Source organism: Schistocerca gregaria, chromosome 9 (assembly GCF_023897955.1).
Source record: "Schistocerca gregaria isolate iqSchGreg1 chromosome 9, iqSchGreg1.2, whole genome shotgun sequence".
Taxonomy (NCBI): domain Eukaryota; kingdom Metazoa; phylum Arthropoda; class Insecta; order Orthoptera; family Acrididae; genus Schistocerca; species Schistocerca gregaria.
The window spans coordinates 243,501,328-243,645,506 of NC_064928.1; the positions used below are offsets into that span (position 1 = coordinate 243,501,328).

A 144,179-nucleotide genomic window follows, 5' to 3' on the forward strand; every position below is an offset into this window, starting at 1 on the left:
ACGTAAAATACGAACAGCGCAACATATTTTACAGAAACCAGATAGCAGTTATAAGAGTCGAGGGGCAAGATAGGGGAGCAGTGGTTCAGAAGGTGGTGAGACACTGTTGTTGCCTATCCACGATGTTATTCAATTTGTACATTGAGCAAACAGTAAGGGAGAGCAAAAATAATTTGGAGTAGAAATTAAAGTTCAGGGAGAAAAATTAAAAACTCCGAGGCTTCCCGATGGTATTGTAATTCCATCTAAGACGCGGAGTGTTTACGCCGCGGAATAACCGGAAAATCCTGGAAAAACCTAGTAGTTCTTTCATCTGGGAAAAATCAAGAAATATCCGGGAAATTTTTTAACATTCCGGGAATTTTCCATTGTTCTACTTTTCCGATAATTTTGACTAGCAAAAGTTGATACTGTAACTGACTTTAGCCCGGTACTGCAGAATAATACTGCAGCAATAAAACATAAACGAGAGAATAATACCAAAATAGAACTCTAATTGCAAAGAAATTGCGCCATTTACAACAACAAAACACAGTGCATATACAGGCGTCTGCCGAGTGCAAAATACTTCGAGGGCTTCAGGACGAAGACTATGCAGTACTTCATAAGAAGAAACTGCTTTCGATGAGCACAACGTCACAAGTGTTTACATTTCTAACAGGTCGCGGAAAAGTATTGCGAATGGTGGTTTTCGAAGCGCTACTTTCAAAGTAAATTTCCTTTTACGTAAGACGAATTATGTTACGTGTAAGAATTTGGGATGAATTTCGTAAATAGTGGAACGTTTGACTTTTTCAAAGCTTAACACTTTGAGGAAAGCCACTTGGAAAAGTTCAGGACGAGAATGCAGCCATTTGTAACAGCCTTTAAAAATTTACTGGTCATTCGTGTATGATATATCGTAAAGACTAAAGGCTAAAAAAGACCATTCTTCAATGTTAGTTCTCGTACTTGTTTTAGTCCTTTCACAGATCACAAATAATGCAATAGCAATGGCAATACTATAAGTATCTTTCGAAAAAAAAGTGCAAGGTGTGTACTCGAGCAATTTCACACGTAATCGGTTTTTCTGTGGAAAAGTCGAAGCGCTTGACGTGAGATGTATGTTACGAGGTGAGCTGGGAAATGTGCCCGCGGCAGTGACCTCTAGGATGGCGCTTGTCGGAGTGTGCGGGTCGTCGACTTTGGCGTCAGTGGCTGCTGTTACCTCACCTTCTGCGTCTATATCGTGCATACACTCTCGTTTTGTTCTGCTGCTTGACGAAGACAAAGAATTCGAAAGAAAAAAATAAATACAACTGCTTGTGGCGACACACTGGTCTGTAGCTTAGCCCGACGTGTAGGTTAGGTTGCAAGGTGGAAGGTTTGGTTGTGAGTTGGCGAAACCAACGAACGTGACGTATCAAACATTCCTCTGTATCCAGCTATTTAGCTGGTGCAGTTTAAGCTTTACGCTTAGGATACTGCCTAACTATACGCTCGGGTAAAACAACAAAAAATTGACCAGCAGTGTAATATGTGAAAGCTTAGCTTTTCTTGGTGAAAGATATTATCTAGTAGTCTTATTTCGCAAAGAAACTCGAAGTTCACTTTCAGGCCACTCGGATCGCTACTACGGTCTCTGTTTCCGTTTCGCAGCACGGACGTCGCGCCAGTGATATTTTGGTGTTCTATTTTCGGGAACTACCGTCTTGTATTTAGTGAATTCGTATTTATATTCTCGTAGTACCAAAAATAAGCAGAGTACACACTGCCGCGCATTAAAGATCTTTCCAAAATGTGTTGTTTTTTACTGGGAGTGCCGTGATGTTCTACGCAAGTGTGCAAAACCTTTATCATTCAAACGATTGATACGTCGAAAAACTGCGAGGGAAACTGTATTGTCACTTGATACGGAAAAAATGTACTTTCGCCCAGGTTACATTGTATTTTCAACCAAAACAAATGCGTATTTTTAGCCGGGAAATCCGGGATTTAAGATAAACATGAACAAAATCAAAACAAGCATAATGGAATGTAGTCGGATTAAATCAAGTGGTGCTGATGGAATTAGATTAGGAAATGAGACAATAAAAGTAGTCGATGAGTTTTTCCATTTGGGCAGAAAGATGCCTGATGATGGCGGAAGTAGAGAATATGGCAAGAAAAGTGCCTCTGAAGAAGAGAAATTGTTAACATCGAATATAGATTTAAGTGTTAGCAAGTATTTTCTGGAGTGTAGCCTTTTGCCAAGTTTGGTTTAAATTGCTGCACTTTCAGAGTTGTACACACACACACACACACACACACACACACACACACCAATGTTGCCAGTAGGTGAAACAACTGGATGGAGACTTGATGTAAAAGTCTACATTTCAAGTACATCGCCGTAATACGTAGGACCTGGTTGTGCGCCAGGCACCTGTGGCGCCTGGCGGGATGTCCTTGCCAGTCCAGGGCCGCGGCTGCGGTGAAAGCACAACACTCCGGCCAGTTGCGTCACGCAGTCGGCTTTCTTCGCGGCGCGCTCGCTAACGTGCGATACGCACCGAGCGTTCCTAGTCTAGTCACACTTCCGTCGCGGAAGCGACCTCAACAGCAATGAAAATATTCTCCCCGCCACTTTTTCTCTTTCTTCTTCTGTGAACAGATTAGTGTCTAGTCGATAGTGATGAGAGCTCTTGTATCCTGCCTCACGTGCAAAGCTTGCCAACAAATGTAGAACACCTCGAAACTAGGATGACCGTGTTCTCGTTGTTGGTACTACTGCAGTCTCCATTCTGAGAACTGGTATGACACAGCTGTTCACGCTGGTCTAACCTAGAGGTAGGTTTACTCTTACATCTTGTGGAACTAGTTTGCTGCCGATTGATGCTTTTTAATCAGTTGTGTATTGCTGTGTGTGCTTAAAAAAGTCAACGTGGAAAACAGGAAGTACTGTGTCCAATAAACGCGTTTCAGAATGTTATATAAAAATTTTAACACTGTCTGTTAATATGAAAGTGACCTATCTTCCCGCGATTCCCTTACGTTTGTAGAGGTAACCATCGTGTCATGCATTATCCTGTTGGAAATTGAACTTTCCTGCGTTATACTGTTGGAATTTGAACTTTCTGCCATTTTTCTGGGGGTGGGGAGGGGAGGGGTGGTTAGGTAGCCCAACTGACATATATTCCTGCCAAAATTCAAACTTCCCGCCAAAATCTGGATAATGTCATGGGTGCCACATTGAATGACGTCATGCGCTGTTGCTAAGTCTACATGCCGCCATATTGGATAATGTCATCGACGCCATCTTGGATACATCTGGCAACAATGCAGAGTGGCCTAGAACCCCCCTTGGCCCAATACTATGAGGCTGCTACTGCACTCCCCTGACTTAAGCCCCGCTACAGTCGCAGGTTCGAGTCCTGCCTCAGGCATGGATGTGTGTGATGTCCTTAGGTTAGTTAGGTTTAAGTTATTCTAAGTTCTAGGGGACTGATGACCTCGGCAGTTAAGTCCCATAGTGCTCAGAGCCATTTGAACCATTTTTTGACTTAAGTCATCGTGACTTCAACTCGATTTTTAAACTAAAGGAAACACTTCACGGCATTCGCTTCATAACTGCTACAAATTCGTCGGGCAATAGACCGCGCCGCTCGGACTGTCAACACAACTGCCACTGCTGAGAGTATCCTACGACTTCCACATCGTTGGCAACGGGTTATACACAATGCTGGTGACTACTTGGAAGGTCAGTAAAACTTTGCAACACGTATCTATTTTGTAGGAGCTATAAATAAATAGTTGCCACTATTAAAGTTCCAACCATCGTATAAATATCGTCTAAACTGACCCGTTCCACTTCAATTTAAAAATCGCTGAAATGACATGTGGAACGTGTAACGAACTAAAGAACTAGCTCCTTTTTTGTCGGACATTTTAAGACATTGTTTCGCAGTCGTGTAAATCTTAGAGATTTTTACCTGTTTTCATTTAGCTTCCATTTAAATGAACTTTTTTTTTGCATAGAGAGATCGTTTACAGACCATTTTCCGAGAGATATAAATTGTCAAATCAGTTCGACATTTGCGTTGTATATGGATTGATGTGAACTCTTCATCTACATGTAATTAGCTTCAGTGAACAACTGTGAGCTGTAGGTATGTTTCTCGTAAAGCGGATGTCACGAGTTCGAGTCTCGCTTGCACTGAATATTTTAGCAGCTTCCGTGTAAACGTAGTGATGATAAAGAAGTAAAAGTGCTGACTTTTTAAACTGGCGTTTGGCTAAACTGTTAGTTACGAGTAATAGGATAGGACGCTCCAGTTGCAAGCAAGTAATGTGCTCCAGCTACATGTTAACTATTTAATTTGTTGCACGTTGGCCATAAAGTACAACGAAACAGCGAAGATGTTGTCCAGTGGAACGGCTCTGCATGCGTCGACTGTCTGTTCTGCAGCAGAAGGAGCGGACTGCTAGTGGGGTGTTTGTGGGGGTTGAAGGGACCAGACTACAAAGGCCATCGGTCAGGACTGCAAGTCTGCAGCTGCTCATTACAGTGGTACGGCACACATGGTATTATTCCTTTTAATTACTGGCAGTTTAACAGCAATTGGAAAATCGTTCTAACAAAAATTCAGTAGTTCCCTCTTTCGCTGACTTTTCTCCTTAATCAGCGTCATAGTTTTAATCTGCCAGGAAGTTTAATATCAGCGCACACTCCGCTGCAGAGTGAAAATCTCATTTAGGAATCATTAAAGCTGTGTGTTTAAAAAAAATTATTTTGGGCTTTTGTAATGTAAGATAATAATAAAGTTTTGTGTTCGAGTGTAACTGGCAGCCCCTTATTTTGACCCCTTTCCATAATTTAAACTACCTGTCCTGTCCTGCGGTTTAAGCTGGGCATCTCAAGCGGCATTAACATGTCGATGCAGAAATGATGAGTATGGCATCCTTAAAATGTCATGCGATAATGCAGTGTAACTAATTTCGAAAGGAGTGCAATGAATTATTTGACACCGGCTACAACGTCGAAATTGCAACAGTGGATCTAGGAGGAATGAAAAAAAATGCATAGCCATGCGGTCTAAGGCGCTGCAGTCATGGACTGTGCGGCTGGTCCCGGCGGAGATTCGAGCCCTCCCTCGGGCATGGCTGTGTGTGTTTGTCCCCAGGATAACTTTGGTTAGGTAATGTGTAAGCTTGGGGACTGATGACCTTAGCAGCTAAGTGCCATAAGATTTCACACACATTTGAAGATTTTGAAAAAAAGTCAGATGATGAAAGCATTACCTTTCACACAGTTTTGACAACCCGCTTTTTCTCTTTGTGATTCGTTTAAAAGGGTCCAGTCTGGAACGTATTATTTGCTTCATCGGTAGAAGTCAGCTGCAGTTTTTTTTTTCATGAATACATTAAATATTAACCATAACTAGTCAAAACCTTTTCGGTCGCCTATATTTGTACTAAAAGAGCTATATCAAAATACAGAGAACACAGCAAAACAATGGCACTAATGTTCATTAATCTTAAGGAAACTTACGGTACAATAAACAGAGGAAAATTGTGGGAGAAAATGTAGAAGTTTGGAATACGAAAGAAGAGTGCAATGCTCGAAACAGTAAAAATAGATGGAGAATATTGCCTGGCTTTTGAAATAAAAACAGGATTCGTGCAAGGAGATTGACTGTCACTGCTTCTGTTCAACATCATAATACCGGAAGTACTCTATAATTAAGCGAGGTGGAAGAGGAAATTAATGTGAGATTAAAAAGACTGTACTCGCCTTTGCAGAGGATGTAACATAAATCGCAGAAAATTTAAATTTGAAAATACTGGCAAAAAAGTTATTTCAGAAACAAAAGTAAGTTGAATTAGAGATAAGTGATGAAAAAATTAATTAACAGACTTTGAACGCGAAATGGTAGTTGCACTATTAGCATGGGACTTTCTGTTTCGGAGGTCGTTAAGGAATTCAATATTCCGAGATCCATAGTGTCAAGGGTGTGCCGACAATACCAAATTTCTGGCACTATTTCTCACCAAGGACATCGCAGTAGCCGACTGACTTTACTTACCGACCGAGAGCAGCGCCTTTAGTGTATAGTTGTTAGTGCTAACAGACAAGTAACACTGAGTGAAATGACCGCAGAAATTGATGTGGAATGTACGACGAACGTACCCGTTAGGACAGTGGGGCGAAATATAGCTTTAATGGGTTATGGCAGCAGGCGACGAACACGAGTGCCTCTGTTAGTTGCAGTGTCTCTCTTGGGCTCGTGACCTTATGGGTGAACCCTAGGCGACTGGAAGACAGTGGCCTGGTCAGAGGACTCCCAGTTATAGTTGGTAGGATCTGTTGGGACGAAGCCATGGACAGGTTATCAACAAGGCAATGTGGTGGTCACTCCATAAGGGTGTGGGCTGTGTTTACACGTCGTGAACCGGGTCCTCTCGTTAATCTGAACAGATCATTGACTGGAAATGGTGATGTTCGGCTACTTGGAGACCATCTGCAGCTCTTCAATGGGTCACTGTTATTTGGAATCGGCTCGAAGAACAATATGAAAAATTCGAGCGTCTGATTTGGCCACAAAGATAGCCCGACATGAATGACATCGAACATTCATGGGACATAATCGAGAGGTCCGTTCGTGTACAGCAACCTGCATCGGCAACACTTCCACAGTTACTGTCGGCTGTAGAGCTTGCATGGCTCAATATTTCTGTAGAGGCACTTCCAACGATTTGTTGATTCCGTGCCACGTCGAGTTGCTGCACTGCGTCGGACAAAAGCAGATCCGACGCGGTATGAGGAGGTGGCCCAGCTCTGTCGGCCACGGCATCACTTTAGGGTTACAAACTGCGGGCTGACAGTCGGAAGCAGCCGACGCAGAGATGTTACTCCAGACGCACAGTATCGCAGATGGCATTGTGCGCAGTCCGAGAAACAAAGTACGCACGAGTTATAAGAGAAGCTGGCACAACAAATATCAACACACCTTCGAACTTCTTGAGAGAAAAAGTGAAGGGATGTCACTGCAACTTCTGGCACGTATACAACGTCCGCTTGCACACCCGACTTTTGTCACCTTAGTGTAAAGTGACGTAGCCCAGAGAAATGCGCTAAAGACTGTCTCCGTTATCGTCATGAGGATTCTGTGAACCCCATGCTGTATTTAAGGGGGGTAGAACTTCAAACGGGCCGACTTGGAGCAGGAGAGGCATCACAGGACATTTTAATTTCCAGTGTCTATACTTTTACAAATAAATTCATCAAACTTTGTCAGCATCACCAGGAAGGATTCAGGATTGACACCCATCGCAGTGGAAGTTCTAAAATGTAACAAAATAAATTTTTTACGTGCGAAATTTCATCATTATTTCACTTACTAATGGCTGCATTTGTTGCCATAGGTACACTTTTATTCATAAGTTCGAGAGATTCTTCGATGAATTTTGCAGAGCATACATACCATACTCACAGGTGTATGGAACTCTAGAATTTATTTAATTTATGAAAAAACGAATGAACTGTTATATTTTAAACTTCATGTTTAGATAAAACACAAATTTTATAGTTAATTACCTCAATTTTTACCACAGTTTTTAATATATTTGGAAAATTCTATAGTTTCATACACCTTTAAGTATGTTCGCAAGAGATATACAAAAATCGCGCCTAGGGACAGTATGCTTTCTGTTCGCAACACTTCGGAAAAGATGCACAACACTTAACACTCGCTTATAACACTGCAATAAAAAGTTGACACGAAGATAGCGCACCACTGCCGAGGGCAGATGGAGGGGACTTGGACAGATGACGGGGAAAAAGGGAGGAGGAGAGGAAAAACGAAGTGGGGGGGGGGGAACCGACGGAGGGTGAGGATTCATAAGGGGGGGGGGGCAGGGCGGACGTGGAGGGAATGATAGAAATTGGGGGGGGGGGCGGATATCCAGGCAGGACTGGCATACCAGAGAATGGGACAGATAAAGATTTGGAGGTGTGGAGGATGGTAGAAGGTTCAACCACCATGTCCGGCCAGAGAGGAGTTTGAGTCGGAGGCGGTTGTGCGCTTTGTATTGGATAGAGCGGAGATGAGGGATCCAGGTGAGGTGATGGTCAATGTTGAGGCCAAGGTAGGTGAGGGTGGGGGAGAGGCGGACAGGACGGGCGTAGATGGTAAGGGAGAAATCAAGGAGCGAATGGTATGACCTACGATGAATCCCTGGGCCCTGGAAGGATTGATTTTCAGGAGCCACTGGTAACATCATGTGGCAAAAAGGCAAAAAGGTCAAGGTGATTCTGGAGAAGGCGTTATGACCGTTGAAGGGTAGGAGCGAGGGCAACGAAGGCAGTGTCATCGGCATACTGCAGGAGGTAGGAGGTCTACTGGAGGCGCGGGGGGGGGGGGGGGGGGGGGGGCGGCTTGGGGCAGTCACTGTTTAGTCAGTCTTTTAAACAGGAGCTCCGATAGAAGTATTTTCCTCGCTGGTTACTATATGGAACAGAAATACGTAGGCTAGATATGTACACAGGCAGAAGAATAGAGGATTTTGAAAATAAACACCTGTGGAAGCTATCTGGACCAATTTGTGACGGAGGAGAATGGCTAAGAATACACAGTGTGATCAAAAGTACCCGGACACCCCCAAAAACATAGTTTTTTCATATTGGGTGCATTGTGCTGCCACCTAGTTCCAGGTGTCACATCAGCGACCTCAGTAGCCATTAGACATCGTGAGAGAGCAGAATGCGGCGCTCCGTGGAGCTCACGTGGTCAGGTGATTGGGTGTCACTTGTATCATACGTCTGTCCGCATGCGAGATTTCCACACTCCTAAACATCCTTAGGTTCACTGTTTCCGATGTGATAGCAAAGTGGAAACGTGAAGGGACATGTACAGCGCAAATACGTACAGGCCGACCTCGTCTGTTGACTGACATGGACCGCTGACAGTTGAAAAGATCGCAATAGGCAGACATCTATCCAGACCATCACACAGGAATACCAAATTGTATCACGATCCACTGCAAGTATTATGACAGTTAAGCGGCAGTTGAGAAAACTTGGATTTCATGGTCGAGTGGCTACTCATAAGCCACACATCACGCCGGTGAATGCCAAACGAGACAGTTGGTGTAAGGAGCATAAATAGTGGACGATTGAACAGTGGAAAAAACGTTGTGTGAAGTGACCAATCACGGTACACAATGTGGCGAACCGATGGCATGGTGTGGGTATGGCAAATACCCGGTGAACGTCATCTGCCGGCGTGTGTAGTGCCACCAGTAAAGTTCGGAGGCGGTGGTGTTATGGTGTGGCCGTCTTTTTCATGGAGGGGGCTTGCACCTCTTGTTGTTTTGCGTAGCACTATCACAGCACAGGCCTACATTGATGTTTTAAGTACCTTCTTGCTTCCCACTGTTGAAAAGCAATTTGGCGATGGCGATTGCATCTTTCAACACGATCGAGCATCTGTTCATAATTCACGACTTGTGGTGGAGTGGTTACACGACAATAACATCCCTGTAATGGACTGGCCTCCACAGAGTCCTGACGTGGATCCTATAGAACACCTTGGATGTTTTGGAACGCCGACTTCGTGCCAGGCCTCACCAACCGACATCGATACCTGTCCTCAGTGCAGCACTCCGTGAAGAATGGGCTGCCATTCCCCAAGAAACCTTCCAGCACCTGATTGAACGAATTCCTGCGAGAGTGGAAGCTGTCATCGAGCCTAAGGGTGGGTCAATACCATATTGAATTCCAGCATTACCGATGGAGAGCGCCACGAACTTGTAAGTCATTTTCAGGCAGGTGTCGGGATACTTTTGATCAGATAGTGTAAATGACAGGGAGTTTAAAGAATATATAAGGGGAAACATGGAGATTGTGATGAAGGGGCACTTCTATAGAAGGGACGAGGGATCAAGACTGGCAGAAGTGTCAGCAGGAAACCCGAAGAACGAAGGCGTTTGGGCAGACCGAAAGGATCTTCAGAAAAGGATGAGGATGCCAAGGACAGGACGCCGCGGCGGGGGGTGGGGGTGAGGCCGAAAACCTACTGCGGTTTGTTGGGCGAGGACAGTAAGTTTAAGCAAGTACAAAGTGCAGTCAGGTGCAAACGTGGCACATGAAGAAAAGTAAGTAAATTGTTGGTTGTTTGAAAAGTAATCGCTATAACATTGTCAGGTAGGCCTTCATGGAAAAATGATTGTACCCAGGCATGTACCTTTTAGTCCGAAGCAAATCGAAGGCCAACGAATATCTTTCTTCAAGGCTCCAAAAATATGGAAATCGCTTGGGGAGAAACCGGGACGGTATTGAGGATATGTAAGGGTTCCCCAGCGAAACTTCTGCAGTGTAGTCGAAACAACATTGACAACACGCAGACGGGAATTATCCTGCAACAGATTGATGCCGCCCGTTAATATGTGTGGAAATTTGGACTCAATGGTGCGCTCCAATTTTTGTAAAGTGTCCACGTACCGCCGTGTCGCACCGTATTTCGTAAAATCAGTGAGCAGTGGGTTGACGGACGGCGTCATTGCGTTGTGGGATAATCCCCACCCACATGTCGCGAAAGCTGTTTCGAGTACGCTGCGGAAGTTCGCTGGGATCCCCTAACACATGCTTCATACAGTCGCACGTGGTTTCCATATTTTTGGAGCCCTGAAGGAAGACGACATTCGTGGCCGTCGATTTGCTTCAAACGAAGAGGTGGACGCCTGGATACAATCACGGTTTCGCAGGCTATCCCAAGTGTTTTTCCATAAAGGCATTGACCGTCTTGTCTCGCAGTGGGATAAATATATCAACAGTTAAGGTGATTACTTTCGAAGTAACGAACAGTTTACTTACTTTTTTCCCAACTCTCTCGTTTTCATTTGACTGCAGTTTGTACGTGTAGTGACGGCATTCACAGTTTTCACACACGCAGTGCGGATGATGAGCCGAGCCCAGTTGGTGTGACAGTGTTTCACGGTTGTGGGTTAGCAGGAGGTGAACACGGCGAGTTCGGGACGCGGGTCAGGCAGCGGCGCGGGCCGCGCGCCGATCAGCTCGCCCTCCGGGCTTTCTCGCGATTCTCCAAAGCGGCCGGCCGGACACGCCGTCCATCCCGCGTGCTCTGCTGCCCCACGGCCAGCCGCTCGCTATACGGGTCGTGCGGGTCGGGTCCACAGATGTCCATTTCGTGAATCACCTAACTCATTACGAGTGATACCTTACCACGGTGTTAAAATTTCTCATTTTGCTGCTGTGAGAAGAGTGTCAGAGCAGAAACTGGCCGATTAGTCTGTTTACAGCGTTACGAAACAGTGGCCGGAGTCCAGGCAGCGAGCAGGCCTACACATGGAGCCGTACGAGCACACCCCTCCGAGGAGGTGACTGGGTCGGCAGGCGAAACACCGTGCACAATAGGCAAGCAGCAACCGATACTTCTCGCGTGCGTTTTGTGTGAGGCATTTCTAAGTGGGACACTGAAAGCACCACGGCAGCAGAAGTGTGGCAGACTGATGGTTTCCTCAAAACCAGACCAGATTTGGTTTAAACTCAGAGAAACAGTATCGACGGCAGTTGAGACATACACAGCAAATAAAATTAATAAGAGATGCCACTCATCCCCCGTGGTATACAAAACGGGTCAGAACAAAGGAAAGAGCATGCCGAATTTAAATTCCCCAAGATTGGCAAAGTTTTGCAGAAGTTCGAACTTCAATGCGAGATGCTTCTAATAGTTTTCACAACCAAACTCTGTCTCGAAATCTGGCACAAAACACAGAGAGATCGTGGTCAAATGGAAAGTACACCAGCGGCAAGACGCAGTCAGTATCTACACTGCGCGATAACAATGATGATATTATTAATGACGGCGCCACTGAAGCAGAGTTACTAAACACACTTTTTCGAAATTCGTCACCAAAGAAGGTGAAGTAAATATTCCCGAACTGGAATCAAGAACAGCTGTCAACACGAGTAACTTAGAAGCAGATATTATCGAAGCGAAGCTGCTTAAATCACTTAATAAATGCAAGGCCTCTGGTCCAGATTGTATACCAGTTAGGTTCCTTTTATATTACGTTGACACAATAGCTCCATACTTAGCAAACATATACAACCGCGCACTCGTCCAAAGATTCACACCTAAAGACTGAAAAGTTGCTTATGTCACACTACTACAGAAGAAATGAAACAGGAGTAATCAACCGAATTAGAGACCCACATCACTAACGTCGATTTGCAACAGGATTTTTTAACAGATAGCATCTGAAAAAGTTTTGCATCACCCCGGATCACAGAACTCCTGAAGATATTGTATCACAGATACAGTCCCTTCGACTGTTCAAAGATGTCACTAAACCCACACAAAGCTGTAAACAACCGCACATGAGGAGTACCCATTAGACGGAGGGGGTCCGACAGCCGATCAGTACCAGTCATTCCACCAGGACGGAGGTACACGGCTTGTATTGTCTGTAGTTCAACCTTGCCTACACGGCCAATACCGCGGTTCGAGTGCGTCCGTTTTTTTACTTTGTTCCAGGGAGGGCTCTCAACAAGGGAAGTGTCCAGGCGTCTCGGAGTGAACCAAAGCGATGTCGTTTGGACATGGGGGAGATACAGAGAGACAGGAACTGTCGATGACATGCCTCGCTCAGGCCGCCCAAGGGCTACTACTGCAAGAATGACCGCTACCTACGGATTATGGCTCGGAAGAATCCTGGCAGCAGCGCCACTAGGTTGAATACTGATTTTCGTGCAGCCACAGGACGCCGTGGTACGACTCAAAAAATAGGCTGCACGATGCGCAATTTCACTCCCAACGTCCATGGCGAGGTTCTTAGACACACTCTCCAGCGAGTGCAGCAAGGTGGAGGTCCCCTACTGTTTTGGGGTGGCATTATGTGGGGCCGACGTACGCCGCTGGTGGTCATGAAAGGCGCCGTAATGGCTGTACGATACATCAATGCCATCCTCCGACCGATAGTGCAACCATATCGGCTGCATATTGGCGAAGCATTGATCTTCATGGACGACAATTCTCGCCCCCATCGTGCACATCTTGTGAATGACTTCCTTCAGGATAACGACATTGCTCGACTAGAATCCTATCGACCATGCCTGGAATATATTGAAAAGGGCTGTTCACGGATGACGTGACCTACCAACTACTCTGAGGGATCTACACCGAATAGCCGGCCGGGGTGGCCGAGCGGTTCTAGGCGCTACAGTCTGCAACCGCGCGACCGCTACGGTCGCAGGTTCGAATCCTGCCTAGGCCATGGATGTGTGTGATGTCCGTAGGTTAGTTAGATTTAAGTAGTTCTAAGTTCTAGGGGACTGATGACCTCAGCAGTTAAGTCCCATAGTGCTCAGAGCCATTTGAACCCTTTACGCCGAATCGCCGTTGAGGAGTGGGACAGTCTGGACCAACAGTGTCTTGATAAATTTAGTATGCCACGACGAATACAGGCAAGCATCAATGCAAGAGGACGTGCTACTGGGTATTAGAAGTACCGGTGTGTACAGCAATCTGGACCAGGACCTCTGAAGGTCTCGCTGTATGGTGGTACAACATGCAATGTGTGGTTTTCATGAGCAGTAAAAAGGGCGGAAATGAAGTTTATGTTAATCTCTATTCCAACTTTCTGTACAGGTTCCGGAACCGAGGTGGTGCAAAACTTTTTGTGGATGTGTGTATACTTTGTTCGAACATTACGTATTATTTCGATGGAAATTATTTATTTGACAAACGGCCTACATGGATTCAGAAAATATCATTCTTCTGAAACACTACTAGCTTTTTATTCTCACAAAATAATGCGTGCTATGGACAGCAGGCGTTAAATTCATTCCACACTTTTACATTTCCGGAAGCTCCCTCACAAGCGACTTCTAATCAGATTTCGTGCCTACTGAGTATCGTCTCAGTTGTGCGACTAGATTCGTGATTTCCTGTCAGAAGGGTCACAGTTCGTAGTAATCGACGGAAAACCTTCGAGTGAAAGAGAATTAATACCTGGCGTTCCTCAAGCTAGTGTTACTGGCCGCCTGCTCTTCCTGACCCGCATAAACGACGTGGAGACAAAGGGAACAGACCTCTTATGTTTTTTCAGATGATGCTGTCTTTTAGTCATCACATCATCAAAACCAGTTGCAAAACGATTTAGACACTATAACTGTATGGTGCGGAAAGCCGACAATCGATTGTAAATATTGAATTGTGTGGTCATCGACATGAGTACTAAAAGGGAAAAACATCCGCTACATTTCGGTTACACGACAAATCAGATAAATCTAAAGACTGTAAATTCAGTTCAATATTTAGAGATTACAGTTAGGAATAACTTACATTGGAACGATCACATAGATAATGTTGTGTGAAAAGCAAACAAAGAACTGCGATTTATTTTCAAAACACTTAGAAAGTGTAACAGGTCTAAAGAGACTGCCTCTTCTGTGGTATTGCTATGCGGTGTGGGATCCGATTCAGATACGATTAACGGAGGACTTGGAACAAGTTGAGAGAAGGGCAATAGGGGATAGAGTGCGACGGACAATCGACGTGAATTGCGGTGGCAATCAGTAAAACAACGACGTTTTTCGATGCGTCAGCATCTAATCATGAAATTTCGATCACCTTTCTCCGAATGCGAATGCATTTTGTTGGCACCCGCTTCATAGGGAGAAAGATCATTATGAAAAAAAAGAAAAATCAGAGCTCACACAGAAAGATTTAAGTGTTCGTTTTTTCCCGTGCACTGTTCGAGAGTGGAACGGCACAAAAATAGCTTGAAGATGGTTCGATGAATCCTGTGCCAAGAACTTACCTGTAAAATACTGAGTAGCCTTGTAGATGTAGATGAAAAACGGAAAGTATACTAGTTTGAGTGTGGGGAAGAAGGGTTTTCTGAAAATATTTGTATGGATGGGGGCTTTGTGAGGAAGGGAAACGTGGAAATGTAAGCAGTATGGAGCTACAGAAGAGTGCTGGACACGAGTGAGTGAAGTGGTGTGGGCGTGTTCGCAGGTGTAGCCTCCTACACTGGAAGGGTTTTCCTGTGCTCCACGGATACTGCCTCCTTCCCCTTGCTCAGTGTAGGAGTTGTGTGATTAAGGTATAGGCGACTGTAATGTGCAGTGCCGTGTATGTTGCGTGGTCGTGGGGCAAGGGAGAGATGTAACAGTCCTCATCCGATGGACGGATCACCGTCAACAGTGACGCACGAGAGACTGCCAAGAGGTCTGAAATTGCACACTGGCGCAAAGTCTGCTGGTTAGCAACTGTACACCAGAAGTCAGTAGCACATGACGTAGCTAGTACTGCCCACGCACGACGTTGCGTAACTTAGGTGATCTGACGAGAACGAGAGGCCGTTGACAGTGCTGCAGATTAGATTTGTACAGCGGATGATTGAAGAAGAGCTCATGAATAGAATAATCTTAATGACGTAATTTGTCTAAAATAAGGAATATTTTGATACGAGACCTCTTGGAGTACGGATTAATAGATCAGAGATGTCTGTTATGGCGGCGGAGGTACAAGTACCTTCCGTCGGAGCGATGTGGCGAGCGTTACGGTTGGGAGGATACTAATGGTGGCCGAATGCAGGCGAGATGAGTAAGGAGCATGGACACCAGAGTAAAAATTTGGTTCATTGATTACGAGGCTTACAATACGAGCAGAGTGGCGACGAAGTAATAGGCAGTGCTGAATTTATATGAATGTCTCTAAGCGTTTGAAGAGGAAGACGGCCTGTTTTTTTTTTTGTGCATACGTAAGCAAGAGATTAAGAATAGGGCTGGCGGCGAGAGATGCGTGGCTTCGGATCGTGGGAGGTGGGGGCGTGGAGATTGTGACGCAGCCGATTGTCTCCTGCTTCGTGGGCGGTGTAGAGCTACAAGTTGTGATACGCACTGTATACAAGTTCTGCACTCGGCGGCTTGTCTCGCTTGTGCCTTAAGGGCTGACGCGGGATCGAATTTCCGGAGGGCTCAGAGGGCGTGCGGTGGACCGCGTTACCGGAGACTCTGCAGTCGCTCCGCGCACTCTGTTTCCGTTTCAGATGCATTGTAAACGGGTTTTCAGTTGTGAAGCAAAACTGTACTCATATAAAGCTCGAAAAATTGACTATATCTGGGGTAATTCGCGAAGTACGCACTGTTATCTCGATGAAAATAAGACTTTGTGATGGCAGGTGCAGAAAAATGGATTTGAACCGTACGCAATGTTTCCTAACTGCATCGGAGCTCTCAGAATGCCAAATCCGGAACATTAACGGTCCCTATACGTCATTTATAAACATTTTGTTCTCTATTGATGTTGCCGCTCTGTGAGGCTTTCGCTTTATTTGGGCAGTCATTCGCACTCATAGAAAACGCACCACGTCAGGAATTTTCAGAGATTCCGTTTTGTATTCAAGAAATTCATTGCTAAATATTTTGATATAACCGAAGAAATTCCTTTAGCACAAAACCGCGACACAACACTTCCTCACATGAATTTAGATGACGAAGCATTTGGGCTGATGGCCAGTTTAATGTGGCTACACGGCGCAACGTAGCTGACTTTATGAAAAAATATTTGACTATTGGCTATTTTTAGCACATTGGTATGTTGAGAGTACTTTGTGTTAGCGTGTAATAAGTGGGCAATAGTATATCGCCCATTAGATGTCAGTGTGGATTCTGCCGAACGCGTTGTAAAAGCGATTACAGTGTTTCACAACAGTGTTCGAATGCGAGATGCATTTAGACACGAAGACATTTCACCAGTATAAATGGACGACCCATTTTATCAGCGGATAACGTTCTTGCTAAATTTACCAATCATTTTGTTAATGTAGGTACATTTGAATATACAGATCGTATGATATGAATAAAAGCATACTTGTTAAGACAAAGTTCTGACAAAAGATCAAAACGATTCTTCCCAAAATGGCAATCTCAGAATTTAATTTTTGTGCAATTCCGATACAGTATTCCAAAATGCTCATTTGTTCCGTACTCCGTTAATTATTGGCTCGATGTCGTTATTCTTTCCTCCGGTTTCACACATTTTTCGCAACGTCCAACAGAGAAAAGAATACCCAGAAAACACGTCTGAAAGGCGCGGCCAACTAAAGGGCATACGGGCGCTGTCTACTTTCCTAATCGCGCGCCAATGCGCGTTTGTCTGCGTCTAGACAACTGTCACGTAAAAGTTGCGTTATAAAGCACGTTAACACGGCTCATGTGATCAGTTTAAAGTTGAAAGCTGGATGTCTGAACGCGCGTCAGATTTCCGTATCGGGGGATTCCGCCGACGACGAACACCGGCCGAAGGCGACAGACCCACCAACACGTCAGAACGTGCGCGGGTATCTCAGTGCAGCCCATCTCGACGCCAAAACCTGTAGACTTCGGACGACGATCCGTGGAATTCACGTCAGTTTGTTTTCTTCGGTGGAGTCGGACCTCGTTCCTACACGCAAAACTAGAATTGTGAGAATGTTTTAAGTTTGCCACGAGAAAGGTAAAAGGTATCAGATAGATTATATAATGGTAAGACAGAGATTTAGGAACCAGGTTTTAAGTTGTAAGACATTTCCAGGGGCAGATGTGGACTCTGACCACAATCTATTGGTTATGAACTGTAGATTAAAACTGAAGAAACTGCAAAAAGGTGGGAAATTAAGGAGACGGGACCTGGATAAACTGAAAGAACCAGAGGTTGTACAGAGTTTCAGGGAGAGCATAAGGGAACAATTGTCAGGAATGGGGGAAATAAATACAGTAGAAGAAGAATGGGTAGTTCTGAGGGATGAAGTAGTGAAGGCAGCAGACGATCAAGTAGGTAAAAAGACAAGGGCTGCTAGAAATCCTTGGGTAACAGAAGAAATATTGAATTTAATTGATGAAAGGAGAAAATATAAAAATGCAGTAAATGAAGCAGGCAAAAAGGAATACAAACGTCTCAAAAATGAGATCGACAGGAAGTGCAAAATGGCTAAGCAGGGATGACTAGAGGACAAATGTAAGGATGTAGAAGCTTATCTCACTAGGGATAAGATAGATACTGCCTAAGGGAAAATTAAAGAGACCTTTGGAGAGAAGAGAACCACGTGTATGAATATCAAGAGCTCAGATGGCAACCCAGTTCTAAGCAAAGAAGGGAAGGCAGAAAGGTGGAAGGAGTATATAGAAGGTTTATACAAGGGCGATGTACTTGAGGACAATATTATGGAAATGGGATGTAGATGAAGACGGAATGGAAGATACGATACTGCGTGAAGATTTTGACAGAGCACTGAAAGACCTGAGTGGAAACAAGGCCCCCGGAGTAGACAACATTCCATTAGAACTACTGACGGCCTTGGGAGAGCCAGTCATGACAAAACTCTACCAGCTGGCGAGCAAGATGTATGAGACAGGCGAAATACCCTCAGACTTCAAGAAGAATATAATAATTCCAATCCCAAAGAAAGCAGGTGTTGACAGATGTGAAAATTACCGAACAATCAGTTTAATAAGTCACAGCTGCAAAATACTAACGCGAATTCGTTACAGACGAATGGAAAAACTGGTAGATGCGGACCTCGGGGAGGATCAGTTTGGATTCCGTAGAAATGTTGGAACACGTGAGGCAATACTGACCTTACGACTTATCTTAGAAGAAAGATTAAGAAAAGGCAAACCTACGTTTCTAGAATTTGCCGACTTAGAGAAAGCTTTTGACAATGTTGACTGGAATACTCTTTTTCAAATTCTAAAGGTGGCAGGGGTAAAATACAGCGAGCGAAAGTCTATTTACAATTTGTACAGAAAGCAGATGGCAGTCATAAGAGTCGAGGGGAATGAAAGGGAAGCAGTGGTTGGGAAAGGAGTGAGACAGGGTTATAGCCTCTCCCCGATGTTATTCAATCTGTATATTGAGCAAGCAGTAAAGGAAACAAAAGAAAAATTTGGAGTAGGTATTAAAATTCATGGAGAAGAAGTAAAAACTTTGAGGTTCGCCGATGACATTGTAATTCTGTCAGAGACGGCAAAAGACTTGGAAGAGCAGTTGAACGGAATGAACAGTGTCTTGAAAGGAGGATATAAGATGAACATCAACAAAAGCAAAACGAGGATAATGGAATGTAGTCAAATTAAATCGGGTGATGCTGAGGGAATTAGATTAGGAAATGAGACACTTAAAGTAGTAAAGGAGTTTTGCTATTTAGGAAGTAAAATAACTGATGATGGTCGAAGTAGAGAGGATATAAAATGTAGACTGGCAATAGCAAGGACAGCGTATCTGAAGAAGAGAAATTTGTTAACATCGAAATAGATTTATGTATCAGGAAAGAGTTTCTGAAAGTATTTGTATGGAGTGTAGCCATGTATGGAAGTGAAACATGGACGATAACTAGTTTGGACAAGAAGAGAATAGAAGCTTTCCAAATGTGGTGCTACAGAAGAATGCTGAAGATAAGGTGGATAGATCACGTAACTAATGAGGAGGTATTGAATAGGATTGGGGAGAAGAGAAGTTTGTGGCACAACTTGACTAGAAGAAGGGATCGGTTGGTAGGACATGTTTTGAGGCATCAAGGGATCATCAATTTAGCATTGGAGGGCAGCGTGGAGGGTAAAAATCGTAGAGAGAGACCAAGAGATGAATACACTAAGCAGATTCAGAAGGATGTAGGTTGCAGTGGGTACTGGGAGATGAAGAAGCTTGCACAGGATAGAGTAGCAAGGAGAGCTGCAGCAAACCAGTCTCAGGACTGAAGACAACAACAACAACACGAGAAAGGAGGAGTTGCTGACAACCTGAGAATGAGAATGTAACAACAGGACTGTGTCCAGGAATTTGTGGCCTGAAGCCGCTGCTTTACTGGAAACCGCAAGTTTCGAACAACTTAAAAATGTAATAATAATTTACTGAACGGTACATTTATTGCATTTTACATGTTCTCTGGCTGTCTAGCCGTTGCAGCCTCGTGTCTATTATTAATATAGCATGTCACGTGCAACATACACAGAACCTGAGTCGGAAATTTTACATCTATGTTATAATCTCAAAAGAAACTGACAAAGGTGGCGTGTGTCAATTGCAATGCTTAAAATTACTGTAGTAGCTCTTCTTTGGGTTGTGATAGATGGGCAGTAGCTGTCTAAGAATTAGTATTAGTGCTTATTGGTGTTTTTCCTTACGGGTACGGCGGTGATTCCGCTGTATGAAGTGGTTTGCAAATGCGGTGTACGTTTTTCCACCTTTCACTACTTTAGGCGTTCAGAGCATCTTATTCTACAATTTACAATTGTCTTTTACACGTATGCTGAATGACAGTTATTGAAAGTTTAGTGATATATTTCTGTTTCACTGAATTTATCTGAAGTTGTGTAGAGTATTTGTAATCTTGCTTTTCAGTGTTACCACGAATCGTATGTGAGAGGACGTTTCTGTCTTCATATATTCGCTAAACTTCTCTGGTTATTCCGATAACTGAGGAAATTGTGTCCAGCACTCGCCAAGTTCTTTTTGAGACAGATATGCTCTTAGAAGCCAGAACGTTATTACCACCTAGCTAATAGCCGGTATGACCACCTTCCCCCGGAAGACGACGGACTGGCGCCCTCCCAGTGGCACGATGAAGAAGTATCGGGATTTGTCAGAAAGTGCAAATGGTTTTCCACTGCGCCAACGTTCAGTGACGATGGTCACATGCTCTTCTGAGTCGTACCTGCCAAAGTCGTGATGTTAAGATTGGCACATGCATGGGTCATCGGCTGCGAGGCCCATCGTTAAGGAGTGCTCGGTGCTTTGTGTGTTCAGACAGCCTTTTACTCTGCCCAGAACTAAAGTCTGATGTTAGGTCCGCCACAGTTCGGCGCGTCTCTTTACCAGTCTACGATGCCCGACACCTGTAATGAGGGGTGGCCACCCAAGCCCACGACGCCTGGACATGGTTTCGGCCCGTGTTGAAGACACGAACACTCGAAAAGTTGTGTAGTGCCGAGTCTCCGGGTCATCGTAATCTGCCCTCGATCAAACTCAGTTAGATCGCGCTCCTTCTGCTGTCTACAAAAACCTGTGTGAATTCCAAAGCGACCAAATTGCTGAGGTAATCGGTCCCTAGACTTGTACACTTCTTAAACTAACCTAAACTAATTTCCGCTAAGAACAAAACACCCAGACACCCACACCAGAGGGAGGACTCTAACCGCGCGGCTTCTACTACTACGTGCACCGTGCGTGTACCTGACTAGCTGTCGCTCCTCGCCAGGTGGCTGTGCTATCGCTTGGACGGGTTTATATCGATATCAGGTCGGTGGTCATAATGTTCTGGCCGATCGGTGTATATCTGATTGATGGGCGTTCGGCGTACTTTAAATAGCAAAAGTCGCAGTTCAGCACAGAGGCGTCGTGGCAGCCATACCGCCCAGGACGATTGGAACAGATTCTGATATCGTCGATAGCAAAAAATGGTGCAAATGATCGAATGACTCTGAGCAGTATGGGACTAAACATCTGAGGTCATCAATCCCCTAGAACCTAGAACTACTTAATCCTAACTAAGGACTTGACTCACTGTCATGCACGATGGAGGATTCGGACCTGCGACCGTAGCGATCGCGCGGTTCCTGACTGAAGCGCTTGGTCACAACGGCCGGCCCGTTGTTAGCAGGGATCCCACTCTCGGTCTCCCCAAAAGTGATGTAAGAGAGCGGGCGGACTGCAGTCGGTCGTTGCCGACGCCTACCTAACGCGGTCTCAGGAGCGGACTACGCGGCTTGTCCTGTGAAGGGTTTTGTTTACGTCCCTACATTATTCCAGTGGCCGTCAAGTGTAGGTGAAGCTTCGATTTTCTAATAACGTGGTAAAGGCCAATAGTTTATCATACTCCACCGAATGACGAAATAAACAAACGTTATATTTTAAGTAGCCAAACCTGAGAAAATGATTTGGCACAACAAATGGTGTAAATTCTTCCCGCAGAAACTGCGTGGGTCCGATTCACCTCCGTATCTCGCAAACAAGCACCGTAAGTGTTGAACTGCAAGAGTATTAGAAACGTCAACATATAACGCTGTGTGTAATGAAATGTGGAAATTAATAAAATTACAGTACAACATTATGCGGCGAATATTCAGCGCAAATTCGAAGCAGCTCGTCTAAGTTGGCATTCCAAACTGATAGAAAACACTGATATCACCAAAAATATTTTTGAAGAAGAAATGTTGATGGGGAAGTACGGATCAAGCGGTACATATTAAGGCAAAATTAACTTAAAATTTAAAGGAACAGTGGAGTGAATAAACAGGAGGAAGAGGGAAATATTAGGATATGAAATAGGATTGCACAGATGAAAAATTCGGCACAATACGAGAAGAGCTGGAAACCAGCGAGAAAGCAGTGAGAACAGTTGTAAGTAACGAAACAAAACACAGGGTGTGTTACCAAATCGATAATATTACGTGCTCTTCGTGGTGCAACAGACATTGCAAATTACAATTGTTAAGTTCAACAGTTGTTGATGTTGTTTAATCTCCCCACACAGTCAGGCGTGAAATGAACGTGAAAGTAGTGCAGCATGAAATCGAGTGAGAAAATAGTGGTCGTGTACCCCAGTTTCTTTCAGTCAACACAAACACCGACGCAAAAACGGGATATCGGAATAACAAATGTTTCATAACTAATGATTATCAACATGGGAAAAATGGCGACATTTTTGTTACTGCAACATATTCTTCTTTCGTGAAAGCAAACATTTTCCAAAACAAGTTTGTATTCAAAGATTTCTTTATGAAACTTTAACAACAGCTGCCGCAGTGCAGCACATCTTCCACATATTGTACTCTTTTAAATCAGTCGCTATAAATAAATTCGACAATAAACAGATAGGTAAACAACAAACAGACGTAAAACTTAACATAGAAAATTAGCACTAGTAGATAAACAGCCGGTGCCAGGTCACTGAAATAATAGTTGTATACGGAAAATAAGAAAACAACAATCTTTCGGTACACTGTTTAAAATGTTGGCGCCTGACGAAGTATCTGAACGCAGAAACCCGAGAAGCGACACTCGTTGCGCACGTCGTGGCTACTAGGTGGCAGCGCCGGCAGCGGGTTGCGCTCGTGGCTACTAGGTGGCAGCGCCGGCAGCGGGTTGCGCTCGTGCCTCCTAGATGGCAGCGGCGGCAGCAATGCGCGACTTGGGCCGCGCTGCCGCGTCTGCGTCGCCCTTGTCTTCTGGATTCACCTGCAGTGAACAGAGAGGCACAAAACGTGTAGTAAATGAGGCAGCGAGAGCACTGATTCCGTCACAACACGAAGACCTTCCCCAAGTCGGATTTGGCCATATTGAGCAGACATAAATTTAGAATACTTCTAAAATACACTACAAGAAAATTTTGGTGTTTTAAAATACAAATTATAGATTTAATATCTTAATTGGCAAACCGTCCATTTTAATACTTATTGTTAGGAAATATAAATGTTTCCTTAACAACAAAGAAAGAAAATCTTTAAGAAACAGAAATTAGTCACAGTTTTTTTAGTGAAATGTTCATTTCTGCAGACGTTAACTTCTAAGAAGCAGAAAGTTGTCGGTAATGTCTGTATACTAGACAAACACTGCAAATCACAGTGAAATACGTGGAAGAGGGTACTTCTCAGTGTGTCAGATATTAGAACTTGCATCCTTCTGCCCGTTCATACGAAAAGTGGAAACGGAAAACTACTAAGTGCCTTTTTTTCTTCTTCACAAAACGTGTTATCAGTGCTGTTGTGTTCTCGGTCCTCTCTTACGTGACTCTAGATGTGATGCAGCTGTCAAACCGTGGAGAACGTGTTAGCATATTATGCACAGTCTAAACTGTGCTTCCCTCTGGGCCTCCAAAAATTAAAAGATGTGGGAAGTGCTTTTTGCGGTCTATAGTTCTGCTAGTTAAAAGCTTGATGTATTTCTGTACGTGTATTAGCGCAAAATAAATTTAGTGCCCTAAAAGTAATGGTACTTGGAACAAAAACTTTATCGAAAATGCCTTATTTGAGACAAGTTGATTCTTGCAAGGAAGGCAAGAGCAACAAACCACTGTTAATAAACTATTCAATTGCAGAAACAGCGCCTTTACCTATTCCGGACCGACAAGTTCATCTTCAGACCGCTGTTCATGTATATATTATTTTTGTTATTGTTTACATTCTTTGCTGGAACAAAAAGAAAGAGCCAACAACCAATGTAAACAACAAATAATATTATTTAAACGAGAACAGCCGTCTGAAGGTAAAGTAAATAAATAGCATTAGTAACAGTGGCTGGTTAGCGGCTTGTTCTTTGCAAGAATAAACGTGTAAAGACTTAGTAACATTCAGTTTCCTGGCATGGCACTTAGAAGTTTCTCAACAACGTGCGATTATTTATTTTCTAATTTGTCTCGCTATTTTTTGTGTTGATTCAATGGCCATATTTATTCGGTGGTATCAGAATACCTTCTCAATTTTTGGGTATAAACGGAACCCTTGTAGGATCACTTTGATGCATGTCCGTTCGACTGTTAAAACGCCTTTTAGTGAGGAACAAGTAGACACGCCAGGTTGATGTCACATACTGAGGTCTAGGCTCCCTTGGTGAAGCAAAGAATGGAAGTGTCTGAGTCAAGGCAGTCAGGAGCTACGGCCACCTATGTCACATATTTCGACAGTCGCAAACTCACTCATCACCTGTTCACCTAGAAGCGCAGAATTTCGAAAAAGGAAAGCTTCACAGTGCAAATAAAGGGTAAAACGTCAGGAAATTGTTAATTTGTAAATATATCGCACGAAAATATTTCTTTACTCATTTGGTATCCGACTTGAGACTTAAAACTGAAACATTATTGAAAGTCTCAGGATTGCCGGGCCCGTGGACATTTTTTTTTCTTTTCTTAATGCGAATAATTTATGTACGAAAGAGTCTTCATATTCCTGAGTGACGTCAGGTTTGGCAATTACAACATTTATTTTTTCGACCGTCACTCGTCGAGGTGTAGTCACGTGGAAGTGAAGACCGAGTTTGCGCTGGATGTTCTCGAACTCGAATAGAGGATGGCCACGTAGAAAGAGCGCAGTCTTTGCTACACGATTCGGACAGACAAAAAGTGTGTGCCGAGTTGCTCTAAGAGGAACTCACGCCCGAGCAGAAGAAAGGATGCGCGTCTCGATGTTGTGGAGGTTACCAGATTCCTCATTCGCGTTATGACAGGGGACGAATCGTAGACTTTCCGATACGATGGTGGAAGAAGAGCCAAAGTTTGGAGAGACACGCGGCAAACTTTGCTCGTTCCTAGAAATCGAAAATGAGTCAATCGGAAGCGAGATCTATGCCGGTATTTTGACAGTATAGGGGTGTTCCACATGGAATTTGTACCTTCGGGACTAACTGTGACTCGAAAGCCTCATCGGGAAGTCCCCAAAATTCTCAAGAAGAGAACAGAGCGACAACGCGCGGCCATCTCCGTCGCCGAATGTTTAGCGAAAAATGACGCTGCAGTGGCTCGTCCATCCCAGTGATTTATTTTTACTCTCGTGCCCCCAGTAACCAGTTAAAGAGGCACCACACGTGGTGCTGTGGATAGTACCGAGCGTAGGGAAGATAGTCGAGACGGCGCCGCCTACCTGGAAGTGTCCCGTGACGTGCAGGCTGGAGGTGCGCGAGACGGTCTCCCTGGAGAGGCCTCGGCCGCCGGTGCCGAGGGGCGCCAGCAGCGTCGTCTCGGTGCTGAACTGGAAGCGCACCGGCTCCGCCGACGCCACCGCCGCCACGCCGCCGCCCCCCGACGGCGCCGCGCCGAGGCGCACCTGCCGGCCGCACGGTCAGCACACAGACAAACCCCGGGATATAATCAGGGAGGGCGATGGGTGCTTAATGGCTTTAACCACCAAATATACCAATACTGATGCCACAAAATCAGACTTGTCGGTAAGGTGGAAAATGACAAGAACGAGCTGGACGGAAAGAAAAGTCTTGAGATACGTTACGGAAGAGAGATTATTAATTGGAGTAAAAACGAGAAAAATAAAATTTATCGGCGGCAACACCTTCACCGAGAATGTTCTCGAAGGGAAGATGCTGGGAAAGTGTGCCGCGCGCCCGAGTTTAATTTCGCGTGATTGCCGCGGACGTTGGAATCGCTCTGGCCGCAAGAGCGCACGGAGCGTTGCGGTCGCCGGTAGAGAGCAGGTCGGAGGAGGAGGCAGCGGAGGACGGCGGCGACCTGAGCGTGGCGCGGGCGGCGGCGTGTCGTGGCCGAAGTGGCACCGCAGCCGGAGCGTGGCCCGTGAGAAGCTACTGCGCCGGGGCGCGCAGTGTTTGCCATTCAAGATGCACGCAGTCTGTGCCGGCTTCGAGTCCAGTGTGGCCTTTGTAAGTACTGGACGCGGTGACGGCTGCTGCACGACACCTGCGGGTTCCCGCCTACCAGTCATCTCGGCGCTCTCTGAGCAAGCGTTTCTCAGTGGGATTTTACGAGAAATCACGGTGAGCATCAAATCAGTGTGCACGTCACTTCGTGTCGAGTAGTGGCTATTTTGACTCCGTATCCTGGTTGGCCGTTGTTATGCATAAATGTGTTATTTATAAGGTTCAAAAATGGCTCTGAGCACTATGAGACTTAACTTCTGAGATCATCAGTCGCCTAGAACTTAGAACTAATTGAACCTAACTAACCTAAGGACATCACACACATCCGTGCCCCAGGCAGGATTCGAACCTGCGACCGCAGCGGTCGCTCGGTTGCAGACTGTAGCGCCTAGAGCCGCACGGCCACGTTATTTATAAGTGTTTTGCCTGGTACTGCTTGAGTTCAGTTTTGTCAATTTGTTTCTGGGCTTGTAGCCGTCATTCTTCCAAATTGACTTCAGAATCTAATTATTCTGATTTACGATTTGTACTTTATAGTTAGTGAAAATTGTTTAATCTACCTCCCTTATTTCTGAGATATGTCTATAGTTACCTGTAGTATCACGAACTCTAGCTGTTTACTAAACTGTTTGCATGTCCTCCCCCCCCCCCTGCCCCCCCCCCAAAAATAAAGAAACTAAAGAAAAATTTTATGCCTCAGTAGTCAAGTCAAAGTTTCCTGCGTAGCGATCGTACTTATCTGCACTTGTACTATGTTTAATTTTTACTTGATAATTAACGAGTTGTTTCTGTGTTACTGGATAGGTGATTGTATCTCTTGTTAACTGTGGTCTCGTTAAAGATGCCTGAGTACCGTTATTGAAATTTTTAATGAAAATCTCTTGCACTGTGGTAGCGGCAACCGCCGTCCTATGTTAATAGAGGAGGAGGAATTATTGCTACTGGCGTTGCCTTTGACACCGCCTCTATCGTCATAAATTTGAACCGCGTTTCTCAGTCATTTTGGCTATTTCAAAGAAAATGGCGTATTGATAATTACTGGCAACGGCCGATGGTTGATATTTGTGACATAGTGATTTGATGTCGTGTTACACTGTTTGTAACGTCGATGTATTTTTACTTCATTTAATATTCTTTACTAAAATGAACTGATTTTATACTGTTGCCTTTTTGAGGTGTTTGCTATCAGTTGTATTAGTTTAGTATTTTCAGTTCTGGAGGAAATTTGTTAATCTTACTCTTGGATTTTGTCTTATAAAAATCAATTCATTGGTGTTTTTAGAAACGTAAATAAATCCATTATTGGTCAGTTGCTTTCTACTCAACACCAGCTCCCTGCCGCATTTGAGAAAAGGATGACGTATTCCGAAGACATCGAGTAGAGGATAGGACGTGACAGTTGCATGGAACTGAAACTCACAGCCAATCAGACAAATGAGTGATTGAATCGCCAAAGCATTAGCTCTCAGAGCATATGTCGTACTGGGCTGGGCTGCTAGCGCTGAAACGAATTCGCACTTAATATTCCGCTTTAAAAATCATTTTGTTCGTAACGGGAAAGAAACCGACACTTTCCGTCCACATTGACCCTCGAATGAAATGCTGACTAAGAGATACACACTGCAAATGCGTGCCGAAACAACGCAGAAAATGCGCCTGACGGCTACTAGGAAGCGATTATATAGGTAGGCAGCAAACGGGATAGTGCACCGGGTTAACGGTTCAGTAGTATAGATGGTTGGTGGTTTAGCAGAGCAGAGAATGAATGCGGGTTCCCTAATAAACGTTTCCCTGTAACGCTGACAACTGGAAAATCGGCTGCAGTTGCAAAGTGATATCTTGACTGGAATCATTACACTACCAGATTTATGGGAGTCGACCCCATCTTCAGGTGTATGTATAAACGGAAGGTAGCGGCGTCCGTGTCGAAGATCACTTGCAAGGCACGACACCTGTTATACATAGCTCGTGAGATTGAATATCGATATTTGACCGCACAAGAAAGACCTTTCTACATCTCTACATCTACATCCATACTCCGCAAGCCACCTGACGGTGTGTGGCGGAGGGTAGCCGGAGTACCTCTATCGGTTCTCCCTTCTATTCCAGTCTCTTACTGTTCGTGGAAAGACGGATTGTCGTTATCCCTCTGTGGGAGCTCTAATCTCTCCGATTGTATCTTCACGGTCTCTTCGCGAGATATACGTAGGAGGGAGCAATATACTGCTTGACTCCTCGGTCAATCTCAAAGAACCACGAATGGCGGAAGTGTTGCGTTGTGAAGTAGCTTTGACACGGACGATTCTACCTTCGATTTGTCGATACACCTGAAGGTCGGGCTGAGCCCTCGAAATCGTGTAGTGTAAAGACTGTTGTCAGTAAATAAATAAGTGTGCAACTGCAGCGTGAACATTACGTACAGGGGTTGCGGGTGCCCCACTAGCGCAAGTGCCGGACACCCCTGGCGTGCATGATGCGGACGGCGCCACAAGTCGGACTGGGGGAAGTGTGGAGGGACGGAGAGACCGTAGGCCTACCTGCGGCCTGACGGCTCGCAGAACCTCCTGGGCGGTGGGGGCGGCCGCAGCTGGCGGCGACGGCAGCAGGAAGCGCGGCAGCAGCAGGCCCAGGAAGCCGCCCAATGACGACTCGCGCTGCCGCGACGTCGTCGTCGTCGTCGTCGTCGTCGTCTGGGTCACCTGCGGCGACTCAGAGGAGCCGGGGCCGGCCTGTTCCAACACGACAACACACGGAGAGGCTACAGACACAGCAGAGCACAGCGCAGCACGCGATACGGCGCGGCGCCAGTCGCTCACGCGGACGCGCCAGGCCGCGGGCACCGCACTTGGCTGCAGCTGCGCCTACCTTACAGTGCGGTGGTCGCTCACTGACACCCAAACCTACAGGTGTCACACACTCACCTTGGTACCAAATGTTGTACGACGGTGGAGTATCGACCAAATCTCCGATTTGGTTCGTACTGTGTGCTGTCATCCAGCAGAACGGCCGTAAACGTTAACTAAAGGTGACACCACAATTATGGAGCAAATGGGTCACGGGTTCAAACCCCCACGATGCCAGTTCCTTACTGTATTATGCGTGAAAGTTGTGTATGGGACTATTAATACTTCCGCAAGTATGGTGCAATTTTTTCTTTTTTCTAGTCTTCCGATCGTTTATCTTTATTCTGTGAAGACTAGAAACGCACTAGCTGCTTCAACACGAGTGTTCTCCCTGATCTTAATCGTTCCCTCTGTAATGGCATATGTGTGTATACTAGCGTGTTTTTGTTGGGCTTGTAACTACTGAACTTTATCGGACGTGGCGTCATTCGTAAAGAATTGGACGAACACCTATCTCAACTAATTTCCCCTATAGGTTTTCTACTTTCAACTAACGAAGCGAAAGCATACTGTCAAAAAAATACAGGTACGAACTCCGAAAAGTCGATTTACATATGGAAAATGTTCTCCCGTATAACAGTCTCACGCGTAAGCAGTAACATAACAGTGGGGTTTGAACGACGCATCTCTGGTATGACGCCCTCGCCTTCTACCGACTCACCCACTGAAGATCTACAAATCTGTCAGTCACAGGTACGCCTTTCCTGTACTCCGTAGTTTTGGTGTTACTTTTAATTACCGTTTACACATGTTGTACTGGACTACAGCACACAGCGCGAACTGGATCGGTGTTTTGGTTGATACTCTGTCGACGTATAAAGTTTGGTAACGATCTGAGTGTTGACATCTGGAAGTTTTGGCGTAAGCTCCTGTCCAGTTCCAGAGCGTTGCGAGATCGACGGACTGTTTCCTCGCGCCATGTCTTCAGTGCAGATTCCGTGATGATGTTATAAACTTTTAGGGATGATTCAGGAAAGTAATGTATCAATCTCAGGTTGGGTTGGGTTGTTTTGGGTGAGGAGACCAGACATCGAGGTCATCGGTCTCATCGGATTGGGGAAGGAAGTCGGCCGCGCCCTTCGAAAGGAACCATTCCAGAATTTGCCTGGAGCGATTTAGGGAAATCACGGAGAACCTAAGTAAGGATATCAGGACGCGGGATTGAACCGTCGTCCTCCCGAATGCGAGTCCAGTGTGCTAACCATTGCGCCACCTCGCTTGGTCTCAATCTCAGGTAAGGGACCCCGCTCCGAAACTGCCGAGTCCAAAGTTACGAGCGGAAACCATTCCGATTCAGACAGTGTAATATATGTACCGGTACTGTTTTTGCTAAGGTTCTATGGTAGGCAATTCTCTGAGGTGGTAGTATGGGCGTAAACAAGAAAAACGTCGAATAAAACATCGGCTCTGAAATGCATACCTTAAAAGCTATTTGCTCGTGGACAATAAAAGAGAAGTGTTTCACAGTAGTGAAGATGGACAAGTTCTCATAGTTCGTAAGGTATCCATTTTGGAGCCCATGTTAAGTAGACGTTTATTCTTGTTTTGGGCCGTACTTCCTGAAGAATATCGTTAGTCTCGGCCATTAGACGCTTTCCTCGAAGTAACCCAAGCAGCTGTCCGCGTCGAGAACCGTGCCTGCCTTCGAGTCTCCGACAGTTGACAGGCTCAAGCATCGCCTATAGGTGGGGCGTGCGACTACCCCGCCCTCCCCTCGCTCTTTTCAATGCTCTCGATATCTGGGCCGTACAAGGGCTTCACAAGCAACACCTTAGTAGACAAACCCTACCAGTGAGTCGTAGCCCCACATTTCCGTTACCTCCAAGTTATCCATGCTTTCGTTACCACCGTTACGTCTGTTTACCCGTTACACCCGAACCTTCGTGTGGCACGAATCGCTCTAGTTGCAACACATTACTCCTGTAGTCAAAGCGTACTCCGATTTCACGTCTGCTCAGGTGCGCAATCTCGCATTTCTCTCCATTAACAGCTGCTTGCTTGTTGTTCCTTGAGGCTGCTATTACTTCGAAACCTACCTCGATATTACTGCCAATTTTAACAGTATACAATTTCATCCTACATTTGTGCCTCATGCGGTAAAATCCAGAGACTGCCACGTCATTAATATATAACATGCACGGCAAAATTATTATCAGACTCCCCTGGGGCTCACCAGATATCACCCCGGTGTTTGTAGATGACGCTTCATCCCGTATGACAACCTTCGTTGTACGTCAGGAAACTTTTCGTCAATTTACAACAGTCTTCCCACAGAAACTTTTTTCCGTTAGAAAGCGTTGATGTGGTGCTCAGTCAAAAGCTTTCCGAAAGTCGAGAAACTCCGAAACAACTTTGTTACCTCCACACGTGGCACTGAAGTCTTGTATGCGATAGGAAAGAGCACTGAGTTTCGCGTGACCGATGTTTCCGAATTCGTATAAGCGTCTAAATCTCAAGCTCTCATTGAATTTCGTTGGCATTTTCCGTAAATGAGAAGCATATCGACTTGTTCTTCGAAGGAGTACACCATTCATATTGGCTCGTTTCGACGATACTGGTCTTACCGTTCATATTAGTGTTGTATTGCGAAACCGTCGAATGGTGTTTACATGTCAATGGCACGTTAGATGGATATACCGCATTCGGAGAATATTTTCTATTTGTACGATAGACGAGAGAGAATTTTCAGAGTATGGGCTTCGATAAGTGACGAAGTGATAAGGAATATCACTCAATCCGTGATAAGATTATTGCAGCACTGCATTGATACCAATGGTCATCACTTCAAACACCTTCTCACCTTCTGTGAATGGACGTTCATGCCACGTTTGTAACCCTCGTTGACCTTCAAAGACTTTAATGTTACACAACATATTATTCGTCTCGATAGCCGTTATCAGAAAATAAGAACCAAACTGCAGCATCCCATTTTAAAAGAACAAAGCTGATCTTCATATCTCTGAAGCGACCGCACCTAGCAACAATAAAGCAACGTCATAATATTACCCCCGTTGTGCCACGCAACTTCAGTCCCACCAACTTTTCAGGTCCTCTCATACTTCCGGAGTAATTCTTGGTGGCAATAGTTAGTGACTCAGCCTATATAATAGAATATTCGACAACTACTGGCTTATACGAATGCGTGGCGTCTGTTTCTTCTGATATGACGGAAAGAACAAATATCACGCATTCATATAATCTCAAAAGTAGCGAGCGTAGAGGACACTGACGGGGATCGCAGACAGGGGGCGCTAGGTGGGAGTGTGGCTGGGGTGATGGACGTACCGGGGTGGTGCGCGTAACTGCGTTGAACACTGTGTCCGGGTGGCCCAGTGGTTAACGCAGCTGCCTTGTAAGCAGCAGGCCCCAGGTTCGAACCCGGTCCGAACACGTTTCACACGGCGGCGCTGACTCCGCATAAGGTCACATCGTGACTTCCGTCCCTTTCCTTTTATCCCTTTCCTTTCCCTCCCCTCCAACTTCAACTTACATAATCGCTTGGTTCAAATGGTTCTGAGCACTATGGGACTTAACATCTATGGTCATCAGTCCCCTACAACTTAGAACTACTTAAACCTAACTAACCTAAGGACATCACACATCACCCAGTCATCACGAGGCAGAGAAAATCCCTGACCCCGCCCGCCGGGAATCGAAGCCGGGAACCCGGGCGTGGGAAGCGCGAATGCTACCGCACGACCACGAGCTGCGGACTAATCGCTTCGTCATTGGCATTTAATTATTACCCTTTTCATGATCTGAATAATTATTATAGTTTTCGTGCCACTAAGTAATAAAAACCTTTTTCGTTACGCTTGCGTGCTCAACAGTTCGCCTAACAAGTGCAAACAAAGGAAAGAGGTTCCGCCCCACGATAGTTGGGAAGCACCGTACTCCATCCCGCTTAGAGGCGTGAAAGACGCGGCTCTAATTAGTGGAGGGGCGTCGCGAGCAGGAAGCTAGAGCTGCAGCCTTGTGCCGTGCGCCGGCAGAAGGCGGACCACGTGCTCAGCGCTCACCCGCGGCCCGCCGGCGTCCGCCAGCCCGTAGTCGGCGGCCGCGTCGTCCCTGGAGAAGGCCGCCGGGGGCCACGGCGGGGCAGCGCTGCCGCTGCCGGCGTCGGCGTCGGCGTCTGCGGGCAAAAAGGCCGCCCTCAAACGCTGCACACACTCTCAGCCACCAACAGCTATTCCAGTACATATTCGAGAAACGGGAACAAATTTTCTACAGACGATTTTCAGAGTGTTACATAAAAAAGTCGTAAAGTTAAACACAAAGCATACGGCGATCATTAACATCCAAAATAGATTAACTGATCGAAGATGCCCCCCCCTCCCCTGTGCGTTTATGACGCCTAAACCCTGCTGGGGACACTTTCAGCGAGGTACCCCAATGTCTGGTATGGCAGCCATTCATCCTCGAGAGCCGAAACTGGAAAAGTAGACACCTCCTCCGTAGTTCACTGCTGGCACTGAATGCCGTGGCAGCTGACGTTCTCCAGGCATTCGCCAAACACAAACAAGTGCATCAGATCGCCAGAGGGTGCAGAATGATTTGTCACTCGTTTCCAGTCACCCACCGTCCAGGAGCGTCGCTCTTTACGTCGCCTCAAGTATCGCCAGCATTGTCTACAGAAATGTGTGGCTTATGGGGAGCTGCCCGACCCTAGTGGACCGACGACTCAGCAGTTTGGTCCCACCCCCTCAACCGCCCAACCCAAGTACCCAACTCTTTTAACTTCCTACGCATAGTCATTTTGCTAGCTGGACTCCAGGTAGCACTTCGGAACTCGAGAAGTGATCCATTCCACTTATTTGGTGCTGTACTTTTTACAAACACCCTCTGCACTGTTCGACCGTCTCCTGCTGTCAGTACACAGGGGTCTGTCTGCTCTCGGATAAGCTGCGTTTCCACTTCACAGAGCCATCACCGACACTGGACTTGGGTAACTGCAGAAGAGTTGTGACGTCGCTGGTGGATTCCTGACTCACGGGACACCCAATGAGTACTCCACGTCCGATGTGACTGACCTCTCCTGACGAAACCAGCTCGCCCGTACTGCTTCTCTACTTAACAATACAGCATTCCCTGCAGCCTATTACACTGGCTGGTCCGGTGTCGCTGCATTTCAGTCGGAGTGTCCGGACACTTTTCATCAGATAGTGTATATCAGTGGAGAAGTTTTGAAATAAAAAAAGCACATAAGATGCCAGAAAAATTTCTTCCACAGTAATAAATCCCATGATAGAACATATGTTTGGCTCTACACTGCACGTAGCTTCGTTACGACGCGCCAAACTACTAAGTGGTCCCAGACATTTTCGGACAGAAGGTCACACTTTGCAGGTCTGGAAGAGTTCTAAAAATGGGAACCAGATCCGGAGGACTAGGCGGCTATTCCTTCACTTTTACATCTCCTGCCGCGTCCCGCACCTCTCCTACTAGTGGGGCAGCTCGCGCCTTTCTTACAAACAACTGGGAGGATCCATTATTCCAGCGACCCTCTGTAGTTACTGGAGGACCGTAGCTGTGAGGAGCGCCACGTTTGAATCCGGACAGCTCAGTCGGTAAAGCTACCTCTACACGAGGTGACGCTTTATACAGCACAAGGAAAGCGTGCTTATTTGGTATGATACGTTAGTTACGCCCAAGCCCTCATCTTCCATGTCTTGCTGCGTATCTCGATTGCTGGTTCGCAGACGGCAGACAGCTATGACCAGGTGGAAAGTTTTCGATATCGTTCAGTCAGAGTCATGCAATACTTTTAAAAGAGTAAATCGCCGTGCCGTTGGTGGGGAGGCTTGCGTGCCTCAGCGATACAGATGGCCGTACCGTAGGTGCAACCACAACGGAGGGGTATCTGTTGAGAGGCCAGACAAACGTGTGGTTTCTGAAGAGGGGCAGCAGCCTTTTCAGTAGTTGCAGCGGCAACAGTCTGGATGATTGACTGGTCTGGCCTTGCAATACTAACCAAAACGGCCTTGCTGTGCTGGCACTGTGAACGGCGAAAGCAAGGGGAAACTGGCGCTCTACGGATCGGAGCGTGGAATGTCAGATCCCTTAATCGGGCAGGTAGGTTAGAAAATTTAAAAAGGGAAATAGATAGGTTAAAGTTAGATATAGTGGCAATTAGTGAAGTTCGGTGGTAGGAGGAACAAGATTTTTGGTCAGATGACTACAGGGTTATAAACACAAAATCAAATAGGAGTAATGCAGGAGTAGGTTTAATAATGCATAGGAAATTAGGAATGCGGGTAAGCTACTACAACCAGCATAGTGAACGCATTATTGTGGCCAAGATAGATACGAAGCCCACGTCTACCACAGTAGTACAAGTTTATATGCCTACTAGCTCAGCAGATGACGAAGAAATTGAAGAAATTTATGATGAAATAAAAGAAATTTTTCAGATAGTAAAGGGAGCCGAAATTTTAATAGTCATGGGTGACTGGAATTCGTCAGTAGGATAAGGGAGAGAAGGAAACGTCGGAGGTGAATATGGATTGGAGGTAAGAAACGAAAGAGGAAGCCGCCTGGTAGAATTTTGCACAGAGCACAACATAATCATAGCTAACACTTGGTTCAAGAATCATAAAAGAATATCGCATACATGGAAGAAGCCTGGAGATACTGACAGGTTTCAGATACATTATATAATGGTAAGACAGAGATTTAGGAACCAGGTTTTAAATTGTAAGACATTTCCAGGGGCAGATGTGGACTCTGACCACAATCTATTGGTTATGAACTGTAGATTAAAACTGAAGAAACTGCAAAAAGATGAGAATTTTAGGAGATGGGACCTGGATAAACTGAAAGAACCAGAGGTTGTACAGAGTTTCAGGGAGAGCATAAGGGAACAATTGACAGGAATGGGGGAAAGAAATACAGTTGAAGAAGAATGGGTAGCTTTGAGGGATGAAGTGGTGAAGGCAGCAGAGGATCAAGTAGGTAAAAAGACGAGGGCTAGTAGAAATCCTTGGGTAACACAAGAAATATTGAATTTAATTGATGAAAGGAGAAAATATAAAAATGCAGTAAATGAAGCAGGCAAAAAGGAATACAAACGTCTCAAAAATGAGATCGACAGGAAGTGCAAAATGGCTAAGCAGGGATGGCTAGAGGACAAATGTAAGGACGTGGAGGCTTATCTCACTAGGGTTAAGATAGATACTGCCTACAGGAAAATTAAAGAGATCTTTGGAGAAAAGAGAACCACTTATATGAATATCAAGAGCTCAGATGGAAACGCAGTTCTAAGCAATGAAGGGAAAGCAGAAAGGTGGAAGGAGTATATAGAGGGTCTATACAAGGACGATGTACTTGAGGTCAAAATTATGGAAATGGAAGAGGATGTAGATGAAGATGAAATGGGAGATGTGATACTGCGTGAAGATTTTGACAGAGCACTGAAAGACCTGAGTCGATCCAGGTGTAGACAACATTCCATTAGAACTACTGACGGCCTTGGGAGAGCCAGTCCTGACAAAACTCTACCATCTAGTGAGCAAGATGTATGAGACAGGCGAAATACCCTCAGACTTCAACAAGAATATAATAATTCCAATCCCAAAGAAAGCAGGTGTTTTCAGGTGTGAAAATTACCGAACTATCAGTTTAATAAGTCACACCTGCAAAATACTGACGCGAATTCTTTATAGACGAATGGAAAAACTAGAAGAAGTCGACCTCGGGGAAGATCTGTTTGGCTTCCGTAGAAATGTTGGAACACCTGAGGCAATACTGACCCTACGACTTATCTTAGAAGAAAGATTAAGGAAAGGCAAACCTACGTTTCTAGCATTTGTAGACTTAGAGAAAGCTTTTGACAGTGCTGACTGCAATACTCCCTTTCAAATTCTGAAGGTGGCAGGGGTAAAATACAGGGAACGAAAAGCTATTTACAATTCGTACAGAAACCAGATGACGGTTATAAGAGTCGAGGGACATGAAAGGGAAGCAGTGGTTGGGAAGGGAGTGAGACAGAGTTGTTGCCTCTCCCCGATGTTATTCTATCTCTATATCGAGCAAGCAGTGAAGGAAACAAAAGAAAAATTTGGAGTAGGTATTACAATCCATGGAGAAGAAATAAAAAAGTAGAGGTTCGCCGATGACATTGTAATTCTGTCACAGACAGCAAAGTACTTGGAGGAAAAGTTGAACGGAACGGACAGTGTCTTGAAAGGAGGGTATAAGATGAACATCAACAAAAGCAAAAAGAGGATAATGGAATGTAGTCGAATTAAGTCGGATGATGCTGTGGGAATTAGATTAGTAAATGAGACACTCGAAGTAGTAAAGGAGTTTTACTATGTGGGGAGCAAAATAACTGATGATGGTCGAAGTAGAGAGGATACCAAATGTAGACTGACAATGGCAAGGAAAGCGTTTCTGAAGAAGAGAAATTTGGTAACATCGAGTATACATTTAAGTGTCAGGAAGTCGTTTCTGAAAGTATTTGTATGGAGTGTAGCCACGTATGGAAGTGAAACATGGACGATAACTAGTTTGGACAAGAAGAGAATAGAAGCTTTCCAAATGTGGTGCTACAGAAGAATGCTGAAGATTAGATGGGTAGATCACATAACTAATGAGGAAGTACTGAATAGGATTGGGGAGAAGTTTGTGGCACAACTTGACTAGAAGAAGGGATCGGTTGGTAGGACATGTTCTGAGGCATCAAGGGATCACCAGTTTAGTATTGGAGGGTAGTGTGGATGGTAAAAATCGTAGAGGGTGACCAAGAGATGAATACACTAAACAGATTCAGAGGGATGTAGGTTGCAGTGGGTTCTGGGAGATGAAGAAGCTTGCACATGATAGAGTAGCATGGAGAGCTGCAGCAAACCATTCTTAGGATGAAGACCACAACAACAACAACGCCATTATCAGATACGGTGCTAAAGGCCGTTACACCATTATTAAGTCATAAATACGGTCTACAACTATTAGCAATGTACTTGATAATGGCATACAAGCCAAAATCTGGATTGTACAAAAGATAAATATTATAGTACACAGTGAAATAGCGGTGTACTCTTTTTATGAAAATGTGACCAGCTAGTTTAAGAAGTGAACGTGGACTTCGTACTGCTTTGTAGCGTCTCTCTGTCAGTGAAGTCCCTCGATAATAAAGAAGCACAATAAGATCGTGGAGAAGCAACACTGACAGCTTCGTTAGGCTGTTATATGTAGGGAAGTCTTAGCAACAGAATACTGCCATTAACTGCAGGGAGACTTGTAACAAGGAAACGCTCTACCGTCCCGTTTCTTTAGTTTTACTCGACAGTATCGGATAGTGACGGAATGGAAAAAAATGATTTATGAAGTGGAAGAACCTCACAGAGATATCCTTGCAACCTCAGTAACGGATGGTGTGAGAGGGAGAGGCTACAGAATCTTTGAGATGCGACCTGCTGGGGGATGTGGTGGAGGCGATACTATGGGCCTGTTGAATCTGCCGGATGCACAGACTGTACGGGGGGGGGGGGGGGGGGTCTACCGTGGAGTAGAAGACACGTGAATCTGATGAAGGGTTCTTGTTGCGGAATGTAAGCTCGTGGAGGAACTAACCTGGAGCACAGTGCGTTCATCCAGTTGAAGGAATCATTGGTTTGGTGCAACAGAGGCTAAGCTGGATGAAGGCTTTGTACTAGTGGAGGAAACAAATTTAAATCACCAATTATAGATGGTTTTAGTAGATATAGTCTTGGTGGGCTTGATGTTGTACGATAAGAAGTTGTTGAAATGTTCGTTTTAACTCTCAGTATTTTACGGTCTCGGTTAATTGGAAAAGACAGACATACGTCAATAGAAACAGTTCATTATTATTAAATACAATAATGTAGGGTGTACGGTAAACCGACGGGCGAACCGTCAGCTGATGAACCTGAAATGATAAATGCCTCACTAGCACTCACCTGTGTGTGCATTCTGGCCAAAGTGGCCAGTGTACGGTGTCCAGTGGTCGCCACCAGCGGCGTCTGTTGACACCTCTCCGTGTTTTCGGTCATCCGTAGAAGTCGTTGCTGCAGCTGGGTTAGTGACTGAAGAAGCCCTCGAAGGGTCAGTGCCCTCTCCAGAGAACCAAGAAACTGGATTTGTCGGGGCAATGTCGGTGGAAGTGTCACTCTTCTTGGAGGTGTCCGGTACAGTTTCACTTCCAGAAGCACGGGACTGTGAGCTGGGATAGTGCAGGGAGTCGCCTTTTTTCGGGATCTCGGTCTTGCCGTTCTCGTGCGCGCCGGAGGGCTTCGGCTTCGCCTTCCCTGCGGCGGCGGCGTGGGCGAGCGCCCTCATGGCCAGGTGCCACAGCGGGTCGCCGCCTCGGGTCGCCGGCTTGCTCGGCGCGCCGCCTCCTTCCTTGCCGGCACTTTTACCCTCAGCCTTCTTACCGTTCACAGTTGTGCCCCCGGAGGACGGACTGGTCGGAGCGGTTTCGCCAGTTTTTTCAGCGACCTTCGTTTTGCGAGTTCCAAAATAATGAGACGGTGCAGTGTAGAGAGACCAGGGGTAGTTACGGTCGGAACCCTGTGCAGGAGGCGAGGTGTACTCGACCTTGGGGTACTCGTAGTCGCTGTGGTAAGGATTGCCGCTGGGGTAGCGCTGCGACCAGCGCTCGCCGGCCGCCGCGCCTCGCCCCGAGTGGTGGGTGCTGCTGCGGAAGCGCAGGGGCGGCCAGTCGGACTCCCTGCTGCTGCGCGCGCCGGCCGCGCTGGCCCGGGGCTCGCCCCCCCGCTCCTCCCCCGCCTGCCCCTGCCCCTTGTCTTCCTTCTCGACGACTATGGTCGACAGGGTGTCCGGAGGGATGTAGAAGTTGTCGGGATTGCCGTAGTAGTCCCACACGTCGGCCTCGGCGTGGGTCTGCTGGTGGTGCTGCTCGGCCTTCTGACGTTGCCCGTGGCGCTGCGGCGGCCGGGGCTGACGCTGCTGGGCGCCTCCCTCCTGCTGCTGTCGCTGGCCCTCGCGCCTTCCGGCGCCGCCGTATCGCGGCCCGGGGTCTTGGAAGTACCACGGCCTCCTCCTGAAAAGGTGCCCTCTATGTCAGGTCAACGCGTAGGATTGTAGTTAAAGATAACTGTGAGATTCTACTTAAACACAAATATCTCAGAGTTCCAGGGTACATAGTCTGAAATCCAGTCTACAGTGTTTGGCGGAGAGTACTTCGTTCTAATTGTACCGATTTTTTCCCATCCATTTCATTCCCAAATTCTATTTTTGGTCAAATGTTTAAGTGGAGCGAAAACAAGGTTCCTTGTCAGGTTACCTTCCACGGTGTGGGTACACGCAACGACTGTGGTTATATTGGGTTATGTAGAGCAGCAATCAGTCTTATAATTAAGTTGCTTTAATATGACATTTGTAGTCGCAACTTAATTCTGCGACCGATTGCTGCTCTACCTAAGCCAAGGTTCCCTGTGAATTTCACAATGGATTTTTGTCCTGATTTTCGTAGCCAAACTAAGAGCAGGAAATCGAACAATGGGCTACGTTTGCAAAAATGGGTTTATTTGCTTGAAAGTAATCATTCCTTCGAATCAAGTACTATATCCGGGACATGTCGAGAACGGAAAACGCTAGGAAAACAAATAAGATGTCAGTAAGATCATGTTTTCTGAACAGAACATGAAAATTAAAAACACTGAAAGAAGGTCGCTCAAATGTTTTCTGAAATGATTTGTCTGAAAGTAAGAAATATAAGAGATTAGTGAAACATATGAGGCATCTTTGAATTATGCTCATAGTGTTGTACGGCAAATGAAGCGCGTCAACTGTTTCTCTAATACGTTTTATTTCTTACTTTTAGACAAATTATGTCACACAATATTTCATCAATCCTTTTTTTTCAATTTCTTTAAACTCTATGTAGCCTCCCGCCCCCGCCTTCGCCCCGATTTCTGTTACCTCGTGCTCACGACACAAACGAGATATACAGCTGTAGCGGAACTGCAGTCTTCGTAAAATACAGATTCACTAAATTCACCCAGCAGGATTAACAGCGACGATTTGTTTCCAGAGATTGCCACTTGAGTTCGCCGGGAGACGTTCGTACGGGCTGTGTCGACGCACGTGTCTCCGGACTCCTCCCACGTCTGGAACAACACCGGCGCCAGCCACTGGTACGCAGTTTCCATTCCAGACGCGCAGAAGCCGTCCAACGAATCAGTGTGTCCTGTTCACCCTCCCTAGTACTCATTATTACACTCACCTGCTCTACGTGTTCGCCTGTAATCCTGTAATGGTTCTTCCTCTTAGTTGTGGGAATTATGTTTCATTTATTAATAGACATAAACGAAAGATGGTCGGCGTGTTTCTGCATGTAAAAGACGTCTCTTCAGGTCTCCCGCCAATCTCCCGAGAGCGGCGTTAGTAGCGCCACTACGAGGGTGAGACACACTCAAGTCTGTCGGTGAGCGCTGGTGAGCTGTCAGATGGCAACAAAGGCGCCGTCGACACCTCACTGAGGTTCAACGAGGTCGGATAGTAGGGATACGAGGAGCTCGACATTGCACAAATGGAGCCACTGTACATGATTGCTAGCACCGGTGTTCACAAGAAGCCACGTGGCACTGCCGAGAGGGGAGACCCTCGTATCCGGCGTATGCATCTGCAGCAGCAGTTGGTTCCACAGTGTTACAAGGAACTGCTGCAAATCGGCTAGTCCGTGGAAAGCTGTGAGCCAGGCGCCGTGTAGCCTGCAGTGCAGTGATCCGAAACTACCGCCATTTGCGACTTCCGTGGTGTGAAGCGAGAGCTCATTGGGAAGCAGGGTGGAGATCTCTTGCGTTTCCTAATGAAGGCTGGTTGTGCCTCGCTGCCAGTGATATCCGTCTGTTGGTTAGAAGGAGACCAGCTAAGGGCGCGCAACCAACCATTCAGCGTGCTAGACACACTGGACTTCCCCTGGGAGCTACGGTCTGGTGTAGGACTTCGTTTGACAGCAGGAGCACTCTCCCGGCCATTCCACACACCAAGACGGCAAATTTGTATTTGAAACGTGATTTGGCCTTTCATGAACAGCATTCCAGGGGGTGTTTTCCAACAGGATAACGCTCACACACATCGCTGTTGTAACCCAACACGATCTACAGAGTGTGGACCAGTTGTCTCGGCCTGCTCGATCACCAGATCTGTCTCCAATTGAGCACATATGGGACATCATTGGACGACAACTCCAGCGCGATCCACAACTAAAATGAATCGTCCCTTTATTGACCGATCAAGTGCAACAGGTGTGGAACACTATCGCACAGACATCCAACACCTGCACAACACGGTGCATACACGCTTGCATTCAACATTGTAGCATATTACTGTACGAGCATTTCACATTTCCAATAGCTTATTTCGCGCATACATCAATCTGTGATGTTGAAATGTTAATCTCTAAATATGTTACCTAGACAAATGTTTTCCAGAAATTTGATCACTCTTCATTAATTATCTTTTAGTTTTGCTATTCAGCATCTATATTTAAAGAGGGCTGCCATTAGTTGCAACGAGTGGAAATTGTTTTGCAAGTGCCTTTTATTTTCTTACGATGGTCCAACATTGATTCTTTCATGCAGCCACCAGCATCGTCGGTGAACAAGTTACAGTGTTGCTCACTATCTTGTAACAGTGTAGACGAGGGAGGGTACCTGCGTGTGGCCGTGAGTCGGCTCTGCTGGCTGCCCCTCTCCTGCAGGTCGGCCTCGCCCTCGCCCTCGCCGCCGCCCTCGCCGCCGCCCTCGCCCCCGCCCCCGCCCTCTTCTGGCCGCCCGTGGCTGGTCCTGTAGTGCTCGGGCCGCGCGAAGTACGGCACGAAGTCGGCCCTCTCGCCTTCCCGCTCCGCTGCTCCCTCGCCGGGCTCGCTGCTCTCACCAGCTGTCTCCTTCTCGTCGCCCGATTTCTCGTCCGCCGCACCTGCGCCTTTTGTAGGTAGTCTCTGACTGGACGCTTGTCGGTTTCTGCCCTCCCCAATTCGCTCTCGAGCAGTTTGTAGGGTACTGAGTGTAGTGACGCCGGCATTACTGTGCTCGGTCTGTATCCCGGGGTCCTGACGACCGCCGTGTCCCGTGCCCAGTCGCCCCTCTTCCTCCCGTGCCGCAGACGGCCGCTGCTCAGCCGGTACCGGGCTGCCGCGTCTTCGGTCGCCGGTGGAATGCCGCTCTTTACCCTCGAGCCGGTGCTGCTCCAGGGCGTCACCGTACAGGACGGGATCGTCGTAGCTGGGCCAGGTCACCGCCTCGACTTTACTGTCGGCTCTGGATGTCTCTTCTGAGGTCGGCTTCTCCGATTTCTCAGATCTGCTTTCGCCCACTCTGGTCCCCAGCACGGAGCGGGCTCCGACGAACCCGCCGGCACCGGCCACGTCGTCGTCGTCGTCGGGGACGTACTTGCTGACGTAGGCGAGTGGGTCGCGGTGGTAGGTGGGCAGGTGGTGGCCGCCGCTCCTGGCCGCCCTAGAGACGGCCTGCCGGGAAACCACGGCGTCCGAACCGGCCGCGTCGCTGTCGCCGTCGCCGTCGTCGGCGGCGGAGAGCCTGGAGAGGAAGTCGCTCCACAGGCTGGCGAAGGACTCCGAGTGAGCCATCGGGCGGCTCCCGGAGGCGACGTGGCGGGCCGCCGCCGGCGCCGAGCCTGAGGCGGCGCTGTCGTCGTCGTCGTCGTCGTGGCGGCTGGAGAGCACCAGCAGGTGCTCGCGCTCGCTGCGGAAGGCCCAGCTGCGCGCGGCGACGGCGTGCCTCTTGTAGACTTTGGTGGGCGCCGCGGCGTACAGCGTCCAGGTGGCGGGCGTCGACCGCAGCGGCTGCGCGCTGGGCGCCACTCCTGCAACGGACGGGAGGATGTTGAGGTTGCCCGGCGGGTCTAATACAGAGCCCTCCACCACACACCGTTGGGTGGCTTGCGGAGTATGAATGTAGATGTAGAAATGTAAACAGGCAGAATACGGCGCAGCGGTCGGTAACGCCTATATAAGACAACAAGTGTCTGGCGCAGCTGTTGGATCGGTTATTGCTGCTGCAATGGTGGGTTACCAGGATTTAAGTTAGTTTAACGTGGTATTATAGTCGGCACGTGAGCGATGGACACAGCATTTCCGAGGTAGCGATGAAGCTGGGATTCTGCCGTTCGAACATTTCACGAGTGTTCCGTGAATATCAGGAATCCGATAAAACGTCAAATCTCCGACAACGCTGCGGCCAGAAAAAGATCTTGCAAAAATGGGACTAACGACGACTGAAGAGGACACAAACGCAACCCTTCCGTAAATTGTTGCAGATTTCAATGCTGGGCCATCAACATGGGTCACTGTGCGAACCATTCAACGCAACATCGTCGACATGGGCCGTTGGAGCCAATGACGCACTCGTGGACTCTTGGTGACTGCAGGACACAAAGCTTTACGCCTCGCCCGGACCCTTTAACGCCGACACTGGACTGTTGATGACTGGAAACATAATGCCTGGTCGAACGACTCCCGTTTCAAATTGTATCGAGCGGATGGACGTATACGGGTATGGAGACAGCCTCACGAATCCATCACCCTTCACGTCAGCAGGGGACTGTTAAAGTTGGTGGAGGCTCCGTAATGGTATGGGGTGTGCAGTTGGAGTGATATGGGACCCCTGATACGTCTAGATACGACTCTGACAGGTCACACGTACGTAAGCATCCTGTCTCATCACCTGCATCCATTCGTGCCCATTGTGCATTCCGACGGACTTGGGCAATTCCAAAAGCAAAATACGACATCCCACACGTCCATAATTGCTACAGAGTGGCTCCGGGAACACTCTTCTGAGTTTAAACTCTTACCACTGGCCACTAAACTCCCCACAGATGAACATTATTGTGCGTACCTGAGATGCTTGGAACGTGCTGCTCAGAACGGATCTCCACCTCTTCGTACTGTTACGGATTGATGGACAGCCCTGCAGGATTCACGGTGTCAGTTCCCTCCAGCACTACTTCAGACATCAGTCGAGTCCATGCCACGTCGTGTTGTGGGACTTCTGCCTGCCCGCGGGAGCCCTACACGATATTAGGCAGGTGCACCAGTTTCTTTGGCTCTTCAATGAATTTTACCATATCTACCTTACTTTTCCACGTAATTGCCGTTCATATCCACACACTTTCTCTGAACCTGACCACCTTCTTTAGCCTCTCATCATAGAAGTCTACTGCCTGGGAGTTGAACCAATTGGTAACGCCAGTCTCCGAAATCGTTGTCCACTCAGCCATTTTTTCAAATGCAAGAAGAGGAAACAGTCGCTCAGTGCAACGTCGAGACTGTACGGAGGGTGATCAACAAATGCCGAACAAAAATCTTGTCTCCTTCGTTTTAGCAGCGGTCTGAGGGCGTGCGTTGTTTTGGAGGATTGTGCCAGGCGACCAAGTCGATTGTCGACCGCGCGACTCAGATACGTGGGCGTTTCACACTATACGTCCGCTGTAATTGTTGATCCACGATACAGGGAATCGATCAAGGGCGCTCTTTTCGTCGTCTCAAAAGAAAAAACAATAGCCACCGTTTTTCCATTCTGAAACGGAGATACCTTAAACTTCTACGGCTGGGTGAACTTGAATGGCGCCACTGCATTGACTTCTTTTTCAGTTCTGCGTCGGTGTACAACATCGACGTCTCGTCGCTCGTAACCACCTGGGAAAATAAATTGTCCCCATCTTGTCCTCCAGAAACTGTCGTGCTCTACTCGTTGTTCGCTCTCTGTGCGGATCGGTGAGCATTTTTGGAACCCACCTAGCACACAGTTTGCGATGACCAAGCTGTCCAATGTCAGTTCTGTAAATTGAGGTTCGAACAAAATTTTGGAATTCATTAGTCAGACCACTAATTGTCAATCGACGGTCACTTGGAAATTTTTTGGTCTACTTGATGAAAGATGTCAGCGCGAGTACTGGGCCTGCTGTTCATCGTGAATGCGGCTATTTTGAAATTCTCGATACCATTTTCGAACTTGTTTGTCATTCGTTATTTCAGGTTTATACATTAGGCATAACTCATGATGGTTTCAGCAGCTGAAGATCCTTTTGTCAGCAAAAATCTAATCACACCGTGCACATCACAACTGGCGCGGTCTGCTCTCACCGCCTGGCAAACGACTACTGAAGCAAACGAACGTTGCACTAGTCTCCTAAAGAGTCGGCAGACAGCGTTGCGTGCGTGAAACTTGTTTCAGGGCCACCATCAGTTCAATACTGGCCACCGGATGTTAGTTTGGAATACCCCTCGCGTTAGCTCCAATTGTTCATTTAAGATACTAGCTTAAGAGCGCCGCTTCGCTTGATCTTCACATTTTAATAATTTTATGAGAAATTCCAGATCACTTGAACGCATCGAAGAAATGGACAATAAAAAAAATCATAATTATGTAACTATTTCGCGGTCAAAAATATTACCAATCGCTCAAAAATAATCTTAAATGATCTTAAATCCACTTCCAGTATTCGACAATACCCTAATGTATACTACTATGTAAAGACAAGGTGTAGGTTTAACGTTGTTAGCAAACATCTCGAAAAGTTCTTAACTGGTTCAGTTCAGATTCTTGCATGATACTATTATTTCTAAAATAGACTATGTATGTAAAATAGAATATGTACTGATATATCTTTCACAAGACGCCTACTGCACGTATGACGAGTGTGCATGTGAAATGCTAATAGAATCAACCTGTGGGTCAGAAAACTACTGAGTTGTTCTTCGATTCTTGTTTTGGATATCGTTCTCTAAAGCTTTTCGCAGCAATTCTGCCACACGAACACTAGTTGTTACGTAAAGAATAAATGCTTTGCTCGTTTTGCCGCTCATCGGATACTTTTACAGAGCTGCGCCTCCTCTGTTACTTTGCTTCCGTTGGACTTGTCCGCGGGACAGCCCAGCGGAGCACTGCCGTGCCGTCTCTCTCCCTCTCTCTCTCTCTCTCTCTCTCTCTCTCTCTCTCTCTCTCTCTCTCTCTCTCTCGCTCCTGTGCCGACACTGGCGACGCACCGTTGCCTTCGGTGCGCTGAACTACACTGCCTTGCGCCCGCCGGGCGCGATTGTTGGATGAGCCTGCCTTACATCAATAATCCGAAGAGATTTAGCCGTTCATTTTATGTGATTTCATTTCACAATCGAGATATCGTTTGCAAGAGGAGATGGGGCAGTGAGGGGGGGGGGGGGGGGGAGGCGGAGAAAATTGACACAGTGAGGAGGAGGAAGGAGATGGACGAAGGGGTGAGGGGGACATGGAGAGAGATTGAGGGGAGGGGAAGTGGACAAAGAGAGGGCGAGGAGAGCAGATGGACAGACAGATCGGCGTCAAGGAGTTAGGGCGTATATACAGTTCCCATGCATATTTAGCTATTGCGAAACGCTGCCGGGTTCGCTAGTTTAAAATAAGGTAGCCTGTCGCTGACTTCTTCGTTTTGTTGTAGAACGGATTGTTTCGCTCGTCAGGCTGTAATCTCTGGTTCTTCTGCTTTGCATTTCTCGTTCACTTTTGTTTTAATCGTGCACTTGCAGTCCTTTTTTTCACGAACTTCAGTCATTTTAGCTCTGCGTAGTTCGTTTCGTAATCTTTTTTTTCCCCGCTGTTTCTGTAGGTCTGCTTGCTCAGCATCTCGCTCCATTGTCATCTCTTAATTTTTTTCTCAGTCTGTTCATTCTTTTCCGTTGAAAAGCTAAACGTGGTTCTCACTCGTTATCATTTCTTCACTGCTCTCCACGCAACTTAGGCCGCCATAGAGCGCATGGACGCACGGACAAACTGTGCTGATATACACTTAGTCGTACTCACATTCTGCTGGCTCACACACAACCCGCAGTCAGGTTCCGCCCTGCCCTTTGACGTCTCCCTCCCTTGGCCACCTGTTACCTCCGCCCACCCCTCACAGTCTGGATCCCTGCGCCCTTTTACAGATGCGACACATCACCCTCTCAGCTCCATGTTCTTTCTTCTTCACCATTCTCCTCCCTCGTACATTATCCCAACTATCTTCCGCAGGTTTTTATTTTCCGAAACCTTTATCTTTCTCTCTTCCTTCTTATTTTCCATATTTCTGTAGCATAAACAATACTGAGCTGACTATAATTTCATGTAACGTTATCCGGGTTCTTCCAGAAAAAATTTTGGATGACAGGAGCTGGCTGAGTGAATATGACGTTCCGGATGCCGCGTCTATACTCGCTTCTATTTCTTGTTTCTCATCACTTCTGATGTTTACTACCACCCCCAGATGTTTAAACTCATCTGCTTCTTAACACATGTTGCTATCGATCTATAGGGTTTCCTGCCTGTCTTGTAGTTTTCTTCTACCCTCATGAATTTTTGTTTTCTCCTCATTTATCTCTATTTTGTGAATATTGTGATTTAACTTTCACGAAAAAAAGTCGAAGAAAAAGTTCTATCATACGATTAGAAAATAAGAGAAGAGTATAGACAACTAATTTAACTTTTTGTTAGGTTTAGCCTAATCCTATGAATTTTTGGGCCCTGAACTTAAGTTTGACAACAGTTTTTCTACTAAGTGCATGCTGTGACTTAATTAACATCTAGAAAATCGTCAAAATGCATATATTTGGGAGCATCCAGAAACAATTTGATGCCACTCTAACTTCGTACACATACACACCATCGTTAGAATTTCATTTATGTGCCACAGGTACAATGGCCACAAGACTCTATTAGCGATTTTAGTATTTGGTGTTGTTACCCGACATGATGGGGTACATAAGAGACGTTAACAGCATCAGGTGTTGAGGGATCACAGTTAAGGACACAGAGTTGCCGTGTACTCGTGAGAGACAGCGTTATCGGGGACCCCCATTCTGGACCTCCATTTGGCCAGCTGGTCGATTCGTGCAGTTTCCAAATGGGTAGGCCATTTCGATGTGACGGTGGAGCGATATCGGGCGACACGGGAACGTGAGGTACGTGTACTCTCACCGACCTTGTCTGACCACCACGAGAGGAGGCCTGTTATTGCGCACCGAGCTCATTCCAACCCCTCCACATGGCCGACTGTACAACATTATGCCACTCGTCAGAGACTGGCAGCAGTCGGATCAGCGAACTGCCGCCCCACGGAGCACAGACTGGCGACGAACGGCGCCGCACTCTGCACAGCACTGCGCTGCCCCGGATCACCGTCATCGACCTGGACAGACGTCCATTGTTCCGTTGTTCCGGGTGGCACAGTACTGCAACTGCTCACGTCGTGGTTCGGTGAACCATTGGGCATCACTTCAGGTCACGGATGGTTGTGATTGACGGAACTCTGACGGCATTCATTTTTCATCGAGATAATCCTCGATCACACAAGGCAAATGTTTCTGTGAATTCTCTGCGAGATGTTGAGGTAGTCTCGTGGCCGGCAGGGTCCTCAGATCTGTCCGCGTAGAACTTGTGCGGGATTTCTTCGCTGATGAATTGCCTGTTGCACGCATCCATGAAAAGAGACACGGTAGTATGCCGTGAGACCGGTATTCTAGCGGCGGAGACATGATCTTTCATCACTCTGGTATTTTGATGAAAGCCCTGATCTTTGTACTCGCTTGACATCCGCCAACCTTTCAGGGAAAATATCGAGGTCGCCGTGCTGTAAGTGAACGTTGAGTCTCATCAAACAGCCTAACTTCTTGAACCCTTCCAGCATGTTCGCTTCTACAGTAATGTAACGTCTACCCTTTAAGTTGGCTAAGAACTCAGTAAAAACCCGTTGAATGTCACGGAACTCTCCCTCTAACCCAGAAAATACAAACTCGGAATCGAATGCCAAACCCAACAAACACGCCTTCTTTGGAAACACTTTTCATACACTACTGGCCATTAAAATTGCTACACCAAGAAGAAATGCAGATGATAAACGGGTATTCATTGGACAAATATATTATACTAGAACTGACATCCGATTACATTTTCACGCAATTTGGGTGCATAGATCCTGAGATGAAATGGGAGATATGATATTGCGTGAGCAGTTTGACAGAGCACTGAAAGACCTGAGTCGAAACAAGGCCACGGGAGTAGACAACATTCAATTAGAACTGCTGACGGCCTTGGGAGAGCCAGTCCTGACAAAACTCTACCATCTGGTGAGCAAGATGTATGAAACAGGCGAAATACCCTCAGACTTCAAGAAGAATATAATAATTCCAATCCCAAAGACAGCAGGTGCTGACAGATGTGAAAATTACCTAACTATCAGTTTAATACAGCAGGTGCTGACAGATGTGAAAATTACCTAACTATCAGTTTAATAAGTCACAGCTGCAAAATACTAACGCGAATTCTTTACAGAAGAATGGAAAAACTAATAGAAGCCGACCTCGGGGAAGATCAGTTTGGATTCCGTAGAAATGTTGGAATACGTGAGGCAATACTGACCGTACGACTTATAGAAATCTATTTTCTAAGTCTACAAATGCTAGAACTCTATTTTCTGATATAGAAATCTGTTTTCTAAGATATCAGAAAATAGAGTTCTAGCATTTGTAGACTTAGAGAAAGCTTTTGACAATGTTGACTGGAATACTCTCTTTCAAATACTCAAGGTGGCAGGGGTAAAATACGGGGAGAGAAAGGCTATTTACAATTTGTACAGAAACCAGATGGCAGTTATAACAGTCGAGGGACATGAAAGGGAAGCAGTGGTTGGGAAGGGAGTGAGACAGCGTTGTTGCCTCTCCCCGATGTTATTCAATCTCTATATTGAGCAAGCAATAAAGGAAACAAAAGAAAAATTCAGAGTAGGTATTACAATCCATGGAGAAGAAATAAAAACTTTGAGGTTCGCCGATGATATTGTAATTCTGTCAGAGACAGCAAAGGACTTGGAAGAGCAGTTGAACGGAATGGATAGTGTTTTGAAAGGGGGGATATAAGATGAACATCAACAAAAACAAAACGAGGATAATGGAATGTAGTCGAATTAAAAATCGGGTGATGCTGAAGGGTATTAGATTAGGAAATGAGAGACTTAAAGTAGTAAAGGAGTTTTGCTGTTTGGAGAGCAAAATAACTTCAGTACTTTCAGCATTTGGCGGCCCTGTCAGCAACTGTATAAATATTAAATTCAAAATTAACAGCCTCAGTTGCGGAGTTACCTAGATTTACCTAGTTTTCAATTGGGATAACCCAACCTTCTTCTTTCTGAAGAAGGTTGGGTTATCCCAAATGAAACCTAGGTAAATCTAGGTAACTCCGAAACTGAAGCTGTTAATTTTGAATTTAGCAAAATAACTGATGATGGTCGAAGTAGAGAGGATATAAAAGTAGACTGACAATGGCAAGGAAAGCGTTTCTGAAGAAGAGAAATTTGTTAACGTCGAGTATAGTTTTAAGAGTCAGGAAGTCGTTTCTGAAAGTATTTGTATGGAATGTAGCCATGTATGGAAGTGAAACATGGACGATAAATAGTTTGGACAAGAAGAGAGTAGAAGCTTTCGAAATGTGGTGCTACAGAAGAATGCTGAAGATTAGATGGGTGGATCACATAACTAATGAGGAAGTATTGAATAGGATTGGGGAGAAGAGAAGTTTGTGGCACTACTTGACTCGAAGAAGGAATCGGTTGGTAGGACATGTTCTGAGGCATCAAGGGATCACCAATTTAGTATTGGAGGGCAGCGTGGAGGGTGAAAGTCGTAGAGGGAGACCAAGAGATGAATACGCTAAGCAAATCCAGAAGGATGTAAGCTGCAATAGGTACTGGGAGATGAAGAAGCTTGCACAGGATAGAGTAGCATGGAGAGCTGCATCAAACCAGTCTCAGGACTGAAGACCACAACAACAACAGATCCTAAGAAATTAGTACCCAGAGCAACCACCTCTGGTCGTAATAACGGCCTTGATACGCCTGGGCATTGAGTCAAACAGAGCTTGGATGGCGTGTACAGGTACATCTGCCCATGCAGCTTCAACACGATACCACAGTTCATCAAGATTAGTGACTGGCGTATTGTGGCGAGCCAGTTGCTCGGCCACCATTGACCGGACGCTTTCAATTGGTGAGAGATCTGAAGAATGTGCTGGCCAGGGCAGCAGTTGAATGTTTTCTGTATCCAGAAAGGCCCGTACAGGACCTAAAACATGCGGTCGTGCATTATCCTGCTGAAATGTAGGGTTTCACAGGAAATGAATGAAGGGTAGAGCCAAGGGTCGTAACACATCTGAAATGTAACTTCCACTGTCCAAAGTGCAGTTAATGCGAAGAAGAAGTGACCGAGTCGTGTAACCAATGGCACCCGATACCATCACGCCGGGTGATACGCCAGTATGACGATGACGAATACACGCTTCCAATGTGCGTTCACCGCGATCTCGCCAAACACTGATGCGACCATCATGATGCTGTAAACAGAACCTGGATTCATCCGAAAAAAATGACGTTTTGCCATTCGTGCACCAAGGTTCGTCGTCGAGTACACCATCGCAGGCACTCCTGTCTGTGATGCAGCGTCAGGGGTAACCGCAGCCACGGTCTCCGAGCTGGTAGTCCATGCTGCTGCAAACGTCGTCGAACTATTCGTGCAGATGTTTGTTGTCTTGCAAACGTTCCCATCTGTTGACTCAGGCATCGAGACGTGGGTACACGATCCGTTACAGCCATGCGGATAAGATGCCTGTCATCTCGACTGCTAGTGGTACGAGGCCGTTGCGATCGATCACGGCGTTCCGTATTACCCTCCTGAACCCACCGATTCTACATTCTGCTAACAGTCATCGGATCTCGACCGACGCGAGCAGCAATGTCGCGATACGAAAATCCGCAATCGCGATAGGCTACAATCCGACCTTTATCAAAGTCGGAAACGTGATGGTACCCATTTCTCCTCCTTACACGAGGTATCACAACAACGCTTCACAGGTAGCGCCGGTCAACTGCTGTTTGTGTATGAGAAATCGGTTGGAAACTTTCCTCATGTCAGCACGTTGTAGGTGTCGCCACCGGCGCCAACCTTGTGTGAATGCTCTGAAAAGCTAATCATTTGCATATCACAGCATCTTCTTCCTGTCGGTTAAATTTCGCGTCTATAGCCCGTCATCTTCGTGGTGTAGCAATTTTAAAGGCCAGTAGTGTAGATACCTTTTTGGGTAATGTATTTCACAAACTAATTAGGCCCAACTTTATGTGTAGAAGTGGTACTAGAATTATCTTTTCTAATCAACAAGGACCTCACGTATAAGGAAGAGGTGCCAAAGAACATTTACAATGTAGAACAAGCAGTGCCACTGCAGTTACAACATCCTGTTGTCATTAATTTTAATCATACACGAAATAACATCATTAAAATTGCTAAAATGCTATTTTCTTTTAAATATTTAGTATTAATTGCGGAAAAATTGTAGGCGATACGGAATTTTGCTTTTCATCTCGAGACTGAAAATGCCGAAAACCGCTAGCCACTTTCATTATAACAATGTTTTCAAAACTCTGCCATACCTGGCCACGATGGAAGGATCGTGTTGATCGAATGACAAAAAACAGATTGCCAAAAACGATAGTAAATTATCCGTCGACTGAAAAGAGAAAACTAGGTAGATCTTGTAAGATATGAATGGATCGGCGATAGAGACAGGAGCAAGTGTCTACAACTTCTAATCCTTGGAAGGAGGTGGTGGTGATTTTCAACGTTGATTTGTGCAATCGATGAAGAACGACAAGTTGGAGAAGCAGGAAAAAATTAAGACGTACAGGAGCTGCAAGAACACCGTAGCGCTGCCCCAGTGACGAGCAAGAAGAGATTTAGCTGCTGACGTGACATACTGTGTGGTAGGTTGCCGGAGGATGCACTGAATGTACTTCTGACGTCAGCGCTGCCTTATGGAGCTTATAGAGCAGGCATATCGCCTATTAGGAAATAGTATGTACAGGGCTCAGGTTTTCTGAAAAACGAGATACCTAGCTGGCAAGTGAGGTAGTATCTGTCAGCATTTGTTAGTTACTTCATGAGGAAGACGAGTCTTCTTGTGCTCCGCGATTTTTCCTGTTTTTGATGAGATATACTAAGACTACAGTGTTCATCTCTGACACGTGAGGGGGAAAAGGTATCACGGAATCAGCTAACAGCGAAACCGTTGAATTCTGTACATCTATTTACATACTAGCCCAACAGGTGTAATTGTGTATGTCACACGTAATGCAATCTCCTCTTCCTCCCCATCTCTTGCTCCATCTCCTCCTCCCTCCTCTGCTCATCTCCTCTTCTCCCTGTCCATCCCTTCCTCAGCATCTCTGCCTATCTCCACCTCTCACCTCTCTGCCCATTTTCACCTCCCCCTCTGCACCCATCATGCCCCCCTATCTGCCCATTTCCTCTTCCGCATCTCTCTGTCCCTCTACTCCTCCCTCTCTCTGACCAAATCCTCTACCCTCCCCTTTCTATACATCTCCTCCTACTCCTCCCACTGCTCTGTCCATCTCCTCCCTTTCTTCTTTCTGTTCATCTCCTCCTCCTCTCTCTGTCCATCTACTCCCTATATCCTCCTCCCAAATTTCCCTTGCTGTCTTGTCCTCCCTCTGTTTCCTTCTACTCCTCGTTCCTCTCTGTCTGACCATCTCGTCCTGCTCGCCACTCTCTATCCACCTCCTCCTGCTCGCCTCTCTCTATTCATTTCCTCCCCTCCCTCTCTGTCCCTCCTATTTCCATCCCTTCCCTCCCTCTCTCTGTCTATCTGTCGCTTCCTGTCCACTCTCTGTTTATCCACTCCTGGACCCCCATGTCCAAATGCATCCCATCACAGACACACTCTTTCTCCAGTCCTTCACTTGTCTATCTGAATTTTCCACCAGCCATGCCCACTGGTCATGCATGGCAGCCTATATGTCAGAGTTTTGAAAACCTTTTTCTTTTTCGCCCCTTACGTGTAGGCTGCCTTGCAAAACTAGTCGATGAGGCAGGCCAGTACTATTCCCACAAACACACCTGCTGCGCAGGGCAGTCTGTGGGCGCTTGGCTGAAAAAACACGTTTCTGCTTCTATCTCCACTCTTATTGGAGCTAGAAGTTACAAACCCCACAGCCTTCGACTGAGGCAACATCACTGCCTTGGCGATACATGCAATGCCTCGAGTCGAGCACTCCACTGAGTGTCACGCTGAGATACCAACCACTGCCTGGATAAACCACATAGACAGACCGAGATGCTGTCGGCAACTTCTGTAGAAACGTCGCTCAGGATGTAGAGTGGTATAACGCCACCCTGGCTATAGTAGTGTCCACAGCGCCAATACTATTACAGTGTTAAGGATTTGACTCACATGCAACGTGCAGAGGTTCATTCAGTGCATCAAATAGTGGGACAATAATGGCGAGCCGAGTTGTTCCCACACTGACAGCGAGACACGTCACGCGGCAACTGTACAGGGGGATTGTAGCATGACTTTGTGTTTTGTATTGTATGTGTTCACGTATTACAGGCTTCATCATTGTTGCACAGGTATTTCTCACTGAAGCAAAGGTAACTGGGGTAGCAAGCCGAAAAATCTTTACTCTTTTAACTAGTCATTGGACATCTGGGTTCCCTGGAATGCTGCAGTGATCTCAGTTGGGTTCGGGTTGACCCTGTACAAAAAATGACTTTCTCGTGGTGCTCACCTCGTGTGCTGGCCGTCGAGATTGCGATGGTGAATCGGTGGCCGGCCGGGTCGGTGTAGTAGGACCAGGGCAGCCGTGCGTCGAGCGCGGGCGTCGGCGTCAGTGTGAGCGGTGTCGCCGGGGCCGCCTCCAGCCTGTGGGCGGCCGCGGCCGCGGCAGCCTCGGTGGCGACCGCCTCGCCGGGGGCGCCCACGCCGTAGTGCACGGGGAAGTGGGCGCTCGGGACGCCGCGCGCCGGCGCCGCCGTGGGCGACGCGGCCAGCTGCAGCAGGCGAGAGCGGGGACACGTTCAGTAGGGAGCCTCCCTGGCGGCAGTCAAGACAAACTGCTTAGCCTGGAGCATAGCCTTTCTGATGCGCGTACTTATGAATGTCGGGAATTTCCTTTCGGAGAATTACAACGCAAGCTTTATATGCTGTGTGCTGCGTCGGTAGTGCAACGATGCGGGTATCAGTGGTCACGTATGTATTCTCACACCCGCAGACAACGTTGCGGACGGCCACGCGCTAGAGACGCCGACCTGCATTGCCGTATTGTAAGAGCAGCAATGACACATTGTACAGCACAGATGAGAGGGCTTGTGAGCCCAGGCGTGGCAACATGAAGTCTTGCGATGCAGTTGTCAGCAGTGGGGCTACAGAAACGCACACCTCTGGCCCGTCCTCCACTCACGCCACAGCACCGGCGTGCACGGCTCCACTGGTGCCGTCAGAGGATCACTCGGAAGGTGGAGTGCCGCGCCGATGAAAGCATACTCTCCCTGTAAGCAGGTGTCGGTCGTTTGTGCGTACTGCGTAGACCTGGTGAGCAGTGTCTCATAGGGTGTAGCGTCCCCACCCCAGGACTTACGGTCCAGGATGCCATAAGCTACAACTCTCGTTCACCTTTCGTGTTTCTGGAGGGGACGCTAACCAGCGCTCAGTACGTGCAAAATGTTGTTAGAACCATTCTTTTGCCGTGATGTGTTGTTCCAGCAGGACAACGCTCATGCACACACTGCCCGTGAAAGTCCGCGTGCTGTGCAAGGCGTGCAGCAACTTCCCTTACAGAACTACTTCAACAGGTTGCTTTCGCCATTTGTACGATTGACTGGAGGCCAGAGTCAGTATCTGCATTGCTACACCACATACTGGTTTGAGTGTCTCAGCATGGGCCGACACCTGATACATCAAATTAAATGGTTCAAATGGCTCTGAGCACTATGGGTCTTAACTTCTGAGGTCATCAGTCCCCTAGAACTTAGAACTACTCAAACCTAAGGACACCTGCCCGGGGCAGGATTCGAACCTGCGACCGTAGCAGTTCCGCGGTTCCGGACTGTAACGCCTAGAACCGCACGGCCACTGCAGCCAGCCCTGATACATCACAACCGCTTCTGCTGTTAACCTGTAGCTGTAATCATTTCACGTACTTCATATCCACTGTTCCAACGATGTATCATGAGGGAATTGGAAACTTCTAAAAGGGTGTGCTAATTTTTTCCGGCAATGTATATGTGGTATAAATGACAACTCTTTACAACGGACCACAGTGGTCTAGAGGAAGTTGAGGCGAACAAAGTTATACGTGATACTTGTGATCCGCCAGACCAGGAAATAACCTCCAAAGGCCACCCTACCTGCAGCGCATGCACGCCGCGCGATATTTCCGGTTTCTTTCACTCTCTTACACCACAGGCTTAGTCTGTTATTTCCTTAAGATTATTAATTTACACTTTCTGGGGAGACCAATGAAAGAATGTTTTTGTAACGCTATGTAAAAATTAATTACGATTACATTTCAATCGTAACCAGCGCAGTAGTTTGGTACTAAGAAGCCCAGAAAAGGAAACTGTTTAATCGTTAATTTCATGTTGTTAAAGTTCACAATATGTTGAAATAAAGTTCACGCAAAGATCAATTTTATATCTTCTAACTGCAGAGAGGGTTGGGTTGCGTTGTTGTGGGGGAGGGGACCAGACACCGAAGTCATCGGTCTCGTCGGATTAGGGAACGACGGAGAAGGAACTCGGCCGTGCCCCTTCAAAGGAACCATCCCGGCATTTGCCTGGATCGATTTAGGGATGTGGCGGGAAACCTAAATCAGGACGGCCGGACGCGGTATTGAACCGTCGTCCTCCCGAATGCGAGTCCAGCGTGCTAACCGCTGCGCCGCCTCGCTCGGTCAGCTGCAAAGACAAGGAGTCTAGTGTTCGAGGGCGAGGTAAGCAAAATATTAACGCAGCGTGCATACGCCGTAGCTTAAGTGCGTTTCGTGGGCCAATTTGAGGCTGCTTCGTGGCTTAATCGATCGTACGTGCCGCACAGCATACTCTTCATCTCGGCATCGCCTTCAGAACAGTGGTACATTGTTAACTGTTATCCTTCTAATGAGTCATAACATTTAAACCAATAATGGGAGACATTTGCAAATTTGGGAGATGACAATACACAAGAGAGATTACATACCTACATACATACATACATACATACCAAGTCATCACAGCATCGATGCACTTCTGTACGCGTTTCACTATATTTCGCGACGTTCTGTGAAGTGCAGCCTCTCCAGTATTGCTTATTTCGTGTGTTATGGCCTCACAGAGTTCTGTTCTTGCACCCCCACGAAGAAAATCCGGGTTAGTTAGGTCAGTTGATTTCGGGACCAGAGAAACTGGTTACAAGTTGCATGGAAGAGTTATACGTGAGGCACGTTGCTCCGTCATGTTGGAAATTACTTCCTGTAGGTTCGACGTCATCCAGCTGCTCCATAAATGTACTGCAGACGCCCGTCTGCAGTCGTATCACAGAAAATGGGGCTAACAATGCTGGAAGCTGACAGAGCGCACCAGATGAAGCGGTGTGGCGTGGGTGATATGGGGGTTTACACCAGCCCAGTGTCAGCAGTTTTGTGTGTTGACGTAACTTCGTGCCTCGTCTGTAAACAAAGTTATAGGGAGAATGTTTGGACGCTGAATAAGAAATCCCTGAAACCATCGACAGTATCGTATTGTTTTCTCACGATCTGTTTCTCGCAATGCTTCCATCAAGTGCACTCTGTACAATCTCAGTGCCTATTTCTTCTGTCACAGTTCCTTCAAGACTGCTCATTTGTCTCATCATCTGTTCTATTTTTATTTGAACTATCGGTTTCGACTCAATTACGAGTACTTTTGAAGTCTGTTAACAAATGTACTTTCAATAAAGGCGCGGAATAGCTCCGACTGTTAACGGGGTACACACTAGATGAAAGAAGGCCGAAATCTGCTTAGTGCGTAAAGACGGCAAATCGGAGCCAACAAAGCGGTTGGCCTCGGTTGCGGTTTGGACTATCGGCGGTAGCATCAAAGCGTTGTCGGCGAGCTGGGCTCGGGAATCTCCTCCTGGTGTGCACGCCGGGACGATTGTTCGTCGGTTGGATAGCGATTTGCTGTGTCTGTCGGACGGGTATGTAGCTATTCTGTCTAAAAGTATTGGAGTATTGAGTGGAATACACAAAGCTGAAGCTGATAGTTTTTTCGTGAATGCCAATGTTCGTGGGACCCTGCGAACTGCAAATGTAAAAAATAAATTAAAAAGGTTACACAATTGGATTGAAGTCGGTGAGCTGCTGTGAAATAATATTCACGGCGTGAAAAAGAAAATGCAATATTTACGAATATCTTTTTACTGCAGGTACAGCTCTCCTAAAAGAGGTGTCATCTTATAGATTTTAGGGCCTATGGAGTTCAATAACAGTTCCAAATCTGTAGGTCTCATTCGCAAAAAAAATTACGAAATAACCTGTATTCCGATTCAACTTTAAGGTCAGACTTTAATTTTGGCCCACCACGCTGCGCTCTACAGTTTGGGAAAAAATGCCTTCCTCTAGCGTCGTTTCTTCTACTTCGTTATCAGATGATGAACTTCTGGCAGTAAGATAAATGCTGCGCATGCGAGCCTGCTAAATGCTCTTCCTCCCTACAATGTCGGCCATTTGAACTGTTATTAAAACGCTGCAGCATAACAACAGAGTGGGGGTAACCTCGTCAAACTGCGCAGTCCCTCGGCTCCGTGGCCACGACAGGGGGAACGCTAAAGCATCGGCAGATCCGTTGGCTGCCGTTCGTTTGCCTTGACCGGGCTAGTGCGTGAGAGGCGGTACCTTGCCGTTCGTTTGCCTTGACCGGGCTAGCGCGTGAGAGGCGGTACCTTGCCGTTCGTTTGCCTTGACCGGGCTAGCGCGTGAGAGGCGGTACCTTGCCGTTCGTTTGCCTTGACCGGGCTAGCGCGTGAGAGGCGGTACCTTGCCGTTCGTTTGCCTTGACCGGGCTAGCGCGTGAGAGGCGGTACCTTGCCGTTCGTTTGCCTTGACCGGGCTAGCGCGTGAGAGGCGGTACCTTGCCGTTCGTTTGCCTTGACCGGGCTAGCGCGTGAGAGGCGGTACCTTGCCGTTCGTTTGCCTTGACCGGGCTAGCGCGTGAGAGGCGGTACCTTGCCGTTCGTTTGCCTTGACCGGGCTAGCGCGTGAGAGGCGGTACCTTGCCGTTCGTTTGCCTTGACCGGGCTAGCGCGTGAGAGGCGGTACCTAGACCGGGCTAGTGCGTGAGAGGCGGTACCTTGCCGTTCGTTTGCCTTGACCGGGCTAGCGCGTGAGAGGCGGTACCTTGCCGTTCGTTTGCCTTGACCGGGCTAGCGCGTGAGAGGCGGTACCTTGACCGGGCTAGTGCGTGAGAGGCGGTACCTTGCCGTTCGTTTGCCTTGACCGGGCTAGCGCGTGAGAGGCGGTACCTTGCCGTTCGTTTGCCTTGACCGGGCTAGCGCGTGAGAGGCGGTACCTTGCCGTTCGTTTGCCTTGACCGGGCTAGTGCGTGAGAGGCGGTACCTTGCCGTTGCCCCAGAGGCCGGAGGCGTGGCCCCGCCCCCACGCGTGCGCGCCGGCCGCCCTCTTCTCGGTGGAGGCGAGCAGGTCGTTGCTGCCGGAGGCCAGCGCCGCCGCCGCGGAGTCGAACGGGGGCGGCGGCCAGAGCGCGCCCAGGCCCGCCCCCGCTACGCCGTCGCCGGGCAGCGGCCGCTGTCGCTGCTGCAGCAGCTGCAGCATGGGCGGCGCGTGCGTGGAGGCGGGCGACAGCGGCAGCGGCAGCGAGGGCCGCAGCGAGCCGGCGGCCGGAGGCGGGACGCTGCCCCCGGGGGCGGCTGGCGTCGGACCGGGCGAGCTGCGCGGGACCGACGGAGGAGGCGGTGGCGTCGGGGGCGGCGGCGGCGGCGCGTCGTCCTGCTGCGCCGCCTCCTGCGAACAGCGCACGTGGTTTGGCCGCGCCCATACTGGCGGAGCAGAGGAGCAGCCGACTGGCCGGGCGGCCGTCTTTCCGTTCAGCCTGGTTCTGTCAGCCCATGGAAACAACAAAGCGACCCCAGTCCCTGCGGCCACGTCAGCTGTACGGATGTTCCCCACTCGCTGTCCTTGTCTGAGTGCTTTCACGGAATGAGGGGCAACCGACTGAAAAATCTCTGACGATTACTTTAGTTATGCCAGTAGGATTGACATCACTCGTATATTTTTCCAGTCTTTTGTCTCGTACATGAGAAAAATAAACCGTCTTACTTCATGGTCAGGCGAATAGGAAGCATATTTATTTAAGAGAATTATTTTCAAAATTCGCGTATTTATTCACAGAAATGCAAATTTTTCTTACTTCCGGCATTAAAAATGCATTTTTTTGTTGAAAAGGGTATAAAATTGTGCTACCAGACACATTTATGTATAAATAAATCAACAATTATAAGTGATAATTATCTTTCCGTAGATGCTGACGCGGTGTGAACAAAATCTCGTGTAAGATACAATTTTCTAAATTTCTGTATGACTTAAAGAATTCCTACTCGAACATATACTGCCACTTACACAAATATTCTCTTTGCGAGAAATATTTTTCATCATTCCTCAGTTTTTTCCAATTTCTTTAATTAATATACTGACACAATATGAATCATCATTGTAGGTATTGAATTTACCTTCTGCTCCACTCATAGAGGGCTTCCACTCCCACGGCACTGAGCGTGTCGACCTTTTCATTGAGAAAGTAAGTTCAGTCTTAAGTAAACCCCAACTCATAAATGTGGAAGAAAGCCACAACTAAAAGCCACTTACTGCCATTCAGTAAGAACCAAATCAGGGAACGACGATCGCAGTGGCGACAGGCGACAGCAGAGAGCCGTCGGCATCTAAAGCCGACCTAATGTTACGTGGCGGGGCGTGCGTCTCGTACCCCCTACCCTGTTCCTCTTGCGATTGCCGCGTGGGAATAATTATTGCCGTTAAACTTCTGTATCGTCTCCAATTTCTGAATTTTTCTCGTCGTGGTTCTTAAACGCGATGTGGTTGGGAGGGATATATATGTCGTCCGAAAATTTTCGGAAAGTTCTGTCTCGAAATCTCCGTAGTAAACCTCACCTTGATGCACCACGCCTCTCTTGTAATGTCTGCCAATGGAGTTTGTTGACCGTCTCCGTAACGCGCTCGCGCCGACGAAACGATCCCGTGACATATCGCGCCGCTCTTCGTTGGGTCTACTTCTCTCTCTCTCTCTCTCTCTCTCTCTCTCTCTCTCTCTCTCTCTCTCTCTCTCCCCCCCTCTCTCCCTCTCCCTCTCTCCCTCTCTCTCTTCCCCCCCCTTTTCCTATCAGTCCTACCTGCTAACGATGGCATATTGATGAGCAATAAGCATCAGTTGAACAAGCGGCTTCGAAGCCACTTCGTACGTGAATGAGTTACATTTCCTTAAGATTCTTCCTATGAAGCTCAGTCTGGGCTATGTTTTTTCCTACAACTTTTTGCGTGGTCATTCCACATAAAGTCGCTGTGGAAAATTACTCGTAGATACTTTACGGTAGATACTGTTTCCCGCAGTTTGTCAACAATATTGTAGTTGTACAACAGTAGATTTATTTTCCTTTGCGTATCCAATACGTTACATTATTGTCCTTCAGAGTCACCTGACAGAACCCGCACAATTCATCAATCCCGTGCAGGTCATTCTGAAATCTATACCATCTTCTGGCGTTTCTGCTTTGTTATAAACAACCGCCTCATCTCTGAACAGCCCTAAGGGGCTTCCTACGGTTTCTACTACATCATTTATATACATTGTAAACAGTAACGGTCCTATCACAGTTTCTTGAAGTAATCCGTAAATTACCTTTAAATCTGTAGATTTTGTTCCGTTGAGTTCTATTTCCAAGGAATTCGTGAATCCAGTTGTAAATCCGATCCCATACTCGATCACTTTTTTTTTTTTCACTGAACGGCTGTGTGGGACGGTGTCAGATGCCTTCTCGAAGTCAAGGAACGCGGAATCAACCTGAGCGACGTCGGTCTACAGCGGTATGGATCTAACAAAGGAACAGAGCGGGCTGAGTTTAGCAGGATCTATGTTTGCAGAATCCATGTTGATTTTTGTAGAGGAGATTTTCCTTCTCCTAGAACGTCATAATTGTTGAGCATAAAACATGTTACATATCCCTGTAACAAATTGGCGTCAGCGACATAGTACTGCAATTACGTGCATATGTCCTAAGACTCGTCTTGAAAAGGGAAATGACCTGTGCTTGTTTCCAGTCACTAGGTACCTTTCGTTGCTCCAGCGATCTACGATATACTCCTGGAAGGAGAGCAAGTTCATTCGCGTAATCTTAGTAGAATCTGTATCTCATCTTGCGATATCCACAGAGCAAGAACCAACACGTTTACCAACCTTTATTATGGAAACTACGATACCCCGTCAACAGTAACACACTCTTCTAAACCGAAAAATACAATAAGGAGCAAGCAAATAACAACTAATTCCTGTAATCAAAGTTCCTTTCGACTCGTACAGCTGTTCCACCTCAAAGTCGTTTGACACGACGGAAGCGACGTGTCACAATAGTTGCGGAAGAGAGGATGGTCGAGGTGGCACGCTGCGCCGGCTTGTCTAGCCGGGACTGTTTGCACACACGCGATCGCCAGGAAACAGTGCGCTGATCGTCGCGCCCCCTTCCTCTGCTGTTGGTTGATGCGCTCTCGTGTTCGGCCGCCGCACCTACAGATTTGTTGTCAGCTGTGGTACCCCGACCCACATCGCTTATCTGTCTGAGGAGTTGCCGCTGCAGTAGGAGTCTGTGGTGATGCCTTCCCGCTGCTAAGCGATTGTAGTTGCTTTTCTGTCCCGCGATCGGTTATCTCAATATATCAATTTGATGTTCGTACGACGACTGAAAGGATTTCGACTCTCTCTCTCTCTCTCTCTCTCTCTCTCTCTCTCCCTCCGTCCCTCCCTCCCCCCCCCTCTCTCTTTCTCTCTCTCTCTCTCTTTTTTCTACCGTTTCGGTGCAACTATGATTACTGAGTGAATGAAAAGTATTTCGAACTGCTTACTGATTTTACTTAAGACGAAAAATTCTTAAGATTTTTACTCAGATCGGTTGAGAAAATTTTACTCTCAAACTCATTGAACGCTTGTTTCATTGCTCTTCTTATGCTCGTTTTCACTTTGTCAGCCACGTTTTGACTTCTCTTGAATCTGTGATGCAGCTCTGTTTGTTTACGTAGCACTTTTCTAACACAGCTGTTAAACGACTGTGGGTCTTTCCCATCCCTTAACACCTTGCTCAGAACATACTTGTATAAGGCATGTTGAATGGTGATTTCGAATTTTTCCATTTATGCTCCACGTATTATTCCTCATCACTGAATATTGGTTCACGATTACTCAGATACACTGCAAACTGTGTCCTGCCACTCTTGCTGAGCAAAACTATCTTCGTACGTGCCACATACTAGCAGTACGCCTGACGGTTCGGCAACCCTGCGGATTGTGGAGCACGGCGTGTGTGCATACCTCCAAGGCGTCACCTCCCGGGACAGAGTAACTGTCTGTGCCTTGGGCCGCAGCGCCGGTGAGACAAGACGACTGGTAGAGGGTAGACGGCGGGGCTGGCGCAGCCACAGCTCCTGTGCCGAGTGACGTGCGCGGAAGCAGACACAAGCACCGACTGTTTACAGCGTCGCAGCCCCACTCGTCGGCAGTTCTCCGGGCGGCCAGCTGCTGCCGAGTACACTCTCCTTCCTTCCAGTGGGAAACTTCGTCGGATTAGTAACTGCGTCGTTTCAGTTTTGTTGTTTTACAGGCGAGCGCCTGGTACAAGACTGAGAGAGCTTGGTTTTGTCAGTGTCCTGTTGTTTCAATAAACCGTTCTCTTGCTGATTTGGAACATGTTATTTCTTAGGCATCTGACTACATGAGATGCGGCACTACCTTCCTTGTAAAACCCGTAGTCATAATTGCTACCACAGCCTTATGATCACTGATATCATCCTCTACGTTACTGATTCGATAAGTTAAGGTCTGTTTGTTTGCTAGGTGGTCTAAGATGTTACCTTCACTGGTTGGTTCTTTAATTATCTGCTCGAAGTAATTTTCGGACGAGGCATTTAGAATAATGTCGCACGAATCGCTGTCTCTGGCATCAGTAGTGATAGCGCAACTTTCCCAATCTATACATGACAAACTGAAGTCAAACCTTCACCCCGTCACAAAACCGTGAGGGAAAAGACATTCACAATATTCTGCAAGTTTTATCTGAAGCGCTCTGCATACTACAGCTCCTAACCGAGACGGTCTATAAAAGCACCGATCAGCATTTTTAACCGACTTTTGATGGTTAACTACACCCAAATTAATTCGTATTCGGAATCCTTACGATGAATGTCCCAGTCTGAACTTAGAATATCATTTCTATTCACTTGAGGTTTCAACTGACGTCTTGTTCCTAATACTATGCGGGCATTATTATCTTCAATAACGATTCTAATTCTGGGACCATTCCCGCAGTTTAGTAGTACGACATTAACCTTTTCATATTCGATCTACGAGGACGACCATTCATTGAGAACAATGTGGCTGTTGTAATTTCCATTTTGAGAAGCAAATCATCTCTCATGCGCTAATCTGAAAAAAAATCACACTCCTCTATCCTAGTAGCCGCGTGTAGTGCACGTCCGACGTATTTAAGGGGAACCTTAAAATTGTGCATCTGATGACGTAGGTCCAGAAATTCGCACCCGACCCTGGGTAATGATTTAACAACGGGAAAACGATCGAGCTTTTGAGCTGAGAACTGAATCTGCCGGGGATTGGGCGACTCCAGTAAGCTGTCGCTCACAGATGTGCAGAGGGGAGGAAACTTCGTTGCAGATCATTTACAGTGATGACTCGAGGTAGTCTTAAGTGTTAAATTCAAGTACTGATGTGTGAGTTTGGGTAGTGCTTCTTCTGCCTGCCTGCCTGCCTGCCCGCCTGCTGGTTTCGAAAGGATGGACAATGTAAAGACAATGTAAACGAGTTTTCTGCACAATATATTTATGTTCCAGACAAATAAATAGCTGAATATGTGTTTGAAGGCTAGATTCAAATGATTTTTAATTAGTAGACATCACTAATTTTCAGTAAAACGGCAGTGCTCCATTTATATTGACGCCCCCCGAAGGAAACTTTTATGCTCAACTGTATACCCTCAACGATACATCTGTGTAATCAGTTACATGTTAATTGCGTTTGGGAGAACTTGATCCACAGAAATGTACTAATCAGTTGTAAGCGATGAAGAAAAGAATTGTAGTCTATTCACTGAATATTAAGTTAAAATACATATAATGCTTATTTTAATTTTGGCTTACCACTTCAGATGTCTTCACGTGCCCTCGGCAGTAGGGCTGCCTTAGTTATACACCAGTTTTAGCTAAAGCGAGTACTGCAGACTGCTTTCACGTAGAAAAATAAATGGATAGCTGAGGCAACGAAAACATTCAGGCGTAGTTTCAGTTGAAAGAGCGAATAGATGGTGCAACTGACAGAAAAACAACAGACTGGTTTCTCCCAGAAAGCGAGAACATATAATTCAATCAATACGCAAAACTTTGATTGACTGTGCAGACTGTTTACATTCGGTTGCTACCAGAGACTGGTGCCGATCGAAAGAATGAATCGATAATTCACTCGATGTGTAAGTCTGCACGTGAACGAGCTGTTGTTTTCCAACGCGTAGCTCAGTCGACTGTTCTCATTCTGCTCTTCAAATCACTGCGGCAGCCATCAAAGAAGGGCGGCCTTAGTTGGACTGTCCCCATCGTAGTATGATGAGCAGCCTCGAGAGACTGGAGGTACGGAAAGGTTGGTAGGTAGCCAGAGTATGTGTGTTGTTCGCTTCGTGTTTGTGCTGACTAAGAACGGTAAATGTATGGCTGAAGTTTAATTTGTGTCGGTCGTTTATTTCTGGTCGCGATCCATTATATCAAAGTAAATGCTTAGACAAATTGGAGCTTCCCTCTCTCCCATCGCACCAGCGGCCACACGCACTGGTCAGAGCAGTGTTCGGCACGCTGTGACGTCTCGTTAGTCGATGCCTGCAGTTTGACCCCAACGCCGAGCAGCAGTGCGTGCGCTTTCAGCTCACCTCGTCGTAGTCCTCCTGCTGCTGGTGGCGTGGCGCCCCCTCCTCCTCCTCCCCCTCCTCCCCCTCCTCCCCCTCCTCCCCCTCCTCCTCCTGCCCGCTCAGCCGCAGAGCCTCCGGCAGGTCTTCCTCGCTCAAGTCCGCGCTGCGCGCGGACCCGTCGTGCTCCCCTCGGCTGCTCCAGTGAGGGAAGTACCCGCCGCCGCCGGCGCTGTGCTGCGGCTCCTCCAGCAGCGACAGGTGGTGCTGGGCGGGGGCGTCCACGGCCTCGTCGCTGCGGCGAGACACCCACGCCGGTACGGTGTAGCTGCGGGCACGCGTCCTTAAGTGTCCGGGCAGTATACAGCGGTGGTGGCGAATTGCAGCGTGCAGTGTTGCCAGGTTTCTGATGACGTCACCTGACGATGTCGTGCAATCACGTCAGAATTCTCCGTCCACTTCTCCCCCACCCTTCTGAAGTCACAGTCCGATACGGTGAAACTACGTGGAATTTTCAAAAATTGGAGGAAATAGAAAAAATTCAAGAGATGTGCAACTTTCCTGTTGCCAGTAAGATGGCGAAAGTACGTCACTTGTGCTGAGTGTAGAATCCGTGCTGGCATATCCATTTGTCTACGGCAGGCAATCCAAGATGGCAGTGGTGAATTACATCATGTAGTGACGTCATTGGAAGTCTGACAACAGTGCAAACTGCGTCGTAACTCGCTACTACTCCCCAAACTTTTGCAGTGATCCACCTACAACGTGTACCCCTTTTATACCAAGAACACTTCAAGATACTGAAACGAAATATTCAGCAAATGTTAGTGGCCAGAGTTCCACGTTATATTTTACTACCTCTAATACTATAAACGCTTGTCTCAACTGAGATATTGAAGCATGTATCATTTTTTTAAATGGAATTGTGTACGTTCTTGAAAGCCATTCGAAAGCTACCGAGATGAGTACCTTCATATTACGTTCATTACTGATGACACCGAAACTTTCTGCAAAAATATCCCAGAAATCTCCTAAAGCTGAAAAGAAAGGCAATTACAATCAGTTATTACTGTGTAAACATCGCTTACTCAACTGTTATGCCAGACTGCTAGAAAAGCTCATCATCCTACTTGAGAATACCATACATACTTCAGTATTTTGTGTGCAATGCGCAAGCGCCTACGGAACACCAGAATTTTGTATTGCCGGTTAAAAACTTTTTCCTATCTAAAATTTTCACTTGTAGTATGCCAGGGTTAACTGTTGTGACCTATCTGTCAATGAGAAACATACCCTCAACATAAAAGTCTGTGCAGATAAAGAAAGCTGACAGACATACACTCCTGTAAATGGAAAAAAGAACACATTGACACCGGTGTGTCAGACCCACCATACTTGCTCCGGACACTGCGAGAGGGCTGTACAAGCAATGATCACACGCACGGCACAGCGGACACACCAGGAACCGCGATGTTGGCCGTCGAATGGCGCTAGCTGCGCAGCATTTGTGCACCGCCGCCGTCAGTGTCAGCCAGTTTGCCGTGGCATACCGAGCTCCATCGCAGTCTTTAACACTGGTAGCATGCCGCGACAGCGTGGACGTGAACCGTATGTGCAGTTGACGGACTTTGAGCGAGGGCGTATAGTGGGCATGCGGGAGGCCGGGTGGACGTACCGCCGAATTGCTCAACACGTGGGGCGTGAGGTCTCCACGTACATCGATGTTGTCGCCAGTGGTCGGCGGAAGGTGCACGTGCCCGTCGACCTGGGACCGGACCGCAGCGAGGCACGGATGCACGCCAAGACCGTAGGATCCTACGCAGTGCCGTAGGGGACCGCACCGCCACTTCCCAGCAAATTAGGGACACTGTTGCTCCTGGGGTATCGGCGAGGACCATTCGCAACCGTCTCCATGAAGCTGGGCTACGGTCCCGCACACCGTTAGGCCGTCTTCCGCTCACGCCCCAACATCGTGCAGCCTGCCTCCAGTGGTGTCGCGACAGGCGTGAATGGAGGGACGAATGGAGACGTGTCGTCTTCAGCGATGAGAGTCGCTTCTGCCTTGGTGCCAATGATGGTCGTAGGCGTGTTTGGCGCCGTGCAGGTGAGCGCCACAATCAGGACTGCATACGACCGAGGCACACAGGGCCAACACAAGGCATCATGGTGTGGGGAGCGATCTCCTACACTGGCCGTACACCTCTGGTGATCGTCGAGGGGACACTGAATAGTGCACGGTACATCCAAACCGTCACCGAACCCATCGTTCTACCATTCCTAGACCGGCAAGGGAACTTGCTGTTCCAAAAGGACAATGCACGTCCGCATGTATCCCGTGCCACCCAACGTGCTCTAGAAGGTGTAAGTCAACTACCCTGGCCAGCAAGATCTCCGGATCTGTCCCCCATTGAGCATGTTTGGGACTGGATGAAGCGTCGTCTCACGCGGTCTGCACGTCCAGCACGAACGCTGGTCCAACTGAGGCGCCAGGTGGAAATGGCATGGCAAGCCGTTCCACAGGACTACATCCAGCATCTCTACGATCGTCTCCATGGGAGAATAGCAGCCTACATTGCTGCGAAAGGTGGATATACACTGTACTAGTGCCGACATTGTTCATGCTCTGTTGCCCGTGTCTATGTGCCTGTGGTTCTGTCAGTGTGATCATGTGATGTGTCTGACCCCAGGAATGTGTCAATAAAGTTTCCCCTTCCTGGGACAATGAATTCACGGTGCTCTTATTTCAATTTCCAGGAGTGTAGTTCTGTGTGGCGTCTGAGGAACCAACGCAGGAGGGGTGAGGGGCTGGCTGCAGGAGCGCCGGACGGCGGACAGTGGCCTGTTTGACTTGAGCCGTCACCCGTCCAGGACGACTAGGGAACGGCGACGGCAGTGGCGGGTAGGTGCGGACAGGGAGTGTGTTTGGCTCTGGCGCCGCCTTGGCCTGGGACCACATCCACGCCTCGTGCACGTGCTCTCACTCTGCGCTGCTCAGCCAGTTGTGGCCAGTGCTTGTGAGCCAGCTAGGCTTTCCCATCTTCTCCTTCTGTTTCCACCGCTCCCTGTCCAGTCTGTTTTCATGGTTTGTCTGTCAGTTTATTCCATTCGGTGCCGTACATGGTAGTAACGTTAAACCCTTTTACGTCAGTTGTCATACATATGGCTGAGGCATTTAATTTAGTCTGTTTTCCGGTTCTGGCTTTACTGTTATGGTCGTCCAGGATATGACCACAGTTAGTTAATTGTAATGTCGTCCTCCACTTATGCTTCCAGATAGCCTGACGATGCCCGTACCTGGACGAATTGCTTCGTTCTTGAGTAAATAAAGAACATTGTGCAAATTATGTTTTAATATTAGCCATAAATCGGGTGATGCTGAGGGAATTAGATTAGGAAATGAGACACTTAAAGTAGTAAAGGAGTTTTGCTATTTGGGGAGCGAAATAACTGATCATGGTCGAAGTAGAGAGGATATAAAATGGTAGACTGGTAATGGCCAGGAAAGCGTTCCTGAAGAAGAGAAATTTGTTAACATCGAATATAGATTTATGTGTCAGGAAGTCGTTTCTGAAAGTATTTGTTTGGAGTTTAGCCATGTGTGGAAGTGAAACATGGACGATAACTAGTTTGGACAAGAAGAGAATAGAAGCTTTCGAAATGTGGTGCTACAGAAGAATCCTGAAGATAAGATGGATAGATCACATAACTAATGAGGAAGTATTGAATAGGATTGGGGAGAAGAGAAGTTTGTGGCACAATTTGACCAGAAGAAGGGATCGTTTGTTAGGACATGTTTTGAGGCATCAAGGGATCATAAATTTAGCATTGGAGGGCAGCGTGGAGGGTAAAAATCGTACAGGGAGACCAAGAGATGAATACACTAAGCAGATCCAGAAGGATGTAGGTTGCAGTAGGTACTGGGAGATGAAGAAGCTTGCACAGGATAGAGTAGCGTGGAGAGCTGCATCAAACCAGTCTCAGGACTGAAGACAACAACAACAACAACAACAACAAGGTTACTGTATCACCACGCAATGATGGACTGGAATTATTTTATGATCTGAAGAAACTGTTTTCTGATGTCAATACTCGATTTATGTCTTCCTTGTTTGCTATCCAAGTCACATGTCCGTAAAGTAGCTGTGGAAGACGTAGTGTTTTACAGTATTTCAGTTGCGTTTGTTTACTTGTTTGTTGTTCTCTTTATTGTGCCTCACACCCTAAAATTTTGGTTTTTCATTATATATATATATATATATTTATCATGGTCAAAAGAAATGTTCCGGCCCCGATACTTAAAATGACGTACTTGTTCAATTGCTTTTTTTTCTGTCACTGTTTTTTTATTGTTCCTATTGTCTTCCTCGATGTCCCATTACTTTTGCCTTTTCGGAGATCTTTTTAAATGATAATTTTCACCAATTTGCTTTGCGTTAAAAATATTTCTTTGTAAATCTTAAGTAGTTGTTACAGACTGGTCACCAGCACGCATGAATATTTTTATGTAATGATCCTTATATAGTTGTATTCCATTAGGTTTTTTTGTTTCCTCACTGCATGTTAAATCAGTCATTTATATATAAACTGAATATAATTGGGGCCGGCCGGGGTGGGCAAGCGGTTCTAGGCGCTACAGTCTGGAACCGCGCGACTGCTACGATCGCAGGTTCGAATCCTGCCTCGGGCATGGATGTGTGTGATGTCGTTAGGTTAGTTAGGTTTAAGTAGTTCTAAGTTCTAGGGGACCGATGACCTCAGCAGTTAAGTTGCTTAGTGCTCAGAACCATTTGAACCATTTGAATATAATTGGGGAAACACTGCAACCTTGTCTAACTCCTTGGTTAGTTACAATGCCGTTTTTACTTATTTTGTGCCCCGTTTTCATTAAAAATTGTGTTTTTATGTTCAATATCAAGTGTAACACAATTCTGTTTCCTTGTCATATTGGCCAGAGTTTTGTACTGTTTCATCTGTCAAACGCCATGACATAGCCTATAAAAGCTATGTGTGTCTCATTATTAAATTCTCTTCTTGTACTTCTGACTACATCAACATGAATATATAACCCATTGTTGTTTGTGCAAATCTGTATCCACTGTAGTCTTTTCAGAATTGTTTTGGCTTTTGGTGTTGCAAGCGTAATTTCAAATTTTCTGTGTGTACTTTATAACCAGCTGTTAAAACATTTATTCCCCTTAATTACTACAGTATTTTCTATCTAACACGTTAAAAACTGAATACACAACAACTGTTGACCTTGTTTCCGATATTCCCTGTTACTCGCAGCCTAAATGTACGAAATGCGGTATTTTAATAACCGACAGTCAGCGTTGTTATTCACTGTTAGTAGCAGTAGCAGTAGCAGTAGCAGTAGCTGTTACGCTGTTACGCTTCGCTTTCCAAAAGCAAAATTGTCATGTTTGTGCATGGGTAGGGCGCACAGAACAAGTCAGGCGAGATATTCCAGGCAGCTGGAACATAGGGCTGTTAGAGAGGGAATTTGTGAGCCAGGGCCCCGTTCATGTCGGCCAAGCCCGCGTTCACTGAGGCAAAGGAACAGAAATAGGGACAGTTTAGAACGTCCGCGAAAAGGGAAACCACACAACAGACCACACAGCCGCACGCGGCCACACCACGCGGCCGCATCTGCCTTTGTTCGCGACTACCTTTGTCCAAGCAGTGACGTCACAAGACCCGACACAAAGCCGCGACTCACACACCGCGCACCGCCATGAGCGCCCCAGCGCGAAGGAACAAAACCAAAGCCGAAAATTCTAAAGCAAATTCGGCACCAGCTGACGACCATGCAAATGAAACACCCGTGGCCTCACTCACGCTCTCGAGGTCACCCGGCGGGAACAACTACATCCTGGAGTCTAAAACGGCGTCCAACACCCCAGCGGGAAAGTCGTCAATCCCGATCCGATCTCCAGTCAAAAGCGAGAGCAGTATAAACAAAAAGAACATACAAACAATAGTCGTCCGAAATCTAGATCCGAAAGAGACACAAAAGTCACTCCACTCTGCTCTCAAAATCCTCAACGTCGAACCATACTTAATCGATGCAACTTTGCGGAGAGACCGGTCGGCGGTACTTAGGAGCACACACGAGGACATCCGAACAAGGATACAGCGATTCCTCACGCAACATCGCCCCGAAGGACGGATCGAAGACAAGGATCCGCGCGTCAACTCGGAGACAACCACAAAGCGGTTAGGACCCACGATGTGCGTTGTTATTAAAGACGTAGACTTCGATATTACACCGCAAGAAATCGAAGAGGAGCTCCACAAACAGAACTACACCTTCCTCAGAGCAGTTAGGGTGCGATCAAGAAAAACACAAAGAGAGGCCCCCATGATCCGAGTCATAACCAGAGATCAGGCCACAGTCGACCGGCTGCTTACCGAACATTTCAGGCTCTACCTGCGGATATATCAGGTAGAACCACCACACATGCCACCACCACAACCAGTCCAATGTTCGAAATGCCATAGCTTCGACCACACGAGGGAACAATGCAACCAGGGCCCCAAGTGTGGAAGATGCGCCGGACCACATGCAACACACGCCTGCACAGACGAGAATATCACGCGCAAATGCGCAAACTGTGATGGGGAACACCATGCAATGGACATCAGATGCCCCAAAAGGCCAGCAGAACCAAAATCCCCGGAGGAAACAGCACCAATCAAGTGCATAGACCCTCCAGCAACCACCAGCCCAGACAAATCTGCAGACGATAAATTCGTCAAAGTTGAGGACTTCCTGCGAGCAATGACAACGGCACTGATCAATATCCTACCAGAAAGGAAAACAAAGATCACAGACACCATCAACGAAGTGTCCAAAAAATTCTTCTCTCTCAAGATCAGCCCCGTGCCCATCAACAACAAAGTGCATTTCCACCTACAACCAGTAATCAGACAACCACCATCCACTGCTCAGGACGAACCACCGACCCTCTCCCCTGCTCTCCGCAATCCACACATACCACCACAAGAAGAAAACCACGCGAAAAAAGAGAGACCCAACAGCAAAACCAAACCGACCAGCTCATAAAACAAAAGGGCCCAACACAAACCCCGACCTCAAGATGGCGGGCAATATGACCAAATCAGCCACGATCGGCTTTGTGAACGCCAATGGCTTCCGCCCCAAACAACCTCTACTCGAACACCTTGTGCACAAAGAGCAAATAGACATCTTTGGCGTCCTAGAAACGAAAGCCAGCAGCCTTCCACTAAGAATAAAAGATTACATCTGCTACAGAAAAGACGTTCCAAATGTAAACAGGCCACACGGTGGAGTAGCAGTCTTCCACAACAAGAACATCCCTGCCATCAGAATCGATATTCCGGACACATACGAAAACATACAAGCCATCGTACTCAAAATAAAAACTCCAAAACTCCACTTTTATGCAGCCACTATCTACACCCCCCCAAGAGAACCGGTCCCCACAGACTTCTTTAACTACGTAAGCAGTCTAGGACAATGCCTACTTATGGGCGACCTCAACGCCAGAGCGGAATCCTTCGGCGACTCAGTGACAAACCGCAATGGACATGAACTACTATCATACCTAGAGGACGAAGACGCAAAACTAACAAGGCTCCCAATTGAAGCACCAACGTTCATCAACCACAGGGGCTCCTCATTACCCGACCACGTTCTATGCAGTGACGGGCTAATCGGCCGAATAAGTCTCCCCTGGGTTGGAGATAGCGTGGGGAGTGACCACCTTCCTCTCATATTTCAGACATCACTCTTCTCTGCTCCACAAGCACAGAACCAACGACTGACGATTACCGACACAAGCAAACTAAAAATAAAAGACTACGAGGAACAGCTGAAAGCGTCACTACCCACACCAGGACACATCACCAACTCCGAAGAACTAAACAAATACAACGAATCCATAACCCAAGCTATAAACAACGCAGTCAGCAACAATGCCCCAACGAAAATCATCAAGCCACACGCAGAACGAATCCCACAAAGAATACTCAACACCATTAAAGATAAAAGGCAAATGTACAGGCTATTCAAGAGAACAGGCTGCATCCAGTACAAGCAGGAATGGAACCAGCTGAACGCCCTAGTCAAGCGCCAGCTCCAAGAGTACAGATCTGAACGATGGACACAAGCCTGCCAACACCTCAACCACACACAAGGCACAAAGTTCTGGAAAACTTTCAAAAGGATTGGAGGCCTTACACACACTACTGATCCCCCACTACTATACGAGGGCAACATCACAGCAAATGACAAGGACAAAGCAGACATTTTTAAAACCGTGCTCGCCGAAACATACCAACACCCTACCAACCAACACTTCGATGCCAACCACGAGGAACACGTAAACAAAACTATCGCCACATTACTAACGACACCAAACGTCCCAACAGAAGAAGAGGCAAAGCTCACGAACACCATTACACCAGAGGAAATAGAGCAGGCACTACAAAAAGGCTCCAACAACGCACCTGGTCTAGATAAAATTACGCGGAGACAACTACGACTGGCCCCAAGAAAACAGTTAATTGACTGCCTCGGTACCCTCTACAACGCCGCCCTTAGACTGACAACAGTGCCAAGTAGTTGGAAAGAAGCAAAGATAATCATGCTTCTGAAACCAGGGAAACCGCCGAACAATCCAAAATCATACCGGCCGATCACACTACTCTCGGTAATAGGGAAGACATTCGAGTCAGTCATAAACAGCAGACTGATAACCTATGCTGAAAGAAAGCAACTCATCCCCAAAACACAGGCTGGCTTCCGAAAGCACCATGCCACAATCGACCCAATACTACGTGTCTGCAGCGGGCTAACAGAGGGAGTAAACCTGACAAACCACGCCGCAGCCCTCTTCCTCGATATAGAAGGGGCGTTTGACAGAGTGTGGCACAAGGGACTATACTACAAACTCCACGAGTTAGGAATACCAACCCAACTGACCACACTTCTGTCAAACATACTAGACAACCGGCCATCCAGGGTATACGTCAACGGTAGCCGATCAGAGGCCTTCCACCCCGAAGCAGGCGTACCACAGGGAGCGATTCTCTCGCCGCTGCTCTACAGCCTGTACACTTCTGATATCCCACACCCTAAAGGCTGGAACGAGGGAATAGCCCTCTACGCCGACGACACGGCCTACTGGTGTCACGCAAATGATATAAAAGAAGTAAACAGGAAAACAAACATCCACATTAACAAGCTAGAGCTTTGGCTGCGAAAGTGGAGGATCAAACCAAACGCACAAAAAACCCAGCTGCTCATCTGCAACCACAAACACTTCTCACGTACAGCAAATAGAGCACTACCTCAAACCAACATTCAGTTATGGGGAGAAAAAATCGAACCCAAAAACACGGCTACCTACCTCGGAGTGGTCATAGACAAATCACTGACATGGACGCCTTACATACAAAAAATAGTAAACAAGGCAAACAACAGAAGCAACCTAATAAAACTAATTAGAGGAAGGGCAAATGGAGCAAACACTGAAACATTAATACACACCTATAAAGCCTTCGTGCGCCCGGTGCTTGAATATGCTGCCCCAATCTGGATAGGCAGTAAACACAACACGCTGAGAATCATGGCACTAGAGAGGAAAATCCTGAGAACAGCAGGTCGTCTAGATAGAAGAACAAGAAACAACACAGTATATGAAACCACGCGGGTCCTCCCTATAAAACGCAGATGGATCACGCTAACAGCGAGAATAGGGAACAACAGGAAAATAAACAAAACTCTGACAACAGACCTCCTGAACTATACGCCAACGGAATTTAACTTCCCACAATACAAACATCCTTTCCCACCGAAAATAATCAACGAGTGCATCACAATCGAAAACAACCACCCACAGAACGCCACAGTAGAAATCCTGAAACACCTGATAGAACACGAAAGCCAAACCTAAACAAAGGCAGAACCATTACAGCAAACAACATCACAATGACCCTTGCTGAGGTTTTCGAGAGGTTTCCCTCCAGCACTTGGGCGAATGCCAGGGTCTTAACACCCTCTCACAAGCTAAACAAGCTAAAGAACAGAAATAGCAAGACAAATCCCTTCTGAAATAATAAAATGAGCCAACACAGCATAACATAAGATAAGCTAAGGCACCAAAGAACACTAGGTTCTCCATGTGCCCGCCTTCCCCCGTCAGGGGAAGGAATGAAAAAAAAAAAAAAAAAAAAAACTGTTACGAAAGCGTGTCTAAGTCTGCGAAGTATCATCGAAGGAAACTGTGCTCACCCGAAGTAGTAGGGCTGCTGAGAGGGGTAGGCGGTGGGCGAGGCCCACTGCTGGAACAGCTGCTCGCTGGCCGGTCCGGGGTGGGTTGACTGCCGCCCGGGCGCCTGCTGGAGGGGCGCCCGGAACACGACGCCCACGTAGGCGCCGCGCCGGTTCACCTGCTCCTGCTCGCGGTCCAGCTGGTGGCTGTGCTGCTGCCGCTGCTCGCCGAAGCCGCCGGGCTGCAGCGGCGCCCCCAGCACCACGCCGAAGTAGCCGCCCTCCGGGTCCTGCTCCGGTGACCCTCCCTGTCCCTGCCCTGCCCGGTTCTGCTCCGGTACCAGAGGCCCGAACAGAACGTCGGCGAAATTCTCCTCGGGCTGTTTGGCTCGGCTGTCGGGTACCTGTGGCACCTCGCCTTCGCTTCGGCCACCAGTACCGGGGCCCTCCTGTGGACCGGCTCCACCGGTGAACGGCACCGCGTGGCCGACTCCTTCCGGCCCGTGTTGCTGACTGACCTCCTCAGCTGGGGGCTGGGAAGCCTCGTGAGGGGCTCGCTGTGGCCCTGAGTCCGGCTCCCGCTGGTGGCCCTCGCCTACGCGAAACACAGCGTGCCTGATTAGCGGTACACCAGGCTCGTAATATTAAAGCTGGAATATCAAAGCTTTTGAGATGTGCTGTCACTGACCAGTGATGAAAATCTATTGGACTCGTAAGATAATAAATAGAGAGGTCCTCTACTGAACCGACAGGGAAAGGAATATGCAGAAAACACTAGATGCAAGAAGTGGGTGAATGATAGGACAGATCTTAAAACATTCGTTAAATAACTACTACAGGGAAATGTAGACAGCAAAAATGCTATGACTAGGTGAGAATGGATTATATACAACAAATAATTCAGTAATGATGCTTTGCGACGCAGAAATTGACGCGGGAGAGGAAATGGTTACAGGTTGAATCAACCAGTAGAAGACTGATATCTCCAAAAAAATTTTGCTATAACTTTCCTACAGTTTTCCAGGCCGCCGAGGAAATATTGACGACACTCTGATGATATTCTGGGTCCCCGAATTACATAAACTTTGAAGATATTGGATAAAGGTTTCCAGAAAATGATGGGGTAGTTGACCGGTTAATATTTGCTTGTAAAGAGATATGAAAGCAACTGTTACACCCACATATCTACTCAGCATGCCACCTCACAGTGTACGAGGGAATATTCTGGACGAGACTCATTTTTCCGCCTTCACTACCCCATTCGCGGGAAGAGAGACTGCTCTCTGTGGGTCTGAATCGCCTGCTTTTACGTCTGTGTTCATAATGAGGGATGTGTGCTGGAAGACTAGTACGTTTCTTCACCCTTTTTGGGATGAGGATTTTCAGGTTGAAGCTATCCTCACACAGGACGAGGCAGCTGACGTCAATGTGAATGCGGGCACTAATACCGCCCTTACGAGCACATCGGTGGCGCAACATTGGAGATGCTGGTTAACGAGGTCTCCTACTGTAACACTCTCCAGCCGCAGTTGTCGGCTGTACCTAGCTCGCAAAGCACACAGTTCGTTTACGAAACCTGACAGGCATAAAATTCATACACTAACTCTATTAAAACGCACATTTCCTCCCTTGTCTGTATCTTACTCTTGTTATCCGGTCCGTAATATATAAATAGCAGACGAAAACGGGACACGCGGAAAAAAGTAAGCAAACTGTTTATTATCTCAAAAGTAATCGCCATTACTGTTAATACACTTATCCCATAGTGAGACAAGGCGGTCAGTGCCTTCATAGAAGAATGCCTGCAGTTGTCTACGCAGGCGTGGGAAAAAATACGGAAATCGCAATGGGAGAGGTCGGGGCCATATGGAGGATGTGTAATCAGTGGCGTCGAAAGGCCTGCCAATAGAACGCGCGCCCACACATTACCAAGTCTGTCCCGAGTACGCTGCAGGAGTTTCGCTGTGAAGCCCTTGCACACCCTCCATACAGTGTCACAGTGCAATAAATGTTTTCCATCTGTCTCTTTCTCACTTGATTGCCCCCTAGTAGGTAAAAACAGATGAAAAATCATTAGTTTACTGCAATATTACTCTTAGGTTTTCCGTACCTAATGCAAGTGTGTGTGTGTGTGTGTGTGTGTGTGTGTGTGTAAGAGAGAGAGAGAGAGAGAGAGAGAGAGAGAGAGAGAGAGAGAGAGATGACTGGAAAAGAATTGTGTGTCCCAAAATACAGAATTTTTTTCGATGAATGAATAAACACTGAATTGCGATTGAATCAACCATTCACTAAGAAAGCAATTTTGCGATTCGAAGGTGTTCGTTCCTTGGCAGGCTCACAAAATGGAATAAAGTCATACCTGAGAGACAGTGCACTTACATTTATATAGCGTTAGATATTAAAGGAGACACATCTGTGAAATTAATGCCAAAGCCCCGTAACATTCTACAAAACGTGAAAGTGAATAAAAAAAAGGTTCAGGATATAGCGAGATAGGAATCAGCTACAGATTGATTCGTAACTCTGCCTCTATCCAGTGCACTCCGTTGCATCTGCGTAGAAAAAAAAAGTGCCTTTCGTGTTACAATCTCCTGAAGGCTTTAATCTGTGATTTGCCATTAAATTACGTTTAACTATAACAAATTGTACCAAGAAGAACGTGTTTTTGGTTAATCTTCAATGTGTCATTGCCTTGAAACGGTGTACTTTTAATAACGAGCAAGTTATAATACGAAAATAACCGAAAAAGAAAATTCCTTAAGTCCTGATATGAGGTTCGCGTCATATTATTACAACACGTCGTAGCAATAGCGTCGCGATTTCGGGAGGTGTTCTGAACAACGAAATCCAATGTGGAGACTCTCAAGTTATGCTTGTGACGTGGAGAGCGATGTTGCCTTTAATTGGTAAAACGTTTGACTGCGCACTGACGAAATATCGCAGAACTTATATCGTACTCTACGCGCGGCAGCACTTCCCCAGCGTGTGTAGTGCCAACAGCAAAATGCGGAGGCGGTCGTGTTATGGTGTGGTCGTGTTTTCCATGGAGGGGCCTTGCACCCCTTGTTGTTTTGTGTGGCACTATCACAGCGCAGGCCTTCTTGTTTCCCACTGGTGTAGAGCAATTCGGGGATAGCGATTGAATCTTTCAACACGATCGAGCACCTGTTCATAATGCACGTCCCTGTAATGGATTGGCCTGCACAAGTCCTGACGTGAATCCTATACAACACCTTTGGGATGTTCTGGAACGCCGACTTCGTGCCAGGCCTCACCGACCGACATCGGTACCTCTCCTCAGTGCAGCACTCCGTGAAGACTGGGCAGCCATTCCCCAAGAAACCTTCCAGCTCCTGACTGAACGTATGCCTGCGAGAGTGGAAGCTGTAATCAAGGCTAAGGGTGGACCAACACCATATTGAATTCCAGCATTACCGATGGAGGGCGCCACGAACTTGTAAGTCCTTTTCAGGCAGGTGTCCGGATACTTTTGTTCACATAGCGTCACTGGACTACATTATTGTGACTCGCAACTTGTGAAAAATGCAAATGTCATTTTTATTAAAAAAATGTGATTCAGTGTTTGTTAATTAACATTTCTATTTTTAGTAAATTTGCAGAGAAGTAAAAAAAAAGTTGGTACCAACAAGATTCGAACCAACGTCTTGGCAATAATCAGAATTTCATGTAACGCAGCCAGCTACTGACAAGTATGTTAGGACATTACGAGTGATTTGTACTGAACAGCGCTCGGAAACATTCTGATCTTAAAGGCGCCGGTTTTTTTTTTTTTTTTTTTTTTTTTTTTTTTTTTTTTTTTTTTTTAATTCAAGAATTTTTAAGAGCAGCGTCGTACAGCTTTAGGAAATTCGTGTGCGGACGCGGAGTTTCAAGTCTTGTAAGCGCCAAGGAAATGGAAGAGGTCGAGTCTGTTTGGTGAGCCTCCCTACAGCCACAACAGAAATTCTTGAAGTTCATGACATTCCAGTGAGCGCTGCCTTGCCAGCTTGCTATTTTTCTTTTGGTCTGTGATCGAGAGTCTAAACCAAATCATATGTTTCACAGAAGTTGTATATGCTACTGCAGCAAAACATGTAACTATATAAAATGTCAAATGGATTTGTGCATTTCAGTGATTCCAGTGGCCTCCTGGAGATGAAGTAGTCATGTTTTCGTGTTTTTACATGACTTTCTTCTTGTTCAGGGCCAGTTGGCAAACTTTGCACCAGGCGCTGATCATCTGTAGCTGTAGTATCTAGTGGTGTCGGCTCCCACTACACAGCCGCCCTCATAGGCGCTACGAAGCTTAACGCTGACGGGCAGTGTTTTCCTCAGACGTCAGCTCATTGTTCGTCGGCATGGACCGCTTCCAGTGCAAAAAGCGGCGAGTTTGATGTCAGGTACGGAGAGGACGGAGAAGTTTCCACACGACGGAACTTGCCGAATATGAATGGGGCTGTCGGAATGCAGTCTTCGATGCTCAAGCGCCAGGAGTTTATCACTGTACACGTCCGACCTACAAGTTTGGATCCAGTGAGGAAAACATATCATCCCCATAAGCTGCACCTATTCAAAAACAGTAACACGGCAGCGAGAGCAGTTTTCTGTAACAAAACTCTTTGTTTCGTGAGGCACAATCTGGTCATTCTGAAAACTTTGTTTTTGTCAGCAAAGCTTATTTCCACCTGTATGACTGTAACAGCAAAAAGCTGGACGATAACGGTCACCAAGGAAAGTGCCCTCCTGCTATCTGGCATTTTTGGGAACGAAGACCCACTTTTATGTGGAAAATATAATGGCGACCTGCGCCTGTGAATTCAGCACGTCGTATGAGCATGGTGACTATGTACGTGAATTGGATGTACGTCCTCATCTCCTTGGGTAGCTCTCTGTGTCCTTCACCTCCTCCCACCCTCTGCTCAGCTCCTCCTACCCTCTACCTCTCTCCATTTCCCGCCCCCTCCCCCCTTCTTGTAACTGCAAACGAAACCTTGATTGGGAACTGAAGTCACTTAAAATGAATTGATAGATCGGTTGTGATCATTGCTACAGAGAAGGGGGGGGGGGGGGGGTTGAGAGACACCTCTCTAGGTGTTGGATCCGTGACTCAATAGCTTCAGTGACAGTATGTGGCAAAGTAAAGTTTTAACCTGCGAATGCGTAGGGTGACAAAGTTTCCGACGATTCAGATTCCGTAGTAGTACTGTAATCAAAAGCAAAATCAAATAACTTATAATTCCAACTTTCTTTTTTTCTCTTAAAACCGACTGCAAACAAGAAAGCAAAAGAGCACATAGTAATGAACACAATTCTTGTTTAAAATTTTATATGAGGGAAAGACTACGAGGGTAATCACGAAAGTAAGGTCTCCTATTTTTTTATAAGTACATAGACCTGTTAATTTCTACAATGGTTTACATCAGTTTACAGTTTGAACATTTAGCTATTTTTCGACATAATCACCATTTCCGTCGATGCATTTTTGTAGACGCTGTAGCAGTTTTTGTATGCCCATGTCATACCAGCTCGCCGTCATGCTGTTCAGAAAGTTATGAACCCTTTCTTTCACCTCGTCGTCGGAGCTGATTCGCTTTCCGGCCAAATGTTCTTTTAACCTAGGGAACAGGTGATAGGAATATAGGGTGGGTGGGTGATTATGTTCCACTGAAACTGTTGCAGAAGAGCAACGGTTTGCCGAGCAATGTGTGGGCGAGCGTTGTCATGAAGAATGTGTACCTTGCTCAACATTCCTCTTCTCCGTTTCTGAATTGCCCGTTTGTGTTTTTTCAGAGTCTCACAGTACCTGTCAGCGTTAAGTGTGGTCCCAGTGGGCATAAAATCGACCAACAATACCCATTTCCGATCCCAAAAAACTGTAGTCATGACTTTACTGGCAGACTGCGTTTGTTTGAATTTCCGCGGCTTTGGCGAAGAAGGCGTGGTTGTTGCTTGGTCTCAGGTATAAAGTGATATACACAGGTTTCGTCACCCGTGACAGTTGAGTCCAGAAAGTTGTCCTGTTCGGCTGCAAGGCAGTGAAGAAATGCGCGGGAAGCATGTGGTCCTCATTCAGCCTGCGTGGCACTCATCTTGTGCACACCTTCCGGTAGTTCAATGTTTCCGTTAAAATTCTGTGAGCGGTGCTTCGGCAAACCTCAGGAACCAACGTGCAGAGATCATCCAGGGTGATCCGCCGATCTTCACGTATGCTTTGCTCAACCTTCAACACTGTCTCCACAGAATTTGACGGTCTCCCGCTCCTTTGTTCGTCGTCAGTTTCAGTCCGACCAGCTGTAAACTCTCTACACCACTTACGAACATTTTTGACATCCATGTACGACTCACCATACACTTCCGTCAATTGGCGATGGATTTCAATCGGCGCAGTGCCCTTTGCGTTCAAAAACCGAACAACTGCGCGCAATTCGCACTTGGCGGTAACATCCAACTGGAGCTCCATTCTCAACTTCTGCCAAGCCAAGACTGAGCGCCTCAGCGCGGCGTATACATGTTGACACACAGCGCGTGAAGCACTCTTCATAACAGCGTGACCAACTGCCACAGAAACAAAGTTTTGTACTTATAAAGAAATAGGAGACCTTACTTTTGGGATTACCCTCGTATATGGGGGAAAGAGTTCGTCTAATAGTTTGAAGATCTGCTATCCCAGTTAAAACTGACTCTGAGAAAGAAAACGAAACGGCACATTTTTCACAACATTTTCTTTCTCGCAGTCCATCTTAACAGAAACCTGTACATTCTTGTTTTTAAAAAATGTGCAACTCATGTTCTGTGTGTCGTCATTTATTGCACATAAACAGGCCATTTAGGCCCATGACAGAAGACAAAAGAATATAAGTACATAAACATAACGAAATACTCAATACATCCAGTTTACGAATCAGGACTAAATAGAATCGTAAGATCACAGAAAATAATTACATGTGTTAGGTCATTTATTTCTGTCTTGGGCGTTTTCAGTGTTGGCTATTGTATCTGTTTCTTCCAGGGTCACTAAAGTTCTGTCTTTCCACTTATTCGCGGACGACATCTTGGCCATCTACCAGTTGGCTGGTGTACTAATACTTCATTATGGAGAGTGCCCTATGTACGGACAACATTTTCCGCCCGCTTTAATTTTTTCACTCTCCCAGTATCAGCTTTTTGAAACCGCCGGTACAGATCTTCATTCTGCCTCGTTTCCCATCTGCCAGTTCCTGTATTGCGTACTGGACCGCAAATTTTCCTGAATATCTTCCTCTCAGATGCACGAATGCTCTCTTCCGTTGTAAGTGTACTCGTCCATGTCCCACAACCATTGAGTACCACCGGTCGCTCATGTAGAGCTATACCTTGCTTTCCTGGCATATAATACGTGACATGCATATGTTGTTTAGGCTGTAGAACAGCCGATTCCCATTTATTTTTCCTTCTCTGACTCACTTTTATTCATCAGTTGCTTGAATGTTTCGACTTTTTTCATAATTGTGACCATCTATACCGATGGCGTTCATGTGGTTTTGTCGACGAGAGACTACCATATACTTTGTTTTCCCATTGTTGACCAGAAGCCCTGGTCTGCTCGCCTGTAGCATAAGTCGAGATGTACCCGGCCACCTGCGCCCCCCAGAACGTCTCGCCTTTCTCAGCGCCATCTTCAACAGAACTGGCGGCAGAGGATCGCTCTGTCTCAACCTGGCAATCCGTTGTAACAATCAGCAGTCAGACTAATGTACTTCATTGGTATGTTGAACTTGCGCATTATCTTCTAGTGAGCTGGCCGATAAATGCTGTCGCGTGCCTGACAGAAGTCAATGAATATAAGGTGTTGGTCTTTATCGAATCCATAAAACTTCTCCATCACTAGTCTCAATGTGAAGGAGCGGACAGTGGTTGCACGTTCCGGTGTAAATGCACACTGGTGTATGCTTACGATGGTCTTAGTGCATTACGATGGTCTTAGTGCACTTAACATCAGAGTGGTGTAAACTTTATATCCTGTCTCCAGCAGCGAGACCCCTATAATTCCGTGGTATCGCCCTTTTTAAAAATCGGGCATACACTTGCCTTTTTCCATTATGAGAGGACCTTGTCAGCTGCCATAAGCTATCTTATACCTTCTATCACCGTTCCCCCCCCCCCCCCCCCCCTCCCCGTATCGAAACAGATCCTAATTGATGTCACTAACGCCTGGAGCCTTATTCTTTTTAAGGGTTTCCAGGAAGGTTTTTATCCCATCCGCTGTTAACTCCAGAACTTCTTCTTCCATCATCTGTAATCTCTCCGGTTTTTGAGTTTCTCCCTGATCTTAATGATTTAGTACTTTGTCAAAATATTTCCCAAGGTCATCTGCTAGCTGCACTGAAGAAAGCATTATTTCCTCATCATCCGTTATGATTACAGTTTGCGGTCTATAAATACCTCTCGCAAAACTTGTCAGCCGAAAGAAAGATCGAGATAATTTCCTTGAATTCTCAATCTCCCTCAAAGTTTCTTTGCTATGTCGTCGTTTCATGTGCCGTATGATAACTGCCTGATTTTTTTTGAGAAAGTTAATCTGGAAGAAGTTATTAGCGACCATAATGTCGTTGTGGATTCTATATCAGTGGAAGTTGCAAAAAAACCAAAGAAATAGTGTAGAGTTTTCATGTTTGGGAAAGCAAATAAAAGTGTCATTACTGAATATCTTCATTGTCAGCTCCAAGCATTCACCGCGGGACACAAAGATATTGAACTTGTTTGGTCGGAGTAATGTAACGGAAGATGATAAACAGAAAGTCGAAATTCTAAACCTAGCTTTCAAAAACTCGTTTACGGTAGGGGATTGCAGCACCATTCCCTCTTACAATTATAGAACAATCGCAAGGATATCTGACATAGTGTTTAGTGTATCTGGGATTGTAAAACAGTTAAGATCCTTAGACGCCAGGAAGGCATCTGACCCAGATTTCATTTTGACCGCTACAAATATAGCACCATTCTTATCCATCATCTATCAGAGATCATTGGAACAGCGGAAAGTTGCACGGGACTGGAAGAAGGCCCGGGTCATAGCAATCTATAAAAAGGGTAGAAAATCGGATGCACTTAATTACCGGCCAATTTCACTGGCATCGATTTGTTGTAGAATCATGGAACATATTTTGTGTTCAGACATAATGACCTTGCTAGACTCTGAGAAGCTCATCTACAGAAACCATCACGGTTTTAGGGAACAGCGGTCATGCGAAACATAGCTGGCCCTCTTTGTGCATGATATACAACGGGCTGTAGCTACCGGCTCCCAGGTTGATGCCATATTTCTCGACTTTCGAAAGGCGTTCGACTCAGTTCCTCACTGTCGCTTGCTCCTAAAAGTGCGCGCTTACGGTCTATGCGATGACATATGCGGTTGGATAGAAAGTTTTCTGACAGACAGAGAGCAGTATGTCGTCCCGAATGTAGAGACTTCAACAGAAATAAGTGTAACATCAGGTGTGCCCCAGGGCAGCGTAATAGGTCCGCTGCGTCTTACGATTTACGTAAACGGTCTGGTTGATGGTATTGACAGCGCCATTATACTGTTTGCCAATGATGCTGTACTCTACAGAAAAGTAGTATCACACGAAAGTTGTGAACAAATCAATGTGGATTTGCAGAAAATAAATACGTGGTGTAATGACTGGCAGTTATCTATCAATATTAATAAGTATAACCTACTGCGTTTAGCGAAGCGAAAATCCCCATTACGAGTACAAAATAAATGCCCAATCTTTGGAAGCGGTAACATCCGTCAAGTATCTGGATATGACTATTCGAAATGATCTCAAATGGAACGATCACATTACACAAGTAACGGCTAAGGCGAACTCTAGATTGCGATTTATTGGTAGAATCCTGAAGCAATGCAGTCCTTCAACAAAGGAAATTGCTTACAATACTTTAGTTCATCTAGTCTTAGGGTGTTGTTCGTCTGTATGGGACCCTTACCAGTTAGGTCTGATTCAAGAGGTTGAGAAGGTCGGAAGAAGAGCGGCAAGATTCGTGAATGGTACATTTAACCATAGTGAGAGCGTTAAAAATCTCATAGAAACTCTCATGGAAACACTTGCAGATAGGCGACGCGCTAAACAGAAGGGCTGCTCACTAAATTCCAAAATCCGATCTTCGTCGAGGATGTAGATCATATATTATTACCACGAACTTTCATATCGCGCAATGATCACCATTCAAAGATAAGGAAAATTAGATCTCGTACTGAGGCGTTCAGGCAGTCGTTTTTCCCTCGCGCTATCCGCGAGTGGAACAGCGAGTGGGAAATATGAATAGTGCCTTCCTCAACACACCGCTTGGTGGCTAGCGAAGTATATATGTAGATGTAGATGCCTCTCCGTCTTTTTTCCACCGTATATCCCATATCAAAGAGGAAGCCGCCTGGTATAATTTTGCATTGAGCATTATTTGATCAGCAATAATACTTTGTTTAAGAATCATAAAAGAGAAAATTGTATACATGGAAGAAACCTGGAGATACCAGAAGGTTTCACACTGACTATATGATACGACAGAGATTTCGGGAACATATATTAAATTGTAACACATTTCCAGGAGTAGATAAGGACGCTGATCACAATTGTTGGTTTGTGAACTGTTGATTAATAAACTGCAAAAAGATAGAGATGGGACCAAAATGAGTTAAAAGAACCAGTGATTATTGAGAGTTTCAGAGGGAATATTGCGCAACTGTTGATTAGAACTGGGGAAAGGAATACAGTGGAGGACGAATGGGTAACTTAGAGATGAAATAGTGAAGGCAGCAGAGGTAAAAACACAAGGCCTTCTGCAAATACTTGGATAAAACAGGAGATACTGAATTTAAGTGATGAAGGAGAAAACTTAAAAATGCACCGAATGAGATTGACAGGAATTGCAAAATAGCCAAGCAGGAATCGCTACAGGCCAAATGTGAGGATTTAGAAGAATATTTCAGTGGGGGAAAAGTAGATACTGCCTACAGGAAAATTAAAGAAGCCTTTGAGAAAAAGAGAAGCTGATTGAAAAATATAAAGAGCTCAGAATGGGAAACCAGTACTAACAAAAGAAGGTAAAGCTAAAAGGTGGAGAGAGTATATCAAGGATCTATACAATGGATATAACAAGAAGGCAAGATTATAGAAATGGAAATAGACGTAGATGAGAAGGGAGATATGATACTGCGAGAAGAATTTGATAGAGCTCTGAAAAATCTAAATGGAAACAAGACCCCCGGCAGTAGGCGATATTCCGTCAGAACTACTGATAGCCTTGGGTGAGCCAGCCATGACAAAACTCTTCCATCTGGTGTGCAAGATGTATGAGACAGGTGAAATATTCTCAGACTTTAAAAAGAATGTAATAATTAAAATTCCAAAGAAAGCAGTTGCTGATAGATGTGAATATTACCGAACTATCTGTTTGATAAGTCATAGTTGCAAATTAGTAAGACGAATTGTTTACAGAAGAATTGGAAAACTGGTAGAAGTCGACTTCACAGAAGATCAGTTTGGATTCCGGAGAAATGTAGGTACATATGAGGCAATACTGACCGTGCGACTTATCTTAGAAGATAGATTAAGGAAAGGCAAACCTACGTTGGTAGCATTTGTAGACTTAGAGAAAGTTTTTGACAATGCTGACTGGAATACGGTCTTTCAAATTTAGAAGGTGGCAGGAATGAAATGCAGGGTGCGAAAGGCTATTTACACCTCGTACAGAAACCAAATGGCAGTTACAAGAGTCAAGCAGTGGTTGAGAAAGAGTGAAACACGTTTTGTGGCCTTCAATCTGTACGTTGATCAAACTGTAAAGAAAACAAAAGAAAAATTTGGAGCAGCAATTATAGTTCAGGGAGAAGAAATAAAAACTCTGAGGTTTGCCGATGACAGTGTAATTCTGTCAGTGACAGAAAAGGAAGAGTACTTGAGTGGAACGGAACAAAAGGAAAACAAGGATAATGGAAACGAGACACTTAAAAGTAGTACACGGGTTTTGCTATTTGTGCAGCAAAAAACTGATGATGGCAGAAGTAGAGAAGATATAAAATGTAGACATGTAACGGCAAGAAAATCATTTCTGAAGAAGAGAAATTTTTTAACGTCGAATATAGATTTAAGTGTCAGTTAGTTAGGTAGTGGTTTCTTAACGTCCCGTCGACAACGTGGTCATTAGAGACGGAGCACAAGCGCGGGTTAGGGAGGGATGGGGAAGGAAATCGGGCGTGCCGTTTCAAAGGAACCATCCCGGCATTTGCTTGAAACGATTTAGGGAAATCACGGAAAACCTAAATCAGGATGGCTGGAGACGGGAAACATGGACAGTAAACAGTTTAGAAAAGAAGAGAATAGAAGCTTTCGAAATGCGGTGCTACGGAAAAATGTTGAGGATTAGATGGGTAGATCATGTAACAAATGAGAAGGACCTGAATAAAATTAAGGAGACAAGAAATTTAGGCATATCTAGACCAAAAGAAGCGATCGGTTGATACGACACATTCTGAGATATCAAGGGATCACCGCTGTAGTATTAGAGGGAAGTTTGAGGTGTAAAAATCGTAGAGAGAGACCAAGATATGAATACAGTATATAGATTCAGAAGGATGTAGGTTGCAGTTGGTACTCGGAGATGAAGAGGTAGGAGAATCGTGACTTTTTCTTAGAAGCGCCTGCCCACTTGTTCATTTGGAAGCAAGTTTTTGTTGTGACGATCCACCGCTTTTCTCTTTCGCCATTTGGTGAATAATTTCAGAATGCGGAATCCATATTCGCCCCGCTAAAGGCCTTACTTGCTCGACACACCCACAGTGATTCCCATCTACGAAAATGTGATTAGTCTGATTTTTTGTCTGGCCATCTGGTGACATCCAAGTGATTTTATGTAGCGCCTTGCTTCCCTCGGCAGCAGAATTCACCAGTGAGACAGCATTTTGATGTAGACTGCCAAGTGCAGGGAGGACTGTCTGGGCCGGTAGCTGACCGAGGTTCTTCCACCTTCCCAGTGTGTGCTTTGAAGCCGCCCAGCGCTAGGCGGACTGAGTGTTTTGCTAATCTGTCTACGACTTCGTCCAACGCTGCATCATTTGAAATAAATCTGTCATGAACTTTAATAGATTATTGGAAACAACTCTTAACAACGTTTCATCCATATATGGTGTATAGTACTATTGATGGCGGCTTGTTATTTCTCTTGGAAGCAAGCCAGATAGACCGTGGAAGAGTATGCCTGTTCTTGGAAATTGTTGAATATGGTTTCTGACACGCCATTTCCCAGTGAGGATACAGGACCTGGTTGTCACAGGGTTTTCCTGGTGATATTAAAATACTAGGCGACAAACGTTGGTTTCAATTTAAAAAAAACCTGTGTGACACACTGTACGGAGTGTAGGTGTTAGTGGCTGGCTCCTCACCTTGCTGGTAGTCGTGGTGTGGCCCGGGTTCGAAGCTGGGCCCGTAGCTGGGGTAGTGGGGCGGCGCGGGCACCACCTCCTCCCTGCACTTGACGCCCCCCGGCCCGCGGCCCAGCTGCGTCCTGTCGAACTCGGCGTTGAGCAGCGAACCGGCGTTGGAGCGCACGAACTGGCTGATGGCAGAGTCCTCTGGCGGCGGCGTCGGCAGCACGGGCCCCGCGCTGGCGCTGGTGGTGGGGGGAGTGGCGGGCGCAGAGCTCGGGGAAGTCCCGGGCGCAGAGCTCGGGGAAGTCCCGCCCTGCTGCTGCTGCTGCTGCTGCTGCTGTCGGCCCTGCCCGCGGTACGACAGCAGGTCGTCCACGTCGTACGGCGGCCGCACCCTGCACACAGCGACCAGGGTTCCCCAGTTCCTGACACAGCTGCTACACAGGGGGCAATAGTGAACAGTAGCGAACCAGCCGTAATTGTAGCAAATAAACAAACACAGTGAGGCCATCCGACTGGTATACACCTTCGGTTTGACCGTACTTTGGTGGACTGCGTTTGAGATTCATTAGTGATTTAGTCTCAGTACTTCTCCTTTTGGCTCACGACGGTGACTGGGTGTCGCTCCAGATGTATCTGTCACAGAAAAAGTACTGCGAATCGAACCCTTCACCTCCATGACACTTATCAGCAGCACTAACTTCTAGATTACGGACGCTCGGTGCGCTGCTATCTCGTGCCCCTGAAATATGCAGTCCTAGAGTCTCGAGAGCACCAGTCTTCTGCAGAACGCGGCTATAGTAGGGTGCACGTAAGGAGACACGCAGAAGCGATCTGCACAGACAGAGATGAGAATACTTCGCATTGTCAGCAGTGTGCTGTCTTCTCTGTGCTACACATCACCCTCCCACCAATGCCTACCCTGCTAACTGGCAATGCTGTGATCGCTACACTGGGCACCCATGTCTGCTTCTGATTTTTCCTAGTATGTCCACAGATAACTGTGTCACTTCCTAACAAAATACTTGTCGCATAAAAGACTCTATAGTGGCTAAGTAATCTCACCATACCTAAACATTCATATACATCAACGCTAAATGTTCTTCGCGCACATCAAAGTGCAACTACGGGCTCACGTAGCAGAATGATGCTGTTGGCTGGAGCTTCGTGTGCTACACTGCTGCTTGGACTAAGCAACGCACCACCACTCCCTGTCTTATGTGTGCGCCATTATAGAGTAGAATATACTGAATGGAAGTTGGAATTACGTTGCTGAAAAGATAAAAAAATGTCAAAGAAGTATATAGTCAGTATGTGAGATAATGCCCCAACACATAAGTTAGAAGCATAAAAGTTTGGGGGGGGGGGGGGGGGGGGGGAAGGGAGTTCGTTTGTGAGACAAAGAATTGTTCGCGGTCGAGAGTCGGAGAGATTCGCGAATCCATCGTAAGCAGTGTGAGTACCACACGCTCTGGACAGTGCCTTTGGATTCGCAGCTTTCCTAGTTCGACCACGTTGACTCCGAAGTCAGTCGCACGCTAGCACGAGCCCGCCTCTCGTTCATTCCGTCTACGCTCGCTTTCAGTAAGTGTTCAATTCTTCGTGGTGTCGCACTGTCACAATTTCCGTCTTTGTCCCTGGCCATGCTTTGTGACACTGCTCACTGGTTAGCGAGACACTCGATGTTTGTTCGTGGGCGCCATGTGTCGTTGCGCTCCGCACTCACTTTGTGCTTCTTCGTGAAACTTTCATCTCGCTAGGTACTCGATAAAAATGGGACTGAAAGCCTGAGGCAGATAAAGTGTTGTCGACTAAACTTGACGAGTCTTGTGGGTAACTGCTTTCCAGAGTTGGACGTTTGGTGTGTCGATATGACCATGAGCACAAAGAGGAAGGTAAGATCTGCAAACACTTTTTCCTCAGAAAAAAATGAAAACATAGGAATCACTGGTCAGACTCGTGTTAGGACTCTTTCGTAATTGTTTTCCTGTACTGTAGACTGAATTGTGTCTGTAAGTGCTGATCAAATACGAGAATATATTACTAGAATCCACTGACGACACTCCAAGAGGTTACCGAGGCTTCTGTGTGACAGAATTTTCTCTCATTGTCCACGTGCAGAATCCGGTCACTCTTGCGCTTCCTAATAAGTAAAGCCAAATGCACGGCAGGTATTTTTATGACGATATCGAGATGATAGAGCTGGTGCAATACTTCAGTAGACAAAGCTCGCTATTGGAAGTTCCCGGCTGGATGTGGCTAAACCGTGTCTAAATAGCATCCTTTTTTCCAGGAATTCTACTCTCGAAAGGCATGCAGGAGAATGTGTGTGTGAAGTCTGGAAGGTAGGACATGAGTCACAGGCTCAAGTATAGCTAAGAGGGCAGACGAGTGTCATTCTAGGACTGCACAAGCGGCTTAAAAGGCAAAGCTTCCGAGTTCGAGTCCTGCTATGGCGCACATTTTTAATCTGGCAGCAATTTTCATACCAGCGGACACTCCACTGCAGCATGAAAATTCATTCTGGAAAACTAGAAGTTGTTCAGGTAACTCGGCTTCTCATCTCCGGGTAGCAGAAATGTCTCGCAGTGCTGTGAATACATTGAGATGCACTAATTCTGGGACGGAACAGCGGTGCTCACACTGTGTGTTCCCGTATGACTGGCTAGGCGAGTCCGTGCAGAGTTCGCAGGAAGGCACTGGCATAATCCCTTAAACGGGACCGCGTCCAGTGAAACACTATGGTGTTCAAAACGTTTATATGAAAGCTGCACCTAGTGAAATTTGTACCCAGTTTACCCGCTCACTACGTCACACCCCACACCGCCTGACAAATGGCCGGCGTCTACAAAATAGCCTGCGAGAGCGTCACCAGTTGTCTACATAACGCTCTGCAATGTCACCTCGTACATACGCATATGAAACTGGTTCTACTTGTTTTAACGTTTATATCCTGCTTTTCCTTCTCTTATAACGTATCTACATCTAATCAAAATTTTTATGCCTAGATTCTCAGCAGAATTCACAGCCTTTGGATTTTTTGGATTTATAGTGTAACCGAAATTTAACGGATTCCTTTTAGTACTCACGTGTATGACTTAGACGTTTCGTTACTTAGATTTAGTTGCCATTTTTCGCACCTTACTGATATTTTGTCTTCATCATTTTGCAGTTGGATTTGATATTCTGATGATTTTACTGGACGACAGGTCTACAAATAGTCTAAGAGGGCTGCTCGGATTGTTTCCTGAATCATTTATATATACTGAAGCGCCAAGGAAACTAGTATAGGCATGCTTATTCAGCTGCAGAGATATATAAACAGGTAGAAAATGGCGCTGCGTTCGGCAACGCCTATATAAGACAACAAGTGTCTGGAGCAGTTGTTAGATCTGTTACTGCTGCAGGTATTCAAGGTTTAAGAGAGTTTGCACGTGATGTTATAGTCGGCGCACGAGCGATCTCCGAGGTAGCGATGAAGTGGCGATTTTCCCGTACGACCATTTAACGAGTGTACCGTGAATATCAGGAATCCGGTAAAACATCAGATCTCCGACATCGCTGTGACCGGAACCAGACCTTGCAAGAACGGAACCAACGACGATTGAAGAGAGTCGTCCAACGCGACAGAAGTGCAACCCTTCCGCAAATTGCTGCAGATTTCAATGCTGGACCATCAAGAAGTGTCAGCGTGCGAACCATGGAACGAAACGTCATCGATATGTACTTTCGGAGCAGAAGGCCCACTCGTGCACCCTTGATGACTGCACGACGCAGAGCTTTACGCCTCGCCTTGGCCCCTCAACACTGACATTGCACTGTTGTCGACTGGAAACATGTTGCCTGGTCGGACGAGTCTCGTTTCACATTGTATCGAGCGGATGGACGTGTACGGGTATGGAGACAGCGTCATGAATCCATGGACCGTGCATGTCAACAGCGGAGTGTTCAAGCTGGTGGAGGCTCTGGGGACTGCTCAAGCTGGTGGAATGTTGAATGTCTGTGGCAGTACAAGGTTCACCAGCGAGCAGAAGATAGAAACGCTAGCCGTCTATGTGACTGTGCGGTAGCAAAACATTAATTGCATTAATTTTACGTATAGTAAAGTATTTTAGTGATTATAACCATCGTGTTCAACTCCTACCCTTTTTCCTGTGTCTAAAACTGTGCTGACACAGACAATTTATCGAGAACGGTCGGCTGAATGACCGGTGTGTACTTTCCTTGTGTTTCCACTTAATTTACTGCGACTGGACGGGTTTCGCTTTTCCGGGTACCTTCACTGCGTGTTACAACATGAGACTGAAAGTCAGTTTTGAGTTACGTTTTCGATAACGTTAAGTGTACGTGAACGGTAGACTGTACTACGTTTCTGGACAGCTAATGAGGAGGTGAACTTCATCACCAAATAAAAAATAGCTACTTTTTTAAAAAAAAAAATCGTTCCCGATTTCAGTTGATGATGAGGTTCGAGCGTGGCTCAGACGCCACGAAGCCATGGACCCAAGTTGTCAACAAGACACTGTGCAGGCTGGTGGTGACTCCAAAACGCTGTGAGCTGTCTTTACACGGAAGGACTGCGTCCGCTGTTCCAGCTAAACCGATCTTTGACTGGAAATGGTTGTGTTCGGCTACTTGGAGACCATCTGCAGCCATTCGTGGATTTCATGTTCGCAAATAATGATGTCATGTTTCCGGGCCACAATTGTTCGCGATTGGTTTTAAGTACAATATGGACAATTCGCGAGAATGGTTTGGCCACTTAGAGTGCCCGATATGAATCCCAGCAAGACTCAGTATTTCTGCAGGGGACTTCCAACCACTTGTCGAGCTTCTGCACTATGGCGGCGAAAAGGAGGTCCGACGCGATATTAGGAGGTATCCTATGACTCTGGTCACCTCACGGTATGTCCGAGTACACGAGAGTCAGTCATTTGTGAGTTACGTTTTGGATAGCGTCATATGTACGTGAGTGGCGCACAGCGCCACGTTTCTGGACAGCTCATGAGGAGAGGAAGTGTATTACCGAATAAAAAAATGTTTGGCAGCTATTTAAAGTGGAGGAAACGTACGAAGTAGAAGAAGGCCAATAGTGCTGGTTAATGAAACTTCCTGGCAGATTAAATTTGTGTGCCCGACCGAGACTCGAACTCGGGACCTTTGCTTTACGCGGGCAAGTGCTCTACCATCTGAGCTACCGAAGCACGACTCACGCCCGGTACTCACAGCTTTACTTCTGCCAGTATCTCGTCTCCTACCTTCCAAACTTCTGCCCGCAAAAGGCAAAGGTCCCGAGTTCGAGTCTCGGTCGGGCACACAGTTTTAATCTGCCAGGAAGTTTCATATCAGTGCACACTCCGCTGCAGAGTGAAAATCTCATTCCAGTGCTGGTTAATGTTCCCACGGTAGCTAAACAACACTCTCGTGATACCTTCTGGACAACTGGTGGCTGTGGATGGGAACCGCTGCTACGTGGAGCGCCTGCTTACCTGGGGTCGGTGACGGGCTCCGGCAGGCTGGGCGTGGTGGACTCGCGGTCCTTCTGGGCGCCGCTAGAGGCGCCACCGGCTGCGGCGCGCGGAGGAGGGTCCGTGGCCGGGATGACGCCGCGGCCCCTGATGGGCCTCACCTCGTACCTGCGGGGGAGAAGGGAAAGGCGGGCGCTGCAGTGGGCCACTGGCAGACCGGTCTCTGTACTTCACTTCTTTCCGTACGCTTGTTGGCAGATACTGTAGGAAAGTGGCTCCTTTTAGTGACTGTACTGCAACTGTGCAGTCGTACAAAGGATCTCGCTGCTCGTTTATGCGCGGTGTGTTGCATGGGCGCTGTGTTTGTTTGTGTCGAGGGTCAGCTGGCAGTCCGTGCACCGCGGTGGACCCTCTGCGAGTCTCCCTCTGTGCGACGGCGTCACCCGCGGCTACAGGATGACTGAGAAACATCGGGAGCACAACACTCCACCTCGGTCGCGTGGAATATCGCTGACAGGCGATATAAAATGTAGTGCGGGCGTGATGGATGGTCGCCGGAAGACTCAGTCTGGCTGAAAGTGTCGTGGTAAAATGCGGTCCGTCTGTAGGGGAAGTAGAGCACGAGATGCTAGTGACATTCTTCCAGAGTTAGGCGTTTGTAACACTTACACTTCACAGCAGCCGTCGCGTTGGTAGGAGATTAGTGTAGCTGATGCAGAAGTGTAACAGAGGTGCTCTGCGAACTCTGGAAGATAGCGGACACTCTTTCCCAAGCGTTGTTGCGTAAATTTAGGAAACTATTGTCCGAGGAAGTCTGTGCGGCAGTTTTGCTTGCACCAGAGTGTATCTCGCTTACGGATCACGACAGTAACTCAAAGAGATTGGTTCACGTTTATAGGCATAGAGACAGGTATTCTTCCCTCATTCGGAACGCACAACAGAATAACAAGTAGTTTTGCATTCAAGCTGACTGGGTCGCTACGATAAAAATCAAACATCAGGCAAGGTATGACTTTATTGCTCCTTTGACGCATTTCAGAATGAATCTATCTTCAGATATCCAGAAGTGATAACTGCACGTAGGTCCGGCGTTTCAAGTTGTACGTCAAACAAACATTCGCGGTACAGCCTGAGAATGTTTACCGTTGCGACTCAGTGAGACTGAAAGCAGATCTGCCGATTGTTTTAATTTCAAGTTTGACTTGGGATAACAAATGACGCAAGAAATATTGTTTTCGTATGATGCTATACAGGTACGGAGCAATAAATATCTTTTTTCGTGCGACATCGTACAGGTATGGCTAATCCAGGGCATTATTTAAAGGTATTTGGTCCCACTGGGCTCTTTGCAGAGTTCGATTTTGACACCAAAGGCCGTAAACTCGGCATCCGTGTTTGGTGGACATCTAAGCGAGATCTGGAGGACGTTTTGCATCCCGTGCCATCAAGGCGGAAAGAGTCCCATCGGCCGAAAAAGTTGTAAAGCCGACTATTTTGTGGTACTTACTAGTAAAAAGAGAAACCGTTATTGGGCAGTGCTGCAGTGATTCAGTGGATGGTATATTGGATCGGTTCGACAAGAAACTGGAAGAAACGCGGCCCCGCTGCACGAAGGAAAAACAACTGCTTCAGTACGACAACGCCCCAACAAATTCGTCCAGAATTATCGCAACAAAGCTGCACAAGTTTACACACACACATTGATACCACACGTCCTGTATATGTCACACCTGTCTCCCTCCGACGTCTTCCTCTGGCAGGTAAAAAAAAAAAAATTAGAAAAATGCCCTATTATAGAAGTGACTGTGAAGAGAGGTGTATTTTAGAGAGCTTGACAACTGCTATGTTGTGGAGGTTTAACAGATGTCCCCTAGAAGGGAGGGTGAGCGACTTGTCCTCGAGAGGCGGCGGGCGGCCGCGCTACTCACCCGAGCGCCTGCGCCAGCCCCCGCAGCAGCAGGTCCAGCGTCCGCTTGTCTCGCGGCTGCCCGCCGCCCCCGCCTACCGCAGCCGCTACGGCCACCGCCAGCAGCGCGACCACCAGCACCAGCACCTGCTGACGCGCCATCTTCATCTGCCTCGTCGGCCGCTTACCGCCACTCCATAGCCCCGCACCCTCCACTGAATACGCTTTATCTGAAAAAAAGATAAATTTCGTTTTACAAAGCGCAGTCCTGTAAATTAGAGCTAAAATGAATTGAGGGGGCAGTATCAAGGTGTGAAGCAACGGGGGCGAGACTTCCTACATGTGCACGTATCCTTCGCAACCCGCCGTGTAGTGTGTTACGGGCGGTACTCGGGGTGCGGCGCCACTGTCATTCTTGCACCTCCCCCTCCCCCTCCCCCCCCCCCCCTCCCGTCCCCACGACCCACTTCCGATCCATTTGGGAACGGTACTCGACGAGAATCAGTGAGCCTCCACTGAGCCATAATTCTTCTGATTCTTCCTCCCGACATCTTTTCACGAGACTTATGTAGAGGGAAGTAATACGTTGTGTCGTTTCAAGCCTTGTCAACGGATCTGTTCGAAAACACTTCCCGGGTTTGCCGCTGGATAAATTGTGCAAGTTTCACAATATCTGTGACTGTCCCACATCTTCAGGCAGTGATAGTTGCTGTGGTCACGGCTGCTAACGTTTGACGATGTGGAACAGTCGTATCGCCGAAATATTGTGAGATTTGCACAATATTCTCTGGCGGCAAACCCGAGACCTATTCTTTTAAAGGTCTGTGTCATTGTGTTTGAATTATTTCCGCGTAGCGTATATCGAATGGCACATTAAAACGGGATGCGTGTGACAGCAAACTGTCACAGGCAGGTCAGCGTCGTGCTGCTGTTGTGAGTCGGCGCGGCGCGTCACAAAATAGTTCCTTCTGTTTGTTATGTCAGTCAGCTTTCTTCACGACGTTGCACTGAGAATGCTTATCGTAACGCATGTGTGTCTTGTTGATCGTGATGAAAGTTTCCATTACATGCGAGTGGTTCTCATATCTGAGCACACAGCTGAAATTCCTTCTGTCTTTTCGCCTACATACGAGGCGCATTCGGAAAGTAAGGTCCGATTTGGCGCGTAATGGAAGGCTTATTGAAAATCCGATGGAACTTTGCACAGATGTGTTGGGAAGTGTCTTTAATGTGCCCGTCGATCGCTTCACGGCGCTCTTTTCAGTTCAGAGAGCAAAGTCATCACGTGGAAATTGTTGTGGTTGGCAGGAGCGCCAACACCGTTTTATTAAAGGAGGCCGAAATGCACGCGTTTAGCTCACGCAGGCTGGCTTGAGGTATGATTCACAGTATCAATAGTAACAGATAATGACGCCTTGCTAGGTCGTAGCAAATAACGTAGCTGAAGGCTATGCTAACTATCGTCTCGGCAAATGAGAGCGTAGAAGTCAATGAACCATCGCTAGCAAAGTCGGTTGTACAACTGGGACGAGTGCTAGGGAGTCTCTCTAGACCTGCCGTGTGGCGGCGCTCGGTCTGCAATCACTGATAGTGGCGACACGCGGGTCCGACGTATACTACCGGACCGCGGCCGATTTAAAGGCTACCACCTAGCAAGTGTGGTGTCTGGCGGTGACACCACAGAAATGCCTAGGAAACAGTGTCTCCCGCCAAATATGTCGACCTGGCGAAAGATTTCGCCTGAAGCTATGCAGCCCACATAACATAAATGTTACGCTTTTCTTTCTTCGAGACAATTTTCAGCCGCATTTTGCAGGGGCAATGAAGACGCTTCTGCAGCTTTTTCGATGGGAAGTGCTCCATCACCCACGTTATACAGCCCTTAATTGGCTCCATCCGTTGTTCATCTCTTCTCACATTAACCGCTGGCTACGAAGACAATATTTTGACACAAACAACGAAATTCAGACCAGCGTAGAGAATTGGCGGAAAGCCCAGTTGGCTACTTTCTGCGACGAGGATACTGGAAAGCTTGTACAACGCCACGACAAATGTCTTAAGTCGGAGTGACGACTACAAAGCGGCTGGGAGGTGTGGCTAACTGTTGCGAATAAAAAAATATTTGATTTTTCGATGTGGTTTCCATTTCGCGACCAATCAGACCTTATTTTCCGAACAGCCCTCGTACTATTTTCACCTTCCTTCTGTTTATTCAAGTCAGTATTTTACAAGAGGTAGTGTAGGCCTGCTGTTGTCAGACAGAGCACCTTCCACTTACATAGGCGATTCGGTACAAACCGTTTCGATGTTCTCCTGGCAAAAGGACAAGGTCAGGTTCAAATGGCTCTGAGCACTATGGGACTTGACATCTGAGGTCATCAGTCCCCTAGAACTTAGAACTACTTTAACCTAACTAACCTAAGGACATCACACAACACGCAGCCATCACGAGGCAGAGAAAATCCCTGACCCCTCCGGGAATCGAACCCGGGAACCCGGGCGTGGGAAGCGAGAACGCTACCGCACGACAAGGTCAGGTGCACCGTGGAGTGCGAACGACGTGACTGCTTGAGTGGGAGTCCTGCTATTCCTACGGCGTTAGTTGACCCGCACGTGTAACGTATTCAGAACGAGATCCCCTACGCTGGAATTTTTGCCACTTGCGAACAGTACACGATTCGCAACAATGACAACTGGCGGCGGTAGGCCTGTTGCAGTTGGCACGCCTGCGAGTGGAGAGGTTGGGGTGTCTGTGTGTGTGTGTGCGGGGGGGGGGGGGGGGGGGACGTGATGGAATGTCGCGTGTCATCACCATCGACACGAGAATAGGGGCTCATATCTCAACTAGCATTTTTTTGCAGACACTTGTTTCCAGACAGTTTTTTCCCTTGTTTTTGGCCAGGACTAACTCCGGTAAGAAGGTGGGACATGTCTCTAAGCACCCTGTAAAAATAAGCATTTGACTTGGAACCCAAAATACAAAACTATTGACTTATATTACGTTCTTGTCAGTCTTACCTTCTGTTTTGTTCCCTGCACTAGTATCCTAAACGTATAAACGAGCAATCAATACAATAGAATGAAATTTTCACTCCGCAGTGGAGTGTGGGGTGAAACGAAACTTCCTCACAGATTAAAACCGTGTACCGGACCGAGACTCGAACTAGGGACATTTGCCTTTCGCGGGCAAGTGCTCTACCAACTGAGCTACCCAAGCAAGACTCACGACCCGTCCTCACAGCTCTACTTCCGCCAGTATCTCGTCTCGACTTCGAGCCTTGGTCAGGCACACGGCTTTAATCTGCCAGGAAGTTTCATATCAGCGCACACTCTGTTGCAGAGTGAAAATTTCACTATGGAAACATCCCCCAGGCTGTGGCTAAGCCATGTCTCTGCAATATCCTGCCGCTGTGGTCGAGCGGTTCTAGGCGCTTCAGTCCGGAACCGTGTTGCTGCTACGGTCGCAGTTTCGATCCTGCCTCGGACATGGATGTGTGTGGTGTCCTTAGGTTAGTTAGGTTTAAGTAGTTCTAAGTCTAGGGGACTGATGACCTCAGATGTTAAGACCCATAGTGCTTAGAGCCATTTGAACCATTTTCGCAATATCCTTTCTTCCAGAAGTGCTACTTCTGCAAGGTTCGCAGGAGCGGTCCTGTGAAGTTTGGAAAGTAGGAGACGAGATACTGGCGGAAGTAAAGGTGTGAGGACGAGCCGTGAGTCGTGATTGGGTACCTCAGTTGGTAGAGCACTTGCCCGTCAAAGGCAAATGTCCCTAGTTCGAGTCTCGGTCAGGCACACAGTTTTAATCTGCCAGGAAGTTTCAATAAATTCAGTTATGTATAAGCAGTGACTACAGTTGTACACGAGCAGTCAGTATAGTTATGCGTAAGCAGTGAATGCAGTTATACGCCAACCTATTGGGATTATTGAGCGAGCAATACAGCCGATTGTGCGCAAGGTACTTGTCTGGTGTAGTTAGAAATAAAGAAAAAACTGGTAAAAGGTGGACGGCTTAGCAACACAGATTTTGTAACAGAATCACACAGACTAGACTGGACCCTGGAACACCACATTAGACAGCTTGTGTGGAGAAACAGCAAAGCTTAAGTCTTGCAAAGGAGACGTAATTTACTCATAAAGTTGAAGGCGGTGTCTTGGCATTCCCGATTGTATTACAGTGAGATATAGATTTCTAGGGAGTCGTCGTTAAGATACCAGGGTGGTGTGCAAAACGCGTCGATGCGTTTCTCGGACTGAAGCTGTCTCAGTAGTTTTGAAGTGTCGGCACAGAGCACGTTACGAGGGGAAAAACTGATATTCTACAGTGGATTTACCAAACACACATTCAGGCGCACACGCATAAGCATCAATTTGTACACGAGAAAGAGGAAACGAGGCGTCATAGTTTTTTATGTTCGGTGCGACTTTGTTCTTGTGTTCTATATAATGAGGTTATCTGGTGAGCGCTAGGGTGTAATTTATGTTTGTTGGGACAGTCTGCCAGAAATAGTTCGGCTAATGTGTTCTATTTCGAACTATATCCGAGTCATCTCAGTGTCATTGAACGCCGAAAACTTTGCCCTGGCGTGCTGAGTTCAAATGATTCAAATGGCTCTGAGCACTATGGGGCTTAACATCTATGGTCATCAGTCCCCTAGAACTTAGAGCTACTTAAACCTAACTAACCTAAGGACAGCACACAACAGCCAGTCATCACGAGGCCGGGGCGTGCTCAGTTGTAGCTGCTTGTTGATATTCCGTGAGGAAGAGCTACTGGAGTGTACAGTAAAAAAACTAAGTTCGTTTCGGATTTGCGTGCGGCTGTAGACGGAGGGGAAGTTGTTTCCTTTGCGAAGAAGAGCAACACAGCATACGACGCAGCGTGTAGAGTTCGCACCTACGTACACAGCAACGGAAGTATCAGAATTCAGCGACTTGGCTTGAGGTGATGGCCAGGAGCACTTGTGAGACTGCTGCTGTTAATGGCTCTGAGCACTATGGGACTTGACTTCTGAGGTCATCAGTCCCCTAGAACTTAGAACTACTTAAATCTAACTGACCTAAGGACATGACACACAGCCATGCCCGAGGTAACATTAGTACCGCGACCGTAGCGGTCGCGCGGTTCCAGACTGAAGCGCCCAGTACAGCAGCGTGCTCCACTACTGCTACCACACACTGTTGGTCTGCTGATAGGAAGATAGCGATTTACATACGTCGGAAAAAGTCCCTTATTCGTGTTACAAAGAAAAAAATGTGGAATGACGTTGACAAAAACCTACTGGGATGGACTTCCAACGGACTTGGTCGTCGATATGTCTGCAGTCATCACCGAGGGTAATAACCTGTCTCTGTAGAGTAGGTCACGGACACACACGACTATGCAGCGGCGCTCGTGTCCGAGGTAGGCGGTTCGAATCCCGTGGCGGAAACCTCCACCTCTGGTACTTGGCTGGCAAGTGGGGGACAGCTGGTGGAGTGACCGCCAGACTCTGCGCCGGTGTCCTGGCTGATGGCCCGGGACGGCGCGCGACACTGTCTGCTGGTGGTGAGCCGTCCGTCGGATGGGCACCGGTACAACTCGATAGGACCACGGATCGTCCCGGGACCACGTGTCTCTCTCTCTCTCTCTCTCTCTCCCTCTCTCTTTCTGTCTGACACCGCTGTACCAAGACACAATGTCTCACACGGGCCACTGCGCTGTTTCCTGCTAGGGTCTCCCTGGCACTAATGCCATAGGAGTCTGTAGTGTTATGGGATAGCCGTTTAATTTGCATTCGTTCTGACACACATTGCCAGAGGCTACAGATGGGAAGGCGTACGTTGGGAAATGGTCCATTTTCGATTGCTGATGAAGTAACGGAGATATTTGAGATGAAATGAAGTTTCATGGCACGCTAAACGTCCTGGCAGGTTGAGTGTGCCGGAAAACGAACCGAACCTGAGGCTATTGCCTTTCGCAGGGAGTTGCTCTGCCGACTGAGCTATTCGAGCACGACTCACAACGCGTCCTCACAGCTTTACTTCCACCGTTATCTCGTCTCCTACCTTCCAAACTCCACAGAAGCTCTCCTGCGAAACTTGCCGGAGTAGCTACTCCTGGAAGAAAGCATATTGCGCAGACGTGACGTAGCAACAGCATGGGGGGTTGTTCCGGCACTGAATTTTCAGTCTTCAGCGGAGTGTGCGCTGACGTCAGGCATCCTCCTTTCTTACAGCAGTTTTAGTCGCTGGAGGTTTGCGGCAGGAGAGCTCGTGTGAAGTTTGCAAGGAGGCGGGCCTCCACTACTGCTCGGCAGTGCAGTCGGCAGAGCACTCGCCAGAGAAAGGCAACGGTCCCAGGTTCGAGTACTGATTACGGTACACAGTTTTAATCTGAGAGGAAATTTCACACTCTGCTGCAGAGAGAAAACTCGTTTCTTCGTCCTACATGCTCGCGTGGATTTCGGAACTTTTCCGCACTGTGTATGGGCAGGTATCACTGATGGAGATAGTGACACGAAACGAAACTCACCAAAATTGCTGATTCGAATCATTAAACCGGCATATTGGTTTCCACAAGTGACACATACACACACAGTATACCGACGGATTGGTATTTCCACGGGTGACACACACACAAACTACTTTAGTCACGCATTCCAGCACCGACTAGTGGAGATGGTGGAAGGTAAGCGCGCACTCGAAGTTGGGTGCACCCGACACAGGAGCACCGGCGGCACACACGGGGTTTATACAGACACGTACGTAGGAGGAGAGCTTAGACAGTAGAGTTCTCACATGCCGTGGTCGTGCAGGTGCTGTATCACAGGGCGGCCGCCCACTGCTCCCGCGCACACGGCGTTCGCACAGTCGCTGGGGTCGCCGCACCGGCTCGTCTGCCTAGGACGCGCGGCCCGGGACCGCCGGCGCTTATATCGGCCGCGCCCGCCGCCGCCGCCGCCGCCTTTCCGCCTTCCCGCCTTCACGGGGTGGGGACAGAGGCGAGAGATTGGAACTAAGGCGGCAGCCGCGGCCAGCCGGCCGTGCTAGCGGCGAGCGGCGAGCGGCGAGCGCCAGGAGTCAAAGACCCCGGCAGGCAGCGGCTGCGGGGAAAGTCACCCGCGTACACTCGGCCGGCAGGCCGGCTAGCGGGCTCTCCCACCCAAGGTCGCAGGGACCGGCGGGACAGAGTTCGGCCTCGTTCCCGGCCGTGACGGACGCCACAACCGACAGACCGAATACGTCAGTAGGCGAGACTTTGTCCAGCTGGCCGCCTCCATACCGAGGTGGCTAGCGCCCGACTCTGAGGAAAGCCGGATGCAATCCTGGAGTTCGATGAAATTTTCACCGCCACCGTTTGGTCGGTAAGTACAGCAGAGGTGGTGCCATGAACCTCCCGACCAGGCGCCCTCTTCACCGTGTGTCGTGACGTGAAGAGGGCATGCCACACTGACGGTGATCCGTCCAACATAAACCGGCTTTAAGCCTGGGGGCCCCCTCGGTGTTATTCCAGGGTAATAGCCTGTGTGCCGCTGTCTCGTCATCGTCATCACCATCATCTTCCTCCAACATATACACATCATCAGGCTGTACCCAGCCACGATATTATCGCTCTTGGCCGTTACCGGAAACACGCAGACAATGGTTCAAATGGCTCTGAGCACTATGGGACTTAACATCTGAGGTCATCAGTCCCCTAGAACGTAGAACTACTTAAACCTGACTAACCTAAGGACATCACACACACACCCATGCCCGAGGCAGGATTCGAACCTGCGACCGTAGCGGCCATGCGGTTCCAGACTGTAGCGCCTAGAACCGCTCGGCCACCCCGGCCGGCAACACGCAGACAGACAAGTATGGTGGTGAGAGAGGTGTCGCCCTGTCAGTGTTTTAAGGTCGGCTGTGCGCACGTACGTCCTCAGCACCCATTGCACCGAGCTGACCCTCCACAAGCCAACCCAAGAGCCCTCAACCCACGTGCAGAAGTACTGTGGTCGACTAATACACGGACCAAACAGATAACACAACTCTCATTTTTAGGCGAGGAAAGCGGCCATTGTGCGCGGAGGAAGAAAATACTTTATTTCCAACTAGGCGCCTCAGCCTAACCGTTAGTCTCGCAATGATACCTTACGACTATTTTTGTCCATCTTGGAACGTAGGGTAGTGTAACGAAAAATTCTGCAAGCAGTGGACCTGAGGACAATCAGCCCCCCACGTCGGAGGTTAAGAGTCCTCCATCGGGCATGGGTATGCGTGTTGTCCATAGCGTAAGTTAGTTTAAGTTAGATTAAGTAGTGTATAGGGTTAGGGACCGATGACCTCAGCAGTTTGGTCCCCTTTTCGCGTAATCGATCTAAAATGGAGTGTGGTATCTCACTTCGAGGGCTGAGTAAGTTCCCCACGAAGACAGGTGTTTTGCCGCATCTGCTGGAGACAAACCTGCTGAAATTTCTGTTAGGAAGCAGCATTTCCCAGAGGCCCACTATTAGCACGAGGAGGAAATGACCAGTGGGAACGTCTGAATCCTGTCCCTGAGGCTGACTGCTTGAAAGGTGCAATTTGAGACTTTCCGGCAAAACAAGTAAGAATTATCCACGGCTGTTATGAATGTTTCATTCGCGTTTCCAAAGTATTAGCTGTAAAAATATGACTGATGCATGAATACGACCGTAAACTCAACGAGCTTGCGTAAAGTGTTGTACGAGTGCCCCTCGGCTCATTCAAGACGCGTCCGAGGCGGCAGTCAAGTTCGTCGCACACCTCGCGTCGGGCAGTGCTGCCAGCGGTCATCACAGCGGCAAGCGTGCGTTGTTGCGGTGTTCCTGGCCAACTAAACGCGGCCCTTAATGTAACCCCAAAGGAGAGAGCCGATCAGGCGACCTGGGGACAGATCCACGTCGTCTTCGCCACCTCGCCATGTCCAGCGATGCGGAAGGTCGTCGTTTAGGTTGCCACGAACAACGACGTTGAATGGGGGGATGCGCCGTCTTGTTGCAAGATGAAATTCACGGAATCAGCATTCAGCTGTGAAAAAAACCACATCTGCAACGTATCGAAATGTGAGGTACCACTCACTGCCTTCTCAGACGAGAAAAACTGCACATACAGCTTCATCTGTGTGACTGCACAGAAAACGTTAACCTTCAGCGAATCTCGTTCATGTGCACAATGCTCTTTTTATATGGCTCTTCTTTCCCTAGTTTCTTCTGACTGCGCGCTGCGCTGTTCAGATTAACATCTCGCGTATTCCAACAAACACAGACTGTTTTCTTACTTTGTCGTCCTTTTGACAAGGCACTTCACTCTTAACGCCAACTGGTGCGCGCAGTGCAAACTCGGTCAGTTTACGGTTCTATTCGCGCATTAATCGAGTTTTTACATGCAACGCTGTGGAAAACATAGATGTTTCAAAACGCACTGATCATTTACAGTAGTCCTGTATAATTTATCTGGAGAAGGCCTCAACACCTGTCTAGTCCCGACAGAAACAGTGTTTAATTACGTAATGTTCGTGTTTTTTATCAGGGAAAACCTAAATCTGGATGGGTGGACGGGGGTTTGAAGCGTTGCGCTCCCGAAGGCAAGTCCCTTATGCTGACGACTGCACCATCTCGCTCGGTTCATTAACAACTTTCTCATCATTTTATCCGTGTTGGCTCGGTGTGAAACTGTGACGTTTCTGTCTTATTTTAAAAAGAAATGTTTATGAAATAAACGTGCATAAAACATTAGTCATAATCAATGAGTTAATACAATAGTCAGGAAAGAGACGCAGGGACACTGCACCGCCGCTCGTGGCGGGGTCGCAGCGGAGGTGGTTCGCCGCCACCATCGTCCGACCCCCTAAGCAGTGACAGTCTGTACCTGTGGCGAGAGCTCGTCTGCAGTGCAGTGTCTGGACGGAGGGCTGGGAGGGGGAAGGCTCGAATCCCGGTGGCGGCACGCTGCTTGCTTCTCTCGAAACGCCTCGAGGGGGCCGCCGGACTTTAACCTCCCCGTCCGACAGACGGGTCACCATCACTCCGTGACACAGTGCAGTGAAATTTAGTCCAGGACATTATCGCGAAGACTGGTGGTCAGCAGCTTTCTGTCAATACCGGCAGTGAAACATTCATCCACCACCAGACGAGCGAGCGTCAATGCACTGACATGCATTAGCGGCTTCGTCTACACATGCGAAGGTACTGTAACGGAAAAATTCCAGCAACAGTGGAACCGAGGACACTCAGGTACGTGTACCGCTATCGAGCACGTGTCTTTTGCTCGTATGTTGTATGTTAACCGGGGGCCTCCGCCCCGCCGCAGCCGCAGCGGTCCACAACCCCACGACGACTACCGCAGTCCACTTCACACCTCCGCCGCCCCACATCGAACCCAGGGTTATTGTGCGCTTCGGCCCCCGGTGGAGCCCCCAGGGAACGTCTCACACTAGAAGAGTGTAACCCTCATGTTTGCGTGGTAGAGTAGTGGTGGTGGAGAACATAGTGTAGCTGAGGCGGAATAAGGGGAACCAGCCCGCATACGCTGTGGCAGATTGAAAACCGCCTAAAAACCATCCACAGACTGGCCGGCTCACCGGACCTCGACACAAGTGCGCCAGGAGAATACGTGCCGGGGACCAGGCGCTCTTTCCCGGCCGAAAAGCAGTGCGTTAGACAGCACGGCTAACTGGGCGGGCTGCCTTATCCTCAATGCGCGAAACTACTTCTGTGAAGGTTTCCACTTGTTCGCTGCGCGAAAAACGGTATCACATTTCCGAAACCCCATAAGTATCTCCCATTGCGACGTAGAAGGCACCCCTTGCCTCTGGGCATTACTTCCCACGCTGTTGGCACGCTGGGGGGTACGGAAGCGGTCGCCCGCCCTGAGCCACTAGAGCAGCCGTCAGCCGCGTGGCTGCGGGCAGGCCTACGTGCCTTACGTGCGCGACACAGCTGCGTGGGCGGTAGCGACGGTGGCGCCGCTCCGGCAGGACTGGGAGCCACGCCTCAGCGTCGCACCCCTCCTCGATTACGCCGGACGAGGACGCGACAGAGAAGGGCTGAAAAATCATGAACACTTGGCTGCTTCAGACCGCGTTCAAATTTCGTCGAATGAACGGTCCCGAGTGATTCCAGCCCGTAGCACCAGAGCCGCACTACAATGCAGATGGGTCACATGACTTTCAATGTGGCTGCAGCCTCACGATGTCCCTCGAGTCGGTTGAATCGTCTGGGGGATGTCAGCAGTGGAGTCCCGTTGTCCATCGCACTGTAGGCTGTCGTTTTCGACAGCGAAATGTGTGGGAATGGACACCTCATGGGAAGGGGTGCTTCCATTGACGCCCTTAAGCCACCTCTTGAAGGCTTTTCCGTGTCAATTACGACCAGCGGTGTGTCTGAAGTGTTTCTCTCGGTTGTCGCGGCTCTGACCACCGTCGTAAAGGCTGGAACGTGAATGACATGGTGTCTGCCGACCTTGGCATCTTCTGACACGTCCGCGATAACGTTGTGCAGAATTGTGGTGAAATTTGGTGCCAACGAGGAATCATTAACCCGCCGCACATCCCACAAGAACTTTTGAGCTGTGACCTTTCCTTCGCGGGAGTCTACGTCTCGCTGTTCGAAGCACTGTCGAGTCCGCGGGCGCCACGCCTTTGCTCCATACAGGAGGACGTTGTAGGCACCTCTAAGCCAAACTTAAAACTTACGCCTCGCAATGGGAGACACTTACGGGACTTTGAGAAAGTGACACTTTTTCTTTTGCGCTGTGTATTCCGCAGTAGCAACGTGTGGCAATGCCACCAACACACCTCTGAGAGGAGGTGGCGGTGTATGTGAATGGCTCCGCTTCTGAGAGTGAGGGGCAGGCCGCATAGCCGGCATCCCTCTGGCTCTGGCTACAGCTCGCTGCCGCAGCTCCAGTAAGCCAGCGTCTGCGCGCCCCCCTGTCGCAACACGGAACACGGAACACGCCGCCGTGGCGACACCTAGTCTCTCTGCTCCAGGGCAGCCGCGGTGGCACGGGGTATCGACTACAGGCCACAGGAACACAGAACACAACACTAACCACGCACAGAATGAATCTTTTTCGCTTTGCTGTTTGTAAACTTTCTGGTTGCTTAAAACTGTCTGCTATATGCCGATTCGAAACTGGAACCTTGGCTTTCGAAAGCAGTGCTCTTACCGACTTACTTTTACATTGCAAATATGTTTTTTATTTCTTTCCACGTGCAACAATGCTTCTTGTATGATTTTTTTCCAGTAAGTCGTTCAATGATATAATGTTGTTTTACAGTTGATAGACTTAACAGTTCTGTGTTGTTGTGTTTAGATTATTTTTGCTTCGTTTACAGTTCTAAATGATAATATTGTGTGCTAAGAGATTGATAATGAACTGTAGAAATGAAACATGTTTCACCATTGGAAAATGCACACCAAAACGTTTTAGCAATGTACCTGGATCAAGAGCACTTTGTGGTAACGCAGACTAGAAGAAAGCATCAGTTGGTAGGACACATTCTGAGGCATCAAGGGATACCCAATTTAAAAAAAAAAATAGGTTCAAATAGCTCTAAGCACTATGGGACTTAACTTCTGAGGTCATCAGCCCCCTAGACTTAGAACTACTTAAACCTAACTAACCTAAGGACATCACACACATCCATGCCCGAGGCAGGATTCGAACCTGCGACCGCAGCGGCAGCGCGGTTCCGGACTGAAGCGCCTAGAACCGCTTGGCCACAGCGGCCGGCTCGCCAATTTAGTACTCGATGGAAGCGTAGGGGTTAAAAATCGTCAACGGAGACCAAGAGATGAATAGAGTAAGCAGATTCAGAGGGATGTAGGGTGCAGTAGTTACTCTGAGATGAAGAGGCTTGCACAGGATAGAGTAGCATGGAGAGCTGCATCAAACTAGTCTTTGGATTGAAGACCACGACAACAACATCTGGACTTTATACAGTCTGTTCGAGTAATGTGTCGTCGTTCCAGAGCACAAACAGAAAGGACAAATCTCCATGAAACGAACAGTCTACAGTATTTGCATATAAGGTACTAGTGACACATCCAGCTCATGCTATTGAAATTACCATTAAACTGCCAACGAATCTTGCAAGTGTAAAAATTGCTTTTGGAAACTACTTCTTATCTGGTTTAGTTTTAGTCCGCAACCACTCAAACAATTGATGTTAATGGACCAATGTCAAGAACACCGTGTGGATCTCGTGTTTCGTGTTTTTTTTTTTTTTTTTGGGGGGGGGGGGGGGAGTAAAAACGTAAACCATTTGTTTGTAGAAGAGCTGCCGGCATTTCAGATCCCTTTTCTGGAACACTTTCTTTAGTTTCATTTTTTCTCTGGCATAACCGTGCGTTATCTTCTTTACTACCTGTCTCATTCTCACTAGGTGATGGCAGTCAATGTGTGACACGATTTTCGCAGTTCCTCTGACATTTCCAGTCAGCTCTACATCCTCTTGTCCCTGTGCTTGAGGAACGTTGACCACTACTATTGTGCCCTGGCTTCTTATCCTTCCCACTTGTAGTCAAAAATACAATCCAAATGCTTTAGAGACCATATTTATTTTCGTTACTAATGCCATCAAAAATTACGTGCCGAATGCTCTCTGATCGATGACTGGCAGTGAATCTCAAGTTAGAAGCATGCGTTGCTCTATGATCTAGATTTTCTACCCAGGATGTGTCAGTGATTTCTCTTTCAGAAGCTGAGTATCTGTACGGTTTTGTTTTCTTTTCACATCTCGTCTAACTTCCCGCAGAGTTTCCAAATGATTTCAAAACCAGATGAAATATTTGGGTTGGGACGGAACTGTCCATCGGTTTTCGCACTGTCTTCTACAGCTTTAAGAAAAACGAAACGAAGGTACCACTCATAAAGTAGAATCTTAACAATTCATTCATTGTTAGCAGTAAAAATAGAAAGTAGCTGCCTGCTTCTACATAGTATGCCTCTATCTGTTTGGATTCTTTGGAAGCAGGCAACATAACATGAAAAAAACGAGTTCTCGAACGTCACATTTCACTGTTAGCAGTGGCTATTAGTAATGCCCAAATAGTTGTATGATCCTCGATATGAACAGGATTTTTGAACAGAACTTCAAAAGATTAGGATCAGTAGGAGAACACTGACGATTTTTTTGTAGTGTTCAGTCCCTCATTATTTTTCGAGAAAAGCAGCCAGCAGTATACGGACTAAGTTTTCTTTTGAAATTACAGCGAAATCCAGACCTCCTTATCTGCTTACAGGCGTTGATAAATATCAACGGGTACAGTTGAAAATGTGTGCCCCGACCGGGACTCGAACCCGGGATCTGCTCCTCACAAGGCAGACGCTCTGTCCGATTGAGCCATCGAGGACAGAGAGGACAGTGCGACTGCAGGGACGTATCCCTGGCACGCTCCCCGTGAGACTCACACTACCAACGGACGGTCCACCCACTACATGTGTTGTGCCCCTGCCCGCTACACTCATTTCTCGCGGCAGTCAAACTACCGAATCCAGCACGAGTTTGAGCAATGTGAGTGCATCCGCACTACAGACGATCATTGGCCGGTAAGCCTAATCTATATGAATATGGAGTTCGACTCCCGGCCGGGGCACGCATTTTCAACTGTCCCCGTTGATATTTATCAACGCCTGTAAGCAGCTACAAGGTCTGGATTTCACTGTAATTTCATTCTTCGAGAGCTGTGGAGTTGGCTCATTCGGACACCACATTCATATAATTTTTTCTTTTATTTCGCGATTTTATTTGTTGTTTTGATTCTCGGTGTTTTGAAACGTATAATGCAAAAGTCTGAGGAAATCTTGGAATTTTTTGATCGTTGTTCGCCTTATACGTTTCCTACTGGAAATCTTAGAAATAAAAAACCGAAGAGCAGTTGTTTGAGCGGTGACCGCCGTCCCTGGCTCTGGTCCGGTGGACGCACGGCTCCCCTGCACACCACGGGGACGCCGGCCGCCGCTTGCGTTTCGCGACCTCCAGACCGCTCCGCGGAATTATTTGAGATGCCAGTCGGGCTCAGGGACTGCGCGCGGGCAGTTCGCCACCGTGCAAACACTGCCCGCCGGCAGAGCCTCGAGCTCGGCAACGGCTGTCATCCCAGCCAGCCTCTCGGGCCTGGTCCTCAACCCGTTTACGAGGATTGGCGAGAAACCGGTCCATCTCGTCCAGGCTAGACCTGCTTTCTTCCCCCGTAGACCAGCTTTGCTGGTGTATACAGTAGCCACAGCAAGAGCAAACAACGTCTTGCTGCACTAACAAAAGGCGGGTTTCCGGGTTCGAATGGCCATCTGGCGTACAGTTTTAATCTTCCGAGAAGTTTCACTCTTAGATGCCTCGTGCAATTATCTCTAGACTGTGTATAGGCCGCCTATAAACGGGTGATTTTGCTGAACGGCGAAAAACTGTAGGAAACGATCCCTGAGAGAACATGGAACAAATGGTTCAAATGGCTCTGGGCACTATGGGACTTAACATCTGAGGTCATCAGTCCCATAGAACTTAGAACTACTTAAACCTGACTAACCTAAGGACATCACACACATCCATGCCCGAGGCATGATTCGAACATGCGACCGTAGCAGCAGCGCGGTTCCGGACTGAAGCGCCTAGAACCGCTCGGCCACCCCGGCCGGCGAAAAAATTGGTATAGACATATGGCCGGAAATGCGTTCGAAGTGAGGCACAAAAAATACTTTACAGGGCGTCATAAAGTCTTATGGGTGGAAAAACTGCTGACTACAAATATAGTTTGGTGATCTGACAGCCCTTGTAATGACTGTAGAACCTTTGCCATACGTTCACTAAGTCAGTTAAAACTACATTTACGCTTCAGTCCGGATATTGCGTGCATAAGAACAGTAACTGAACCTCTGCGTCTCCATAATGGAGAATGCTATCGAAATAAAAAGTTTAAAGGTTTCCCGAGAACGGCTCCTCCAAGAATATAAGGTAAAAGTTTCGACTATTTACCATGAATAGAAACTGTGGAACTGACTATCCGGACAGTTGATACTTTTCGTACCCAAATATTATGATTTCTCGCGCGTATCTTGAAACGGGTGCAGATTTTCGAAAACGGAGAAAATGGAGTTTCTAGATGAACATGTAAATAATGTACAATTAAAATTTTAGCCTTTTGCTATTCTTAGCTATTTAGATAATTATGGCACACGGTGCAGAAACAGCAAAAACCGGTTTTTGAGATTTTCTACGTAAGTACGGTAAGTTCCAATATTTGAAGCTTGGCAAGGGATAATGATATTGAAAAGATTTTCTTGAGAACATGAGGTAAAAATTTCGACGATCTGCCACGAAAGGAAGTCATAGAAGTGACCATCCCCACAGTTGGTATATTTTGTACCCAACAACCATAGTTTGTCAGCGTTTTCTCAGGAACCGCCCATGAACTAATGGTGGTTTTGTAAGTTGTCTCAGCTCCACGGTAGACCACACCTAATGCAAAAGAACCAACTGATTTTCTTAATTTAGCTGAGCTGGAGGAACTGTATTATGCTTAAATTTTGACCCTGTACTGTACTGTAGGACAGTCATAGTATGCTCGTTCTTCCAGTTGATTGTTAGGCCAAAGGCTACTAAAAACACTTGCCCCTCATCCCTGTGATCAGTAAAACGCGAGATATGACCCCCTGAAAAATTACATTTTCACGTGCAGCACTGCCGTTCACAGACCTGAGCGGCCTTCTCTGGTCCTCATCCCTTCAAAACCATTCACTGTAGTTTGTCCCCATCTAGGAAAATCCCCTGTACAGGCTGCACAGGGGGACTGTTTGCGTCGAGTATCCGCACTCGTTTCTGCCTCTCCCGTCACGGCCGAAGTCGTTTCATCTGGAATGCGTGTAAGTGTGGGCCCAATTCCGTGTGAAATAAAGCGACAGTTGCGGCGTGCGCTGCAGCCGCTCTTTGATCCGTTGTCGTACGTAATCGACAGGACTATCGAACGCTACCTATCGGTTTTCTGCTGAGCTGTTTCTCTCTGGACAGCATTCCATACGAGAAAACCTGTTGTAACTGTACTTGACGTTGCTCGCACCTTACGTAGATTGGGCACACACAGCTCTGTTTAAAAGGAAGAGCTGTATGTAGTCTTAAGGGTCGAACCGCGCGTGCTGCTGCTGACTCGCTGCAGATAATAACCCGAAGCAGATGCCTGGCAAGTGTGCAGGTGCCGCTGCTCTGCAATACCCACAGTATGCTGCTAGTGCAATAAGTGTAAGCTGTGCCCAGAACACTGTTCTTTGCAGTTGTGAGTGCATTGTGCCGGACCTAAGTGTGTTCGAACGTTGGAAAAGTGTTGGTGGTGCTATGGTGGACATGTGTTTCACCGTACCGAAGATTTGTACCACGAACAGGGAAAGCGGAGAAACATCTTCGGCTAAGTCACAGCGCGGACGAAAGCGTGGCAGACAGTGATTGCAGAGGATTGTGACGGAAAATAAGAGGACGAGAACTGCAAAAGTTATTGCAGAACTAAATGTCGCACTCGCGACCCTTGCCAGCATCGAAACAAGACGAACGGAGGTTCAAAAGCAGAGAATTTGCAGATCGAGTTGGAATTCCGAAACCACTCGTGACTGATGCAAATGCGCGCAACAGGAAAACTGCCGACGAATCCATAAAATTTGGACAATGCTACAACGGAAGAAAGTCATTTGGTGTAATGAATCTTACTGTAGACTATTTCCAATTCCTGGCTCAGTTTCATGTCCCGATAGTGAAACTTGGCGGGTCTTCTGTGGTGATTTGGTCAACCGTGTCGTGGTCGAATTACTGGCAAGGAGTGATTAGAGCATTCTGGCTGATCAGGTGTATCCCGTGGTGCAGTGTTTCGCGCTGTGCTCCAATACAATACAGCTCGCGTAGGCCAGGACTGGCTTTGGGAGCCACAGTCACCAGATCTAAATATTATTGAGCGTTTGCGGTATACTTTGGAGAGGAGGGCGCGCGATCGCTGCCCACACCCCTCATCGTTAGCTGAACTTGCCACTTTCGTGCAGGAAGAATGTCTACCACTCCTTCTAGCATGAAGCGAGATTGGCCGTGTGGTGGTGTGGTGTAGTCTGGAACGGCTCGGAACCGCAGTGCGGCAGAGTGCCGCCGTGCCGTTGTGGAGACTGAGTCTATGTGGCGGCTGCATACGGCCAGATGTCGGCCGACAGCGTCCCCAGAGAAACCGGGGAGGCGGCCACAACCAGAGACAAGACACGCACACAGGTGGCCTATGCTAATTACGCGGCCGCTGCTGCTTTCGCCGACATCGGCGGAAATGAAAGCAGGCTGTGGCGGGCTGTCATTAGGCGGGTGCCGCCTCCAGTCGCCGAGAATAATGAGTGGCGGGTGGCGGGGGCGGGGGGCGGGGGGCAGGGACAGGGCCGGGGGCGGCGAGCGGCGAGCGTGCGCGTGGGCGGGCACCGCCGTCCAGGCGGAGCTAATCTGTGCACGTGACCGTCATCAATTTTCAAACGAGGGAACCCATTCCGACATTTGTAATTAACAACAAATAAAGACTTAGAGAGCGATTTCTCAGAAGCCACACGGTTCCCAAGGATCGACAGGAAATATTATTAGGTTACTGCAACAGCATTTTTCTTTTGCATGTCGCTATTCCGGTTGCTATGTGTTTATTTATCGATTGTCACTATTTATTAGTTGTTCACTGTTGCTGTTTGAGACTACATATTGTCATTTCCATTTCGAGGTAGTGAGTAGAGCCGTGGACACTAGGAGATGGAGTGGAAAGTACAGAAATCGTGGCACTGCCGACATCCTCTTCTGTTTGAGTTCAGTAGGAGGGTGACACAGCGCAGGCAGCCAGAAACGTTTCCGCCCTGTACGGGGATAACGCCGTTGGACAGATCACGGCAAGAAAATTGTTCTCTCGTTTTCAGGAGGATCATTTTCACATCAGTGACTCTTCACGTTCACGAAGACATTCGGGGTTTGATGAAGATCGTTTAAATCTTTTGACACATCGAAATCACACATAACCAGTTTGTAGTTGCCACACACTTCTTTATTACAAACATATTGCTCTTACCAAATTATTTTTTCAAATTTGTCTCAACCAAATTTCATTAATTAAAACAATGTTCATTACAGCATCATTAATAAAATATGACTGAGTGAACTAAATCACACAAACTTCATGACTTACATCGAACAGTTTATCACATGACTCACATCAAAACTCTGACTACTTCCGACACCTAAAGAATGCATCAAGTCCAACAAACTCGGATCTTTAAAAATTTGCCTAACCAACTCTTGATGTGACTTCTGAAATTTTCCCGGCCGAAATATCGTGGCAGAATGTCGACGGGATCCTGCTGCATACCCGGAAATTATTAGAATAACCAACTCTTGTTAAATAACACAATATACATAAAACCATTATATTTTATTAATAACTGACCTAACTAAACCTCACAAGTTTCATAGCTTACATTGAAACTGTATTTCATATAATTCACATCAAAACTCTAAACCTACTTCCACAACTACGAGAATGCATCAAGTCCAATAAATATAGATGTTTCAAAATTTGCTTAAGCAACTTTCGCTAATTAAAACTATTCATAAAACCACAATTAATCAAATCTCAAACAGGATTATAATACATTCAATATAATAATAACATATCGTCTTAACATGGGACCCCATCAACTTTCCGGTAAATTAGTGATGGACGTGAGCTAACCGAAAGGTTCTAAAAGATACAGGAGATGGACGGACTAGAAGGTGAAATAATATACTCAACTTTGATCTATAAGTAGCTTGCGGAAAACCACAACGCTCTACCGGCAAGATGGAATTGCCGCACGTTAACAACGTAACCATAGACACCGATCCAGGTCCTTAATTTTCACTCTTCCACCGTAATACCTCGATCGGAGCTTGCTCCCGTCGACCACCGCCAGTTACCTGAAACATAAGCACATCAGCGGCAGACAACATTTTGACGCAACAGATACTCAAGGATATTAACCCAACCAGTTATCAATAAACCTTTAATTCTACGCAGCGCAAATGAACCTTGAGCAGACTTAACATACGTGACAGTGGCTCTTAAGATGTGATTAGACAACCTCTAAAACAACAAGTAAAATAATAGGATAGAAAAGAAATTAGGGAAAATATTTCGGCTCGCTTCTGAACGCCAGTCAGAAACTTACGCACTACTCGGTATACATTAGACACGGCTCCATGTCTATTGGTTGTGCGTCACTAACACTCCCTTAAATGCCGTCAACATATCAGGCAGCCAGATCAAAGGTAACTGAAACAGCCGAGATAGTTTCAGTCCACGGGGGTATTCAATTATCATGAAAAGAACCCACCGATGAACACTTTCGACGACTCCGGTTTACTGACTTTGAATCACATGCAAGAGACACGAAGGAAATCGGCCCTTCACATATCCAAGAAACCTGAATCACTGTCGTCAGCGCATCTGCATTCCAACGGCCAAACACGCCACAGCAGCGGCCCACACTCGTTCGTCGAACCGACTCATGCAGGCACCACGCCACACGTCACTGCCGCTGATACCCGAACTGAACTGCCAGAGAGCGCGCGCGCCGCGGTTAAATAGCCATCGGCCAAAGGTACGGAGCCATGGAGGCATCGAAAATCGACTCAGGCGACCGTGATAAGAATCGATGGAGACTGGCGACAGCAGCGCACCAATTCACTGATTAGTGCACAAAGGTCCACGTCAGTGTACTCGAGAGCTGGAAAATGTCGTGAACTATGATCATTACACCGTCGTGCAACATTCTATCCAATGCAGAGGATACGAAAATCGGGTATCTGGCCATCGCATGCTCTGAGCCAAAATCGCATAGATCAGTGGGTTGTCATACCTGCATCTCTGCTGGCTCGCCATGAATTGGCTCGTGACCAACGTCGACCATTCCCATCGTGTATCGTTACTGGTTGCGAGAAATGGTGTCTTTATGCAAACATATGGAGAAGGGCGCAATAGCTGGGCCCGAACAAAGCAGCAGTTCACTGTACACCCACAAAGGATAATGTGATGCATCTGGTGGAACAGCGACGGCGTCGTGTACTACGGATTGCTTACCCCTGGTGTAACCATCACTGCTGACTTTTATTGCCAACAGCTGAGGCACCTTGCAGACGTAATCTGAGAACAACGGCCAGGAAGACTGCGCCAAGTGCTGCTACCCCACGACAAAGCCCGCCTCACAGAAAACACTATACACGAGTTGCGTTGGGAAATCGTTCCGCACCAAACTTATTCGCCTCATCTTGCGCTCTCAGATTTTCATCTTCTCCCGTCTCCATACGACGACTTTTGTGGAACTTCCTTTCCGCATGACAATGCCCTCCGAATATGCTCGACGAGTTCCTCGCCTCAAAACCATGTGGTTTCAACAGTCGCTGAAGCCAATAGTTACCCAGCGTCGGTAGAATTTCGCAAATAATGGAGGACAATATGTCTCTGTTGCGTGTATGTGTTACGTTTATTGAAAAATCGCTTCGAACTTAAGCACCAACGCAATACGACACCAAAGATCGAGGCTCTTGAAAAGTGGATTTTTCGTAGAATGTTTAAAAAACCGTAGATAACGAAAATAACGGACACCAAAGTGCCGCGATGAATGCACAAAAAGCGAGAAATTTTTACAATGTATGAAAGAAGAAAAACTGCATAAATTGCACACGTGTTTTCCAGATACCAAGTACATAGTTCTACAGTTGATAATAGAAGGGAAGAGGGGAACGGCAGAGTAGAATATCTTGGTTAGACAAAATAAAGCAGTGGACTGGATTACCATGTCGCATATGGAGTACTACAGAATATCTTGCGGTCGCCGCCATACATTACTGGACGGGCAGAAGAACAAGAAGGAGACTGAGAGCGCCAGTTGCACGAATATAAAGCGACAGACGTCGGCCGAAGCACAGCGAGACTGATTGCAGTAACCCTTGACGCGATTATTGCTAGAGCTATCCGGAAAGCGGCCTCCAGTTTCGGGTAGCGCGAGAAGCTGCCTGGGGGGCGGAGCAGCCCATACAGGCATACGCCGACCGGCGCGGCGTCACGCAGTACGCCTGTCTGTTTATGGAGCTGCGACAGCGAGAGAGACATTCCGCTTCTCGGTCACCTGCAGCAGCCGCTCAGAAAGACCGGTCCAGTTCAGAATCCTGCTGTAATATGGTATTTATTGGCCAAAAATATCTCAAAACTGCTGAAGTTCGCCGTGAAATTTTTCCAGAATACGGAGTAAATGTGTGTGCTACGCGTCAGAACTGGCGTTTGTTTAAAGGTGGGAGGGGTGGGGGGCGATGATGACGGAGGCGGAGTTCAGTTGCAGTGACCAGTGAACTACTGCAGAGAAGTGACGAAGCTGGTGTATCACAATTTCTCAACTGTCGGAGGACTTTCCACAATTTCATGATTGATTTTCACTAGGTCGTCACTAAACAATTTTAGTACAGACATCAGTAAAGTAACTGAGGATGCAGTCCTTGGTACGAGATTTTTACGAAGAAGGTAGTCATCGACTTGTTAACAGATGTAACAAGTGCTTAAATGTGATAGTGTAAAATAGTAATACAAAAGTGCAGTTCGAAATTTTTTCCTAATATGTTTCGTCAACTGTTTGAACATTTTATTTGCAATGGTGGTTACTTTCCAGATATTCTCCATCTCTTGTAATCAAATAACTCGGTCAGACAAAGAAAATATGTGAGTGTGACGTGGCACGCGGGGAGCAGCTCGAGACACGTGGGTGTGCTGCCGCGTCTAGCAGGTGAGCCCTGTCCTGGCAAACAGAGTGCCCCGGGACCTCAGTCTAAGAGCGGACCATACCTACCACAGTGTTGTGCAAAACTTCCTGCGGCCGCGTGCACACATCTGTCTCGTATTCTTCACGCGACACCGCTACTTTAAGTCTCGTGAGAGCGTGCCCAGTCGGAACAGCTTCACAGCTGACGTGAGAGTTGCATATGGGCGTGTACAGTGCCACGCACACGTCGCCACCATCCCATTTGCTCACTTTGCGTCTGCGAAAGCTGATGACGCTCTCCGTCGAGGTTCCCGCTATAGTTTAGGACTGAAACTTACTGGAAATTTGTAGGTGTACTCTTCCAGTAATGGGTACGTAAATTCTTTGAAGGGATGCCATTAATTTATTCAACATTGCAATTCTTGCCACAGCTGTGGTCATAATGCAGTCACGAATGATGACGCATCGTTATACTCCCACACAAATGACTAATTCGTTCGACCTTCTGACCGGTACGCCATCCCTCAAGTTACTAACGCGCTTCTACTCACCTTACGAGCTTACGATGCCAGTCACTTGCTCTAGCGGTCGGCCGCCCCCCTCTCTGCTGTCAAGTAGCTGTGGAGTCTCTGATCAGCCATTGACACGTGGAGCGTGAACAGTGACGCCTTAGCTTGCGACCACGACGCAGCCAGCTACCCAGCAGCAGGGCTTCAGAAGTGTTGCGCAACACTACGGATCGCCCTCGCCCATGTATCACGTCCATTCTTTTGTGCCTGACCCCCTCTTTTCGCGCGTTAAAACTGCACTCCCACAAAACCGCAACGCTGTCGTGATGACTCGTCAGAACTCCGTACACTCACGGACGAGAATACTTTTGTTGAATTGTTAAAGGCTTTCCGTTCCGCAAAATAACTCGCTACGCCTGCACGGATTACTGGCCACCGACTTGACGAGTGTTAAATTCTGCGCCACACACGGCCCACAGCCCAGCTCGTGCAGCCAGTGCGACCACTCCTTTCGCTTGACTCTCGATTATCTGCCTTTGACTGTTACTTTCCGAGTCTTTAACTTTGCTCACCTTACCGCAGCCTTGCTTAGCTACAGACACGTGAGCTGTCTACATAAATAGTCTGGCAAAGCGACATTTCAACGATATTGATGATTATTTTTACTTAAAACTGTTACTGATTTAATAGCTGCTTTAATTATTTTAATTCTGAAAAAGTTTGTGTTCTAACACCGGTCCAACATATGCAACGGCTATCGTGATTCCCGCTGCCTCTAGTGGATTATTGAGGCTGTTGTCAGAATAAGTTTCAATTATACTTCACTGCTTATCTCTGTTTTCTTTTAGGTAAGTCTGTGTTATCCACTAAACAACAGTGTCAGAATTCACTACTGAGCCAGTAACCAGTATAAACTTACGCTACCGACAATCCATCTGTAAAAACATTAAGTAATAAAGAAACCGGTAGCAAGCCCGGAAGGGACAGATGAAAAATATTTTTGAATGTCGACTCAATAAGTCATTCGCTCAACCAGACATTGAGACTTCACACGCCCACTTTAGTGAAAACTACAATGATTCCAGCAAGCACAGTTTCAATACTTTTCGCAGTCTCAATTACTGAATTTTTTCGTAACGAAATGTTTATCTTTAGCTGTTTGAAGGTATTGTTCCAAAACATTACAAGCCAGTTAACTGTGGAAAAATTAACATTGCGGCTATTCTTTGTAATTCACAGCAATTTGCATGAAAATACTGTGAGATAAAGCGCTCTTTTGGATGCATACTGTAGCTTTTTAAAATGACAGAATGTAAACGCGTAAGGTGTTTTTGCATATAATAAAAATGTTGTGAAGAAGACATAAGAAAAGCTACACTCCTGGAAATTGAAATAAGAACACCGTGAATTCATTGTCCCAGGAAGGGGAAACTTTATTGACACATTCCTGGGGTCAGATACATCACATGATCACACTGACAGAACCACAGGCACATAGACACAGGCAACAGAGCATGCACAATGTCGGCACTAGTACAGTGTATATCCACCTTTCGCAGCAATGCAGGCTGCTATTCTCCCATGGAGACGATCGTAGAGATGCTGGATGTAGTCCTGTGGAACAGCTTGCCATGCCATTTCCACCTGGCGCCTCAGTTGGACCAGCGTTCGTGCTGGACGTGCAGACCGCGTGAGACGACGCTTCATCCAGTCCCAAACATGCTCAATGGGGGACAGATCCGGAGATCTTGCTGGCCAGGGTAGTTGACTTACACCTTCCAGAGCACGTTGGGTGGCACAGGATACATGCGGACGTGCATTGTCCTGTTGGAACAGCAAGTTCCCTTGCCGGTCTAGGAATGGTAGAACGATGGGTTCGATGACGGTTTGGATGTACCGTGCACTATTCAGTGTCCCCTCGACGATCACCAGAGGTGTACGGCCAGTGTAGGAGATCGCTCCCCACACCATGATGCCGGGTGTTGGTCCTGTGTGCCTCGGTCGTATGCAGTCCTGATTGTGGCGCTCACCTGCACGGCGCCAAACACGCATACGACCATCATTGGCACCAAGGCAGAAGCGACTCTCATCGCTGAAGACGACACGTCTCCATTCGTCCCTCCATTCACGCCTGTCGCGACACCACTGGAGGCGGGCTGCACGATGTTGGGGCGTGAGCGGAATACGGCCTAACGGTGTGCGGGACCGTAGCCCAGCTTCATGGAGACGGTTGCGAATGGTTCTCGCCGATACCCCAGGAGCAACAGTGTCCCTAATTTGCTGGGAAGTGGCGGTGCGGTCCCCTACGGCACTGCGTAGGAACCTACGGTCTTGGCGTGCATCGGTGCGTCGCTGCGGTCCGGTCCCAGGTCGACGGGCACGTGCACCTTCCGCCGACCACTGGCGACAACATCGATGTACTGTGGAGACCTCACGCCCCACGTGTTGAGCAATTCGGCGGTACGTCCACCCGGCCTCCCGCATGCCCACTATACGCCCTCGCACAAAGTCCGTCAACTGCACATACGGTTCACGTCCATGCTGTCGCGGCATGCTACCAGTGTTAAAGACTGCGATGGAGCTCCGTATGCCACGCAAACTGGCTGACACTGACGGCGGCGGTGCACAAATGCTGCGTAGCTAGCGCCATTCGACGGCCAACACCGCGGTTCCTGGTGTGTCCGCTGTGCCGTGCGTGTGATCATTGCTTGTACAGCCCTCTCGCAGTGTCCGGAGCAAGTATGGTGGGTCTAACACACCGGTGTCAATGTGTTCTTTTTTCCATTTCCAGGAGTGTATTAACGTGCGCTTTCTAATTAAACCAATGTACTGACTATCGTGTCACTTGGGGCATTTTCAGTTGTTTTACCCGGTTAATAGAATAGTAACATGCAACAGCAAAGCAACAAGGCACTTTCAGTTTTCGCAGAGAATATATTAACTGACACTTAAAATTACTTTTGAAGAAACACATGACTTAGTACATGGTGAAGGGGATCCAAGAGATGGTCAGTCCACAGTAATTTACGCCGCCACAGGGCCATTTTTATCAGAACTAATGTGCTGATTAAGCAGCCTCTATAACTGATCATTTCTACAAAAAATGAGAACATTCCTCCCTTCCGAATGGTGCTCAATCGAATGAGCATCGCTCAGCCAACACATTGCAGTGTCTTAACGTCTACTGCCAGAAATGTAGTTCCACGTCGCCGCATTGCTCTTACATAGTTGTCATGCTTCCCGAACGTGTGGGCCGAACGACGTTAACACCTCGCTTCGGGATGTGTACTTCACGAACGAATCAGTTCAAATGAACGCTTCTCGGGAAGGAACTATCTGAAGCGGTCTTTCGTTTGGTCAACTATTGTTCTTTTACTTTTCGCTTCCCCTCCCTACTGGGAATTAGAATGCGATTGCACGAACCTCCCCTCCCTTGTTACTGAGTACAGCCCGTTGGTATAACGATAGTTCACTTATCTGATCTCAGTCCCCTGTTCCGAATCTCCCTACCCTTGTGCGTTCTTAACACGTACTGCATAGTTTATTGTTTTTACACCTTATTTATCTTGTATCCACACGTTTCTTTCCCATCTTATGAATTAACTTTTGCGAACTATTAAATACGAAAGTGTTTTTCTGTTTTCCAGAAAAAAACAGATAAAAGGTCTTGGTGATAGCGAGAATAATCTTTAACGTTTCCAAGTATTCAGGTCTGGTCTAAAATTAAAAGCGCTGGGACATCCTAACGAAAAGATAGAGCGTACAGTATAGAAAAACGTTCTTAGAGATTTGCACACTGGGCTTGTTCCTAAAAGTCATTCATTTTTTATAAGCAATAAAATTTTGCTTCTGTTTATGAGTTTAAGGGTGCCGATACTCACTGATGCCCTTATTTATTGGTACTTTAACAACAAAAATGAAGTATGTAATTCATCTGTAATAGTTTATCGAACTAGTTCAATCAGAGGAACTATCTGAAAAGGAACGGTTCCGTAACGAGAGCCACTTTGCCCACCTCTAATTTCGTGCCCTTAAAATTATTGTACCCGAGACAACAAAGGGAAAGAGACGACTAACTGCTGCACTTAAAAGCACTTCTGAAGTATATCATTGTTAGACCTGTCTATGAAAAGGGCGACTCCACAGGAGTCGATAATTACAGGCCAGTGTCGCTTTCACATCATTTTCTGACAACGTAATGTCACCCGGCTGTGTCGTAATGAGACACTCAGCAAAGTACAGTGTGGCTTTCAAGAGGAGCATTCTGCTGAGTGGGCTATTTATACATTTGCTCAGCAAATAATAACATATTTGAATGATAGAACATCGCCAGTTGGGTTCTTCTCTGACAAACCGAAAGCATATGATAGTGCCAATAATAATATTCAACTAGACATTTAAGTTTTTATGGAGTATGTAGTTCAAGAAATACCTGTTTAGTTCTTATTTAAGAAGCAGAATGCATACAGGTACCGTAGACTGTTCGAGTAATACAACGCGTGACGGCACATCATATGCATGAGGAGAACTCGTAATGGGAGTGCCGCAGTCTTCTTGTTTTATGTTAACGATCTGCCATTTTATTTCAGCCAGGGAGCAGAATTAGCCCTGCTTCCAGACGGTAAAAGCATTTTGTGAAGAGACAAACTAGCAAACGATGCTTTATCACAGTTACTGAATGGTTTTGCTCAAATGTATCAGCTTCAAATTCGTAAAGAACGCATTTCACCCAGACGTGAACTGTCAAAAGTGGCCCACCGTCTATTAGCCTATGGTACCAACAAGAAGTAATAAACGTAGCAGAAAATTGTAAGTTGTTAGGTGTAGATACTGATGAGGACGAAAACCATATAGCAGACATGCTATAACTTTTATGTGTGGCCTCTTTTGCGATAAGAATAATTGCAGAAGTCAGCAAATTAATATGTTTTGCATTCATTGCTGTCATGTGGGATTATGTTCATGGTAACTCCTAACTTTGGCGAATAGTGTGTCTCGCACAACAGAAGGTGTTAGAATTGTGTGTTGGCTTCGTACACGTGCATCTTCCAGATATCTGAAACAAATGGCTGTAGGTGCGTCATAAATAGTAGCTTTTTTTTATTTATTCATTAAAAAAAGATACTTCTCAGTGTAACTTATGACGGAGCTACAACCATTTATTGCAATTATAAAACAAGTTGCTGACCTATTTTTCACCTGAAGCATGCTGCAAGATCGTAAATAAACCATGAATATTAACCACTGCCTCGGAGTCATGTATGCAGATTAAAGATTTTCCTCCTTAACAATTCGTTCCACACCACAAAGGAAATCTTGAGAAGTGATAATAAGTCACTAAAATACCTGTAAATGGGCAGCATGTACTTAAATAAATATTATTTGTTATTTTCTTATTTAGTTTACATATACGATGTATGTTTGTTCTTTTGACACGTTGCACGTTTTAACGCTTTCGTCAGTTTCATCGAATCTGTAACCGCCTACCCAATCACGTAAAGAATTTAAGAATTAATAGAAAATTAACCGGTCGCAGGTTCGAATCCTGCCTGGGGCATGGATGTGTGTGATGTCCTTAGGTTAGTTAGGTTTAAGTAGTTCTAAGTTGTAGGGGACTAATGACCACAGCAGTTGAGTCCCACAGTGCTCAGAGCCATTTGAACCATTTTTTTAGAAAATTAACTTGTACACAAGTTGATATCGGACTTGCTTGACAACTCCTCGTATTCCACAGAGCAATTTCAGAACGTATTATATTTTCGCGCGCGAGCGCGTCTGTGTATGTATGTATGAGTGAAATACCGTAAGAAATAATGCACATTAGCCGATCAAAGGCATACTGATGCCTATAAGTGGATACTAATACATGGATCATGTCAGCCCGTCGCCTTTACAACTCCTTGGACTCTTCTGGAGACTCTTCAGTGACGCCTCTGTGTCTGCGTAAGTGGACCAATGGCAGCCCAGTCTTCCTCGAGGGCGATGTCGGACGCTGGCATCTGGAGTGAAGTGTGCGTTCCTCCTCATCCCAAAGGTGTTCCACTGGGTTGAGGTGAGGACTGTGGAAAGGCCAGCCCGCAGGAAAGTTACTGTCCACAGACTGTTGTCTCGCGGATGTTGCTTTGTGGCGGGATGATACCAACAGTCACCGTTCCGAAAGTCTTCTTCTGCCGTACACCGTACACAATACTGTAAGATGTGTTCGTATCCTTCACATGTAGAGCATTCTTAAGGGACCACGCCCTAACCACAAGAAACACACCCCACGCAGTAAAAATGGTTCAAATGGCTCTCAGCACTATGGGAGGTCATCAGTCCCCTAGAACTTAGAACTACTTAAACCTAAGGACATCACACACGTCCATGCCCGAGCCAGGATTCGAACCTGCGACCGTAGCGGTCGCGCGGTTCCAGACTGAAGCGCCTAGAACCGTTCGGCCACTCCGGCCGGCCCCCACGCAGTAACACAACGTCCCCCGTACTTGGTTGTGGCAGGTAACAGCTGAGACAGTTCTCGTTACGGTGCCTAGAGATGTGTGCCTATTCCTTAGCAGCTGGTAGCATTGCTAATGAAGGACACGGCGGCTGAGGTGGAATGTCATGTAATGCCGTGGACTCCTTGTGCCGTACATCAGCGTCATGCCTTTTCGGTTTCTGGAACCAGGCAGTAATCACTGCTACAGTTTACAATGGCAAGCTGTAAATAAATATATAAAATATACAAGGTGTCGAAGACGTCCGTAGATGTGTCCGTAAAAGCGGTAGCCGTCTGTAATATAAACAAATTTCACAAATGTTTAAATTAAAAGCTTGTGCATCCATGTCCTCACAAGAGTAACATACAGAAGACTGGAAAAGAAAAGTAAAGTTCGCCTCTCGTGACGTCTGGCGAGCGATTCCGCATGACACAGGAGCTTCCCGTAAAGTGGGACCGTCATTTCATGGCAAGACGCAGTAACAATGTTAGCGTGATACGCACGAGGTGCATTTCCATGCAATGCTGTGCACCAAACGTACATTCTCACTGACGTCTTAGTCAAAGTAAGGAGGAAGTTTGGTACTAGCAGTCTATTCTAGCGAGGAAGAGTTTCTGAAGCTGTTCCACTCTGTTTTTTACATCCTTTTTGCTTCACCTGTCACACGTTACTTCCGAGGCAGCAGAACAGCTTCATTCTGCCTACTTCGTGGACCGCAGTCTTGGCGATGTTATCGCTCCCCTCTGTTCTCATTTCCGCTGCTCCTCATTACTGTCCTCTTTCTTTTGTTTACTCTTAATCCATAATCTGCACTCATTACACCTCACTCCGTCCAACAGATCTTGTAATTTTCTTTGCCCTCTCTGAAGATAGGTGCCGTCAGCGAATTTTATCACTGATATTCTTTCACCAAGAATTCTAACGCCACTCATGGACCTTTCTTTTATTTCCGTCATTACGTCTTCGATACGTAGACTGAACACTAGCAGCGAATGACTACAATGACTGTGTTACATCCATTGTAATCCGAGCACATCGTTGTTGGCTTTCCATTCTTATTGCTCCCTCTTCGTTCTTTTACACATTGTATATTACTTTTCTTTTCCTACAGCTTATTCCTATTTTTCTCCGGATTTCGAACATCTTGCACCATTATGCATGTGGAGCCCTTTTCCAGGTCGAGAAATCCTATGAAACTGTTATGATTTTTCTTAAGTATTGCTTCCATCATCGAGTGCAACGTCAGTACTGCGTCTCTGGCGCCTTTACCTTTCCTGAAGCCAGATTCATCGCCGTCTAGCACACCTTTACTTTTCTTTTCCATTCTTCTCTGTGTTATTCTTGTGAGGACGTGGACACATGAGCTTTTAATTTTTTTAAATCGCGTAATTTATCTTTATTACGGACGACTACCGTTCTTACTGTTACATCTACGGAAGCTGCCGGGGCCGTGGCGGAAGGAAGCCCGGCGTCGTGAGCAGCGATGAGAGCGAGCATCGCACCACGCGTCAGCTCCCTCCGTGCTACGCCAGGCTGCGTGCTGCAGCTGCCGCCGCTGTTAAAATAAACACTCGGCGCCATCTAGCCGGTTTTTCTTTGCTATGAAACGAAATCCTCCTACGCACTCTGTGTGAGCTGGCTGAAGTACACACGATTTGTGACGGACACCGAGCTGCAATACCACGACCACGCATCTAGCGCCTAGGTACGTGTGGTCCACAAGATATGTTCCTGTAACACCGATTGACGGTGGGCCCCCGCTTGTTCGAGCACTGGTTAATGCTAACAATAAATCGTAGTAAAATTCTAAAAACTGACTGTTTGTACATTATACTTTCAAAAGTCGCAACTTGAAATCAGAATTGGCGTTTGTCATCCACAGTCTACATAATGACTTCGTAATCGTGTTACCGGGCTCCGGAGAACCCTATGTTTGCAATGTTAAAATAGCGCTTATAAATTAAATGCTTCCTCAGAAAATATTTGAGCCAGGAAGTTGAAATTTTTACAGATTATTTGTAAGGAGTATTCGCTACAACTTAACGCAGGCATTTTTAAAAATTTGAATTGAGTTGTTAGAGATTAATTTTTCTATCGAGATGAAAATTCACAGATTTTTGCGCCACTTTTTGTCTGTAAATTCAACAGTATACACGTTTTTGAAAAAAAAGGCTGTGATGCGTTACGCAGAGGGGACTGTGTAACATTTCCTGAAAATTTGAAGCAAATTGGTGTAGTAGCTCCTGAGGAAACACGTAATTTGTATGAAAAAACAAAACTTTTGGAAATGGAGCTTCCAAGTTTGGACTGCCTTTTTGTGCATTTCAGGTCCATGGTACGGCTTATCATGATCTCCTCCAGCTTCCTCTTTGTCCTCCTCCTCGTATTTACAGACCTGTCAGCAGCCCGAAGACGTTCCTACCATGTTGAAACCTGTCTTAGAAGTGTTTTGCACCTCACAACGCTGCCATCACCGAAAGTAGCGACAGCAGCACGCACACCAGACTGAAGTGTTTCCACCCCAACAAACACAGTCTTGGGGGTTCTTGACCAAATAACACTATTTACACTTTTGGGTTTTGAGTTTTTCAACAGTTCAGGTGCTGCTAAGCCTCTGAAAATAGGTTTTATCACCTCCATTACCGTATCAGGCAGCCTATGTTTATGAGTGTACGCTTCACCAGTTAGTAATTCCTTACACCAACTGTTTTCTCCTTTGGGACACAAGTAACGATGGAGACAATCATCGGTTGAAAAGGTATGAAAAAAAGAAAGCCCAAACCGTCTTCTTCATTTCATCGACACTGTGCGTGTTTTGCCTAATAGCCATTCATGACAGTTCTGTATTTTGTCAGTTACACTGTCAGTTAACCTTCCCTTCCCTTCCCTTCCAGCCCTTTACCATCACTGAGTTTCTGTTTTCTGTACGAAGCTTTTAATCGCCAAAGTCTTGATCCTATTCGTTTTTCTACGTGTCCAATGCACCCATATTTCTTCACTACACATCATCACCATAGGGCTTCCGTTCATGAATATGTCTGAAACTTTTAGAATCACCGTCACCAAGGTAGCTGACATATCACTCTTTATCACACACGAATATCCTAGCAACACCAGCCGCTTCCATTTCTCCACTACTGCCACTATAGTTATCTGTGCAATTATTTTCACGTGTATCTTTGTTTTTTGTGGACACTTACAATATTTAGATATTACTGCTGTATCTAACATTTTTCCCGTTTACATACTGGTGGCAGATAATACACCGTTCAGAGATGTGTGTCCCAGTTTATGCCAGGCACCATCGAATGCTACAGTCAAGTCTCTGTCATCACTGTTTTCCATTACTGCGTCTTCCATAGCTTTCTTTATAGAGTCTATGCTGACATGTTCTACTTTAGACCCTATAAATGTATTATAGTTTGTAAACTTGGTTGGGGGGTTTGGAAGACTGATCATGCCACAGAAAACTGCACCTGCAGTAGCACACTTACCAACTGTACACAAGGCAGAAACAAGTCTAATGTTATGTTCCTAGATTTTGCTACCATTTTCTTCATTTGGAGTTACTGCAACACTGTTCCAAATGGTGGTCATCTATGACCACTTACCACACTTCAGTTCCATTTCACTGGCAAGTACTACGTGATTTTTTATGGAGAAATAAAGACTCCCTTCACTACAATGAATACACCTTACACAGTTTGCAAAAATTTCGTTGAGAACTGACATATCAAATATTTCATTCACGTCCGATTCGCCCAATATTTCATTCACGTCCTATTCGCCCATGAAAGATTCATACTTTTCTCTACCTGAACCAAGCGTCCTCAAAGTAAATTGTTCTTTATCTTGAAGCTTAGACATTGCAGTTATGCTATGAACAAAATATCGCTCAATTGCCCATCACGGCTTGGAACACACTGGCGCACACGATGGTTGCAGTTGTTATTCACACTGTTCAACGTTAGTCACTTCAAAGGCTTCAGTCAATACAAGTTTGCACGGATGCAGGCCGAAATCTTTTGCTAAGATCCTCCGGGGTAGCTGCGACCGTTGAGTTCGTCACGGACCTGACCCATCCGGCCCTTGCGCAACACTGGCCGCTGCTAGCACGACATTGCACTGACTCCGCGCTCTGCGTTGTCTTTCTTGTGGCTTCTGGTCGTCTAGAGTGGAGTCCCGTGCAAACTTGGCCACACACAAAAATTTATTAGGAACTACAAATTACAATTTTTTAAAATAACACTCTTCATGAAAGACTCTGTATTAAAGAGGCTGATAGTTAAATTACCTATCGATACGAAGCAATGGTTATGATTTTATCGCGACGTTTTCACAAAAACCAAAGGCGCTCTAACGAACGGCTCACGAAGAATTTTTACACTGCCTAGACACGCTTGTGGGAAGGGGAGAAAAATGCACTAGCAGACAGATGTGTGTACAGCAAAGCTTCGTTAGACGAGCTGGCGTTTTCATAGCAACGAGGCGGTACAGGCAGACCAGGCCTGTGCGCTGCTTGGGCACCACTGCCACATTAACGGCTGATGACGCTGTGCTGTACGGGAAGGTGTCGTCGTCGAGTGACTGTAGGAGGATACGAGATGACTTGGACAGGATTCGTGATTGGTGTAAAGAATGGCAGCTAACTCCAAATATAGATAAATGTAAATGAATGCAGATGAATAGGAGAAAGAACCCCGTAATGTTTGAATACTCCATTAGCAGTGTAGCGCTTGACACAGTCACGTCGATTAAATATTTGGGCGTAACACTGCAGAGCGATATGAAGTGGGACAAGTATCTAATGGCAGTTGTGGGGAAGGCGGATGGTCGTCTTCGGTTCATTGGCAGAATTTTGCGAAGATGTGGTTCATCTGTAAAGGAGACCGCTTATAAAACACTAATACGACGTATTCTGGAGTACTGCTCGAGCGTTTGGGATCGCTATGAAGTCGGATTAAGGGAGGACATAGAAGCAATTCGGAGGCGGGCTGCTAGATTTGTTACTGGTAGGTTTGATCATCACGCGCATGTTATGGAAGTGCTTCAGGAACTCGGGTAGGAGTCTCTAGGGGAAAGGAGGCGTTCTTGTCGTGAATCGCTACTGAGGAAATTTAGAGAACCAGCATTTGAGGCTGACTGCAGTACAATTTTACTGCAGCCAACGTACCTTTCGCGGAAAGACCACAAAGATAAGAGAGATTAGGGCTCGTACAGAGGCATATAGGCAGTCATTTTTCCCTCGTTCTGGAACAGGGAGAGAAGATGCTAGTTGTGGTACGAGGTACCCTCCGCCACGCACCGTACAGTGGATTGCGGAGTATGTATGTAGATGTAGAGGCCGGCCGGCTCTGGTGGGCGGCCAGCCTGCTTGGCGCGCCATTCGTTCTGCAGCGCCCTGCGGGTCAGCCCAGCAACCGTTCAGTGGCCGCTGATCCGAGAGCGCGCCTGCCGGAATGCGCTGCCTCACCGACCGACAGTGTGCCCAGAAAAAAAAAAGAAATACGCCGTGTCACGCCGCGCCACTTTCACTTCGATTGCGATCGCGACGGGGTTCAATTGGCCACTCACAAAAGTGTTTACAGGGCGGCACAGGACTTTCGTCTCTGAATTCTAAGCTAGCGAGACACCGAGCCACACCAGCGGTATTACTTTATTGACTCCTCGAGACAGAGACAACTGACTGCTGAAAAGTAAACCGTCAGCGTTAACTGGTTATGTGTATTCGACAGCTACATTCTACTCGCTTCGCCGGTATATACGGCGTGTCCCAGGACGAATGATCAGTGTTCAGGGAGGTGACAGGAAAGATCATTCGAAGCAAAAAAGTTTAGTACAGTTGGGCTCTAAAACGTATGCCTTAAGAAGATTTTGGAAATTTGTGGCAAGATCTTATGGGACCAAAATGCGGAATTCGTCGGTCCCTATAGTTACACACTACTTAACCTAAATTATCCTAAGGACAAACACACACACACACACACACACACACACACACACACACACACACACGTCCGAGGGAGGACTCGAACCTCCGCCGGGAGGGGCCGCACAGACCGTGACAAGGCGCTCTAGACCGCGCGGCGTATGCCTTAACAGCTACGAGCAGCTGTGCAGTGCAAGTCTCACAGTATCGAAGGTGAACAACTCCTCATAGCTCTTATGGTATGCATTTTAAAGCTCATGTTTACTGAACTTTTTTGCGTCCAGTGATACTTCCTCCTGAGACACCGTGTGTAATACAACTAAAACAATACAGAGAAGGTTAGCATCGCCCGTGCCCATAGATGACACGTACACTGATCAAATTATTGTCCATTACGGATATTTTAGTACCCATCACTGTTAATTAAATGCAAATACACAAAACTGCAACAAGTCACTTTTTTGAATAGTTATTTATTACTCCATCAACCAGTTTTCGAACCTTTTCAGATTCATCTTCAAATAGTGATGTAACTTGCAGAAAACCATCTCAAGATGAACCTGAAAAGGATTTAGAACCGGTCCATCGAACAAAAAATAACCATTCAAAGAAGTGACTGGTTGCAGTTTTATGTATTTACAATCACGAACCTTCTTTTTTTCTTTCGTTTCCAACAAGTATCTATGAAATAAGCTCACTGTTCGCAACAGTTATATGTCTCTATTTAAAGACACATTCAACTTTTCAGCAGCTGGACAAATTATGATCTAACTAACTAAACATTTCGACATAGTAATCTAAGAATTCCATCATACGTCTGGAATGTAAGTGAACTGTGTGTGTACTGGGAGCAGAGGGGGTTGATGTGATATCCATCATTAGAAGATACGTCTTTTATTTATAATTCGTAGCGTGCCGTGGATGAAATGCTTCTTCAATAAATAATACCCAGAGGCCTCCCATAAAGTGGAGAAACAGCGTTAATCTCAAATAATTTATTCATCTCTAGTGACAAGTTCCCAAAGCGTGCCGCCAATGCCATGTCTTCATCGCTTACTATGCACTAGGCTGTTATTTTCAGATGTTAAATAAATAATAATGAAGTTTGTGTATACGTTTATTAGTAATTGAGAGCGATATATCCAAAAATCCATGTAAATACCATTGTAAATATCATTTATGTAATTTAACTTTTTAAATAACAATGTAGTTAGCGGTATATCGACGCCAAAAAGTAATAAATATGGACGTAAAAATAAAAACGATCCGCGGATATGGGTGAGAGACTGCACCTGGTACTGATCTTTGACCGGGGCGCTGCATGTATTTACGTATTGCGTCTCAGTTTAGTAGCCCACCTGTGGCGGCACGAAGCTGAGGAGAAAACATGGAAATAAAGATTTGGCCCTACGAATGGTCAGCTATACGAAAGTGTCACCAGCTGCAAACAGATCGCGTTTCGTTGTTAAACACTGCATTTTCAAGAATGGGCAGTCTACTATGAACACGATATGCCTTAAGAATAATCAAACGCAAGGAAATGTGGCGGAGAACAGTAGAGAGGAGAATAACGGCTTTCCTCACATCGAAAGTGGATGTGGCGTAGCAGCGGAGCGAGTGGACCAGTCCTCCCAGCTTTGAAGAAAGGTCGCGCTGGATGCCCCCGGCAAGGAGGCCTGCCATAGGACAGGAGCGCATCCTTCATTAAAGGAGCTGTGTGGGTGTGAGCTCCCGATACGGGCATTAGGAACTTCCTGGAAATGTACAACCTGTGATCAAAAGAATCCGGACAGCTACTCGTGGACGTTATCGTCGGACGCGTCCACCCTTCGCCTTTATGACAGCTTGATCTCTGCTGGGGACACTTTCAGTGAGGTGTCTGAATGTGTGTGGAGGAGCCAGACCATTCCTCCTCAAGAGCGGAAACCAGAAGATGTAGTGATGTTGGAGGTCGGGGTCTGGAGCGAAGTCGACGGTCTGACGCATCCCAACGTGTCCATTGTGTTCTTGCGGTGCTCTGGGCAGGTCAGCCCATTTCGGGAATGTCGCCGCACACAAAACATTGCGTCACGTATGACAGGGTGAACTGTCACGTTGGTGTAATCAATTGTCGTCTCCGAACTATTACTACACGCACTGCACAATGCTATAAAACGTGTTCACATCTTTCGGCATAAGGCTGTTTCTCAAGCGCAGTTTGGGTATCACACAATAACCACCGTAACATCACCTCCTGTTGAAACGTCCCCTTAGAAAAATTATACAAGACTGTGCTTAAACTGACAAACAATATTTTTAGCGCAACGCAGTCTGACTTCCAAAAATCCCTACGAAAGAATGGCCCTGACTAGCATTAACCTATACGTTTCACAAATCACTTACCTCACAAAAATCTTCGTTACTCAAGCTACTGCAATATAGCGAGCGCCACTACTGCCAGCTAACTAAAAGATTCAAACTACTGAAGGCACTAACTACTGATAGGCATAGTTAGCAAATGAAAGATTTTAATAGAGAACAAACAATGTATTTACCTCACTAGACATAATATATATAGCATTCATGACACCAATTCTTACAAATTTCAAAACTCCGCCATCTCTCTCCCCACGTCCACCACTGCTGGCGGCTCACCTCCAACTGCGCAACGCTATGCGCTGTTAGCATCCAGCTGCCGCTGCCCAACACTACAATGGCAGACAACAATGCAAACTAAACACAGACTGCGCACAGCACAGCCAGTGATTTTTCATACCGAGCGCTAAGCGGCGTTACCAATAAGAAAACCTAAACAGCCTACTTACACTGTGTAGTCCATTGTTGGCACTACGCATGATGGCAAGAAACGTTCTGCAGGGATTCGCGAAACCCAAACCCTTCCATCGGATTGTAACAGGATATAGCGCAACTCATCTGTCCATATCACTCGTTTCCAGTCATCCAGTCTCCAGTGGTTGCACCCTTTAGACCACCTCAAGCGTCGCTTACCATTGTTCAGAAAAATATGTGGCTTGTGAGGAGCTGCTCCCTCGCTGTAAGCCATCCTTTTTATGTCTCTACGCACTCTCATTGTGGTCACTGGACTGCTCGTTGCATTTTGGAACTGGCGAGTGATTCCTTCCGCCAAATATGCGACGTATTACATCTACCATTCGCAATGCTCGACAGTCCCTGTCCGTTAATTCGGTTCAGCTTCGGATGTTCCTTCGCATTTCCACTTCACAGTCACATCGCGAGGAGGACAGATAAAGTGTAAGTCATACAGTATGAAGAGTAGGTGAGGGGAGGGCTATAGACTGGAGAGGGGAACGATACTCTAAGAGACAGCCGGAGAGTGGAGTACGAGAAACAGGGTGTGCAGGTGGATATGAAAAGATCGGCAAGATGTAGTAGAACGTGAAGGACAGCATCGAAGCACTCGATGGGAGTGTTGAGGGTAAAAAATACCCAGAGTTCATATGAAGGCTTGCGGACAACCGTCCTTCCTACGCAGTAATCTGAATGGACCATTAAATGTGGTAAACCATAGCGGCGCCAGGACTGTAAAGTCGCACATAGCACCACTTCAAGGCAGCGCACAAGATTCGACGACGGCAGGCGCGAAAGTGACACGGAACAGTGGAGCAGCTTATGAACGTTGTTCACGTTTCCTGTAGATCTCGTAAATAGTTCGATGTGAATATTGGGTAGTTCAGACAAGAGTGTTGTGGCCAACTTCTCCTCTTTAATGACATGTATTTAAAGAAAAAAATCGGTAAACGATGCTAACAAATATAAAACTTACTTATAATGCTTCATCCTGACTTATCTACCTCACGAACTGGAGGATACGGGGATCTCTGTCTATCGAAATAATCAGGAACCAGTTGTATAGAAGAAATTTTATTTCTTAACCGGATTCTGTCACTAAGTGCCCTTCTTCAGAAGGTTATACACATAGCAATATTTTCGAGTGTCAACAATTCAGCTCCTTCCACAGGTACAAGGACGGATAGAAACAGGCTAATGTTGCCATAACTGATCTCCGCCACATATGACCATGTCCACGTTCCTACTTGCCAATACAAATGTTGGCGAGTCTTTTACTAGATATCGTATTTTGAAAAGTTTCCTCATCGACACTTGTTTGTGCCATTCAAACTGCTTAGTTTTTAGATACAATGCTGTTGCGTTTGCTTAGAATGTGCTTCTGTCTCCCTTGAGTGCGTTGCGACTTGCTAGGCAATTAGCGTGTGACACTCAAAGCATTAGCTCGTGAGTCGACGATCGGATTTACCAATACAGGAAACGCAGAAACGCTCACGGTGTTTGGAGTGTGTAGGAAGAATGTAATTCGTTCTTGTACGGTGTACGCTGCAAGATATCTCAATAGTCATCATTGTCGGAACTTATTTATACAACCAGTTACGTAAAGTGGTAGCAACGTAACAGGGGGAACACATAGCGACAGAATAGAGGGAAATCAGCGCTGTTGCTGCTGTTGCAGTTGATCCACACGTTAGCTCCCGCGCAATCGCAGCGGAATTGGCAGGAGTCGGGCAAGTGTCCTATCCATTCACGACCGACATTCTATCAATCTCTCTCCATCAAAAGCTGTGTGGAAACGATTATGAGAAGCGTGTTAACTTCTGTACATGGGCAGTAAGGCAGGATACTCCAGACGTATCACGTATCTTGTTCGGTAATGAAGCCATAAAAACCGCTGAAAAATGCACTATTCATCTGTTTATAATCCCTGTTCGCTTCGTCAGGTGAAACGTCAGCGTCCATGGAGCGTAAAAGCGTGGTGTGGGTTAGTGAACCATCAGTACATAGGCCCTTTTATCACTGGCAGAATAGTGAATGCGCTGAAGTATCGCAGCCTCCTAGCAGACCATCTTTCAAGAATGCCAGAAAACATTCCTTGGCAGACTAAGAGGAACTTGTGATATCAGCATGATAGCTTCCATCCCATCGACGTTCTACAGCATGTCTTCACCAATTGTTTCCAAATCGTTGGACTGAACGCAGATGGACTTTTTTCTGTGAGGAAAGCTGAAAGACGCTGTCTACAAGCACATACCAACTACAGCCGGCGGCCTGCACCCTGCTCGGACGTCTCCGCGGAAATGTGGGCACACGTGCTGCAGCAGTCGTACCGCACCACACTGGATGAAGCAGTCGTCCCACACCACACTGGACGCAGCAGTCGTCCCACACCACTTTGGACGCAGCAGTTGTCCGACACCACACTGGATGCAGCAGTCGTCCCACACCACACTGGATGCAGCAGTCGTCCACCCCACACTGGATACAGCAGTCATCCCACACCACACTGGACGCAGCAGTCGTCCCACACCACACTTTACACAGCAGTCGTACCACACCACATTGGATGCAGCAGTTGTCCGACACCACACTGGACGCAGCAGTCGTCCCACACCACACTGGACTCAGCAGTCGTCCACCCCACACTGGATACAGCAGTCGTCCCGCACCACACTGGACGCAGCAGTCGTCCCACACCACACTGGACTCAGCAGTCATCCCACACCACACTGGATGCGGCAGTCATCCCACACCACTTTGGATGCAGCAGTCGTCCCACACCACACTGGATGCAGCAGTCGTACCACACCACACTGGATGCAGCAGACGTACCACACCACACTGGACGCAGCAGTCACCCCACACCACACTGGATGCGGCAGTCATCCCACACCACTTTGGATGCAGCAGTCGTCCCACACCACTTTGGATGCAGCAGTCGTCCCACTCCACACTGGATGCAGCAGTCGTCCCACACCACACTGGACAAAGCAGTCGTCCCACACCACACTGGACGAAACAGTCGTCCCACACCACACTGGACACAGCAGTCGTCCCACACCACACTGGACGCAGCAGTCATCCCACACCACACTGGACGTAGCAGTCGTCCCCCACCACACTGGATGCAGCAGTCGTCCCACACCACACTGGATGCAGCAGTCGTCCCACACCACACTGGATGCAGCAGTCGTCCCACACCACACTGGATGCAGCAGTCAACCCACACCACACTGGACGCAGCACTCGTCCCACACCACACTGGACGCAACAGTCATCCCACACCACACTGGACACAGCAGTCGTCCCACACCACTCTGGATACAGCAGTCATCCCACACCACACTGGACGCAGCAGTCGTCCCACACCATACTGGACGCAGCAGTCGTCCCACACCACTCTGGACGCATTAGCTGTCCCACACCACCCTGGACGCAGCAGTCGTCCCACACCATTCTGGAAGCAGTATTCGTCCCCCACCACATTGGACACAGCAGTCATCCCACACCACACTGGACGTAGCAGTCGTCCCCCACCACACTGGACGCAGCAGTCTTCCCCCACCGCACTGGACGCAGCAGTCGTCCCACACATTTCTGGATGCATCAGTCGACCCACACCACACTGGACGCATCAGTCGACCCCCACCACACCGGACGCAGCAGTCGTCCCACACCACACCGGACGCAGCAGTCGTCCCACACCACACTGGACGAAGCAGTCGTCCCACACCACACTGGATGCAGTAGTCGTCCCCCACCACACTGGACGCAGCAGTCGTCCCCCACCACACTGGACGCAGCAGTCGTCCCCCATCACACTGTATGCAGCAGTTGTCCCACACCACTTTGGATGCAGCAGTTGTCCCATATCACTTTGGACGCAGCAGTCGTCTCACACCACACTGGATGCAGCAGTTGTCCCACATCACACTGGACGCAGCAGTCGTCCCACACCACACTGTGTGCAGCAGTCGTCCCACACCACTTTGGATGCAGCAGTTGTCCCATATCACTTTGGACACAGCAGTCGTCTCACACCACACTGGATGCAGCAGTTGTCCCACATCACACTGGACGCAGCAGTCGTCCCACACCACACTTTACACAGCAGTCGTACCACACCACATTGGATGCAGCAGTCGTCCCACAGCACTCTGGACGCAGCAGTCGTCCCACACCACACTGCACGCATTAGCCATCCCACACCACTCTGGACGCAGCAGTCATCCCACACCACACTGCACGCAGCAGTCGTCCGTCACCACACTGGACGCAGCAGTCGTCCCACACTACACTGGACGCAGCAGTCGTCCCACATCACACTGGACGCAGCAGTTGTCGCACACCACACTGGACACAGCAGTCGTCCCACACCACACTGGACACAGCAGTCGTCCCACACCACACTGGACGCAGCAGTCATCCCACGCCACACTGGATGCAGCAGTTGTCCCATATCACTTTGGACGCAGCAGTCGTCCCACACCACACTGCACGCAGCAGTCGTCCGTCATCACACTGGACGCAGCAGTCGTCCCACACTACACTGGACGCAGCAGTCGTCCCACATCACGCTGGACGCAGCAGTTGTCCCACACCACACTGGACATAGCAGTCGTCCCACACCACTCTGGACGTGTCGTCTCCAACACAGTCTGTGGTGGTCACAATCCATGCAACTAGTGTATGCGCTTATGTTTTTCATGGAATATAGGAAACCTTCTAAACGACTCACGCCAGCCTCCTACAATAAACACCCCTGACGCTCTAATTTACCCTTCTTTTAGGTTGTTAATATCAACAGGCATTGTTCCATTTAAAAAGTGTATGTTAGCACAAAAAGTAAACTTCATATGTATTATTACAATCTGTTGATTAGCTAACAGCACGAGTCTCTGCCGACTAATCCGTTCTGTGATAACCGCTCATCAATGATGCTTTCCATTTCCGCAACGTCCGCGGTGTGTACTGCTTCAACTTGTAACCAAGAGCTGTGGTGAGGAAGGTCCATAGTATCTGTAATCACTGAAGTATTAAATCAAACACTTCATTAAATCTCGTAGGGCCGGCCTGTGTGGCCGAGCGGTTCTAGGCGCTTCAGTCTGGAACCCCTACGGTCGCAGGTTCGAATCCTGCCTCGGGCATGGATGTGTGTGATGACCTTAGGTTAGTTACGTTTAAGTAGTTCTAAGTTCTGGGGGACTTATGACCACAGATGTTAAGTCCCATATTGCTTAGAGCCATTTGGAGAATGCTTTTTAAACCTCTTAGGTAAACATACACTTTACGAACAAATTCTCGACATACTGTTCCAAGTAGTGAGCTCTCGCTGTCACGTAATCGAGAGACAATATCTGTAATACAAATACAGCAGAACAGTATATATTGTATTCAGAAATCGTCAGTCTAGCAGAACAGCGTCGAACGACTCGCTTTTCTTTACCACCGTGACCCAGGCAGAGAACAGAATGTTTATTCCTAAATGTTTGCAGTGGTAGCAGTTAACTACACTCATCAGACAAAGTTAATCACATTTCCAAATTACCCACCAACAGTCAGTGTGAACATTCCTCTTGAGTTTATGTAAGAAGGTGGTCGTGTACATAATGCGAACACGTTCGTCGTTGCCACTGTTCCTCGCCCGGGGCCGTCCAGCCACGTCTTGTAAACAAATGCAGTACACCAAAGCCGAATTCCTGTAAACGTGTGCCTCGCAGTGTAGCACAATGCCGCGGAACAGGCTCTCCGTGGCTGCTGACCGTATCAAATACATCACACTGATGCGACGAAGCCTGAGACAAGTTGACGTTGCGAAAATTGTTCACCGTAATCAAAGTGTTGTCTCCAGACGGTGGAAAAAGTTCTGTGGTACACATTCAGTAGCGGATGGACATCGCGAAGGCCGTCCACGCGAAACTACAGTAGCTCAGGACCAGTAGTTGAGGATATCTGCACGGAGACACACTACGGAGACAGCGACTACTCTGCGCTACGAGCTTGGAGAGCCCACAGCGGTTACCGTAACTAGCCGAGCTGTGCGCGGCAGTCACCATGATGGCGGTTGTAAAGCCAAAGACCTCTCAAGACTCCACCATTCCGTCCACAAGACAGGGCTGATCGTGTAAGATGGGCTGGAGCACGTGAACATAGTACACGAGACCAATGGGCCAAAACGCTGTTCATAGACGAAGTGCGAATAGGCTTGCACCGTGATGAGAACTCTGTTCCCGTGTGGAGGCCTCAGTGACTGTGCAACGATGCGGTGCTATCGTGGGCAGGTATCATGCGTGGCCGCCTCACACCACCCGTTCCAACTGAAGGCACCATGACGGCTGCAGTGTACGAAAACAACGTTCTCCGACCCGTTGCCAGTGGTTCTGCAAAGACTGTAGGGCAAGGGTTCATTCTATAGGACGCGAGATCCGAAGAATGGGTTGGCCAGCAGGCTCAGCGGATATGAATTACATAGAGCATGCGTTGAGGTTGGTCAAAAGAGCGATTTCTAGTCGTCAACACCTCCGTTAACGGCTGAAGCTGTCAGGAATGCTGCCATTGAGGAGTGGGACTATATTCTGAAGATGCCTGCAATGAGTTAGTACTGCGCAAGCCTCGTCGTATTCAAGAGTGCATGGAGATTGGAGGAGAACCCCTTTTTTTCATAATCGGTTCGAACAGAACATATACTGTAGTTTCCCTTTTCGTAGTATTCTGTATTATCAAAAAATACAGTATAAGATACGAGAACTAATTATAAGCTTAACTTTTTCTGTTGGGTGTGTTTGTGCCACATCTGCTTAGCACAGTCGTGATGAAGCCTGCAGCAACAGGCGCGAGCAAGATGGCGGCACGGCAGCATGACCTAACATAATGTATGAAATGGTTTGGATTGTACGAAATAATTCAAAGTGTGTGTGTGTGTGTGTGTGTGTGTGTGTGTGTGTGTGTGTGTGTGTGTGTGTGTGTGGTGTGTACGACTTGTAGCAAGACAGTAAATCATTTACCGGTATATTGCAGTAGAGTACGATAAGTTTGAATTTGCAAAACGACGGATTCGGATTCGAAAGATGTTACTCGATCCTACAGTCAGCTTTCATTTCGCGAAAAGTGAAATATACTATTGTAAGTTCTATAGATGTAATCACCAGACAATAGCTGTGCAAACACTTATCGTTTAAAGACGTGGCGGTCACAGTTCGTGGCCATTAACTGAATAGAGCTCACCGATGATGTCCATCAGTGTGGGAGCCGTGAACCAGCTCGCAAAGACATCGGCACCGGACAAAGCGACAAGCTGCCTCCCAAACCGAAAACAAGGAGCAGTATTCCGACGCGGGACGGTGAAGACCTGCTGGACCCTACACCACCGTCTGGTTCCACACCGGTGAACGATGACAGA

At 47.1% G+C, this 144,179-nt stretch overlaps 1 protein-coding gene and 1 non-coding gene across 2 annotated transcripts; both read right to left on the reverse strand.

Annotated features, from left to right (window-relative positions):
* Positions 1-22,392: 22,392 nt before the first annotated feature.
* Positions 22,393-98,456, reverse strand: LOC126291539 (uncharacterized). The gene is made up of 12 exons (XM_049985040.1): positions 98,317-98,456; positions 98,119-98,141; positions 96,410-96,535; positions 90,936-91,315; positions 60,677-61,081; positions 55,835-56,096; positions 42,889-44,059; positions 39,169-40,271; positions 33,268-33,380; positions 28,883-29,074; positions 25,601-25,783; positions 22,393-23,204 (listed from the first exon to the last, which is right to left on the reverse strand). Exons 1-12 carry the CDS (start codon positions 98,454-98,456, stop codon positions 23,127-23,129), a joined length of 4,176 nt encoding a protein of 1,391 aa, XP_049840997.1. The 3' UTR covers positions 22,393-23,126.
* Positions 98,457-112,562: 14,106 nt separating this feature from the next.
* Trnat-ugu (transfer RNA threonine (anticodon UGU)) lies at positions 112,563-112,636 on the reverse strand. Its single transcript is given in 2 exon segments — positions 112,563-112,595; positions 112,599-112,636. It is a non-coding gene; the product is annotated as a tRNA-Thr (tRNA).
* Positions 112,637-144,179: the final 31,543 nt, after the last annotated feature.

Bases quoted from the DNA above. Each gene is read 5' to 3' on its own strand.
- LOC126291539 (XM_049985040.1), bottom strand. From the start codon at position 98,456: ATGGCGCGTCAGCAGGTGCTGGTGCTGGTGGTCGCGCTGCTGGCGGTG. The intron at 91,316-96,409 runs GTAAGCAGGCGC...CGCTGTGTGCAG, and splicing joins GAGCCCGTCACCGACCCCAG to GGTGCGGCCGCCGTACGACG. The intron at 29,075-33,267 runs GTGAGCGCTGAG...GTGTTGGAACAG, and splicing joins CGGACGCCGGCGGGCCGCGG to GCCGGCCCCGGCTCCTCTGA.